The 144,179-nt window shown below is 42.8% G+C and overlaps 1 protein-coding gene and 1 pseudogene across 1 annotated transcript; both read right to left on the reverse strand.

The window, feature by feature from the left end:
• Nucleotides 1-10,590: 10,590 nt before the first annotated feature.
• LOC124776003 (UDP-glucosyltransferase 2-like) lies at nt 10,591-101,082 on the reverse strand. The gene is made up of 7 exons (XM_047250845.1): nt 101,036-101,082; nt 69,706-69,890; nt 55,180-55,361; nt 51,349-51,808; nt 40,191-40,413; nt 34,239-34,458; nt 10,591-10,973 (listed from the first exon to the last, which is right to left on the reverse strand). Exons 2-7 carry the CDS (start codon nt 69,880-69,882, stop codon nt 10,694-10,696), a joined length of 1,542 nt encoding a protein of 513 aa, XP_047106801.1. The 5' UTR covers nt 69,883-69,890; nt 101,036-101,082; the 3' UTR covers nt 10,591-10,693.
• A 7,011-nt stretch (nt 101,083-108,093) lies between these two features.
• LOC124778417 lies at nt 108,094-108,211 on the reverse strand (annotated as a pseudogene).
• Nucleotides 108,212-144,179: the final 35,968 nt, after the last annotated feature.

A 144,179-nucleotide genomic window follows, 5' to 3' on the forward strand; every position in this document is an offset into this window, starting at 1 on the left:
GAACTATGTGAATTTTGACTACTCACTTACTTTGTAGTGTGCGTGTCCCAGTATGCAGTTTCAAAGCAATGTCCAAATGAAAATGTATCACAAACATGCCACACTTATTGTTCAGTATCAGTTAAAAACGCAGCAACGATACAAGGCTTGAAGAAGTATCACGATACCCAAGAATTCAGACAAAAGTCAAATGATTAAGCTTTAGCGTAATGGATACTGTCGTGATATTACGGAGTGAAAGAATGTATGTTCCATTCTGCCACATGGTAATCCTTTTTTTCATTTCAGCATTGTTAATACTGCATGGGAGTTTATCATGAATGTAATACAAATATGTTCTAATTTAACATTTCCGTCTGATTGGAGAACGGAGGATGAAATAAATATTTGGGTTATTTCCGAATATGTGATGATTTCTGAGTCTATGATTAGGCAGGAACCTAAGAGAACAGCTAAAATTTCTAAGAACGAAACGATATTCCTGGCAGAAATATGTCGCACAATGTGCAACCAAAAACACATTCCTATAAACAGTTCTCGCTACAACTGTGAGATTCTACTGTCACTACCCCCTCTATAAACATCAGCTCGGCGCTACAGCGATCGATAAATCGATAGCCTTGTTTCTGGTTGCCTTCACAGCGCCACTGTCACGGTTACATCAGTTCCAGTAAAAAATAGTGAAACGTACTCGACACTCATTTTTACAGGCAGTGACGTTACGATCTTTCCGTTTCTATCGTGCAACAAAACAACGACCTAAACATACAAGTTGCTAGAGTGCGATCAAATTAAATTTTCGGAGAAGAAACACTTCTTTTGCAAGGGAAAATAAGGGTAAACACTTAAAAATTTAACACTGAGATTTTATTACCTTTCTTTGCAGCACTTTGGCGTTTCTGTTATTGATATAAATATTTTCAAATACTGCTTGATTCTGGATGAAAGTAAGCAGAAAATAACATAAAATCGCATCATTGGATTCCAAGCTAACATAGATCTCTGGCTTTGTTACCGATCAATTTGTAACCACAACCTAGATTCTGAAGATGAAACCATCAATAATATTTCATCACAGCCGGTGCAAGTGGACTGTACACAAAATAAGAAAAAACATTCTTGTAACTGATAAAAGCAGAAAATAAAGGAACGGTGCACATAGCTCGAGCTGTTCACAGAACTTCGTTACCGCAACCATGAGCCTTATTTCACACGAAATCAAGAAATACATTTCAAAATCAAATATATATATATATATATATATATATATATATATATATATATATATATATATGTGACGAGTGGAATATGAACGTGTGGAAAATTACGTAACTCAATAATATTCATTCAATTATATAATTATTTCTTAAAAAGATAATAATTATGTAAAACAGAGACAATATTTGTCTCACATTCCTTGTTAATCTGTGTCATTCTTTTGTTTTGTGCCCTTTTGTCGTCTTCTTCTGATGAAAGTCGTCGACGCAAGACGCGAATCGATTTGAGGTCTGTTGAATGAAAAACATTTAACGTAAAATTATTGTAGTTTTATGTTCATTTGCTGGTAAAAAACAAAGAGCCAAATGCGGTAAAACTATTTATGATTAGTTATTGAAAATCGCTTCCTCTTTTAATTATAATTTTGTATTAATTGTTTTAACATAGCTGCAAGAAGCGCAGCCATTGTTAGTTGCGATTATATAGCAACTTCGTCTGTACTTCTGGTCGAAATATCATGGGTTTGTGTTAAACTAATTTGCAAAACAGTATTAATAATTTTTTTGGTGGCATCAATTTAAATGATCAATAATTATTTATTGAGCAAAGGAAAATCTTAGTTAAAAAAGAAATCCTCTATCTTTTGTTGGCCGCCATCTTAAATTTTATCTCAGCTGCAAATTTAAATTACTTGAAACTGCAAACAATATTCCGATGTGTAAGAAATAAATGTGCACCGGTGGTACTGAACTCTGTTTATAAAAAAAATTAATCGAATCAGACTGCATCTTCTAAGAACAGTGGTGAAGGTATTTATTGTTGAAAAAGATTTCATTGCTCATGTATGAGGCCAAAATTAAACTACGCACGATTCATGGAGAAAAATATTTCTGGTAGCATACGTCAGTGTTGTGTGCGGGTGGTATTCTGTGGTTCCTTTTCATGATCAATTTGCTAAGAATAATTAAATCCATTGAAGACAAAAATTATAAAAACTCTGATGTGCGATCTGTAATTTTAGTGATATGAACTCAACTTACAGTCAACATTATTACATTACGTCAGGTGGAATTCTTGTGCAATTTGAACAAAATAATTATCCGGGAGAAGTTGTAGTATGAATATTGCATTATACATGTGTATAATATTGTCAGTATCATTTGCAAAATCAAATCAATGCAACTGCTAAATATCAAAGTGAATTCAAACCGCAGAATACCATAGAGTATCATATCATCCATATTCATTGCATTTGTCCATGTTGATGATACGCAAAACCGCCACAGTACCACACTGCAGCAGGGGATGTAGAGCCGAACAATACCTGTGGTCTATCAAATTTGGAAACAACATCAAATTCACATTGATAAGCAAAATAAGCTACGGCGAATGCAAGTTGCATCAGATTTATAGTATCCTCTCGACCTCCTACGCTACCGGGTTAGGCGTACACTTACTATGCTGTGAATGATAACTGTTTAAAATGGAAAATTAAATCGCCTTGTTGCTCTGGCCGTCTTATCACTAAGTTTGTAAGGGTTAAGTTTAGATCGAATCAGAGAATTACTTAGTTCTTGTATAACATGTTCAAAAGACCTCTCCTTTCATTACACTTACAGTCAAGGTTAACGAAAGCATAGAGAGCGAGAGGACATTAAAAATCTAGAGTGGTAAGCATGGGTCGTAGCTTAGGTGAGTTTCGTAGACCAGTTTGAGGCTGTTTCCAGAATTGATAGATAAAACTTGTTCTATGTCAAGTATTAGTCCTCTCGACTTCCCCTGCACCACTGCAGTCCGTTGTTGACAGCTGTCGCTCACACACTGTACACCAGGAACGAGCGTTGCGGATCGAAAGGCGTTTGCAGAGCTTAGTCGAAAACACAAATACTGTGGACTGTCGAAAAATGTTGAAGAGAAGGAAACCAGAATGGTTAATGAGATGGAGAAAAACATTAATAGGCACATATTCGTGACGTTCTAGCAAAAGAGACTAAAAAGTGTTCCACTGTGTGTAAATGTCAGTACTTATCCAAATAACTTCTAAGACGAATGATATTTGGAAAACATTCTGTTGCCTTTCACAGCAAGACGGCTGAAACATTATGTGGCAATGATACAAAGAGCTATAGCAGAAAATTCTGAAACTGACATAAAACAAATGAAAAAATATGCTTTGAAGGAAGATACGAGGTTGAAATGGCTCTGAGCACTATGGGACTTAGTGCTCAGAGCCATTTTAACCATTTTTTTCTTCTTCTTCCTCGTCCTGCGTTTCCTCTGAGTTTCACTTCGATGACAAGATGTATGAGTCCCTCGTGTCTAAGTACATGTCCAATCCAGTTGGCCTTTCTCTGAAGAAATGTATCCACAATACTTCTCTTCTCACCTACTCTTCGCAGTACATCGTTTATTATGCGAGATCTGTCCACTTGATCTTTTCCATTCTCCTCCACCACCACATTTCAAAAAAGTGGTTCAAATGGCTCTGAGCAATATGGGACTTAACGTCTGAGGTCATCAGTCCCCTAGAACTTAGAACTAAAACTAATTAACCTAGGGACATCACACACATCCACGCCCGAAGCAGGATTCGAACCGGCGATCATAGCGGTCGCGCGGTTCCAGACTGTAGCGCTTAGAACCGCTCGGCCACTTCGGCCGGCCACATTTCAAAGCTCTCTAAGTATTTGTTCTCCTTCTTTCTCATGGTCTATGTCTCTGCTCCATACAGTTCAATGCTAGAAATGTAGCACTTCATCAGTTTTTCATCAATGCCAAACTCAACTTGCTGGTCCGCAGAGTCCTCTTCTTGTTGAAAACAGCTTTGGCCATGGCAATTCTTGCTCGGATTTCGTTGGTGCAGTGGGCACCTATTGTGATAAACCTTCCCAGGTACTAGAACTGATTCACATTTTCCAGTTCCCGATTGTTAACAGTTATCTTCAAGTGTTTCTCACGTTTTGATATGCGCATCACTTTTGATTTTTCGATGTTGGTTTCCATGCCGTATTTTCTTCCCTTTTCCACCAAATTGTTCATCATGTGTTGCAGCTGTCTCTGATTTTTGGCGAGCACTACCAGGTCGTCTACATACTTGATGGTGTTGATGAGACGTCCTCCTACTTTGAAGGTTCCGCATCCTTTCATCGCTTCTCTCGACAGCATTTCTCGATACAGGTTGAAGAGACTTAGCGACAGACAACATCCTTGTCTCACTCCCCTTCCTATTTCCACACTGTTCGTTTCTCCATAGTTCAGTCGTACCTTTATCCTTTGTCCCAGGTACAAGTTTCTTATACTTCTCCTATCTCTCCAGTTGATTCCTATTTCCTTAAGGATGTTCGTCAATATATTCCAATTGACACTGTCGAAGGCCTTCTGCCAGTCTATAAAACAAGCGCAAACTTCTTCGTCAACGGCCAAAACTCTCTCTGACAATGTTCTCATCATGCCAGTGGCGTCTCTGGTCCCATTTCCTTTCCTGAAGTCAAACTGGTCTTCTCCCATGACTTCTTCAATTTTGTTTTACAACCGTCTATTTAATATTCTTGCAACGATCTTTGCCAAATGCGATATGACTAATTGTTCTATAATCACTACACTTCTTGGCTTCCTTTTTCTTCTCAAGAGTAACCATTGTGACGTCCAAAAAGTCTTCAGACCAGTCTCCAGTTTCATAGATTTTGTTTATGAGTTGTGTCAGAGCATTCAAACTTCCATTTCCGATTTCTTTAAGCAAATCTACTGGTATGTCGTCATCCCCTGTAGGTTTCCTACTCTTCATGTCCTTTATCGCCTTCTCTACTTCCTTTGTCAGTATACTGGGCTGTTTTTCATTTTCGCCAATAGCTTCCTCTGCCTCTATGTTATCAGTTTTTATTTCATCTTAATTAATTCTATCCAGTTTATAAGAAATTAATGAACATAATATTTTCAAACTACGTATAAATTTGATACAAATATCATTTCTTTTTTGAAGTTCCAATAAAAATCGGGATATATCATAACACTAGAGCTGCATTCTGTCACTGTTGTGATTTTATTGAAGTAACATGTGCTGCCATGGTTACGTCTAGTAGAACTTTTCTGACGTTACTAAGTGATGAAATGTTACAAAATTGTCTTTAGTATCTCTGCAATAATTTGGAAGTCGGATTTTCTTATGATATGGCACCAAGAGCAATTATGTAGCACGCTCAATCTTGTAGATAAAAAGTTATTCACGAGGCGGACGTACGTAGTCTTATATAACGTCCATGAGCCGCGGTAAAAATTGCTGTTTTGAAGAGCGCGCCGCAGCGCGTAGTGTGAAGCGGTCGCCCTCCGTTTTTGGCGGTGGCGCTGCTGTGGCAATCGCAGCTTTGGTGTCTCCCTCTGGTGGGAAAGGGGAAAGGCTACTGTTCACATGCATTTAAGGGACGCTATGAGCTCGCCAGTCGGTTAGTCTGGGGTCAGTCTGGGTCAGTCTGTCGTCCCCAGCTTGCTAGTCTGTCTCTCGTCCGAATTTGTGAGGCAATTAGCGACAGTCTGACGTCCGCAGTGCTATTATGTCTGTCGATCGGATCAACCTTTAAAGCCGGCGAAATGACAGTCTTTCCACTCCGTCAGTAAGAGAGCTCAGCGAGTGGTCGCCCGGTCGGGACTTAGTTCCTGTATCTGAGTCTGCGCGTTAGGCGGCCAGTCTGCTCGAGTTTGCTCAGGCAATAGTCATTGGCGGTTGGATCGATCGATTGGTCGGTCGCGCACTGAGACACAAGATGACTTGTCCGTCTTGAGCGTCGGTGCATGTGAGGTCGCCACCTGAGTCCAGTGGGCCGCGGCGTATAGTGAGGGGTAGTGACTTTGCGGTCGACACGAGAACAACAGGAGTCAACCCATGACATCAGTCTGGCCGGTGCAAGCTGCGACGCCGTGGTGTAACTGGTTCTCCGAGCGCTTCTGGGCCCTTTCAGTTACCATCTTGTGGAGCTTGGCTCGATCCTTTCCTGATGCAGGGATGTCGTTTTGCCAGTGGGCGTGTTTCCTCTGCATGGTTGGGTCCCAGCCAGTATTTCCGCCGTCGAGTGTCTGGAAGTGAGTGGGAGACGCACCAGCAGGGCAGTCGCGACGGAACAGCAGTCGCGAACGGAGCAGCGGGCAGTCGGTCGGTTGGTGCGGACCAGGAAAGACGTGAGATCGGCGCGCCTTCCTGCGTCCGTTGAAGCGGCTGGCAGCGGACAGTTCAGGAGAGCGATTTGGGGGTGCTGCGCCAGGTCTTCTCCAGAAATCGCAGTTTATTAGAAGTTAAGTGATTGGTGATATGTTGTGTGATTTACCGTTGTTAAATTCTTCTTGTTTTCTTGGTCAGTCTCTCGTCCCCAGCTTGCTCGTCTGTCTCTCGTCTCGTTCGGAGCTGCCTCTGTCATGTTTGTCGAATTTGGTGTGTTAAAGAATTTATTGCTTGGAGTGTCACGGCCTAATTCCTGAAATATGTTTTGATCTTGCCTATCATCTTGAGAGGCGGTATCTGTGTACTGTAGGGCATGTTAACTTGCTTGGCCAACCTTGTATAATTTTATATAAGATTGCATTTCATGGGCTTTCATTTAAATGATCATTTTAGTATATAAAGCTGCCACCCTTTCACCGTAAGACTTTTCTTAGAAGTTAAAATCAAGTTGCACCTACGGTGGCAAAGTTAATATTTTAATTGTTAGTGTTTTGTACCATTTCCATCCCTCCTACGGGGTGCATAGTTTGTGTGCTTGTGTGAATTGTTAAAACATTTATTTTAAAGTAATCTGGTGTGTTGTAGATTTGCACCAGTGTAGTCTTTCAGAGGTTGTTGTGAGCGGTCGTAACTACGGGCGTGTCAAAAGGGAGTGGCAAGGTTCACAGCCCGAAAGCTCATACAGTCAAAAATTTTGTTTCTTTCTGCCTCTGAAGCAATTGTGACTTGGTATTTAGAGGGTGCTTTGTGGTTATAATTTTAAATCTGTTTCTTTTTTTTTTTTAAAAAAAGGCTTTAGGCACCATTAAATTGAATAAATTACCATTTGTTAAAAAGGAATTTGCTTATGATTTCATGAGTTACTCCCTGGCAACTACTTCCACGCGCACATGGTGTGATTAAATGTGCTAATGTTCTTGATGAATCGCTAGTAAATAAAATAAATTCTTAAGAATATTCTTTGAAAATAAATCCACGGTTCAGTCCATATGCAGTTAAATTTCTTCAGGCTTCTGTCGCTAAGTGAGAAACCGTCTCACATAAGATATGGCTGCTAACTCAAGGCGGGGGCAGCATACGTTGTTCAGTGCTGTTTCTATGTTTTCAGCTGAACGGGGAGGGTCTACAAGGGTAGCCACTCAAAGTTAATCCCTCTGACAGTTAAATGTAGCATTCACTGCAACAGTAATATTTTTAATACTTACTCCACCGCTCCAGATCAACTTTAGAACTAAGTACAACCCACTAGACAACATCTCTCAAAGATAACTCTGCTTCTCAGAAGAAGTTAATCCCAATTAATTCCAGAACAAGAGGCATTAATATTCAGTATTCTACATAAGAATACTACAAATGATTGAATTTCTCTTATTATCAAGATCGAAAGTTAAATTTCGGGCGTTATTTAGCCACAAAATGCAGTTACAAATGGGGCAGAGTTCAGTTTTCACACACTTCGCTCTTCACAGTTTTGTGATTGTGTGAAATATCACTTACACTGCGGTGTCTTCTCAGTGCTGTGTTCGGCGAGTCGACTTCTGCAGATAACTTACCTGCTCATTGTTTGCCGTCAGATAGTTCGGAAATAAGTGGAACCATTTCATTCAACATCTCAATTGCGTTACAAAAGGACAAAAAATTGGAGTCTTACTTACATAGTAGGAAGACAATATTAATCAACCCGGTTTTTACATAATACAGTGGAACTATGAACCATGACTACTCAGATGTGAGTAGTTAAAAGGACCCTCCTATCCTTAATGTCTTTTGTAGTTACGACGGTTTAAAAGAGAGGGGGTAGCGTCCTTTCTCTATGCTGCTGTGGAAACGGCAGCCATCACTATCTACGGTAATAACATATGTCTGATCATCGTTACCATAGATGATACATGTCTTAAACGATCGCATTTTGCCCTGCTGCCTTGTGCTTGTTCCACTCTCACAGGCAGTGTTTGCCTTTTGACACAGACGGTTTCTTCAGCACTAGTTCCACCAATTTGCCCCACTCAGAAGCATCCAGACAGGTTGCCTTTCCTAACACAAATTAATCATTTGTATGAGCCATGTTCCTACAAAAAAATTAGTATTGTTAATTCTTTATTTAATTTCATGATAGTCTTAACTGTCGTTGATCAATAATAGTTTAAATGTTTAATATGAATACTAAAGTATGTAATAGTAAATCTGCCTCCTAATGGCTTCGAGTACATCACTCTCTCTGTATGTTAAATCATAAAAAAGTGATGAAAAAATTAATATTCCATCATAGCAGAACCCTTACAATGTTTTCACTGCTATTTTCAATACCGTAAATGAGATTCAAACAGTAACAGCGTTCTTAATATACTAACGGGGAAAAATCGAAGCACCAAGGAGTTGTATGACGGAAAGAAAAGTTGATAGGCGTGTTACTACAACTGAAAGATGTCTACTCACATTTCATGCCAGTTGCCCCCTATGAGGATGCAAATCAGATTTGCTTTAAATACACGCTGTAACTGTCGTGAGATAACGAGAATTTTCATTGCTCTATGTTAATTATTTTCTTGGGATCCGATTTTTTCCGTCAGTATTGATTGCAGGAAATTTCCCATAGCATTTATGCTATCTGTCACATGATACAAATCACAGTATTATTTTTATCTTTGAGCTTCTCAACTGTTTCACTGTCTCACAAATATCCTTTGCGTCTACTCTGACGTAATAAAATACACTCCTGGAAATGGAAAAAAGAACACATTGACACCGGTGTGTCAGACCCACCATACTTGCTCCGGACACTGCGAGAGGGCTGTACAAGCAATGATCACACGCACGGCACAGCGGACACATCAGGAACCGCGGTGTCGGCCGTCGAATGGCGCTAGCTGCGCAGCATTTGTGCACCGCCGCCGTCAGTGTCAGCCAGTTTGCCGTGGCATACGGAGCTCCATCGCAGTCTTTAACACTGGTAACATGCCGCGACATCGTGGACGTGAACCGTATGTGCAGTTGACGGACTTTGAGCGAGGGCGTATAGTGGGCATGCGGGAGGCCGGGTGGACATACCGCCGAATTGCTCAAGACGTGGGGCGTGAGGTCTCCACAGTACATCGATGTTGTCGCCAGTGGTCGGCGGAAGGTGCACGTGCCCGTCGACCTGGGACCGGACCGCAGCGACGCACGGATGCACGCCAAGACCGTAGGATCCTACGCAGTGCCGTAGGGGACCGCACCGCCACTTCCCAGCAAATTAGGGACACTGTTGCTCCTGGGGTATCGGCGAGGACCATTCGCAAACGTCTCCATGAAGCTGGGCTACGGTTCCGCACACCGTTAGGCCGTCTTCCGCTCACGCCCCAACATCGTGCAGCCCGCTTCCAGTGGTGTCGCGACAGGCGTGAATGGAGGGACGAATGGAGACGTGTCGTCTTCAGCGATGAGAGTCGCTTCTGCCTTGGTGCCAATGATGGTCGTATGCGTGTTTGGCGCCGTGCAGGTGAGCGCCACAATCAGGACTGCATACGACCGAGGCACACAGGGCCAACACCCGGCATCATGGTGTGGGGAGCGATCTCCTACACTGGCCGTACACCACTGGTGATCGTCGAGGGGACACTGAATAGTGCACGGTACATCCAAACCGTCATCGAACCCATCGTTCTACCATTCCTAGACCGGCAAGGGAACTTGCTGTTCCAACAGGACAATGCACGTCCGCATGTATCCCGTGCCACCCAACGTGCTCTAGAAGGTGTAAGTCAACTACCCTGGCCAGCAAGATCTCCGGATCTGTCCCCCATTGAGCATGTTTGGGACTGGATGAAGCGTCGTCTCACGCGGTCTGCACGTCCAGCACGAACGCTGGTCCAACTGAGGCGCCAGGTGGAAATGGCATGGCAAGCCGTTCCACAGGACTACATCCAGCATCTCTACGATCGTCTCCATGGGAGAATAGCAGCCTGCATTGCTGCGAAAGGTGGATATACACTGTACTAGTGCCGACATTGTGCATGCTCTGTTGCCTGTGTCTATGTGCCTGTGGTTCTGTCAGTGTGATCATGTGATGTATCGGACCCCAGGAATGTGTCAATAAAGTTTCCCCTTCCTGGGGCAATGAATTCACGGTGTTCTTATTTCAATTTCCAGGAGTGTAGATCTTGAAATTATCTTCCATACTCGCTTGCAGGAATGTATTGTCACATTTTTACATCAAAGATATTTTCAGATACAAACTCTGATGCAATGCCACAGTTATAGTTCTTCAGTGACTCTACAGCTGAATAACTACTCAGTTTTTACCCTCACTTTAAATCCTGATAGAAACTGGACAAGTCTGCGAACAGATATGCACAAAAGATAGATTGCAATGGCGGCAACCAGAAGTAGGAAGGCGATGACATCCAGCAGCAGCCACTGCCACCAGTGCAGGTCGAGGGCGGCACTGCGCAAGTGTGGGGCCCCCTTGTGACGTATCACGTACTCCAGCCACCGCACGGCGCGCTCCAAAGAGTCCACCTGGTGCTCACGGAATACCGACGACAAAGTTCTCATGCTCTCCCTGTACCTGAAAAAAAAAAAGATACAGATCAGAAAATGGCACTTCAGAATAAAGTGTATGAGTATATTCGTCACCTTCTGTAAATCTTCCATATTGTTAAAATTCTACATGGATTTAGAAATTATATTCAGCCTCAGAATAATTAACCGAAAGTTCCACGAAACAGAAATAAATGGCGTTGTGACTGGCATTGCTTCAGTGATATATCGAATACCAATCATTGCGTTTGTTCCCCTTTTACGATTGTACACTACTGGCCATTAAAATTGCTACACCACGAAGATCACGTGCTACTTACGCAAAATTTAACCGACAGGAAGAACATGCTGTGATATGAAAATAATTAGCTTTTCAGAGGATTCATACAAGATTGGCGCCGGTGGCGACACCTACAACGCGCTGACATGAGGAAAGTTTCCAACCGATTTGTCATACACAAACAGTAGTTGACCGGCGTTGCCTGGTGAAACGTTGTTGTGATGCCTCGTTTGAGGAGAAATGCGTACCATCACGTTTCCGACTTTGATAAAGGTCGGATTGTAGCCTATCGTGATTGCGGTTTATCGTATCGCGACATTGCTGCTCGCGTTGGTCGACATTCAATGACTGTTAGCAGAATATGGAATCGGTGGGTTCAGGAGGGTAATACGGAACGCCGTGCTGGATCCCAACGGCCTCGTATCACTAGCACTCGAGATGACAGGCATCTTATCCGGATGGCTGTAACGGATCGTGCAGCCACGTGTCGATCCCTGAGTCAACAGATGGGGACGTTTGCAAGACAACAACCATCTGCACGAACAGTTCGACGACGTCTGCAGCAGCATGGACCATCAGCTCGGAGGCCATGGCTGCGGTTATACAGACAGGAGCACCTGCGATGGTGTACTCAACGACGAACCTGGGTACACGAATGCCAAAACGTCATTTTTTCGGATGAATCCAGGTTCTATTTGCAGCATCATGGTGGTTGCATCCGTGTTTGGCGACATCGTGGTGAACGCCCATTGGAAGCGTATATTCGTCATCACCACACTGGCGTATCACCCGGCGTGATGGTATGGGGTGCCATTGGTTACACGTCTCGGTCACCTCTTGTTCGCATTGACGGCACTTTGAACAGTGGACGCTATATTTCAGATGTATTACGACCCGTGGCTCTACCCTTCATTCGATCCCTGCGAAACCCAACATTTCAGCAGGATAATATACGACCGCATGTTGCAGGTTTTGTACGGGCCTTTCTGGATACAGAAAATGTTCGACTGTTGTCCTGGCCAGCACATTCTCCAGATCTCTCACCAATTGAAAACTTCTGGTCAATGGTGGCCGAGCAACTGGTTCATCACAATACGCCGGTCACTACTCTTGATGAACTGCATGAGCATCTGTACCTATACACGTCATCCAAGCTCTGTTTGACTCAATGCCCAGGCGTATCAAGGCCGTTATTACGGCCAGAGGTGGTTGTTCTGGGTACTGATTTCTCAGGATATATGCACCCAAATTGCGTGAAAATGTAATCACATGTCAGTTCTAGTATAATATATCTGTCCAATGAATACCCGTTTATCATATGCATTTCTTCTTGGTGTAGCAATTTTAATGGCCAGTAGTGTATTTTTTTTTTTTTTTTTACAGAACTTAGTATGACTTCATTTCTGCCCATGTTCTCCTTAGGATAAAAATTTCAAGTTACGCAGGATATACTGACTTAGTACAGAAGGATAGTTGTAAGTGGTCATATGCTTATCAAGTATAACTGACCATAACTTCTTGTCACATCTGTCTTTTTCCCAAATGTATAAGGCTGCAACTCACGTTGATTGTGAGCTACTTTTGGTCTCCTTCACCACTTGACAGAAGTAGTGACTGATGGAAGCACTGGACCAACTTTTCTGTAGTGTCTCCGTTAAAATTATTGTTAGTTCTTGTCCAGAAACTTAATCAGGTTTCACAGGAGAGTGCATTGACATAGACAACTCAACTTTGGCTGTAACAATGGGGTTCAGTAGGTTCCCTGTCTGCACGTGTTGTTATAGTGTTAAGACGACATAGCTAAATGGCTATGTATGCACCCAAACAATGCAAATTTCTCTTTATTTCTAGAGTCTAACGGCCATGGACAGTGTGCAATTTACTGCTGTACTGAATGCATGTGATTAACAAGAAATTGCCAACATTTATGCCTGTATCTACCAAGAAACTCATATTAAGGCTCGAAATTGTCCATTCAGTGGAATAGTTATATCAACCACAGAATATTGGTTAAAACTCTCAGAAAATAAGGTTGAAATACCAGCTTTTGAAGCAGCGAGAGGAGTCTAGAAGAAACTTTATGACAGAGAGAATAAAAAGCACATATGTGTAAAACGTAATGTACTGTGTGTCTATGAATCCATACATCATAATTATGCTGTTTGGAACACATAGTAATACAGAATAACATAGAATGCCACATGCAGATTCTTCTGACTACATGGGCTCTCAAGAATCGGCAATGCCAGTTACTGTTGCTTCCTGTAACCGGAAACAACGTGTAGTTCGTGTACGTAGCTATCTTAACTGGCCATGACTGGCAAACGAATCTGCTCTTTCGCCACATTTCACTTTAAGACCCTCTGGTTACAATTGCAATACATTAACTTTTACTGTGTCTTAGCTGCAAAAGAATCAGTAAAACCTGAGGTACATATTTGTGAATGTTCAGCCTTTTCATCAAGCGGAGTTGCTGCCAACCGCTGGGCATCACTATGAAAAATCAGCAAGTCAATACGTGGTGCGCAGCAGCTCGTGGCCACCAGAATACACGAATGTAGTTGGTTCGTTATATTACACTGTATAATTCAATATTGTTATTTTGCATGTTAAGTATTGAGTGATAATTTCACTATTTCTTACAATAGAGAATATTTCGTAATTAGTTATTTTAGTCCATGAGCGAACGCAGTATGTTTTGAAAATGCGTCCATATTTTTGTACAAATTTAGCATCTAAAATCATTAAAAAATCTCCTAGCAGTGCTACATAAGGAAAAATTTGCAAGTCTGAAAGGCATAAGGAGACGCTGCTGCCTACTCTGTCTACTGCCATGTCAACTGAAGTCGCTATCTTCATGACCCGATATTGGTTGTTGATAACGTAGATGATCTCCGACAGTTCATCAGTGTGGTAGCAGATTACAACCGTGATCTAGATCTGAATATTAAAATAAATAAGATGCAGTTTATTATTGTCAAATGACAGCCCAACTCTTTTACAAATACAGATATACAGTTTAGTAGCTTCTTAATACAGAGAGCGGACAAGTTTAAGCACCTTGCTGCTACGTAAAGACTAGAGATCAGATATGGAGATAAAATTTCGCTTAGAGATCTCCAGCAATGCTTTCATAAAATTTAAGAAAATTCTCACAAAGTACAGACCAGGACCTTCACGTCAGAGTTTGATTTGTAAAATGCTACAGCTGGCCTGTAATTCCAAACAGTTTTGAAGGTTGTACACTGAATACAATGTCAGCAAGGGAAATCGAGGTCTTTGAAATGCGGATTTACGGCAGAATGATAAAAATACCGTGGGCAGCAAGAGTAATTGACACAGATGTATTACTACACAAACAGCATGAAGTGTTAAAAGTACAGATAACAAGAATAATTGCATTCCTGGGATATATCTCACAGAAGACCAATTTCAGTCATGTGCAAATCTTAAGGTCGAAAGTAATGTTCCACATGTGCCACTGCAAAATAACATAGATGAAGCTTTAACCTGTTACAGTGTTGAACTGCTACAACATTTTCCATAACGTAAATGAAAGAAATACGCAGTGAGTGTAAAATAAATGACACTTTTATTCAAAGACAATAATTACACGGAAGTGGCCACGATTTATGATCATCCCCTCGTTGTTGTTGTGGTCTTCAGTCCAGAGACTGGTTTGATGCAGCTCTCCATGCTACTCTATCCTGTGCAAGCTTCTTCATCTCCCAGTACCTACTGCAACATACATACTTCTGAATCTGTTTAGTATATTCATCTCTTGGTCTCCCTCTACGATTTTTACCCTCCACGCTGCCATCCAATACTAAATTGGTGATCCCTTGATGCCTCAGAATATAACCAACCAACCGATCCTTTCTTCTAGTCAAGTTGTGCCACAAATTTCGCTTCTCTCCAGTTCTGCTCAATACCTCCTCAATCCCCCCATGAACCATGGACCTTGCCGTTGGTGGGGGGGCTTGCGTGCCTCAGCGATACACATAGCCGTACCGTAGGTGCAACCACAACGGAGGGGTATCTGTTGAGAGGCCAGACAAACGTGTGGTTCCTGAAGAGGGGCAGCAGCCTCTTCAGTAGTTGCAGGGGCAACTGTCTGGATGACTGACTGATCTGGCCTTGTAACCCTAACCAAAAAGGCCTTGCTGTGCTGGTACTGCGAACGGCTGAAAGCAAGGGGAAACTACAGCCGTAATTTTTCCCGAGGGCATGCAGCTTTACTGTATGGTTAAATGATGATGGCGTCCTCTTGGGTAAAATATTCCGGAGGTAAAATAGTCCCCCATTCGGATCTCTGGGCAGGGACTACTCAAGAGGATGCCGTTATCATAAGAAAGAAAACTGGCGTTCTGTGGATCGGAGCGTAGAATGTCAGATCCCTTAATCTGGCAGGTAGGTTAGAAAATTTAAAAAGGGAAATGGATAGGTTAAATTTAGATATAGTGGGAATTAGTGAAGTTCGGTGTCAGGAGGAACAAGACCTCTGGTCAGGTGGCTACAGGGTTACAAACACAAAATCAAATAGGGGTATTGCAGGAGTAGGTTTAATAATGAATATGAAAATAGGAATGCGGGTAAGCCATTACAAACAGCATAGTGAACGCATTATTGTGGCCAGGATAGGTACGAAGTCCACGCCTACCACAGTAGCATAAGTTTATATGCCAACTAGCTCTGCAGATGACGAAGTAATTGAGGAAATGTATGATGAAATAAAAGAAATTATTCAGGTAGTGAAGGGAGACGAAAATTTAATAGTCATGGGTGACTGGAATTCGTCAGTAGGAAAAGGGAGAGAAGGAAACGTAGTAGGTGAATATGGATTGGGGGTAAGAAATGAAAGAGGAAGCCGTCTGGTAGAATTTTGCACAGACCACAACTTAACCATAGCTAACACTTGGTTCAAGAATCATAAAAGAAGGTTGTACACATGGAAGAAGCCTGGAGATACTGACAGGTTTCAGATAGATTATATATTGGTAAGACAGAGATTTAGGAACCAGGTATTAAATTGTAAGACATTTCCAGGGGCAGATGTGGACTCTGACCATAATCTATTGGCTATGAACTGTAAATTAAAACTGAAGAAACTACAAAAAGGTGGTAATTTAAGGAGATGGGACCTGGATAAACTGACTAAACAAGAGGTTGTACAGAGTTTCAGGGAGAGCATAGGTGAACAATTGACAAGAATGGGGGAAAGAAATACAGTAGAAAACGAATGGGTAGCTTTGAGGGATCAAGTAGTGAAGGCAGCAGAGAATCATGTGGGTATAAAGACGAGGGCTAGTAGAAATCCTTGGGTAACAGAACAAATTTTGAATTTAATTGATGAAAGGAGAAAATATAAAAATGCAGTAAGGGAAGCAGGCAAAAAGGAGTACAAACGTCTCAAAAACGAGATCGACAGGAAGTGCAAAATGGTTAAGCAGGAATGGCTAGAAGACAAATGTAAGGATGTCGAGGCTTATCTCACTAGGGGTAAGATAGATACTTCCTACAGGAAAATTAAAGAAACCTTTGGAGAAAAGAGAGCCACTTGTATGAATATCAAGAGCTCAGATGGAAACCCAGTTCTAAGCAAAGAAGGGAAAGCACAAAGGTGGAAGGAGTGTATAGAGGGTCCACACAAGGGCCATCTACTTGAGGACAATATTATGGATATGGAAGAGGATATAGATGAAGATGAAATGGGAGATATGATACTGCGTGAAGAGTTTGACGGAGCACTGAAAGACCTAAGTCGAAACAAGGCCCCGGGAGTAGACAACATCCCATTAGAACTACTGACAGCCTTGGGAGAGCCAGTCCTGACAAAACTGTACCATCTGGTGAGCAACATGTATGAGACAGGCGAAATACCCTCAGACTTCAAGAAGAATATAATAATTCCAATCCCAAAGAAAGGTGTTGACAGATGTGAAAATTACCGAACTATCAGTTTAATAAGTCACGGCTGCAAAATACTAACGCGAATTCTTTACAGACGAATGAAAAAACTAGTAGAAGCCAACCTCGGGGAAGATCAGTTCGGATTCCGTTGAAATATCGGAACACGTGAGGCAATACTGACCCTACGACTTATCTTAGAAGCTAGATTAAGGAAAGGCAAACCTACGTTTCTAGCATCTGTAGACTTAGAGAAAGCTTTTGACAATGTTGACTGGAATACTCTCTTTCAAATTATAAAGGTGGCAGGGGTAAAATACAGGGAGCGAAAAGCTATTTACAATTTGTACAGAAACCAGATGGCAGTTATAAGAGTCAACGGGCATCAGAGGGAAGCAGTGGTTGGGAAGGGTGTGAGACAGGGTTGTATCCTCTCCCCGATGTTATTCAATCTCTATATTGAGCAACCAGTGAAGGAAACAAAAGAAAAATTCGGAGTAGGCATTAAAATCCATGGAGAAGAAATAAAAACTTTGAGCTTCGCCGATGACATTGTAATTCTGTCAGAGACAGCAAAGGACTTGGAAGAGCAGTTGAACCGAATGGATAGTGTCTTGAAAGGAGGATATAAGATGAACATCAACAAAAGCAAAACGACGACAATGGAATGTAGTCGAATTAAATCGGGTGATGCTGTGGGAATTTGATAAGGAAATTAGACGCTAAATGTAGTAAATGAGTTTTTCTATTTGGGGAGCAAAATAACTGATGATGGACGAAGTAGACAGGATATAAAATGTAGACTGGCAATAGCAAGGAAAGCATTTCTGAAGAAGAGAAATTTGTTAACATCGAGTATAGATTTAAGTGTCAGGAAGTCATTTATGAAAGTATTTTATGGAGTGTAACCATGTATGGAAGTGAAACATGGACGATAAATAGTTTGGACAAGAAGACAACAGGAGCTTTCGTAATGTGGTGCTACAGAAGAATGCTGAAGATTAGATGGGTAGATCACATAACTATTGAGGAGGTTGTTGTTGTTGTGGTCTTCAGTCCTGAGACTGGTTTGATGCAGCTCTCCATGCTACTCTATCCTGTGCAAGCTTCTTCATCTCCCACTACCTGCTGCAACCTACATCCTTCTGAATCTGCTTGGTGTATTCATCTCTTGGTTTCCCTCTACGATTTTTACCCTCCACGCTGCCCTCCAATGCTAAATTGGTGATCCCTTGATGCCTCAGAACATGTTCATCTTATATCCTCGTTGCAAGACACTGTCCGTTCCGTTCAGCTGCTCTTCCAGGTCCTTTGCTGTCTCTGACTGAATTACAATGTCGTCGGCGAAACTCAAAGTTGTCATTTCTTCTCCATAGATTTTTCCGTTTAATGCCCTCGACTCCTATAACTGCCATCTGTTTTCTATACAAATTGTAAATAGCCTTTAGCTCGCTGTATTTTACCCCAGCCACCTTCAGGATTTGAAAGAGAGTAATCCAGTCAACATTGTGAAAAGCTTTCTCTAAATCTATAAATACAAAGATGGTTCAAATGGCTCTGAGCACTATGGGACTTAACTTCTGAGGGCATCAGTCCCATAGAACTTAGAACTACTTAAACTTAACTAATCTATGGACATCACATACATCCATGCCCGAGGCAGGATTCGAACCTGCGACCGTAGCGGTCGCGCGGTTCCAGACTGTAGCGCCTAGAACCGCTCGGTCACTCCGGCCGGCTTCTAAGATACGTCGTAGGGTCAGTATTGCCTCACCTGTTCCTACATTTCTACGGAATCCAAACTGATATTCCCCGAGGTCGGCTTCTACCAGTTTTTCCATTCGTCTGTAAAGAATTCGTGTTAGGTTGCAGCCGTGGCTTATTAAACTGATAGTTCGGTAATTTTCACATCTGTCAACACCTGCTTTCTTTGAGATTGGAATTATTATATTCTTCTTGAAGTCTGAGGGTATTTCGCCATTTTGCTCACCAGATGGTGGAATTTTGTTACGCCTGGCTCTCCCAAGGCTGTCAGTAGTTCTAATGGCATATTGTCTATTCCCTGGGCCTTGGTTCGAGTTAGATCTTTCAATGCTCTGTTAAACTCTTCACGCAGTGTCATACTCCTATTTCATCTTCATCTACATTCTCTTCCATCTCTATAATATTGTTCTCAAGAACATTGCCCTTGTATAGACCCTCTATACACTCCTTCGACCTTTCTGTTTTCCCTTCTTTACTTAGAACTTAACTTCGCCAAATACAGAACATTGTTTTTAACAGGGCGTGCAATCATTACAGGCAGCAGTGCATGCATTGCAACGTGCTCTCATGCTTGTCACAAGGTTGGAAAGTAGCTCTACCAGCATAGTTGACAACTGCTGGATGGTCGTTGGTGCCTGTAGACCTGCTGATATATGTCTCCCTACCGTATCCCACATGTGCGTGATGTGATTTAAGTCAGGGGAAGCTGCAACTCATGCGCCGAGTATCCTCTCACTCCAAGAGGTCCACCACTTGTGCTCTTCGAAGTTATCGCGCCTTTTCATCCATAAAAATGAAGTCAGGGTCGAATGCTCCCCTGAAAAGACGGACATGTGGAAGGAGCATAGTGTCATGATAACGCTGATCAGTGAGTGTATCGTGTTCAAAGATTTGGAGATCGGTACGCCCATGCAAGATTTTGCCTCCCACCCCCATAACCCCTGGACTACCAAATCTATCATGTTAGACAATGTTCCTGTGTGCATCACCTCTCACCGTAAGAGGATACAACCACAATCACAAGTCAGACTGAATGTGATCTTGTCTGAGGAGATAAAGTGACCCCATTCTTCTTTGGTCCAGTCCCTATGCTCTTGGCACTATCGCAAACGGTTCCTTTAATATGCGAGTATTAACGGAATGCCAAGTGCTGGTCAGCGAGCAAAGGGATCACCCCCATCCAGCCACTATTTGACGTTTGTCTCTTCTTGCCTTCAGGACAATGTAGCCGTCAACTGCTGCTACACCTCACCGTGGTCAGTCACCTCCCTCCTTCGCCCAGCAGTACCAATGGTTTGTAATGCTCCCCATGCACGTGAAATAATGCTATGAGCAGTTCCAAATTCGTGGGCTGAACTCATTACACTTTATGTTTCCAGATTCCCGATGATTGTTCACCTTGTGTAATCAACCAAATTTCGTTACCCACTCATGTCGACAGAGCACCCCAATTGCTAGCTGATAGACACACACTGTCATTCCCAGTTCCCTCAGTTGTATGTTGGGTAGCTGGCCCTACCTGAAGTTTTAGTCAGGCCGGCTTCACACCATGTGGCGTTGAACTTCCCGTACACGACTAGGAGACCACTGGAAACACACTGCCAAACTTTCATTCACTCCCGATGAGCTATTATTAGGTATTAGTAAGTTATGTTACTTTATCTATCATGTCATTAAGTTTTTCCTAGCACTGTATATACCTTTACTGTTGATAACCGAGGGGGAGATTGAGGGTGAAAGTGAAAAGCGTGAAGAAGAACATCTTCGTTCAATATAAAGCAGTGGACAAGAGCACCAAGGGCAGATCACCTAGTATTTAGTGCAGCTCATAGAAAAAAGATAAAGATGCATCGTGTGATCGCAAACATCCATTGACGGATAGACAGAAGAATATACATATACACAGTGTTGCCTACTTAAACGTTTCGATGCAAGAATCTCTGGACCGATAGAGAGTGAAAACAGAGTTTCACGATGAATGTCAGGCAGAGCTCATGAAAGTAAACACTGTGAGACGTTCTAAAATGTAACCAAATATTATTTTCAACACAAACTTAGGTTTTTTAATGAACTATTTATCACGCAAACATCAGCAGCGTAGTTTGCATCGCAGTACATTAGCTACTCCCCCCCCCCCCCCCCCAAGAAATTGCAAAGCGAAATTGAACCTTCAATGAACGACACGCGCCGCTATTGTAAATCCCAAAATGCAAGTGTGAACTCCACGTAGCTCGTAATCGCGATGTGATTGACGTACTACGATGTGACAAACATTGAATTTATTGTTGTTTACACTGTTATTGAGTGGACTGCAAACAATACAGACGTCCAGTCACGCACAATGAAAATCAAGGAAAGGAGTTACTCGTTCGTGCTTTATTGATCTTTTCTACAGTACTGGAATAGACGTTGCAGTAAAGAAATTCCGAATTTCACCGGCCAGGCTTAACATAGTTAATGGGTAACCAAGGATCTAACAGAGGAGTAAAGGCTAGTTGTACGTAGTTGTACATCAATCAGATAAAGGTACTTGACACAAACAGAAATGTCAATGATTACGTTAAAACTGAAATTTTGCACATACTGAAAAGGTTACATAAACTTTCACTAGTACCTACAAATCGAACATACGTCTTCTCAGAAACACACGAAATGTAAGACGATTTGCAGTCACATTGCTCAAAGCAGGAACGCTACAGCCTATTTTAGAAGAGATCACCATTTACATGACTACACCTCTATGCACGCTCCAACATTGATCGGCTCACTGCTGTCAATGTTTCTGGTGTTATTGCAGCACATGCAGGGGAAATACAGGCTTTAATTTTGTCCACTGTTGCTGACACCTGCTGATACACCACATTTTTTCACACGTCCCCAAACAAACAAAAATCCATGTGGTAACGTCGTCGAACGCGCTGGAAATCTCTGAACAGGACTGCCCCATCCTATCCATCGGTTTGGGGACTGTTGGTTTAGTGCATTTCTTTCCGCCATGGCACCATGCGTAAGGCATCCATCATGCTGACGCAAGTGAAGAAATAGATCTTCCATCAGTCCAGGTAAGCTGCATCTCGAGAATTACCCGTACAGTCAACCATTAAGAATGCCATCAGCAAATATGAGACAACCATGAGTTGTCCTACAATACCACACTGTGCAGTGACATTCCAGTGTGGGTTTTCTGGTGACTAGTTGTGCATATTGTGTAAGTTGACGTTCCAATGGTTTGTAAACATGGCATCATAGGTAAAAAGTGTCCTATGCATAAAGTTCCAGGTTCGACGCAGAACTCAACTCACTAACAGTGTTCCAGGCGAATTTGGAATTCTTTGTTGTGAAGCCCTTGATGTAGTGATATGCGGATGGGCGGTCTTTATGCCTACGAAGAATGTGCAGGACTCTTGTTCGGCCTGCCGATGTGGCCGAGCGGTTCTAGGTGCTTCAGTCCGGAACCGCGCTGCTGCTATGGTTGTGGGTTCGAATCCTGCCTCGGGTATAGATGTGTGTGATGTCCTTAGGTTAGTTAGTTTAAGTAGTTCTAAGTCTAGGGGACTGATGACCTCAGATGTTAAGTCACATAGTGCTTAGAGCCATCTGAACCATTTGAACGCTTGTTCGAGGGATTCTCACCAGTCTATCGATTTACAGCGAATTTGCATGAGGGTTCATTGAAGCGGCTGCCAGGACAGTTGCCTCCTCTGCTTCGTGTGTTACTCCTTTGCTCCGGATCCGCATTTGTGAAGACATGCGTCCTGTCGCGTGAAGGCATTAACGCTTTTCGAAAATGAAGTGCAGGTCGGATCATGTCTATTGCGTAACTTTGGGTATACAGTTGTGCCGCTCAATCCACTTTGGTGACATTCTCCATAAAGTAGTGACATGTCAGCTATTTACATGTCGAATGCCTCGAACGGATGGACAAATAAATTAACACCATGCTCACGACACTGATACCAACTACAGTGTACAGTACACTAGTGCAATTTACCTGTACGTACCTCCACACAGATCAGCCTGCTCCGTAGTAAGCAGTTCTTCCACACAGCCGCAACTACGGTCCGTTGCAGTACACAAGTGCAGAGACGAATGGTTTTACTGGGTAGTGTAATAGTTGAATGTACACTAACCGGTAGTATTCTGTAGTGTGTACATAGATAAATAAAACATGAAAGAGGGAAACCACCATATACCTATCAATGTTTGTGGCTGGAAACCCTGTTATTACGTTCAGTCCTCGTGATAACAGTGAAAGTAAGATTACGCTCGTCAATCACATAGCGATTAGCAGTAACGAGGCTTCGCGCTTGCTTCTCCGGATATGCAATAGCGGCGCGTTTATTTTGTAATTTTCGGGATATAACTGACTTATTGACATGCAAACCCCGTTTTGTAATTTTTCGTGTTACTGACTGCTTAAGATATAATACGGCGTGTCCATTTAAAAGAGGTGTGGCCGAGCGGTTCTAGGCGCTTCAGTCTGGAACCGCGCGACCGCTACGGTCGCAGGTTCGAATCCTGCCTCGGGCATGGATGTGTGTGATGTCCTTAGGTTAGTTAGGTTTAAGTAGTTCTACGTTCTAGGGGACTGATGACCTCAGATGTTAAGTCCCATAGTGCTCAGAACCAACCGTTTAAAAGAAATTTACTCTGATCAGCCAGAAAATCATGACCACCGACCCACTATCGATATAAAGCCATCTACGCCACAGCAGAGTCAACTGGCGAGGAGTGACTGCTAGCCAGAGGCACGAAAAGTGCGTGTAGTATCAGCCAGCGCACTGTCCTTGTGTACACACATCCGGAACCTGTACATAAAATTGGAATAGATGACAACATAAACACCATTTCCGCTCTTTTCACGGCTCGTGAAAACCACACATTGCCTGTTGTACCACCATACAGCGAGACCCTGAGAGGCAGTGGTCCAGACTGCTGTCCACACCGGTACCTCTGATACCCAGTAGCACGTCCTCTTGCATTGTCCCACTCCTCAACGGCGATGCGGCGTAGATCCCTCGGAGTGGTTGGTGGATCACGTCGTCCATAATCAACCCTTTTCAGTCTATCCCTGGCATGTTCGATAGGGCTCATGTCTGGAAAACATGATGGCCACTCTAGTCGAGCGATGTCGTTATCCTGAAGGAAGTCATTCACAAGATGTGCACGATGGGGGCGCGAACTGTCGTCCATGAAGACGAATGCCTCGCCAATATGCTGCAGATATGGTTACACTATCGGTCGGAAGAAGGCATTCACGTATTGTACAGCCGTTACGGCGCCTTCCATGACTACCAGCGGCGTACGTCGGCCCCACAAAATGCCACCCCAAAACAGCAGGGAATCTCCACCTTGCTACATTCGCTGCACAGTGTGTCTAAGGCGTTCAGCCTGGCCGGGTTGCCTTGAAACATACCTCCGACGTTTGTCTGGCTGAAGGCAATATCTGTGTTTCATGGTCAATGTGAAGGTCCAAGGAAAACAGAAAAACTGCAGTGGTGCACCGGAATCTAATACTGATCTCCCAGAAGAAGCTCAAAGCACAGACTATTAGAAGAGTCACTCCTCTTGTACTCAAGTGGGCATTGTGCCTTTCGTATTCAATCCCGATGCAATATCTCATCGGTGAAGAGAACGTGATGCCAATCCTGAGCAGTCCATTCGGTATGTCGTTGAGCCCATTGTGTCGTGGTTGCACTCGCCATGGACGTCGGGAGTGAAGTTGAGTATCATGCAGCCTGTAGCGCACAATTTGAGTAGTAACACGACGTCCTGTGGCTGCACGAAAAGCATTATTCAACATGGTGGCGTTGCTGTCCGGGTTCCTCCGAGCCATAATCCGTAGGTAGCGGTCATCCACTGCAGTAGTAGCCCTCGGGCTGCCTGACCCAGGCATGTCATCGACAGTTCCTGTCTCCCTATATCCGCTCCATGTCCGAACAACATCACTTCGGTTCACTCCGAGACGCCTGGACTCTTCCCTTCTGCGAGCCCTTCCTGGCACAAAGTAACAATGCGTACGCGATCGAACCGTGGTATTGACCGTCTAGGCATCGTTGAACTAAAGACAACACGAGCCGTGCACCTCCTTCCTGATGGAATGACTGGAACTGATCAGCCGTCGGACCTGCTACGTCTAATAGGCGCTGTTCATTCACGGTTGTTTACATTTTTTGGTGGGTTTAGAGACATATCTGAACAGTTAAAGGGACTGTGTCTGTGATACAATTTTTTTTTTTTTTTTTGTCATCAGTCTACTGACTGGTTTGATGCTGCCCGCCACGAATTCCTTCCCTGTGCCAACCTCTTCATCTCAGAGTAGCACTTGCAACCTACGTCCTCAATTATTTGCTTGACGTATTCCAATCTCTGTCTTCCTCTACAGTTTTTGCCCTCTACAGCTCCCTCTAGTACCATGGGAGCCATTCCCTCATGTCTTAGCAGATGTCCTATCATTCTGTCCCTTCTCCTTATCAGTGTTTTCCACATATTCCTTTCCTCTCCGATTCTGCGTAGAACCTCCTCATTCCTTACCTTATCAGTCCACCTAATTTTCAACATTCGTCTATAGCACCACATCTCAAATGCTTCGATTCTCTCCTGTTCCGGTTTTCCCACAGTCCATGTTTCAGTACCATACAATGCTGTACTCCAGACGTACGTCCTCAGAAATTTCTTCCTCAAATTAAGGCCGGTATTTGATATTAGTAGACTTCTCTTGGCCAGAAATGCCTTTTTTCCATAGCGAGTCTGCTTTTGATGTCCTCCTTGCTCCGTCCGTCATTGGTTATTTTACTGCCTAGGTAGCAGAATTCCTTAACTTCATAGACTTCGTGACCATCAATCCTGATGTTAAGTTTCCCGCTGTTCTCATTTCTACTACTTCTCATTACCCTCTTCTTTCTCCGATTTACTCTCAAACCATACTGTGTACTCATTATACTGTTCATTCCATTCAGCAGATCATTTAATTCTTATTCACTTTCACTCAGGATAGCAATGTCATCAGCGAATCGTATCATTGATATCCTTTCACTTTGTATTTTAATTCCACTTCTGAACCGTTCTTTTATTTCCATCATTGCTTCCTCGATGTACAGATTGAAGAGTAGGGGCGAAAGGCTACACCCTTCTTAATACGAGCACTTCGTTCTTGATCGTCCACTCTTATTATTCCCTCTTGGTTGTTGTACATATTGTATATGACCCGTCTCTCCCTATAGTTTACCCCTACTTTTTTCAGAATCTCGAACAGCTTGCACCGTTTTATATTGTCGAACGCTTTTTCCAGGTCGACAAATCCTATGAACGTGTCTTGATTTTTCTTTAGCGTTGTTTCCATTATTAGCCGTAACGTCAGAATTGCCTCTCTCGTCCCTTTACTTTTCCTAAAGCCAAACTGATCGTCACCTAGCGCATTCTCAATTTTCTTTTCCATTCTTCTGTATATTATTCTTGTAAGCAGCTTCGATGCATGAGCTGTTAAGCTGATTGTGCGATAATTCTCGCACTTGTCAGCTCTTGCCGTCTTCGGAATTGTGTGGATGATGCTTTTCCGAAAGTCAGATGGTATATCGTCAGACTCATATTCTACACACCAACGTGAATTGTCGTTTTGTTGCCACTTCCCCAAATGATTTTAGAAATTCTGATGGAATGTTATCTATCCCTTCTGCCTTATTTGACCGTAAGTCCTCCAAAACTCTTTTAAATTCCGATTCTAATACTGGATCCCCTATCTCTTCTAAATCGACTCCTGTTTCTTCTTCTATCACATCAGACAAATCTTCACCCTCATAGAGGCTTTCAATGTATTATTTCCACCTATCTGCTCTTTCCTCTGCATTTAACAGTGGAATTCCCGTTGCACTCTTAATGTTACCACCGTTGCTTTTAATGTCACCAAAGGTTGTTTTGACTTTCCTGTATGCTGAGTCTGTCCTTCCGACAATCATATCTTTTTCGATGTCTTCACATTTTTCCTGCAGCCATTTCGTCTTAGCTTCCCTGCACTTCCTATTTATTTCATTCCGCAGCGACTTGTATTTCTGTATTCCTGATTTTCCCGGAGCATGTTTGTACTTCCTCCTTTCATCAATCAACTGAAGTATTTCTTCTGTTACCCATGGTTTCTTCGCAGCTACCTTCTTTGTACCTATGTTTTCCTTCCCAACTTCTGTTATGGCCTTTTTTAGAGATGTCCATTCCTCTTCAACTGTACTGCCTACTGCGCTATTCCTTATTGCTGTATCTATAGCGTTAGAGAACTTCAAACGTATCTCATCATTCCTTAGTACTTCCGTACCCCACTTCTTTGCGTATTGATTCTTCCTGACTAATGTCTTGAACGTCAGCCTACTCTTCATCACTACTATATTGTGATCTGAGTCTATATCTGCTCCTGGGTACGCCTTATAATCCAGTATCTGATTTCGGATTCTCTGTCTGACCATGATGTAATCTAATTGAAATCTTCCCGTATCTCCCGGCCTTTTCCAAGTATACCTCCTCCTCTTGTGATTCTTGAACAGGGTATTCGCTATTACTAGCTGAAACTTGTTACAGAACTCAATTAGTCTTTCTCCTCTTTCATTCCTTGTCCCAAGCCCATATTCTCCTGTAACCTTTTCTTCTACTCCTTCCCCTACAACTGCATTCCAGTCGCCCATGACTATTAGACTTTCGTCCCCTTTTACATACTGCATTACCCTTTCAATATCCTCATACACTTTCTCTATCTGTTCATCTTCGGCTTGCGACGTCGGCATGTATACCTGAACTATCGTTGGCACATTACAAGTGTGTCTGAATACACAGCGCACTCAACGCTCCTAACGATTGGCCTCCTTTTCTAACGGCCCATGCACGTGGGAATATTAATACCACGGCATCGACAATTACAACTGAAATGAGCAAGTGGCCATAGGCACAGGACCTTGGCGCAATGCGTTGCATGGTCTGATGAATCCGGACACCTTCTTCACCATCGCGACGGGAGGGCGCGATTCCATCGTCTTCCAGTGTAACAGTCCTTGGCACGTGTAATGCGGGACGGAGACAAGATCGTGGGACTCCATTATGCTCTGGGGAACATTTACGTTGGCATACATGGGTCGAGTCGAGCTCTCGAAAGGCACCGTGACGGTTAGAGGGTATCGTACACTAGTTGCAAATCACATACACTTCTTCGTGACGATCATATTTTCCTGCGGAAGTAGCACTTTTCAGAAAGGTAATTGGCCATATCACAAGGCCAGGACTGTGATGAGGTGGTTTGAGGAACAAAGTGACGAGTTCCAACTGATATGTTGGCCTCCCAATTCGGCAGCGCTGAACCCTATCGAACACATTTGGAATGAGACTGAGCACGCTGTAATTTCCTGGGAAAATCCCGTCGAAAGAATTCAGAACTGGGCTCTGCGAGTACTGTCCAACTTCCTACTGACCTTTTTTTTTCATCAATCTTTGATACAGCCCGCCACGTATTCCTCCATCGTGCCAGTCTCTTCACCTCAGAGTAGCTCTTGTAACCTACGTCCTCAGTTATTTGCTGCATGTATTCTTTGTCTTCCTCTACTGCTTTCTCTAGTACCATGGAAGTTACTCGCAGATGTCTTAAAGACATCGTATCACATTGTCCTTTCTTCGTTTCAGTGTTTTCAATATGTTCCTTTCCTCGCTGATTCTGAGGAGAGGGCTCCTCATTTCCCACCTTCTCAGTCCATCAAATTCTGAACATTCTTCTTTAGCATAACATCGCAAATTCTTCGATTCTCCCCTTTACCGGTTTTTCCAGAGTCTGTGTGCTCCAAACGTACATTCCCTAAAGTTCTTCCTCGTGTTAGGAGCTATGTTTCGTATTAGTAGACTTCTCTTGGCCAGGAACGCCTGCGTCTGTTTTTGATGTCCTTACTCCGTCTGCATCGCTTACTTTGATTCACAGGGAGCATAATTCCTTAACTTCGTCTATTCCTTGATCCCCAACTCTGATGTTAAGTTTTTCTTTGGTCTCAGTTCTGATACTTCTCATTACTTTTGTCTTTCTTCGATTTACTTTCAATCCATATTCTATACTCATTATGCTGTTAATTCTGTTTAAAACATTCTGTAATTTTTCTTCACTTTCACTGAGGATATCACTGTCCTCAGCGAATCTTATCATCGACAATCTTTCACCTTGTATTTTAATCCCACTCTTTCAATTATTTTTTATTTCCATCGTTGCTTCTTTCTTGTATAGAGTGAAGAGTAGGAGCGAAGGATACATCCCCGTCTTACACCCTTTTTAATTCGACTACTTCGTTAGTCGTATAGAAGTCTTCCTTCTTGGTTCTCAAATATGCTGTATACCACCCGTCTTTCGCAGTAGTTAACACTTAATTTACTCAGAATTTCGAACATCTTACATCAATTTATACTGCCGAACGCACTCTCTAGGTCGACAGTCCTATGAGCGTATCTCAATTTTTCTTCAGTCTAGCTTCCGTTATCAACTGCAATTTCAGAATTGCCTCTGGTGCATTTATCTTTCCTAAAGCCATACTGATCGCCATCTATCAGATCCTCAGTTTTCTTTTCCCTTCTTGCATATGTTATTTGTGTTAGCAATTTGAATTCTTGAGCTGTTAAGCTGATTATGCCTTAAATCTCGCACTTGTCGGATATTGCTGTCTTCGTAATTGTGTGGATGATATGTTTCCGAAAGTCTGATGATATAGCGCCAGTATCTTACGTTGTACACACCACCGTGTATACACGTTTTGTTGCCACTCCTCCTAGTAGTTTCAGAAACTGTGATGCGATGTTATCTATCCCGCCTAATCTGACCTTCAGTCGTTCAAAGTTCTTTTAAAGTCTGACTCTAATACTATCCCTTACATGTCGACTCCTGTTTCTTCTGCTATCACATTTTGAGACATGTCATCCCGTCATGGAGGTCTGCAATACACTCTTTCCTCCTATCTGTTCTCTCCTTTGCATTTATTAATGGAATTTCCATTCCACTCTTAATGTTTCTACTCTTGCTTCTGATTTCAGCGAAGACTGTTTTGACCTTTCTGTATGCTGACTCAGTTCTTCCGATAATCATATCTTTTTCGATGTCTTTTCATTTCTTACGTAGCCATTTCGCTTTAGGTTTCCTGTTCTTCCTATTAATTTAAGTTGTAAGTGGTATTTCTGTATTCCTGTGTTTTCCTGAAGGCTTTTCAACTTCATTCCTCAGTCAACTGAAGCATTTCTACTTTTACGCATTGTTTCTTCGCAATTATCTTCCTTGTGCCTGTGGTTTTCTTTAACTTCACCGACTGACCTTTTCACAGATGTACATTCCTCTTCAAAGAAATTCCTATTGAGAAATTCATTATCGTAGTATCTATAGCCTCAAAGAACTTCAATCGTATCTCATCACTCCTTATTATTTCCGTATCCTACTTTTTTGCGCGTTTATTCTTCCTGAGTAGTCTGTTAAACTTCAGCCTCCTCTTCGTCATTACTAAATTGTGATCTCATTTTATAACTCCTCACGGGTACAACGTACAATTCATTATCTAATTTCGGAATCTTTGCCTGTCCATGACGCAATCTAACTAGAATTTTCCTGTATCTTTCGGCCCTTTCTTGTGATTCTTGAACACAGTATTCGCTATTACTAGACGAAATTTACTGCAGAACTTGACGCCCTTCCCCTCACTCATTTCTAATAACAAGCCCATATTCTCCCGTAACCCCTTCTCCTAGTCCTTCGCCCACAACCTCATTCCAGTCCACCATAAGTATTACATTTTTATCTCTCTGTACGTAATGAATTAACCTTTCAATGTCCTCACATATTTTCTCTCTGCACGTTCTGCTTGCAACATTAATGTGTATATCAGAGCTATTGCTGTCGGCGTAGGTTTGGTGTCGATTCTGATGAGAACAATCCTATTTCATTCCTACTACCAAGCCCGTATTCTCCCGTAACCCTTTCTCCTAGTCCTTCTCGTACAACCTAATTCTATTCCTCTAAAACTATTACATTTTAATCGCCGACCGGAGTGGCCGAGCGGTTCTAGGCGCTACAAGTTCAAATCCTGCCGCGGGCATGGATGTGTGTAATGTCCTTAGGTTGGTTAGGTTTAAGTAGTTCTAAGTTTTAGGAGACTGATGACTTCTGAAGTTAAGTCCCATAGTGCTCAGAGCCATTTGAATTTGAACATTTTAATCTTTCTGTACGTACTGAATTACCCTTTCAATATCTTCATAATTTCCTCCCTCTCTCTCTCTCTCCACGTTCTGCTTGCGACGTTGGCATATATACCAGAGCTACTGCTGTCGGTTTGGTTTGGTGTCGATTCCGATGAAAACAATCCTGTCAATGTATTATTCACGGTAACTCACTCTCTGCCCTACGCTCCTATTCATAAAGAATCCTATTCCCCTTACATCATTTTCTGCTGCTGTTAATATTACCGTGTTCTTGTCTGACCAAAAATTCTTTCCTTCCTTCCATTTTACTTCACCGACCTCCCGTATACCTGGTCTCTGCCTTAGCGTTTCCCATATTAGATTTTCTAACTCCACGTTCAAAATACTAACGTTCCACGCCCCGACTCGTAGAACGTCACCCTTTAATTGGTTATTCAATCTTTTTCCAATGGTCACCTCCCCCATTGAAAGTTCCTTCCAGGAGATCAGAAAGGGGGACTAAGTCCGAAATCTTTTGCCAATGGAGTGATCATCATGACACTTTTTCATTTACAACACACATGTCCTATGGATGCACGTTACGTGTCTTTAACGCAGTGGTTTCCAATGCCTCCTGCACCCTCATGCCGTTGATCATTGCTGATTCTTCCATCTTCTGGGGCAGCTTCCATACGTCCCATACGACTTCTCCTGGAATCTGCAGCAGTTGCCTGGGGCAACGCTGCCGACACCCGCATCGAACATATGCACCGAATTCAGAATAGGGCTCTGGTACTGTCTCTCCACCTTCCTAGGCATTGTCTACCTTGAGAACTGCATCTACTGGCTGATGTATCACGTCCGGAAAGCGATATCGAGAATTTGCAAGGATGCTCTACCAACATGCAGCTAGCTCTGCAAATAAAAATGTCAAAAACCTAGGTAGCAAACGCACAAACTGGCTCACTCGACAACTGCTAAGCAATTTTCTGGACTGACATGGTGCGATATTTAAAAAAAAAGTCGGTATAAAAGAAAAGTAATAAACCTTCTGGAACGTATTGAGTACGCACTGCATATTTAATATGCAGTAAAAAACAAAAACGTAATATATGTTATTTGGATCATTAGTTCCGTTTTAATCACTTCCTTTGTTTCAAAATAAAGGATATGATGGCGAATCTCTATTACTATATGTTCCACAGACTTTTGATACTTGCCTGTAGCTCAAAGAAATTCTTTTATTAGATACAACACATGCTGAGTGGAACAATTACTTATATCTGATCGCATGCGCGTCGTCTAATTCAAATATGAACTAGTATCGAGAGGTTTTATAAACATTCGTATCGACTGCTCCTGCAAAGAAAATTTATCTATCCCTGCCCACACACAGTTCAACTTGACGAGTTTAAAATTACATCTGAGTGTGTTTCTGCTTGTATTCCGCATAAGCAAGTCATCTTGGTACCCATCAAGGGTCAAACAACTAAACTAGTATACAGGGTGTTACAAAAAGGTACGGCCAAACTTTCAGGAAACATTCCTCACGCACAAAGAAAAAAATATGTTATGTGGACATGTGTCCAGAAACGCTTACTTTCCATTTTGGAGCTCATTTTATTACTTCTCTTCAAATCACATTAATCATGGAATGGAAACACATAGCAACAGAACGTACCAGCGTGACTTCAAACACTTTGTTATAGGAAATGTTCAAAATGTCCTCCGTTAGCGATGATACATGCATCCACCCTCCGTCGCATGGAATCCCTGATGCGCTGATGCAGCCCTGGAGAATGGCGTATTGTATCACAGCCGTCCACAATATGAGCACGAAGAGTCTCTATATTTGGTACCGGGGTTGCGTAGACAAGAGCTTTCAAATGCCCTCATAAATGAAAGTCAAGAGGGTTGAGGTCAGGAGAGCGTGGAGGCCATGGAATTGGTCCGCCTCTACCAATCCAGCGGTCACCGAATCTGTTGTTGAGAAGCGTAAGAACACTTCGACTGAAATGTGCAGGAGCTCCATCGTGCATGAACCACATGTTGTGTCGTACTTGTAAAGGCACATGTTCTAGCAGCACAGGTAGAGTATCCCGTATGAAATCATGATAACGTCCTCCATTGAGCGTAGGTGGAAGAACATGGGGCCCAATCAAGACATCACCAACAATGCCTGCCCAAACGTTCACAGTAAATCTGTGTTGATGACGTGATTGCACAATTGCGTGCGGATTCTCGTCAGCCCACAAATGTTGATTGTGAAAATTTACAATTTGATCACGTTGGAATGAAGCCTCATCCGTAAAGAGAACATTTGCACTGAATGAGGATTGACACATTGTGAAGTGTACCCGTGGAGTCCAATCAGCTGCTGATAGTGGCTGCACACGCTGTACATGGTACGGAAACAACTGGTTCTCCTGTAGCACTCTCCATACAGTAACGTGGTCAACGTTACCTTGTACAGCAACAACTTCTCTGACGCTGACATTAGGGTTATCGTCAACTGCACGAAGAATTGCCTCGTCCATTGCAGGTGTCGTCGTAGTTCTAGGTCTTCCCCAGTCGCGAGGCATAGGCTGGAACTACTCTCTAAGACGCCGATCAATTGCTTCGAACGTCTTCCTGTCGGGACACCTTCGTTCTGGAAATCTGTCTCGATACAAACGTACCGCGCCACGGCTATTGTCCTGCGCTAATCCATACATCAAATGGGCATCTGCCAACTCCGCATTTGTAAACATTGCACTGACTGCAAAACCACGTTTGTGATGAACACTAACCTGTTGATGCTACGTACTGATGTGCTTGATGCTAGTACTGTAGAACAATGAGTCGCATGTCAACACAACCACCGAAGTCAACATTACCTTCCTTCAATTGGGCCGACTGGCGGTGAATCGAGGAAGTACAGTACATACTCAAGAAACTAAAATGAGCTCTAACATGGAAATTAAGCGTTTCCGGACACATGTCCACATAACATCTTTTCTTTATTTGTTTGTGACGAATGTTTCCTGAAAGTTTGGCCGTACCTTTTTGTAACACCTTGTACGTAGTCGTCGGAGGTATTGAACAAATTTAAGTCTTGATGACACCTTTCTCAGCTAAGATGTCGGTTAAAATGATATGGTCGTAACTTACGAAAAAAAGCGTAAATTAGCTTACTTGGAGTCGTGAAGGACGGTCCGTATGTTCCTCAGCAAGGCGTCCTTGGTGATGTCACTGTACTCTAGCCGGACGCCAGCCCCAGTCTGTTGTATCTTAGCGGCGTTGTGCGCCTGGTCGCAGAAGAACGGGATGACCAGCAGCGGCACGGCGTGGTACGTGGCTTCATTGAGACTCTGCAGGCCACCTTGCGTGATGAAGAGTCGCACGTTTGGATGAGCTGTAACACACACAAACAAGTAAAATGTTACAAAAGTCTTCAAAACAGTTATATTGACGTTTCTTTGTCGGATAACGTGATTTCCACCCTCTTAGGATGACTTGTTAAGTCCACGTAAGCTCGCTGTAAAAATATTAGTCCCCCGCTTAATAGAGCCGAATTTCGTGATGATCACAATCAAGTTCTGATGACATAAGTCGTAGCAGTGAAGCGATATTCACATGCATGCTTCAGTTGGTTGTATGTAATGAGCGTAATAAGATGTATCGGCGTGGAAATTTGAGACAATGGCAGAAGGAAGCTGTCGTGTTTTGACGTGTCCATTGCCACACCGTGACTGATGTTGTCCAGTACTCCCATCTTCATCAGATCACAGACATCAGAAGAATTTAAAACTGAGGGCGAGTCTATAAGTACAGCAATAAAAAAAGATAAGTCCGGGAGAGCTGGACCCCTGGATGAGACGGACCAGTGGTGTGTTTCCCAAATGCGCCGCTGGAGGGCAGCTGCCGCTACTTGTAAGGAAGCTCTTTCGTCAAGAAACGTAGTGTAGAAGTGCTGCTGTCATTTTCGTGTTAGTTATGCAGAAAAATAAGATTCTCTGTTGTGATAAACCGAAAAGTTTTATCGTGCAGTTACATAAGTGCAATATTAAGGCTTAGTTTGTATAATATTGATGCAGTTTTTTTACTGTGAAGCTGACAAATGTGTGGGTATGAAACTAATCTAAAATGGCCACAGAGTTGGCTGCCTACAGACAAAAGTCGTGGTGGTTCTTCTTTCCCAGACCGTTGGGAGCGATGGACCAATGTTATTTGGGAGATATGGACCACTTGTTTTCATGCGAGAGAAGTTGTACACAATTAAATTTAGCTCAAGGTATGCACAGTATACCCACTGAAGATAGCCGCAGTCCCAGACTATTGTTATTTGTCGGAAGATATGTCTGTGGTAACAAATGCAAGACAGAATGTTGTACACAGGTCAGCCAACTACTTCAAAACTCGTCAAAAGAGCTACTGATCCCAAACACATCGCCGGCCGGAGTGGCCGTGCGGTTCTAGGCGCTACAGTCTGGAACCGAGCGACCGCTCCGGTCGCAGGTTCGAATCCTGCCTCGGGCATGGGTGTGTGTGATGTCCTTAGGTTAGTTAGGTTTAATTAGTTCTAAGTTCTAGGCGACTGATGACCTCAGAAGTGGCATAGTGCTCAGAGCCATTTGAACCATTTGAACCAAACACATCAAAAGGGCAGAGTTATCTACACAAGTCAAATTCCTTCACTGACACAGCTTCGGAAGCCACTTCTACTAAACCAAAACTTCAAAGATTACCACCTACAATCTGACTTCTCCTAAGCCAGCACAGACAAAAATTTTGGAAGAAATATCACCTGTTCCTTCCACTGAAAAAACCATTATTTTTAAGAGGAAGGCAGCAACTGTATCCAGAGGGCTAAATTCTGTTTGAAATATTGAAACTGTAAAGGAAATGAGGGATAATAATAGAAAGCACAGACAAAAATTTTGGAAGAAATATCACCTGTTCCTTCCACTGAAAAAACCATTTTTAAGAGGAAGGCAGCAACTGTATCCAGAGGGCTAAATTCTGTTTGAAATATTGAAACTGTAAAGGAAATGAGGGATAATAATAGAAAGCAAACAGAAAAAAGGCAAGAAATGATTACCAAATGGAGATAGCAGTGAGACGAAAAACAGACTGAAGATGCTCGATAAGATATTGCAAGTATCTCACCTGTGCAGACATTGTAGAAGATTATGAAAATAACTTTGATGAATCAGATTAGGATGAATGTGTTGGATGTGGTAAACTCTACTAAGAAACTGATAAAAATTGTGATTGGATTCAGTGTGTTTCCTGTTCAGATCAACATTTGGTAATAAGTGTAGCTGCTGTGGTGAGAGAAAGACAGACTTATGCTTGAACAGAACCAACAACTCATTACAAAAACCAATGTTAATTAAACATATTCAAAACAAGAATGTGAAATTTTTATTGACTCCCATCTTCATGGATGGCTTTTTTTTACGTACTCTTCTCTCCAAGACCATTGATCGACCTTACCCATACACTTATGGGTGAGATGGACCACGCATATATATTTTCATTTTATCATATGTCTCTTTTTAAGGGGCAGTGCCTCAGTGATACACTATACATAAGTTTGTATGGCACTCTACACGAACATACCGCTGGAGGTCAAAAAAGTTGAAAAATACACAAATTTTATGCTGAAGAAGAACTGTGGTCCACCTCTCCGTTGTCAACTTTAATGAGGGAAGTGTTTGTAAGGCAGAGTGTTGTTAGCCACAGCTGAAACTCTCAAACAGACAGGGAAAAGTGAAAGCTGTAGTATAAACCATGTTTGGATGACGGCGATAGTGGCTGCTTACGTTTCCACGTGTGCATATGTAATACACACAATTCAATTGCAGCAAACAACTGATAGGTAATGTGTGTATCATAACTAAAAGCGCAAAATGACCGTGTTGCAAGTATACAACAATAGAAACAAGAAAAGTCCAGTAAATTTCTTCCGGATGCACTACTTGAAGAAAGTCATCTTTTTGAAATAAAAAAAATATTCCGAAGTGATTTCCTTGCACGAATGTACGCTCTTTTCTTAAGGAAATGTTTCATGTCATCTTTGAAAAAATGTGATAAAACGCGAATGAACTGTTAATTCAGGTCAACGATATCAGGGAAATCAACCTATGGCTGAAACGAATCGAAGGAATAATTTCAAATTTTTCATAACGAAATGTAATCGGGGAGCGAAGCACTCTTTCTTCTCGTCTCCATCGAAGTAAGCTGGCGTATTTTATCTAAGTCTCTCTGTGGTAGAATTTGTTTTGATTTATAATTAAATGTGTTAAAATGGGGGTATATTTATGTTTCAATTAAAAGGAAATGTGCTCCCCGCAATTATTAAGCGGTACATGATTTATGATTTTTGTAATAGTTTTATTTAGAAAAGGCAGCTGGATCCGTGAGGTCAGCAGATGATGATAAAGTGAGGCCATTTGTCAAATGCAGTTCGCATTCGGCCATTGATTTCATTCCGTTATAAACAAAACGCGTCCATCAGATTATTTGCAGATACTTTGCACAAGCTCAAATAGAGAGGGAGGCTCGGTAAGCAACGCATAATAATTTTTTTTCTACCCTGGTATTGAAGCTGAAATGCTGAAACGTCGTTTTTTCTGTTTTCCGTCATTCCTTAGTTGCTTCAAAGTTCATGCAGAATTGTTCCGTCTGCGCAACTAGCTGAAGGTAGTTTGTTTATTGCCATACGCGTTTCACTTCTTTTATTTTTGAAGCATCTTGAGTGACTGAAATTTCAAGACGATGTTGTGTGAAATTTGTGCTACAGAGGTGCTTTGCGTATTTATTTATTTAGCTCTAGTGTGACAAGCCTGAGCTACGAAACACAAATGGCACCCACGATATTGCCGTCAACTTGTAAAGAGCAGCGAAGCGTAGCTCGATATTTGTGTGCCAAAGAAAATAAACCGAGTGAAATTCACATGGACATGCGTGTCATTTATGGGAACCGCTGTGTAGATCTAAGCAATGTCTCGAGGTGGTGTGCATTCTTCCAAGAGAGACTGGAGGTACCTTAGTGATTCGCCACGCTCCGGGTGGCTATTAACGGCTGCAGCCACGCAGCAACTTGGAACGACCGGCGTGTGCAGCTGCGAACCTTATCCCAGCAGTTCATCATTGCCTATGGTGCAGTGAACACTATTGTTCACGGCACTTCAAGTTAGTGCTCGCCCCCCATGTTGCTGCTCCTGTTCGTGAGAAAATCGCCAAATTTGGGTGGGAGGTGCTCAAGCGTCCACCATACTGTACGGACCTTGCACTTTGGACTTTCATCTGTTTAGTCCCATGAAGAAAATCCTGCCCGACCAACGCTTTGCGACGAATGCGGAAGTGAAATCAACAGTCCGCAGATGGCTATATTCCAACCGAACGGACTTCCACGAACAGGCATTCTGAAACTCGTAGCACGATGGGACCAATGTGTTGACAAAGTTGGTGACTACGTAAGAAAGTAGATAAGATAAGTAAGTTCATTTGTGATTTTTTTGTTACCTATTAAACTTTTTTATAGTAAAATTATTGTTCCTTACTTTCCGATATTCCCTCGTACATATGATCTGGCCATCATCTCTGAATCTGCTGTTCTCGCTTCTATAAGATACGGGAACCACAGAACTGATGGTGGTGTTAAATTAGTGCGGCTCGTGAATGGTAAAAACTTCAGGAGCCAATTTCGTTCTGAACTCACTGCATTCTTTTTATATGCGTATCAGATGCAATAGGAAGAATACGCACCACCATCAACAAGGACCGTTGTTCCATTGCTCTATGAGAAATAAACTATACTCATACACTAATTTGATTTTCACAAATTCTGTCATTTTATTCAAATACCTCAGCCAACAACGCGTCAGTCCCCAATCCAGCCATTGACGAGATTAGCGAGAATGTGTGCTAAATAGCTGCCTCTGACTGAGTATGAAGTTTTGTCTTAGTTAATGCAAATGCTTTTTACTTATCGGTTAAGACCACATCTAACTGAGCTCAGGTTTTACTCTTTGGCGGCCTAATCTCGAAACATCGATAAGAGCACCATTGGTCAATGCCTCTAATGTTACGCACGTTTGAAATGTGCTCAAGGTCAATCAATACAAAAAAATGCGGAATTACTGACAACATGTAATGTCTTTTGGGGTTATCGGCCACACGCTGCCAAATTTCAAACGCGTTGTTGGTATCTTGGGAAACTTTTATTCGAGACACATAATGCAGTGTATGGAAACAGAACTTTTTATGCATTTTCATGCATATTATAAGGTTTTTATGATGCATATAATCCGGGTTCCAATTATCCCGCTTCGGGTGCACGGTTTATCATGTGAAACGAGTGACAAATACGATTACTTGTCTCCTATTGGCATGTCCTTTTCTGGCCTCTCATTAGCTAGTTTTTGAGAGGTGAATCTCGAGAAAGGTCTGGCGCACAGGGTTGGCATCAGTCTGAGAAAAAATGTGTCTGGGAAAAGATTTGCGTAGATCAAGAGTGTATTTTATTCTACTTTAGTTGTGTGGAATTATTTTTCAGTGATTGTAATTGCAACTGGTTCACTGCCGCGCGATAATAGTTGTGATGAGTGTAAAGTATAATGATATCATTGTTCGAATAATTTAGAGTATTTGTGACTTTTATGTGTATATACAACAATAATGGTCAAATGAGCAATACAGCCAGTGACTAACAACGCAATGTGAGAATGTATGGATTTACAGAGCGATCTGCCAAACTGTTTAACCGATCAGTGACTTTGATGAGTAGCAGAAGTCAACACTGCTATTATCGCAATGAGAACACTCAACGATAGAACTGCGAATCTGCTGGTACATAGGTCAATAAAGGTAATGTGACAGTGGTAATTTCTCATGACGGTATTGATAAACATGCTGATGAGAAGTGATACACAACAGCGAACGATTGGCAATAAAACTTGGTGTGTTCAACATTCAGTAGTAATGATGAATGGAGCTGTTGGAAAGAGGCTATAATTTAAAAGAAGAAACTTTATCATCTGTGCAGAAAAGACTGTTGCATCAGTGAGATTATTATTTAGAGTGTCACCGATTACCATTAGGCTAAGATAGATACAATATGCAGATATAGTTACGTGCCTAGTATGTCCTGCTGCGGCAGCCACTTGCTGACCATGAGGTTGTTTGGCTGACCAGGAAGGGAGTCGTTCTCCCACTTCCAGAGGACCCTCTGGGGCAGCTCCCGGAACGCTTCAATGAATGCCTGTCGCTTCCAGTCTGACATCGCATTACTGCGGACATTGGTTCCTAGGCTGAAGTAGATGACGCCGTGTTCTGCCCCATCCAGAAACTGCTTGATGTCCTGACGGCAACACATTAGAGATCAGAAGTAAAATCCCGTGTGACTAGGGCCTCCCATCAGGTAGACAGTTCGCCTGGTGCAGGTCTTTCAATTTCAGGCCAGTTCGGCGAGTTGCATGTCGATGGGGATGAAATGATGGTGATAAGGACAACACAACATCCAGTCCCTGAGCGGAGAAAATGTTCGAGCCAGCCGGGAATCGAATCCGGGCCGATAGGCAAGACATTCCGTCGCGCTGACCACTCAGCTACCAGGGGCGGACAACTCCATAATAACAAACACAGATTAGGCAACTACTCAACAGGCCTACATATGATTCACAGAAAATAGTTCAAGTCTTAATCTTACAAACACAAATATTATGCAATTCTGAAACAATAAAAGTTGACAAAAATAAACATTAGATATAAATCACCACATGAAAAACTTAGAGTAAAATTAAATGTCTAACACCAAAATGGTCAATCAAGAACCTCTTGAAGACAACAGTATTAATTTATTTTACGCACATTCATTCCTTGTAGACTTGAGGAATGCAACCTGTTGTATAGCTACCAAAACTTCAAGGCCACAAGCAATGTAAAGGTAGAAGATTCATCTCATCCTCTTTCCCCTTCATTAAAGATAAACTTTCTAAAGAAACAACAGTCATTCTAACAGAATTCTTAAAAACCTCCAATGCACATCAGCAAAACAGTTCTGTGCACTCTCATAGAACAAGAAATTGCAAGAGTATTCTTGTCTCTCATGCCAGAACATCTCTCTTAATCAGAATAGTGTCCTTCACAGTGGAACACAATTATACATTCATATTCCTAACATCAAGTTGGTAAAGATAGAAAGCCAGTTTAAAAACGGCCTAAGTCAATTCCAACGGACCAGAGTTTCTAGTCTGTAAATGGATTCCTCACCCAAGCAATTGGAATTTTGTAATCTACAATTATCAGCCATATTATATCAGTCATGTTTGTGATACATTTTAGGAATGAAAGACCGTATTGACAAAGGCATTTGTATTTACAATCAAACTCGTCCACAGCAGTCACCTGAGGTAAACTGCATTAACTTTGTTATAGACTTGTAAAGTTTATCTCTGTTGTGAGCCCTGTATACTCGCTTTAAGCTCGCCAGCGCGTCCTATGATCATGCCCATACTTATCGTCTCTTTACGCTCCCAGACTCGATTCGCCATTGTCTGCCACTGAATAAACTTGAGCGTGTTGTCGGGTACAACGGGTACAAGCAAACTACACCAGCGTAGAAAGGACGAGTACATGAGTTCCGAAGTATAACCAAAGATTCGTGGTATTGCTACTTCATACGCAACCATTGCCATAACATTACACATCAATATACAGGATGAAGAAAAGTTCGCGCACTCGGACTTCGTAGCGTTATTCCTCACATACTAGCAATACAAGGACTGTCACAAAATTTCGCCCTGCCCATAATTCCGGCAGTAAATGGACGTTAAAGATTGGCAGTCTGGCAACCCTGTAATAACATGTTTTGTAACTACCTCTCTCAGAATACAGGCGTACTGTTGTGCAGTTGATGCAGTGGGTACTGTTTTTGGGTCAGCATGCAGGATGTCGAGTTTTCGATTCTAGGTCGAGGTGTATTTGTTTTTATTTGCCAATTTCATTCTACCATATAGCACTGTTACACATACTGTTTTTTAAGCCATACGTATCCGACAGTTACGTAGTGCAGTCTATTGTAACGGGGAACTTAACATAAACATGGTCAGACAGATCAGAAATAGAGAACTGAAACAAATGACCTGTCATATGACAGAGTAACAGAAAAAAAGCAATATCAGTTTCTAGATGCTAAAGACGGTTGCACAGTTAAATAGCTCAGATCTACTAGTCGTTAGTACTACATGGAGTAGGCCTGCTCAGATTAACTCATTAGCAACCAGTGACAATAATGATTTCCGTATTAATGATCGCATGACTTTTACAGAAGAATAGAGATTCCAATTGCACGTCCAAACACTGCACCATACAACTCTGAACTCTTCGCAACATGGCTGGCTCCACAGATGCAAGAGCAGCATGAACACGCCCTATCAGTTCTTCTGCATGTGTCGGCGTAGTAGAGTACACTAGTTCCTTCAAGTGTCCTCACAGGAAAAAATCTAGGTGATTTAAGTCAGAAGAACGCGGGGGTCGTACAACTGGACCTCTCTATCCGGGCCGTTTCCCTTTAAATATTCTGTGTAAATACCTTCAACATTAATTCCAGAATGTTGAGGTGCACCATCATGTTGTAAGCATAACCTCTGCCGAAAATGAAATGGAACATCTTCCAGGGCATCAGGCAAACGGTTTGAGAGGAATGCATGATACCTTCGTGCAGTCAACCGCCCAGGCAAATGGACCAAGTTTCAAACCCGGAAGTGCGCCGATGCGCGATTTTTATGTGAGTGAACTGGCGAAGTTGACGCATATAAATCGTCCTTACGAAGATCACGACGCTCAAAAGATGCTAAACGGAATTTTTATTATGGGATCTTATCCAGAGACGGACGTATTCAATTGACAAATTTTCTGATTTTATCGAGAAACTAACAGACCCTGAAAATCAAGACACATAATGGGAATAGCAGACAGGGAAATGGCTACCAGAATGGGGATTATAATAGTCACGAAAATAATTATTACCGTAATGGTAGCAATAATATTGAAAGGGGAAATCAAAACCGGAAAGGAAGATTTCGAGACGAAGCGATGAAAGGAGCAGGAGCCTCACGAAATGCAATGCCAGAACACAAGGTCGGATACATAGAGATCGCCACATCTCAGGTCAAGATGTGGCGAAAGAAACTGGTGCCGAAAAGGACAAATTATTTTAAAAACTGTGTGAGTGTCGAAAATTGGAAAAGAAGCCATAAATCTCAAAGATGGAGCTTATAACAAGGAAGAATAACTTTGGGAATAATTTTAAGCAGCGCAACGTAAAGAGGGTGCAATACATGGAGTAAAATGTGCTGAGAGATTCCATAATGGTAATATGGGGCTGGAGGATTTATTTTGCGAAAGAGAAGTGAATGATAAAATGAATGTATGTATAAAGAAAAATTCTTTGATCAGAAGAGAGGCAGAAATGTATCTCAATTTGGTGGAGGTGGAATGTATGACGAACTCTGATGAGGCACTAGTCAAAAGCAACAGTTGTAGTAATGTGGGCAAAAGTACTGTAGATGATTCTGTATCGGTGGAAGTAGGTGAAGCTCTCTGTGAAGGCGGGGAAACTGTAGTTTCATCAGCCGCAGGTGAGTTTTGTGGTGTATAGACGGAAGTATGCGAAGGTATTTGTGAAGGTCGTGTAGCGATAGTCACATCAGCTGGTGATAGAGAATCATTATGTATCAACGGAAGTGGGTGATTTATTGTTAATGGAAGGTAAAGATTCTGATTTAGATGGTGATGTTGCGAAGGTTGATGTTAGTAATTTAGATATCTGGAAGAAGGAATTGTGCATTTATTGCCGTTGACGGAAGAGAACCGATGGCTTTTGATGAAACCATGAATTATGATTAGGTGTGGAAGGATGACCGTGAAAATGTTTTAGACTGTATGTTAAAGCATAAAAGGCGGATGCGTCTGAGAGGAGAGTAAATATTACGGAGACAGAGGTAGATCCGAGTTTGGCGGAATACGTGTGTACAGTGAATTCTAATGTGGAGCGATACAGTAGTGGCAGTTGATATTGTGCATCGGCGGAGGTTGACGGAATTATCGGTGATGATTTGTATAATTTATTGATGGGTCTATTGGATGTTTTAAGGAATTAATTTTATGAGTTAACGGGGGATGTTAATTGAGCTAATTTTAATAAAGTCTATAGGGATTCGGCGGAAATAAGTGAAGTTTTGCGTAAAGGAGATGAAATATTTAGTGTGATTAATTGTGATACTGATATCGTTACTTCACAGGAAGGTAACACTATATTTGATGAAACAACCGGTTCTGAGAATGATTGAAATCCTACAGATGATTTAGAGCTAGATTGGGAGAATATAGAAGTGGATAATAAAGAAAAATTTTTTAGGAGGTGATGTTAGTACTGAAAGGTATAGCAGTAAAGAAAGTGTCTACTCAGTTAATGATTGGAGATGGTATGGAGAATCATTGAAGTCATTAATGCCTTATTTCTGGGCATGGGAGAAGTATAAAGTAGGTCTTGAAGGGGTAAACAATGGAATTAATGAATTATTTGATGGTGATAATGAAATTAAGAGTTGGTTTGATGTTGTAATGTATAGAATAAATATGGAGGAAAAATGAGAGCAATGTTTAGAGGGTTGAAATTAAAAACGCGCATCCTTTAACTACAATTGTTGATGTCAAAGAAAGAGGAAAGTGTGCACGAATTTGAGTAGGTGAAGAAGTGGAAAAACGTGAGATTCAAAAGATACACAGGCGACGTAAATGTCATAGGAGGGAACAGTGGCAGACTTGCATCTTGTGAATGAAGAATGTGGTATGAAAAAAAGGTGTACAAATATAGGTTTTTTCATGTGTGGTTCTTAAGAATTTTGGTGTCTATCTTTGTTTTGCGTAAAGGGTAAATTTGGTGAATTTAAGATGTTGTGAAATATACTGTGGCACAACTTAGTGCGTGAAGGGTCTCCATATTGGCCACACAAATCTTGGTGCGACAGTACGTAATTAACCTCGTTATTTACCTAAGAGAGGAATATGAATTGCACTGCACGTAAAATTTGAGGGAAATGTCAAGGGGTCTACAAACATACTATTTGTAGTATCTTGGATGGGTTTTTCATGTGGTGTTTAGTATTTTTTAATTATTTTTGGCAGAAATTTAGGTGCTTGGAGGTCATTAGACCTCATTAAAATTTTGCTTGTGGAAGTAGAACATGTAGCTACATGTAAAGTACAAGCTAATTTTTGGGGGTGTATTAAGTGGGCTAATTCGAAAATGAACGTTATTTTGGGAGACTCTTAAATAAAGTTTATGTATGTAAATTCAGGCTAAATTCGTATTACGTTTAAGAGAATAATTCTAGTGATAAACATTTTATGATACAAATAGGATACTGATGAATTTATAGTGCAGTTAAGTTGCTGAGAAAAAGGGAGTTGAATGTGCGATTTTTGCACAGGATGGTATAAGTTCTTTTAAGTCTCTAATTATACGCGGTAACATTGTAGAGAAATGATAAAATATCAGTTTATTTATGGCACCAGACAAATTTCGTGGCACAAAAGACATGTTTTCTAGTGGGGACATGGATAGTGTGATTCAAATGTCGAACTGAATCGATTGTGTTTTGTGAAAACAACAATTTTGACTTTCTACCCTCTCTGTGGCTATATCGATTCCACTGGGAAGGGCGTTCAGTGCCTGACATATGAGGATTTGGAAAGTCGTATGATTATTGGCAACTACACAACAGTCGAATTTCAACCGCTATTGTCCTTCAGTACTGGCGGTGGCAACGCATTGTCACATGTTTCTGTGCAGTAAGTGGCCAAGGAGGTCACGAATTTGTGCAATGGCGGCGGGACTGCGTAAGATATAAACTTCGACGCCAGAACACCTTTAGTGAGCTGTGTCTGTGATAGTGAAGTGCTATGATGTGCTCAAAGCAAGAAGTGCCACCAAATGAGCGCAAGATCATTGAAAACTTTTGAAAACATCGAGCTTCATACTTACTTCATATTTACTATCCTTTACATGCGCTCCAAATGCTGTCCGATTGCTATGACTGCAATGTTCCCTGTATCGAATTTCAAAATTCCGCCCTGTCTACCCTACATAGTAACTGTCACATTCAGCACATTTGATCTTGTATACGCCGGAATTGTTGTATTTCATTTGTTTTGTCGTTGCTGGTTTATGTCTTAATCTATGTGTCATTTGCCCTTCATTCTGGAATGCCACAGCGATGTTTTTTGGAAAGCATTTATCAATCCTTTCCGACACATTCCCTTTGTATATCAGGGTGACAAACTTCTTTTTTTTTTTATTTTTCTAGAATCATTACCGATACCCGCGGATTTGTTTTTGATCTTGTTAAACATACGTGCAAAATCTTAGTTGCTGCTACTTGCTTAATAATGCCTAGTTCTTTCTGCAACTCATCTTCCTTTAGTGGCAACCTCAAGGTTCTGTTGCACATTGCAAGAAAGTACGCTGTGCCGGGTGGTGTGACGTCGCTTCTATAATGTTGTCGGAACAAGTGTCTTTTCTATAGACGCCGAAAACGTGCCCACCTTCCTCCTTTATGACGGTCAAATCTAAATAGTTAATCGCTCCATTGTTCTCCAGTTCTAGCGTGAATTGAATTTTTGGATGCTGCTTGTTTAAAACTTTAGTCATTTCCTCTGATTCTTCTTTTTTCCCTTTGAATAATAAAGTAGTACAGTCAACATACCGTCTGTAATAAATCAACTTCTCCTTAATTTCTGGAAAAGAGCTGAAAACTTTGTTCTCAAATTCATCCACAAAAATTTCAGCTAAAGTGTTTCCCATAGCTAAACCTTCATCTTCAATAAAACCTTGTCGTTACAGACGAAACTATTAAAACTCAATGTGAACTCTAGCATGTCCACGAGTTCGACGATTTCACCGATGCTCATTGACCTATTTTTTATCAGGTTTTTTCTTATAATTTGCAAAGTTTCTGCAATTGGTGTATTAGTGTTGAGGTTGACTACGTCTAACGAGGATAGGCCAGCGTCCTCTGGAATTGCAATATCCTTCACTCCTTTCGCGAAACACTAGCTTTTTCACTTGGAGCGAGTAAAAATTGTATTACTTATACCCTAGCCTTTAATGCTATCTGAAACTTCTTTGTTAGATCTTTTTTGATTTCTTTAATTCCATTTTCTTGAAAAAACTTCATTGTCTTATCTCACAATCTTTTTCGTAAATCACAACTGAGGTATTGCCCTAATCTGACTTAATCGCGATTGCGTTGTTAGAATCCAGTTTTAAGTTAATTTCTTTCACTAACCTCAGCTCACTATAATTACCGTTACGTAATATATTCTGGCATTCAATTGCCTCTTTGGCTTCGATGGTGATACATGTCTCCTGGAATTTAGTTATCTTAGCGTCCCTACATGCTACCTTCACTTCTGCGATCATTCTCTTGATGTCTCTATCTTGCAAGTTCGTTGGCGGCTTATGCTTAAGCCCCTTATCCAAAAGCTTCTGCTCTTCATTATAAAAAACAATATCTGTTAGGTTAATAGTTCTGTTATAAAATTTATGTACACACTGTACTTTATCTGTTTCCCTCCCTGCATTTGCTATTGCTCTACACAGATTAGTAATTTTCTTATTATGTGTCTTTATGATTTCGTCCCTGTGTACCTGAATCCTCGCTTGAATCTCATTTTCAACTTGTGTAAACTGCAGTGGCGACAATAGGTAAAAAATAAGATCTGAGTACATATGCACAATTTTTGCAGATAGAGGGCGCTTTTTACTTTTGCCGATCAGGTTCCTCCAAACCGTGATTTAAGGTTTTAACAGATTAAAAATTACTTTAGTTATGACAGCGAACCAATAGTACTGTACTGACAGGTTACTCTGTAACTGCAATATATGGTATGTTAGAATTTAATACGTTCCAAAATTTCTTTTTGTAAACTACGATAGTTCTATCAGTAAATATATCTCTTTTATTAATTGTATTTTTAACTTTATCTAACAGATCTGAAGATGGGCAACTATCCTGAAACCGGTCACCGAAAATAAAAAATAGCGATCAAAGACTGAAATGACATATTTTTATGCCTATATGTTTACTTCATCTATCACTTCTTCCCTGCTTAGCATAATATTTTAGCGTTTTGTCGCGTTTTCTAGCGTTATGGGCTTGGTCAGGTACATAGCCTTATTCAAAGCTAAAATGAATTGCCACCCACCTGCTTGGTATCTTACTTTTAGCGGAATGTATGTTTTTTGTTGTAGAAAGTAAGCATTACAGAAACGATTGAAATTCACTGATGAGCCAGTATGGTATTTCAATCTATTTTAATGAAGTATAAAACAAAGACAGATGAAATTTACTAACGATGCAGAATTTTTTAAGTATAATATTGGACATAAACAATGTTTTTAGTGAAATATAAAACAGAGATGAATTTTACTCAGTGTAAATATTGTTACACTTATTACATAATTTTTACGGTGTGTGCGTACACTGTATGTGAGATGATATTTACTGAAAGACTGTGCACTATTTGATATGAACATTTTTAATAACTAATACAGAAGTGAAACATTGCACAGTGTGCGTATACGAGTGTGTGTCTGCGTGGTGTGTGTGTGTGTGTGTGTGTGTGTGTGTGTGTTGTGCCCCAGTGCAAATATTGCAAAAATCTCGAACGTGATATTTAAAAAACAAATAAAATTGACTTTATCTCGATATTAAATATGAATACTGACCGCTCAGGCTGTAGGTAATTTTTCTCATGTATTATTATTGTTATTGTTATTATTATTATTATATAAAATTCTGTTAGAGATTTTCGAGTGCAAAGAATAAAATGGATGCACTCTGACAATAATGGACTACGTAGGTGAAAAAAGACTGTTCAGTTGTCTTCTTTTATCTGTTCACTCTCTCTTGTCTTCGGTGCGAGAAGTCGGACATATTGGCGAGTGCTGTTGAATGTAAGATCAATTGTAATCTTGATTTGATAATATATTATTTTCATGTTAATATTCATTTTTATTTGTAAGAGTTGAGCCCTATCTCATGTCCGCTTCCTTTAAATACCTGTATTTCAAGTGGTTTTTAGCGCAACAATTGCTGCTGCCGCTGCAGCCATAGACATCATTACGTGGCAATCTTAATTTATAAAATACGCGGAAGTGAAGAATTCTCCCGCGTAAATTATAATAAGCATTTTTTCTACAGCGGACAAACGCGGTAGCAGAAGGCATAGTTTTAAGATTTTCATTTTCAGTTCAACGGCCTAGATCCAGAGCCACGACTCGGACTACAATGCATTATAAGAAGGTGGTAAGAAATAACTCTCAGGCGAGTGTGTGGGCAAATGCAAATAATAATCAAAGATCTCATGCTTCAGAGAAAAGTTTAGCAGAGGCAAAAATATAAAAAGAAGTTTATTTCATTTCTCAACTTAAATGTAACATGTTTCAATATCAATGTGTTTTAAAGCTATTAATGTGACTGATAACTTCGCTCAGGATTAACTCTCATTAAACAACCAATTTTCCAAAATGCAGTTTGATTTAAATTCAAAAATCAAAACCAAAACCAAATTATCATTTTTTTGAGAAAAGTCCACCATGTTGCGACAGCTAAATAAAAAGAAATATTTTATTATATTTCCTCTCATTTAACGACATTGTCTGTGTAACGCGAGTGTGTGTGTGTGTGTGTGTGTGTGTGTGTGTGTGTGTGTGCTTACATATTTTCGATAAATAATACAGATAGTTAAAACTACTTTTGAACATGGCGCAAAATTCTGTTCATTCAGATAGCTTTGAGCTTGACGCTATTCTACTAACTCAGGTGAATCTTATATATTTGTCACAAATAATACAGATGTGGAAACACTGAACGCCACATCCTTTTTATGTTTTTGGTAAATAATTCAGACTGTTCCGATACTGTTCAACATGGTATAAAATTCAGGCCTTTCAGATACTTTTTAATATGGTACAATAATGGTTATTAAAGTTAATGAGTTATTTCTGCGATCTCGCATTTTAATATTTCTAACACAAGGTGGCTAGTTCCACTACCTTGCAAAAAAATGTGTGTGAAATCTTATGGGACTTAACTGCTAAGGTCATCAGTCCCCAAGCTTACACAGTACTTAACCTAAATTATCCTAAAGACTAACACACACACACCCATGCCCTAGGGAGGACTCGAACCTCCGCCGGGATCGGCCGCACAGTCCATGACTGCAGCGCCCGAGACCGCTCGGCTAATCCCGCGCGGCCCACTACCTCGCATTTTTTTAATTTCTCGCCACCGCCATCCCGCATTTTTGAATTTCCCACCAGTGCCGTCTTAGATTTTTTAGTTTCCTACCACTGCCACTGTTATCTTGGACTTTTCTTTGGCTGTTGTACTGACAAGTGGGAATAACTTGAACAATGGACTACGACCACCACACCCATTCGGCTCATAACGTGTAGTGTATACCGTCGAAGTCAGCACTGTTATACAGATGTTTTCAATTTAATACAGTTACAGTGATAAATAATGGTAAGAAAGTAAATGAAATGTAACTACCCTACAGTGAGCAAGAAGTAACACCAGTTGTATATTACTAAAATACTCGGACAGAAACCCTGAACAACCTCCGAAATCTCGTCATGGCCGCTCGAATTCATCCTGTGTATGTAGTTTTGAAATTTATATCAGTTTCGAACTCACTTTCTTTTAGAATGAGATTTTCACTCTACAGCGGAGTGTGCACTGATATGAAACTTCCTGGCAGATTAAAACTGTGTGCGGGACCGAGACTCGAACTCGGGCCCTTTGCCCTTCGCGGCCAAGTGCTCTACCAACTGAGCTACTTGGGTAGCTCACCGAGGTCGAGTGACGGTCCGGCACACACTTTTAATCTGCCAGGAAGTTTCACTTTCTTTTGTTTCAAGATTTTTGTTAATGTGCTAAATACAGTCAAAACTGTTTCTGAAATTATCGTTCAATGAAAACTGAAACACGAACAGTAAATGCTGTTAATGGCAAGTTATTTGAGCCGCAATAGGTGTAAGAGGATGTTACATGAAGAAACTGATAGAATGTATAAGCAAGTACAAAATAACTAATAACTTACTGCAGAGACTCTTATCTTCTCGCTTTACTTTTATTAATGATTCTCATATCTACCGTTCTAATAATTCTTAGCGATGTTTGCATAAGTGGACCAAACTGTGGGGAAAGAAAACGAATAGTAGTACCTTTGGCAGAGGCTTCTGTTCTGTGGCAACGTGGATTCCGGTGATCTCGATGATGTTGGGCAGGTGCGGGCGAGGATATTCCATGACGAAGTGATTGGTGGTTATGAGGAGACTGACGTTCCTGTCTGCTTCGTACACAGACGGAGGATCTGGACCAAAGTGTTTCCTCATAAGTCCTTCTTGAACTGGCATCGCCTGACAGAACCACATGTGCATCAGCCTTAAATAGAAGTACGTGTTGTACAGCCGCTGCCAGAAATTCATATGGTCTGAGTACCCGAGCCACATATCCGGTATGTAGGCTGGGTTCATGGGGTTTCCGAAGCTGTAGTAGACTGACGAGGGAGCCGTCATCGTCAGAAGCTTCACGACAGGAGGCGAGCCCATTTTGTGTATGAGTCCATAATAACACATGTATATGAAGCCCTCCAGAATCGCAAGGTCGTACGTTTCGCCAGATCTGTAAGCAGGAAGGTTATTTATTTTATTCATTTAAAAGTGTATGGTAGAACTACAGGAGTAGGTGACAGACGGAAAACAGAAAAATAAAACCGAGCAAAAATAGGAAAATATTAACGGATCAGTATAAAATTATGGCAAGTGAATTACAAAGTTTCATCGTAGATCTATAACCAAGGAGTTCGACTGTGCAAGAGTTGTAGGAAAGACCTTCATGTTCCAGTCTCCTTCACGTCTTATTCGGCGCTCTCCGATAACGTGGTATACTGTTCGTTTCATTGTAGCACAGTCACGTTCAGGACTGCGTAAAGGGAAGCTCTTCATACTTAATGCATGGTTTTGACGTGGTTAAGGCCGCTCCATGTTTTCCTCGGCAGCTGCATACCTATATGTGGTAAGGTTCCATCCATGTGAATCCACAGATCTTGTCCAGCAAACGGTATCCGTAAGGTCTCCAGCACTCTTCTTCATGCCAAGAAACAGACTATTGGAGAAGGCTGAGTTCCAGCACAGGTTTTCTACATTTGAGCCTGCTGTGTGGAAGGTGGGAAATTTTTGTTGTTGTTGTTGTTGTGGTCTTCACTCCAGAGACTGGTTTGATGCAGCTCTCCATGCTACTCTATCCTGTGCAAGCTTCTTCATCTCACAGTACCTACTTCAGCCTACATCCTTCTGAATCTGCTTAGTGTATTCATCACTTGGTCTTCCTCTACGATTTTTACCCTCCAGTACTAAATTGGTGATCCCTTGATGCCTCAGAATATGCCCTAACAACCGTTCCCTTCTTCTAGTCAAGTTGTGCCCCAAACTTCTCTTCTCTCCAATTCTGTTCAGTACGTCCTCATTAATTCTGTGATCTACCCATCTAATCTTCAGCATTCTTCTGTAGCACCACATTCCGGAAGCTCCTATTCTCTTCTTGACCAAACTATTTATTGTCCACGTTTCACTTCCATACATGGCTACGCTCCATACAAATACTTTCAGAAACGACTTCCTGACATTTAAATCTATACTCGATGTTAACAAATTTCTCTTCTTCAGAAACGCTTTCCTTGCCATTGCCAGTCTACATTTTATGTCCTCTCTGCTTCGACCATCATCAGTTAACCCAGCTCCCCAAATAGCAAAACTCATTTACTACTTTAAGTGTCTCAGTTCCTAATCTAATGCCCAAGCATCACCCGACTTACTTCGACTACATTCCATTATCCTCGTTTTGCTTTTGTTGATGTTCATCTTATATCCTCCTTTCAAGACACTGTCCATTCTGTTCAGCTGCTCTTCCAGGTCCTTGGCTGTCTCTGACAGAATTACAGTGTCATCGGTGAACCTCAAGGTTTTTATTTCTTCTCCATGGATTTTAATGCCTACTCCGAATTTTTCTTTTGTTTCCTTTACTGCTTACTCAATGTACAGATTGAATAACATCGGGGATAGGCTACAACCCTGTCTTACTCCCTTCCCAACCACTGCTTCCCTTTCATGTCCCTCGACTCTTTTAACTGCCATCTAGTTTCTGTACAAATTGTAAATAGGCTTTCGCTCCCTGTATTTTACCCCTGCCACCTTCAGAAGTTGAAAGAGAGTATTCCAGTCAACATTGTCAAAAGCTTTCTCTAAGTCTAAAAATGCTAGAAAATGATGTTTGCCTTTCCTTAATATATTTTCTAAGATAAGTCGTAGGGTCAGTATTGCCTCACGTGTTCCAACATTTCTACGGAATCAAAACTGATATTCCCCGAGGTCAGTTTCTATCAGTTTTTCCATTTGTCTGTAAAGAATTCGCGTTAGCATTTTGCAGCTGTGACTTATTAAACTGATAGTTCGGTAATTTTCGCATCTGTCAACACCTGCTTTTTTTGGGATTGGAATTATTATATTCTTCCTGAAGTCTGAGGGTATTTCGCCTGTCTCATACATCTTGCTCACCAGATGGTAGAGCTTAGTCAGGGCTGGCTCTCCGAAGACTGTCATTAGTTCTAATGGAATGTTGTCTACTCCCGGGGCCTTGTCTCGACTGGTGGGAATTTAACAACGACAAAAAAATAACTATTGTAAAGAAAATATATTTGTCAAGGTAACACAGTTAAGTGATCAACACTGCAAGTGCGTAGGTTAATGTAAGCGCGAGATAGCCGTTTCAGAAGTGAAAAGGTGGTACATTAATAACCGGTGTAGCCGCCAGAATGTCAAATACCAACATACAGTCGTCCATTCATTGCGTTGTATAGGTGACGGACGTCAGTTTGTGGGATGTAGTTGGTTGCCTGTTGCCCTTGGACGGTCAATACCCGGATGGTAAATGCTCTTTGTGGATGACGCTGGAGTTGTCGAGCGATGATGTTCCATATACGTCCGACTGGAGACTGGTCTCGTGACTGAGCAGGCCAAGGCATCGACATTTTGTAGTGCATGCTGGGTTACAGGAACTGTATGTGGGCGAGCCCTGGAATCTCCTGGAATGTTGTTCATTAATATATATCGTAAGATTAATAGATCGTAAGACTGACGTACAATTTTGCAGTCAGGACGCGGGATAAACACGAGAGTGCTCCTGCTATTATACGAAATGGCACTCTAGGCCATAACTTCAGTTGTAGGTCCAGTGTGTCTTGCACAGACACCAGGTGGTTGCAAAGCCTACACAAACTGCGGCTGAAATAGATATTCCCGGACAGAGGAAATTACAGAAACTGCAAGAAGTTAAGTTTTTTAATAGCTCTGAAGGGAGACAACACGAACGCCGACCACTAGTTGTCTTGGATAGGACGCAGACAATACGCTTTATAGTCGGTTCTGTAACCAAGTTCTCGGAAAAATTTATTAATAGCTTCAGGTCATCAAGTAAATGTGTCATACAACCGATCATATTGTGTGCATCTAGTGCCTACAGAAGAACTTTCTGACCCACCAAGAAAATAAAGAAATGAAAAACACTGATGACGCCTAGTATTAATAGATGGAACATATGTGGTTAAAAACGAAATAAACACTCACTTGACGGTATTGTTCTTATCTATAAGACAAACACTGAATAAACTCAGTTGCAAGAGACTAGGTTTCGTAATTACTTCCTGCAAAATGAATAACTAATCTGGAAGAGACTATTATACGAAAACATTAAATTCAAAGTAGGTTCTAATAATTATGATCATGATTACATCAAGATAACAGAGCTAACTAAATGTATAATAATACTTAACTGAAAGAGCAGTTATCAAAGCAAGTCAGTGCTATTATGTTAGTTTCTGTTCAAGATCCATACGTCACCATTTATCTGACAGTGGACTGCAAACACAGCTTTCAGCGTAACACTGAAGTATAGAAAATTAAATAAAGCAGTAATTAAAGATAAAATAATTCGTCTACCTGATGAACCTCTGTACCGAAGTCTCATTTAACTGCATCTCAGCGCACTTAGCGGAAATGTCCAGCCTCATTGCCATCGACCGTGTCGGTGTTTCTTCGTATACCTTCACAAAATCATAGTGGCCTCTTATGTATCTATAAGCTATTGACAAGTCAATCTCGGTATAGTTCTCATGAGATATCTGAAACACAAATGAAACAATCTGTTTCTTTCACCTAAATGATACTCAAATGTATCTTTATGACATTCGTCTGTAAGGATAAATAAAAGTCTGTGTCTTAATAATAAAAACTATGTTCTTCCAACAAGATGAATCAGACAAGCATTTCTTCTGGCACTTGGTGTAATTGATTCCAAGATATAATGAATGGTTTTGGTGGACTAATATCTCTGACGACTGGGCTCTATATGTTAGTAAGTACACAAAACAGTTATCGTGTGACCAGCGTTCTGAAAAACCGCATGAATTGATAGAGACCTTGATAGCAACGACTCACACAGAATTTCTGTGTAGTTTATCACATGTCACGATGATTTTAGGCAATAGCTCAACATTTCACAGGTACTTACTTATATATAAATTGATAGTACTGTATTGTACATGTGTTGTTGTACTCAAGAAAGCATAAAATAATCAGATACACAAAGAAAACCTGAGAGATAAGATGCTCAATTTCCGATTAAAAGTTCAGTGGTCGACATAGGTGTATTTATACTGTATAATGATTAAATTTTTTACCAATCCATAACGTATGGGAGATTCTAGTTTCGTGCATGCATAGTTCAATGGACTGGATTGTGGATATTGGGGAAGCCTTCCAGCAAATAATTAGTAACTTCTAGTATTTTAGTGCCACTCAATGTTAATCAAAAATTAATTATGTGATTCCTCTTCTCCCCACCCCCCCTCCATCAATCAAAATGGTTCAAATGGCTCTAAGCACTATGGGGCTTAACATCTGAGGTCATTAATCCCCAAGACTTAGAACTACTTAAACCTAACTAACCTAAGGACATCACACAAATCCATGCCCGAGGCAGGATTCGAACCTGCGACCGTAGCAGCAGCTCGATTCCGGACTGAAGCGCCTAGAACCGCTCGGCCACAGCGGCCGGCTCCCTATCAATCAAGATGGCTACCTGTGTACAATGCAATTGTTTACAATTTTTGAACTAAAGTATAGAAAAACGTACTGTAAGGTTTACATATCCTAACACGTAACATTCCTATGTCATATCTTCCCAGGTTTCGTTATTGTTTATTCTTTCGTACTGAGTGTGGCTGTCTGTCCATGATAGGTACGCGACAGCATGTGAAAGTAATAAAGAGGTGCTCAAAGAACATGAAAAGAGTATTCCCGACCGCCGACAATGGACCATAGGAAGCAGTGTCAGAGCTGCCCGAGTTTGTAGTAATTCCTTGGAACTGCGAACTCGGTTAAGCCTAGTGATTTGGTTAATATCTAAACATGCCGGTTATATAGAATTGAAGTGTGAAAAAATTTAGTAGTACCTTGTGGGTCACATTCTGATGTTATTTCTGTGAATCTTGGGTTTGATGGAGGGATGGAAATAACAAAATTACGTTTGTGAGCCGAAATGGGAGTGTTCCTATTGTGCAGTCCTAAAGCACTGACTGCAACCGAGCAGCACAGCGCCGCGAACGACGTCAAGAAGGCACTGCCCCGAGCACAAATGGAAAGAGCAGGCTGCACCACACCTCCTGCAAGACAGATTTCAGCGCCCCCTGTCGACTCTGATTTAACCGGTTGCCCATCGCTGGGCGGATCCCAGTTCCGTCGCAGACTTCGAGAGCACAGTACAGGGTAATAGGAAGACGATACTTAGCCTGTGTTCTGAGAGTAGTAATGGAGACTAAAGAACGAGGGTCAGTCCAAAAGAAATGCACACAACTTTTTTAAATCCATCTTTTATTCTACATGTTTGAAAGTTTTACAGTGTGTAGATATATCCTTTAGGAACAATATTTTCATTTCTCCACATAATTTTCATCCCCCTCAACTGCCTTACGCCATGTTAGAACCAGCGCTCGTATACCCGCACAGTAAAATTCTGGACCAACTTGTTGGAGCCACTGTTTGGCAGCGTGCACCAGGGAGTCATCATCTTCAAACCTTGTTCCAAGAAGGGAGTCTTTCAGTTTCCCAAAGAGATGATAGTCACATGGAGCCAGGCCAGAACTGTAAGGCGGGTGTTTCAGTGTTGTCCATCCGAGTTTTGTGATCGTTTCCATGGTTTTTTGACTAACATGTGGCCGTGCATTGCCGTGCAACAGCAAAACATCCTGCTTTTGCCGATGTAGTCGAACACGGCTCAGTCGAGCTTGAAGTTTCTTTAGTGTCGTCACATATGCACCAGAATTTATGGTGGTTCCACTTGGCATGATGTCCACAAGCCAGAGTCCTTCGGAGTCGAAAAACACCGTAGCCATAACTTTTCAAGCAGAAGGTGTGGTTTTGAATATTTTTTTCTTGGGTGAATTTGCATGATGCCACTCCATTGATTGCCTCTTTGTCTCCGGTGAAAAATTATGGAGCCATTTTTCATCACCTATCACAATTCTTCCAAGAAATTCAACTCCACCATTCTCGTACTGTTCCAAAAGTTCGCTGGATACAGTTTTTCTTGTTTCTTTGTGAGCCACTGTCAATATCCTGGGAACCCACCTGGCACAAACCCTTTTTAACGCCAACACTTTCAGTATACTGCAAACACTTCCTTCCCCTATCCCAACGTAGCGTGACAATTCGTTCACTGTGATGCGTCTGTCAGCAGTCACCAATTTGTTAACTCTCTGCATATTGTCTGGACTGTGTGCAGTATGAGGCCTGCCGCTGCGAGGACAATCCTCAATATTGCCGTGCCCGCTTTCATCACGTAACCCACTTGCCCACCGACTAAATGTACTGCGATCGACAGAAGCATCGCCATACACCTTTATCAACCTCTTGTGCATGTTTCCCACTGTCTCGTTTTCACAGCACAGGAATTCTGTGACAGCACGTTGCTTCTGACGAACGTCAAGTGTAGCAGTCATCTTGAAGACATGCTGTGACGGCGCCACTCACTGGAACAGGTTGAACTAAGTTTGAAAACAAGCGGGAAGGATGTATTTACACACTGTAAAACTTTCACACATGCAGAATTAAAACTGTATTTTCACAAAAATAGTGTGCATTTCTTTTGGAGTGACCCTCGTACTTGTATACTGGACGCACAGGAAGTAGTTAAGTTTCTTTTCTTTTTAGAAACAAAGTGATCAAATAATCTTAGTGTTTTGTACAGATTTTGGATCCTGCCGCTGGCCATCGCAACTTCTCTCCTTACTTGTTTGTGTCCGAGCTGAGTTCCACACCACCCGACACAACATCTGGCGATGAGGATTCGAGAACGAACGCTGCCTTCGCTCTACGCCGCTCCGTCACAGCGCGTCACTAAGATTTCTCTCTTTTCCTTCAGAGATGCATTGCTATTAATTGTGTTCTTTCTTTCGCCTTGTTTCTACTTATAATTTGTTGCGGCGCTCACATTAAAGTGCCCTCTAACCCGCCTCCTCCGCCGCTTGCTGTTATTGGTCTAACGCAGTTCATTCATTTTAAGAACCAATAAATGTCGCAGTTGATGACGGCAGTGAAGCGCGCTCATTAATGCAGAAGCCCCTGCTGCATCGTCTCCGCACAACAGACAGCCAAATCCACAGCACTGCCTCCACACATTTCCTCATTCTGAGCTTTCCACGTACAAACAAGAGTTTGATTTGAACAGTTCTCGGGTGTCCGACAGGGTAGCGTCGTAATTTCTCCACAATATTTCGGCAGACGTACACGCTGCCATCTTCAGGTGGTTCCTGACGAATGCTGTGCTGTTCCTCTCGGCGCCCTACATATACTAGCCGTTACCCCCTCCACCGTTCCTCTCCTGGTGTCTTCGGTGCGGCCAGCGCGGCGGCTATTGGAGGTGGTGGGAGAAGCGGCGCCTGAGTCTGAACTGGGGTCTGCAGTCTCCCTGCTGCCACAGTCGGGGCCGGTCCTCGATCTCTGGGACCGCATCTTTCGCTCCAGATGAAGGTGACCTAGGCCAACGAAAACCAGGCGTTTATCAAATTCCCTGTCTGTGCGGAAAATCATACATTGGGGAGACAGTCCGCACTGTACAAGAGAGGTGCCGCGAACACAAGCGCCCAACCGAATTACGCCAGGCCACTAAATCAGCCGTGGCTGACCATTGTATAAAGACTGGCCATACTATGGACTATGAAAAAACAAAAATACTGTCAATCCTCCTACTGCTGGGACTGCTTTACTAAAGAGGCCATCCAAATCCGACTACAGGACGATCTAATTAATAAAGTCAGACCGAGCGGGGTGGCGCAGTGGTTACCACACTGGACTCGGATTCGGGAGGACGGCGGTTCAATCCCGCGTCCGGCCATTGTGATAAAGGTTTTCCGTGATTTCACTAACTCGATCCAGGCAAACGCCGGGATGGTTCCTTTGAAAGGGCACAGCCGACTTCCTTCCCCGTCCTTGCCTAATCCGATGAGACCTATGACGTCGCAGTTTGGTCTCTTTCCCCAAACAACCCAACCCAATAAAGTCAGCGGCCTTCAACTTAGTCAGGCTTGGAACCCTGCTCTCATCTTGGAGAGAAAGATGCGGTCCCAGAGATCGAGGACCGCCCCCGACGGTGGCAGCAGGGAGACTGCAGACCCCAGTTCAGACCCAGGCGCCTCCTCCCCCGCCACCTCCAGTAGCCGCTGCGCCGGCCGCACCGAAGACACCAGGAGAGGAACGGTGGAGGGGGTAACGGCTAGTATATATAGGGTGCCGAGAGGAACAGCACAGCATTCGTCAGGAACCACCTGAAGATGGGAGCGTGTACGTCTGCCGAAATATTGTGGAGAAATTACGACGCTACCCTGTCGGACACCCGAGAACTAATCAAATTGGAAACACGCCGGGAAAACCTCAGATCGCATACAAACAAGAGTAATGGAATGAGTACTAAGCAAAATTCAACGCTTGCTACACATCAAATGCAAGGTACTGTGGAACTTTCTTGTCTCTTACCGTGGCCAGTACAGGAGACAATCGCCTCGCTCAGAATTTATCCGCACTAGTAGGCCGAAGTTGCTAGTTTCTGGAGGTTTAGTTTCCGCCCTCTCTAAGTATTCTGAGGATCAGGTACAGGTGGTTGCAGCTTGTTACAAGTATTTTCGACTAAGGAGAAAGAACAGACATGCCGTCAGTGGGTCACCGAACTTAAGGGTTTGACACGATAGTGTCGTTTTCAATGTAGCTGTGGACAGTACTACACTGCCGGCCGAAGTGGCCGTGCGGTTCTGCGCTCTGCAGTCTGGAACCTCGAGACCGCTACGGTCGCAGGTTCGAATCCTGCCTCGGGCATGGATGTGTGTGACGTCGATAGGTTAGTTAGGTTTAGGCAGTTCTAAGTTCTATGGGACTGGTGACCACAGCAGTTAAGACCCATAGTGCTCAGAGCCATTTGAACCATTTGGTATATTATACCGGCCACCTCAAAACACGCAAATGCTGACGCCCTTCCTTGCCTTCTTGTTGGCTTGATTCTGAATTCGATGCTACTGCTGCATCTTGTTATCAGATCATTGCGCAGGACACTGATCTGTTACAGACTTTTCCACAGAACTATACGAAAACTGTGCAGGCCACAGAAGCAGACCCTGACGAACCATTTGTTGCACTGCATCCGTACTGCTTGATCTCCTCCAGTGAAAAACATTCAGAATTCTTATCTGCGCGGATATCTTGCTCTTCGGCATAGCCGCTCCGCCAGCATGGTGTGATTTCATTCCAAAATGTTTCTGGACAATCGCATGTGCCTATTAGTAAAATGATGCAAAAAGATATGTTGCGATTGCTCCACCAAGGACATTGGGAAATAATGCGCACAAAACAGGCAGCGCGTCAGCACTGTACTTGGCCGGGACACTCACATTGAAAACATGACGTCGCAGTGTCGCACTTGTGCTGGAATCCATCGGCCCCACCGCAAACGCTTTCAGCTTGGCCAATGTCACAACCTCCGTGGCAGCGAGTGACTTTGCTGGTCCCTTTTGCAACACACATTGGTTATTCGCAAACAAATATCCGTTTGCAGTGCAAAAAAAAAAGTTCAAATGTGTGTGAAATCTTATGGGACTTAACTGCTAAGGTCATCAGTCCCTAAGCTTACACACTAATTAACTTAAATTATCCTAAGGACAAACACACACACCCATGCCCGAGGGAGGACTCCAACCTCCGCCGGGACCAGCCGCACAGTCGATGACTGCAGCGCCCTAGCCCGCTCGGCTAATCCTGCGCGGCGTTTGTAGTGCCCATTCGAACTTCGCCACATAAGTTTTGCTTGGAACTACTGGTTCCAGTCAACGTACCACATTTTACGGCTCAGGACTTTGAACAGTTTTCTACACTCAGTGGTACCATTCACCTTATCATTGCTCCGTTTCATTCTCAGTGGAACGGAGAAGCTGAACGAATTGTGCGTGCGCTCAAGCAACAGGTGAACAAACTATGTGCCTCACACACGTGGGAGCAAGCGCTGATGGTCTTCCTCGAAACGTACTTTTCCCAGCCCAGTGACGGTCCGTCGCCGGTGGGGCTTCTACATGTCCGGCACCACTGCACACTGCTCCAGCTGCTGCACTTAACGCAGCGCATAGCGCCTCCCACGCTCCACAAGTATCGCTTTGCGCCTAGTGATTCTATTCTTTTCAGAGTTTTTGTCGCACAAGGCGCTGGGGGACAGGAACGTTTCTTCGAAATTTGGGCGCTAACATGTATTTAATTCAAGGTCCTGCTGGGTTGCTGCGCCGCCATCAAAACCAGATTCGTGCTTGTCGACTGCGAGATTCTTCTACAGATTTGCTGACCCCCTGATTCGCATCCTACCGGGATCGTGAGGCTGGTGCAGCCACCTCCGGGTACTTCTTCGGCACCGCCGGTGGAACCGGTGGAGCTGGACGCATTGCCTTCGCTGCCGCTGCAGCTAAACTTTGTGGTGCTCGTCCCGCCACCCTCAGTGGTACGGGCGCCGTCATCATCGTCATTGTAGCCGTCGTCGTCATTATGCTCGAGTATAATGACTTTCATGGAGACAAGAAATCTACTCTGTAGGAATCAGCATGGGTTTCGAAAAAGACGATCGTGTGAAACCCATCTCGCGCTATTCGTCCACGAGACTCAGAGGGCCATAGACACGGGTTCCCAGGTAGATGCCGTGTTTCTTGACTTCCGCAAGGCGTTCGATACAGTTCCCCACAGTCGTTTAGTGAACAAAGTAAGAGCGTATGGACTATCAGACCAATTGTCTGATTGGATTCAAGTGTTCCTAGATAACAGAACACAACATGTCATTCTCAATGGAGAGAAGTATTCCGAAGTAAGAGTGATTTCAGGTGTGCCGCAGTGGAGTGCTGTAGGACCGTTGTTATTCACGATATACATAAATGACCTTGTGGACAACATCGTAGTTCACTGAGGCTTTTTGCGGATGATGCTGTAGTATATCGAGAGGTTGAAACAATGGAAAATTGTATTGAAATGCAGGAGGATCTGCAACGAATTGACGCATGGTGCAGGGAATGGCAATTGAATCTCAATGCAGACAAGTGTAATGTGCTGCGAATACATAGAAAGAAATATCCTTTATCATTTAGCTACAATATAGCAGGTCGGCAACTGGAAGCGGTTAATTCCATAAATTGTCTGAGAGTAGGCATTAGGAGTGATTTAAAATGGAATGATCATATAAAGTTGATCGTCGGTAAAGCAGATGCCAGACTGTGATTCATTGGAAGAATCCTAAGGAAATGCAATCCGAAAACAAAGGAAGTAGGTTACAGTACGCGTGTTCGCCCACTGCTTGAATACTGCTCACCAGTGTGGGATCCGTACCAGATAGGGTAGAGAAGATCCAACGAAGTGCAGCGCGCTTCGTTACAGGATCATTTAGTAATCGCGAAAGCGTTACGGAGATGATAGATAAACTCCAGTGGAAGACTCTGCAGCAGAGACGCTCAGTAGCTCGGTACACGCTTTTGTTGAAGTCTCGAGAACATACCTTCAGCCAGGAGTCAAGCAGTATATCTCTCGAAGAGACCATGAGGATAAGATCAGAGAGATTAGAGGCCACACAGAAGCGTACCGACAATCTTTCTTTCCGCAAACAGTACGAGACTGGAATAGAAGGGAGAACCGATAGAAGTGCTCAAAGTACCCTCCGCCACACACCGTTAGGTGGCTTGCTGAGTATGGATGTAGATGTAGATCACCCTCTCTATTTTTCGTCGGACTGGCACAGGAAGAGGTTCAAATGGTTCAAATGGCTCTGAGCACTATGGGACTCAACTGCTGTGGTCATAAGTCCCCTAGAACTTAGAACTACTTAAACCTAACTAACCTAAGGACATCACACACAGCCATGCCCGAGGCAGGATTCGAACCTGCGACCGTAGCGGTCGTGCGGTTCCAGACTGTAGCACAGGAAGAGGGTGGGTGCCTGTTCTGGGGTTTTCCGACCGACGTTCCCCTCCGAGCGCAGGGCACATGTCGAGGAGCGACCGAGAGCTCGGTGTCAGTCCCAGTTGCGGCCCCCGGCTCCTCACGCCACCCAGTTTCCTGCCCCCCCCCCCCCCCCCCCCCCCGCACCAGCAAGACAGAGTTCAGCTACCCTTGTCAACGCTGTTCATCGGTGGTCGGCCCCCATTTGGGTCGCAGATTTCGAGAGTACTAATAGGAAGACGACTCTTAGCTCGTGTTCAGATAGGAGTAATAGAGAGTAAAGTACACTACTGGCCATTAAAATTGCTACATCACGAAGATGACGTGCCACAGACGCAAAATTTAACCGACAGGAAGAAGATGCTGTGATATGCAAATGATTAGCTTTTCAGAGCATTCACACAAGGCTGGCGCCGGTGGCGACACCTGCAACGTGCTGACATGAGGAAAATCGCCAACCGATTTCTCATGCACAAACAGCAGTTGACCGGCGTTGCCTGGTGAAACGTTATTGTGATGCCTCGTGTAAGGAGGAAAAATGCGTACCATCACGTTTCCGACTTTGACAAAGGTCGGATTCTAGCCTATCGCGATTGCGGTTTATCGTATCGCGACATTGCTGGTCGCGTTGGTCGAGATCCAATGACTGTTACCAGAATATGGAATCGGTGGGTTCAGAAGGATAATACGGAACGCCGTGCTGGATCCCATGGTCGAGATCCAATGACTGTTACCAGAATATGGAAACGGTGGGTTCAGAAGGGTAATACGGAACGCTTACTGGATCCCAACGGCCTCGTATCACTAGCAGTCGAGATGACAGGCATCTTATCCGCATGGCTGTGACGGATCGTGCAGCCACGTCTCGATCCCTGAGTCAACAGATGGGGCCGTTTGCCAGACAACAACCATCTGCACGAACAGTTCGACGACGTTTGCGGCAGCATGGACCATCAGCTCGGAGACCATGGCTGAGGTTACCCTTGACGCTACATCACAGACAGGAGCGCCTGCGATGGTGTACTCAACGACGAACCTGGGTGCACGAATGGCAAAACATCATTTTTTCGGATGAATCCAGGTTCTGTTTACAGCATCATGATGGTCGCATCGGTTTTTGGCGAGATCTCGGTGAACGCAAATTGGAAGCGTGTATTCGTCAAGCCATACTGGCGTATTACCGGGAGTGATGGTATGGGGTGCCATTGATTAACGTCTCGGTCGCCTCTTGTTCGCGTTGACGACACTTTGAACAGTGGACGTTACATTTCAGATGTGTTATGACCCGTGGCCTAACCCTTCATTCGATCCCTACGAAACCCTACATTTCAGCAGGATAATGCACGACCGCATGTTGCAGGTCCTGTACGGGCCTTTCCGGATACAGAAAATGTTCGACTGCTGCCCTGGCCAGAACATTCTCCAGATCTCTCACCAATTGAAAGCCTCAGGTCAATAGTGGCCGAGCAACTGGCTCGTCACAATACGCCAGTCACTACTCTTGATGAACTGTGGTATCGTGTTGAAGCTGCATGGGCAGCTGTACCTGTACACGCCATCCAAGTTCCTTTTGACTCAATGCCCAGGCGTCAAGGCCGTTATTACGGCCAGAGGTGGCTGTTCTGGGTAGTGATTTCTCAGGATCTATGCACCCAAATTGCGTGAAAATGTAATCACATGTCAGTTCTAGTATAATATATTTGTCCAATGAATACCGGTTTCTCATCTGCATTTGTTCTTGGTGTAGTAATGTTAATGGCCAGTAGTGAAATAAGTTGTGTCATTTGCCATTTTGTTTGGCGACGATTATTGTGAACAAGCCGATTCTAGAGTTTTCACCAAAAGAGGTGTTCATCACACAAGTCGAGTTTTTCTCCTTAGAAACGAGAAATTCATGTATGTGCAGTCTTCCCAAGAAATACATCCCTCCCATACATATGACAAATGGAATTTGTCAAATCCTTCTCGTAGCTTCAACTGCACAATGGTCTCAATCAAATTCAAAAGTAAAACATGCCAGCAGTGTTTACCTTTTTTTTAGCTTGACATTACTTACTGAGTAGTCTTGAAAATGGCCAAAATGAGTTGTTAACAATTTGCGAGGTTCTGCTCTCAGCGATCTAACGCCAAAAATATTCAATAACGAAGTACGAAGGCTTCACAATGCAACCAAATGAAGAACAGCACGTACTTATACCTTAAAATTAGACTTGATACTTCAACTGTCTGACCCTTACACACCTTTTCCACAATGTGAAAGTAACATGCATACTATACAGCGAAAAAAATAGATTATACTACAGATAATTTATTGGGATGATCTTAACAACACAGCAACAGAGAAAGCAGTGGGGCATGGTTGTCTGGTCGCATAGCGCGTGCCTGTAATTCGACAGGTCGCGGGATAGAATCACAGTCGGACCACAGAGTTTTCACTCTGCGTTTTAACCTAAGTTTCACCTCTCAACGACGTGAAGAGTCACCAGAAAAAAACAGAAGGTTCTGATTCCACGATGAACTGGAGGTCATCTTTCCAAAGTTAGGTAGCTGGAGTAGGTTACAGACAAGTTGCCAAAATGGCGTCTACTTGAAACACATGTACCAGGCCATTTAACCGTATGAAACTATAACAAAGTAAATGCTATATTTTCTGTTATTCGATCACGCACATTGCTTTTATTTTCCTAGTGTAGAATTACTGGAGTTACGTTACAGTTAGTTTTCTTATGCTGACGTGGTGAACTAGTATATATATGTATATATATATATATATATATATATATATATATATATATATGCCAGCAGTAACTGATTAACACTTTAGTGAGATGGCATATATGTAGCCCAGACTAACCTGAAAGTTTAATATAATGCAAGGCTCATTCACACAGACAGGTCGAAAGAAGTGAAAATGTGTAAACAGAATGCCGCATCAGTACCAAAAAACATGCTTGTGAGCTGCAACAGTGTCGAGATTGGTCTTGGGAAAGTGAATTTGTCATAGTATGGCACGTAGGATGTATAATTCGAGTTGTTAGAGCAGTGAAACATGTGTGGGACTAAGTTGCAGAGTAGGACACCACGCTGAAGTAAGTCAGTTCTGAAGTACCCAGTAAAACTATAGCATCTGATGATCGTTTTCATCTTCACGTAGCTGTAACGTTATCACAGCTTTGTACATGGGTTCCGCTTGAGGTTACAGAATCTGATCCACGATTCGTGCAGAAGTGCTGGAATACTCACCATTCCTCAGTTTTTAATGTCTAGAAATCATACTTCCTTCGGTCAACCACGTTCCTAGGTGCTAAGTAACGAAAATGTAGTGTTTCCAATCGAGCCCCGCTACGAACTGTGCATTAATGATTGCTGTGTTCTTGTTAAACGCTATCATTGTGAAATCAGTTTGGTATCGATTAGTACGTATGTGAACTGCAACCGCTACGTCAGAGGTATTTTTCTGCAAAACGTACCGCAACAAAAATTTACAACACAATAATTTAAGACCCATTAGGAAACAACTTGTCTTCAGCCCTTCCCTATCAGGTGATGAGCAGTAGTTTATATGCTTGAGTGTGCATCATTACATCAAAAAATCACTGAAGTTTTATTTACAATTAATGACATGATGACTCTGCAAACCACAATGAACTGCTTGGCAGAACAATGCGGGGGAAACATGAGCACTTAAATCTTTCCGTGCGACTCTGATTGCCCTTATTTCATTATGATGATCATTTCTCTCTTTATAACTGGACGCTGACATAACATTTTCAAAGCTCTAAGGCGAAAGTGAATTTCGTGAGAATATTCTGTCACAATGAAAAAGTCTTTGTTTTAATTGTAGCCACTCCAATTCGTGTATCAAATCCGTGGCCGTCTCTCCCGTATTTCGCGATAATACAAAACGAGCTGCCCTCCTTTTCACCTTTTAGATGTTCTCCTTCAGTCCTTTCTGATGCAGGTCCCACACTGGATGGATATACTGAAGAAGAGAGCAGGCAAGCCTAGTATGAGCAGAATCTCCTACCGAATATTGACAGGGATGTCTATGGATTCATTGCAGGAGGTGCACACAGATAGTCGTGCGGTGCACTTATTAACACGTCTTCTGGAAACTGTCCTGAGCAGCCAATTTAACAGCCGACATGCAATCGAAACATCTTAGACCTCCTGGCTAAAAAACACACAGGACCTTATGGATGTAGGAGTAAAAATGTTCAAATGTGTGTGAAATCTTATGGGACTTAACTGCTAAGGTCATCAGTCCCTAAGCTTACACACTACTTAACGATGTAGGAGTAGAAATGAGGGCCAGTGATCATCGTGTTATGATAGCAACTGTGGCTACGAAAGTTAATAAAACAGTCAAAAAGGCTAGGAGAGTATTTCTCATAGATAGAGGAGATAAGCATTGTTAGTAAGTGACTTAGAAAGTTAATTGACATCACTTATTTCCAGTAAGATGGGCGTAGAGGAATTATGGGTGAAGTTTAAGCGGATCGTAACTCGTGGTCTGGAGGATTATCTGCCCAGTTAGTGAATGAAGGACAGAAAAGACCTATCATTCGGAAAATGCTGAAGTCCAAAATGGTTCAAATGGCTCTGAGCACTATGGGACTTAACATCTAAGGTCATCAGTCCCCTAGAACTTAGAACTACTTAAACCTAACTAACCTAAGGACATCACACACATCCATGCCCGAGGCAGGATTCGAACCTGCGACCGTAGCGGTCTCGCGGTTCCAGACTGAAGCGCCTAGAACCGCTCGGCCACTCCGGCCGGCAAAATGCTGAGGCAGCAGAGGCTGTTGCACTCTCGATACAAAAGAGCACGCGAAAATGACCATAAGGAGAGGTTAATAGAGATTCATGCGTCAGCCGGTTCTAGGCGCTTCAGTCTGGAACCGCGTGAGCGCTACGGTCGCAGGTTCGAATCCTGCCTCGGGCATGGGTGTATGTGATGTCCTAGGGTTCGATAGGTTTAAGTAGTTCTAAGTTCTAGGGGACTGATGTCCTCAAATGTTAAGTCCCATAGTGCTCAGAGCCATTTGAACCATTTTTTGATTCAAGCGCCTGTGAAAAGAGCAATTCCCCGAAGCGTACAACTTTTACCACCTGCATACCCTGGCAAAAGGGCTGGCAGAGAAGCTACGAAAAGAAATAGCACCCCAGACCATCAGTCCTGGTTTTCGGGCTGTATGGGGGGTATCCTGCCGCTGTTCAGGGTGGCTCCAGAAACGTCTAAGCTGGTCACCGGGGCTCAGCTCCAAGCGGGACTCATCTCTGATGACAAGTCTACTCCAGCCAATGAGATTCCAGGCCGAAGACGCCCCACACGGCGATGGGAAGCCAACTTAACTGTCGCCCACCATAGGGCCCAACAACCAGGAGTCATGGTCTGGGGCGCTATTTCTTTTTAAAGAAGGACCCCTTTGGTTGTCACCCGCGGCACCCTTACAACGCAGCGGTACGTCGACGTTATTGTGGCCTTACATTTCAGCAAGATAATGCCCGCCCACACTCGGTGAGAGCCTCTGCTGCTTGTCTTCCTGCCTGCCAAACCCTGCCTTGGCCAGCAAGGTCGCCGCATCTCTTCCAAATTGTGAATCTATGGAGCGTTATGGACAGGACCCTTTGTCTCGGAATTTTGACGATATAAACCCCCAAGTGGTCAGAATTTGGCACGGTACCCCTCAGCAAGACGTCTTACAATTTTATCAGTCAATGCTAAGCGAATAGCTGCTTGGATAAGGGCCAGAAATGAACCAACGCATTATTGACTTGCTCAGTTTATGAAGCTTTTTCTTTTGAATAAATCATCCAATTTTTCTGAAGCTATAATCATTTGTCTCTGCATTACATCTAATGACGATTTCCGTCCCGTCCGGATAATTCTTTCGTGGTGCGTCTTTTTTTTCTTAGATTGTACAGTCAGTTGCTTATAATATGCTTTTGGCTGACCTTCATGGAGTCTGTCGTCATGAGGGTGACTCGGTGGCCCCTCTGCAGGAGAGCCTTTGTCAGGATGTGGAATGGCAGCTGGTGGCTGTAGGACGGTGACGGTGCGATCACCAAGATCATAGCTGCTGATGACGTGCTCACCACCGCCAGCAGCGAAAACGCGACCACTTGCAGCATGGTTCCTCCTGCAATGAACACGGTCGTCTGGTAGCAGCAAGTGAATTACCCATTTCGACGTGAGCATCGTGCTTGGAGCACGTTAGGTGTTACAATTCATTTAAAAGAACAGGCAAAAGCGAGGACCTTCTGAATCTGAACAAACACAACCTTACTGAGAAGATGGGTTAATAGAAAAAAATAGGCTAACAACAGGTGGCACATGCTCTTATAAACACTTTACCTACGCTCCATCTGTGAATGGAACGGAGAGCTATCAAACTGTTTGGTACGATAAGTACTGCCTACGACATACGAGGTGCGACAGTACAGTAATGAGACATGTGAACAAAAAAGTTGCTTACCGTTTTAGTCAAGTTTAGTGTCGTCTTCTTCAAAGTAGTTCCCTTCTGATTGCACACACTTTTTCCAGCGCTTCTGCCATTGATGGTAACATTTCTGGAACTCATCTTCTTTAATATCCTCCATGAGCCGCGTCACAGCTTTTTGGACACCTTGTGTTGTTCGAAAATGGTGTCCCTTGACCCCGCCGTTTTGACTCTTGGGAATAGAAGAAAGTCGCACGGAGCGATATCTGCTGAATAGGGTGGCTGTGGTAGTACTGAAATTTGTCTTGAGGTTAAAAATTGCTGTACTGACAGAGCAGTATAGGTTGGCGCATTATCATGATGCAGAATCCAATTATCAGCAATGTTGGCACGGACACGAAGAATTCTTTTACGAAGTCTTTCTAAAATTTCTTTGTAGTAATATTGGTTAACTGTTTGTCCAGGAGGCACCCGCTCCTTATGAACAATTCCCTTGGAATCACAGAAGCAGACAACCATGCATTTCACTTTTGACTTTGACATGTGAACTATTCTTGGTCTGGGTGATCCCTTTGAGCAGCATTGCAAACTTTGGCGTTTTGTCTCTGGATCGTACTGCAAAAACCAACTTACATCACCAGTGATAACATGGCTCAACAATTCTGGATTGATTTCCGTTTGCTGTTACAGATCGGCTGCCACATTTTTCAGTGTTTCTCGCTGTTTCGGTGTGAGGTTTTTGGGGACCATTTTTGTACAAATCTTTCTCATACGAAGATCTTCAGTTATTATTAGACGAACCATTTCTCGATTGATGTTCAGTTCTTCTGCAATCATTTTTACGGATATTCTTCGATCAGATCATACGAGTTCACGCACCCTGACCAAGTTGACATCTGTCCGTGAGGTTGATGGTCGTCCCCTGCAGTTTTCATCTTCAACATTCGTTCCGCCTTCACTAAACATTTTATGCCAACGAAAAATTTGAGCCCTTGACATAACCTCCTCTCCAAAAGCCTTCTGAAGCTTACTGTAAGTTGTCGTCACGTTTTCACCCAATTTAACGCAAAAAGAAATGGCATACCGTTGCGCAATATAATGCGGTTCCATTTCCGTGACGAGAGACACAAACACATGTTAACTTATTACAGCACAACTCACGACTGAGCAGTTGCATCGATGTGCCGCTTGGACTAGAAGCAGCTTATAGACCAAGGTCAAAGATATAGTGCTTACGCAAGCCTGCAGGGTTGCCACATCTTGCAAAGAAAATCAGTCGCATTACTTTATTGTCGCACCTCGTACGTCATAGTGTCACAGAGCACAGATATAGATGTACACGTATACTGAGGCCTTACAATCCAGGAGGGAAAGCTCAGTTTTGCAATAATTAATGTTAAATCTTTTTTCAGATGCTTCGGGTCTACATCTACATGCACACTCAGCAAAACACTGTGAAGTAGAGATCAGAAACGCAGCGAGTACGAGTGTAACGCTGAGGCTGCATTTTCATATATCTAGACGCCACTGTTACCACTCGTGTTGGGCTTCCATTGTTCCGACTACGGTTCCGAGAGTATGGCGAGTCAGAACTGAGGCGCTGCTGTCGGTTCATACTAGTAGACTCGTTCTCTCTTACTGGAACACGCAGGAAAGTGAGGCTAGTCGTGGCTTATTGTCAGTACGGAAAATGAGTGCATAACGCTGCAGCTGTAAAGTAGCACTGACAAGGGGAAATGACCGATTGTTGGGATCAGATGACCTTTAACGAAGCTATGTTTTGTAAGGCTGTAAAGGGGCAAGACGAAAATTAATTGATGGCAAACACACAAATACAAATGTGTTCCATTAGAGGAGGAGTGATATCTAACTTCCGACTGAAAATATACTTATTTTCGTCAGATGCAAACGAGATTGTTGTAGCCTTGTTTATTCTATTTCCACCATGAGAACACTTGCTGTAGTGGAAATCAGTACAAAAGCATGATTCCATGACAGAAATACTACAATGTCTGAAACATGTATGTATCGAATTTTCTATGAAAGTAGTAGGTACATACAAGACATAAACAATAATGACTGAACTACAGGGGTCCTTTTATAGCACAAAGTAACAAAATAAGGCAATCGTATTTCTTGGAGGAAATTGGTATAAAAACACTCACTATTCCACTGTTTTATTGGATTGTTAGTACTTTCCTAATTTCCTCAAAAATTATCTTCGGCACTGATTTTGCCAGGGTTTGTAGTTCTTGGAATGAAATTGTCACCCTCTCTTCTCGTAAAGCTCATTTCAGTTTACGTATATCATCAAATGGCCTTCAATTGCGAGAAACAAGCACTGCAAGTTTTCCACAAAGATTTTCCGCACGGTTTAAATCCTTGCTATTTTCAGGCCAGGGCAAGACATTTATATTTTTTCTTCAAACCACTTTCTGGTTCTATCAGAACCAAACACAGATTCATTTCTTGTTGAAACGTTAGGCTTGCGTCCTCTAGGCCCTCATACACTATAATCAGTTCTGTTTCTAGCATCTCAGTGTGCACACACTCTAGTGTTCAGTTAAGCATTGTTGTGATTTATCTTTAGCGCAGAAGGTTGCCCAAATCATAGCAGTTCCACCACCAAAATTTCTCTTCATTCTCACCGCCTGACGTGTTCTCAGATCATACCAATAGCACTGTAATTTATCCTGGTCATGTAAATTAATCTTCTTCTCATTACTGTTTGTCTTCAGCAAAATCCAGACTATTCTGTTTATGTATAGGTATTAATGCGTGTTTCTACTGCCATGTGACAAAATCTGTAGTACGGTCTAGCAGTTACTGGTAACTGTAAATGCAAGTTGAAGAATAATGGTTTGCGGACCTTGATTAGCGCAAAAGTAACCTTTCTATGACAGCAGAGGTGGAGGTATACTTGGAAAAGGCCGGGTGATACGGGAAGAGTTCAGTTAGATTACATCATGGTCGGACAGAAATTCCGAAATCAGGTACTGGATTGTAAGGCGTATCCAGGAGCAGATATAGACTCATATCACAATATAGTAGTGATGAAGAGGTAGCTGAAGTTTGAGATATCAGTCATGAAGAATCAGTACGCAAAGAAAGTCCTAAGGAAAGATGAGAAACGCTTGAAGTTCTCTAAGGCCATTGATACAGCAATAAGGAATAGATCAGTAGGCAGTACAATTGAAGAGGAATGGACATTTCTAAAAAGGCCATCAAAGAAGTAGGAAAGAGAAACACAGGTACAAAGAAGGTACTGCGAAGAAACCATGGGTAACAGTTGATCATGAAAGGAGGAAGTACAAAACCGTTCAGGGAAACTGAAGAATACAGAAATACAAGTCGCTGAGGAATGAAATAAACAGGAAGTGGAATGAAGCTAAAACGAAATGGCTGCATGAAAAATGTGAAGAAATCGAAAAAGAGAGATCGAAAGGACAGACTCAGCATACAGGAAAGCCAAAACAACTTTCGGTGACATTAAAAGCAAAGGTGGTAACATTAAGAATGCACCGGGAATTGCACTGTTACATGCAAAGCAGAGAGCGGATAGGTGGAGAGAATATTATATTGAAAGCCTCTATGAAGGGGAAGATTTGTCTGATGTGATAAAAGAAGAAACAGGAGTCGATTTAGAAGAGATAGGGGGTGCAGTATTAGAATCAGAATTTAAAAGACGTTGGAGAACGAAAGAATAAATAAGGCAGAAGGGATAGAAAACATTCCAGCAGAATTTCTAAAATCATTGGGGGAAGTGGCAACATAACGAGTCTTCATGTTAGTGTGTAGAGTGTATGGGTCTGGGGACATACCATCTGACTTTCGGAAAAATGTTGTCCACACAATTCGGAAAACTGCAAGAGCTGACGAGTGCGAGAATTATTGCACAATCATCTTAACAGCTCTTGCATCCAAGTTTCTGACAAGAATAATATACAGGGTGAAAATTATTTAAACTGACAAACTCTGGAGGTTGTAGGGGACATCAAAACAAATACTTTTCCCTAATGTCATTTCTTCCTATGAGGATTATTTAAACTGGTCGCCGTATTACGATCTTCAGTTGTAGGCAACTGCTGTCCAACAGCGTGGTAGTGCATTGTCTCTGTTTACTAATGGAGCGATACACCTGGAGTGAGTACGCTGATATGGTTGGTACGTACTACGTAGCGCACCACAGCGGACCAGCTGCACAGCGGGTTTATCAACAACAATATCCTAATCGCCGTATGCGCATCATACGACCTTTGCTGCGTGTACCAACGTCTGCGTGAGACCGGGTCATTTAACAGATTACCTGGACAGGGACACCGTCGCTCGGTAAGAACGTTGCAATTTGAGGAAGCTGTCCCGCAGAATGTGGAGCGGGATCCTTCAATCAGCACTCGTGCAATTTCACGTAACATAGGGACGAATCAGACGAATGTAAGAACAGTCCTTCGAGAGCAATTGTTACGTCCATTTCGCTTACAGCGTGTCCACAACCCAGAACCAGCTGATTATCCACCCAGAGCACAGTTTTCGCAGTGGTACCTGGAAAAGTGTGAAATGCATCCTACATTTCCATCCTCTGTGTTGTTTACCGACGAAGCAATGTTCGGGCGTGATGGAGTCTTCAACATGCACAATTCGCATGTTTGGAGTGAGGATAACCCACATGCGCTCATTAAGTGCGGTTCTCCGTTAATGTGTGGGTCGATGTTGTTGGGGACTGTTTAATTGAGCCGTGTCTGCTACCTAGGCCATTAAATGGCAGTCACTATTACAATTTTCTTGCCAGAGCATTGCCAGAATTGCTGGAAGACATTCCGCTCCCTACAGGACAACGCATTTGGTTTCAACATGACGGGGCGCTGGCACATTTCAGTCGTCGTGTGCGTCGATTCCCGGACCGACGGTTCTCTGAAACGTGGACTGGCGGAGGTGGTCCTGTACCATGGCCTGCACGATCCCCAGATTTGTCCCCTCTGTACTTTTTTGTGTGGGGAGAGATGCGCAACCATTTTTTTACGCAACTCCTGCTGCATCAGAAGAGGATCTGGTTGCCCGGATAGTAGCAGCAGCAGGAACAATTCAGGATACTCCTGGGGTTTTTGCCCGTGTCAGATAGAACTTGATCTGACGGTGTAACCTTTGTTTACGTGTCAATGGAGGCAGTTTTGAAAATCTACTGTAACTTAAATTGGGTTGTGTTAATGTGTTATCTCTTGAGCATTAAAAATGGAAAAGTGTTTGTTGGTTTAATTAATTTGCCACCAGAGAAATCTTTCGCCTACCTGTCTAAATACTCCTCATAGGAAAAAATGACATTAGGAAAAAATATTTGCTTTGATGTTCCCTACAACCTTCCAGACTTTGTCGGTTTAAATACTTTTCACCCTGTACAGAAGAATGGAAAGAAATTAGGGGATATGCTAGATGACGATCAGATTGGCTTTAGAAAACGTAAAGGCATGGGAGAGACAATTCTGATGTTGCGGTTGATAATGGAAGAAATACTAAAGAAAAATCAAGACACATTCGTAGGATTTGTTGACCCGAAAGAGCGTTCGACAATGTAAAATAGCGGAAGATGTTCAAAATTCTGAGGAGCAGAGGGGTAAGCTATAGGGAAATACGGGTAATACACAATATGTGCAATCGCCAAGAGCAGACGACCAAAAACGAAGCGTTCGCATTAAGAAGGATGTAAGAGAGGGATGTAGTCTTTTGTCCATACTGTTCATACTGTACATCGAAGAAGCAATGACGGAAATGAAACACAGGTTCAGGAGTGGAATTGAAATTCATGGGGAAAGGATATCAGTGATACGATTGTTATCCTAAGTGAAAGCAAAGAAGAATTAGATGATCTGCTGAGTGGAATGAACAATCTAACAAGTACAGAAAATTGACAGAATAAATCAAAGAAAGACGAAAGTAATGAGAAATAGTAGAAATGAGAAAAGCGAGAAACTTAACATCAGGATCGGCGAAGCAGATGAAGTTGAGGAATTCTGCTACCTAGGCAGTAAAATAATCAATGACGGACGGAGCAAGGAGGACATCAAAAGCAGGCTAGCAATGGCAAAAAGGGCGTTCGGGTAGGGTACACCTAATTACACACGAAATCGGTGAGCAAATCAGTACGGTCATGTTCAATCTATAGCATCCGTGCAGGTTACATTTTTATTTGAACGATAGTTGAGGGTACCGCGAACGCGCGACACAGCTTAATTTGGAAAAGCAATATAGCAACGGCCAACTTAGTGCCAAGATGGGATCAAATTCAGTATGGTAACATGAGTGTGGCTGGGTCCAACCGTTGTTAGAAACTGTGTTGCTAACGAACGCAATAATCTAAGTAAGTGGCATGAGCTGTTATTTTTTGCAAAACAACGTTTTACTCTTAAAATTGAAGAACTTCTATATTCGTAAAGGAAAGAGGCACGTCTTCGTTCCGGGAAACATTATCAGGTTTCGCAAGGAGCGTGTTCTCTCTCTTAATTATGCCTTTTCCATGTCCGACCCCAGCAAAGAAAACTGTTTCAAGAAAGAATCAGCAAGATATAGTGGGGAAGAGGTTGCACACTTCGAGGATACTGTAGTAGCAATACAGAGTAATTTAATGTCATCACGTTTTGGAACGGACCTCTGCTATTAAAGTGTTAAATACTCCTTTCAATGACGATACTTTTCCAGCAACGTCAACTACTGGTCTAAAGAGTAGATTATTTGACAAAACGACACGTGAGTTTGCGGAAATGTATTCGTAGCCAATTCATGAGGATGTAGTATGTATCGTTAGTGCTGATGTTCTACAGTAATCAGTATAATTAGTAACTTAGCGAGTAGCACTGGTTGCAATCTGATGCTTCTATAGCATAATAAACACTTGACAAAAAAAAAAATCTGGTGCAGATGTTTACGTCTAGGTCGTACTGCAGAGCTGGCCGCGGTGGATGAGCGGTTCTAGGCGCTTCAGTCCAGAACCACGCGACTGCTACGGTCGCAGGTTCGAATCCTGCCTTGGGCATGGATGTGTGTGATGTCCCTAGGTTAGTTAGGTTTAAGTAGTTCTAAGTTCTAGAGGACTGATGACCTCAGAGGTTAAGTCCCATAGTGCTCACAGCCACGTCGTACGGCAGAAAAACGCAGTGGACAAGTTACGGCCAAACATGTCGTACAGGTACTTGAGAAAAAATATGTGTAAATATACGACACTCGTATACCCCCACGAAGCATATACCTTGCCGTGGTGGGTCGGTATGTGTACCTGTACGATACAGATAACCGTACTGAAGGTACAGCCACATCGCAGGGGTAACTGTGGCAACGCCAGACTAACATAAGGGACCTCAAGAGGGGCTGAAGCGTTTTCCTTGGAGAGAGAATCTGGATTATTGATTGATGTGGCCTTGTAGCATTTGCCAACATGGCCTTATTTCCTAGTACTGCGAACGACTGAAAGCAACGAGAAACTGCAGCCGTTACAATTCTCCCTCAGGAGTATGATTGTATCCTCGAGGCTGAAACGTTTCGGAGGTAAAATAGTCCCCCATTCGAATCTGTGGGCGATGACTATGTGGGGAGATGTTGTCATCAGGAAAACGAAATTGCCGCTCTCCTGGTCGAAGAGAGGTAGGTTAGACCCATTAAAGGTGTAGGTATGAGTTTAAAAGGAAAAAAGATAGTTTAAAAATGATATAGTGGGAATTAGTATAGGATGGTGGCAGGAAGAACAGCACTTCTGATTACGTCAGCACAGGATTATCGGAAAGAGCAAATTAATTAATGAAAAAGCAAATAGGAATTAATGTAAACTACTGTGAACAGCATAGTGAACGAATTATAGTACCAGAGACTGACACGAAGCCAACATTCACCATAGTAGTATACGTTCATAAGCCTACTCACTCCGAAGATAATGATGAGATTGAAACAATGCATGAAGCGATGACAGAAATTATACTGTAGGACATCGTGGTCTCCTGACTTTCATTGCTTACATATTCCGCCCTCACAATCATATTCCGCACATCAGGACGCTTCATTCGAACCCAAACTCGATAAGATAAAGCCAGTGTTGTGTGAATTCATGTAAACGATATGCAAATAACTAATAAATCGCAACTGCGCACCGTGGTTGAAATACTCGAGGCTGGCGTACACACATACATTCCAGACATGACGGCCACAGGAGCTTTTAGTTCGAGAGAGGCAACCGCACGCCAGTTTCACAGATTTTCACAGGGAGACAGCAAACGCCAAACGCCGATACCACAGATTTCTGGATTGGTCGCCTTAAACGAAACGTCATTCTCCAGTTTTAGAACAGCAATGCTGATTAGCAGATGATATTTCTGACGCCTTGAGCTGAAGGAGTAATGGAAGAGATATCTGGCGTGGAGAGGCGCCGCTCCACTGTCGCTCTTGGAGCGAGGAACAAGTCTCTCCTCAGTACTTCACTGGGAGAGCACCTCTGTCGAGAGCGAATCGAAGTGCGACTCTCTATATTGAGTCCTTGCGATTAAGTATTGTTCAATGTGTTGACTGACACACTTATTGTGCGGTGTGAATGGAGAGAGTTCTAGTTAAACGCCTGCGAGCGAATTTTTGAGTGGCATCGTGGTGGACTGGTTATCTGACTGGTGTACCATGCCAATAGTTAGACGAGGGGCGAATAGGAATCCTTGACTTCATCAAGGCGTAGGGAGTGTTTGATTGGCGAAGGTCAATCCAGATAGAATGAGAGTTATCTTATTTGTCAGCAGCGAGCAGCGCAGACAGCAGTCATCGCAGCTTATGGTATTGTGCGCTACAGCTATTGCTAGCCCCATATTTCCTCCACAACAGTACACTTCACTGCATTTCACACGCAACAGCCTCGACCGTACCTAGCAACATTCTAAAGGATAATTATTCAAGTTGAGTAGGCACGCCTCTGAGCCATCCTGACAAGTCAACAACCATCTTAAACTTTGTATAGAAATTTCATTAGCGAATCCTATCCTTGAGAGGTAACTTCGCATTCCGAATAGAACCAGGATATAACTTGTTCAATTCATAATTAAAAGTGCCATTGTGATTTCTCAGAATTTTTGCAAAATAAATAATAACTTTCGTTAGTTTCATGCTTTTCTTACACTAGCTAGCACTACCCCAGTACCCAAGTATCCCACTAGTTACGTAAGAAATTTTGTGAATTTTTGTGTCATTTCCTTACAGTGGATGACTCCAGAAGATATTTATTGCTGAAAGTTTTTCAGGAATTTCTCTTCAGAACATTAGGAGCGTCTGTCTGACTTCTGTAGTAGTGTGGAGGTGGAAATTGCATCTTGCAGGAGCCACAGGGTAAAGGGTACATCTCAGATTAATCCGTTGCGCAGAATAACAGAATCTCAGATCAACCCCACGCTCACAATACAGATACATGACAGAAACCTAAATTTAATTGTGATGGCGGACTGGACCTCGATAATATGGAATGTACGTACCTTAAACAAAAATATTAGAACGAGGATGGGGGGGAGAGAAATGAAAGGGAAGCCACCTAGTAGAATTTGTACAGAGCACAATTTAATCATTTCTAATACTTAGTTCAAATATTATAAAAGCAGGGTTGTATGCGTCGAAGATGCCTTGCGACGCCAGGAGGTTTCATACAGACTGCTTAATGGAAAGCCACAAATTTCGGAATCTGAAACTGCAGAACATTTGAAGGGGCAGATGAGCACGCGACCACAATTTATTTATTATTAACTGTACTTTAAAACAGAAGAAATTGCGAAAAGATAGAAAGTTAAGGATATGTAACTTGCATAATCTGGAAAGACCAGAAGTTCCTGGAAGTTTCAAAGGAACCGTTAGGCAACAGTTGACTGAGTCAGTGGTAAGAAACATAATGGAGACGAATCGGCAACTTTTACAGATTCAGTAGTGGGGACAGCAGAGGATCAAATAGGCAAAAGACAAGGCCCAGCAGAATCCTTGGATAACATACAATTTATTGAATTTAAATGGCCGAGCGAGATGGCGCAGTGATTAGCACACTGAATCCACGTTCGGCAGTATGATGGTTGAAATCCTCGTACGCCCATCCAAATTTAGGTTTCCCATAATTTCATTCAATCGTTCCAAGCAAATAACGGGAACATTCCTTTGCAAGGGCACGACCGATTTCCTTCCCCCTTACAAAGTGCAACTTCGTGTCTTGCCGCGAGATGAAAGTATGTCTTCTTTACTAGATCACATACGCTGACTGAAAACTAAATAAGAAATGTTCCATCAAGAACCAGTTTTTCAGGAAAACATACGCCACATATACCATTTTCGAGAAACTTGGAAACAACTCAGTAGCAATACTGGAGAAATCTGTAGTTATTTAATTTACAGATGATGTAACAAAAGTTACTGTTTGTGTTACAAAATTTAAAATAAAATGGAAATAGTATGAGAAAGCTGAATAAAGCTTGAAATGTACTTACAAGTCACAAACGTTTCCTGGAAACTTACCATTTGTGACTGGACGGTAATCTTATTGTAAGAGTGTCAGCAGTAATTCGTCAGAACGTTTGGCGACCAAGCTCCTTTATTTCGTTTTCCGTGGCAGCGATATCGTAGTGAAATCATTCCCATGTTGGTCACTTAAATCTTCAAGATTAGGTGATAAGAAATCCAAATGGGAATGAAGTTATCGTAATTCCAGAGAAATGTTGCACCCCATAGCATTGTAATAGCCCAGGTCCCTGTAACTCTTAGACATTACGTTTCCCAAGAAATTGTTGCACACATCATTCGAAGAAAGCCAAGCTGATTTCTCAGTAGCTGTTGAAAGATAGTGTCTTTCATTAAGTCACGGATCTGAGACCGAATGAAAATGCCTTCTCTAATTTTTGCAGTCTCAATCGCAGAAAAGTTAGATAGTAAAAACTGAAAACCCTGATCATATTTGTCCAATGCTTTCCGCAAAACTCTTCATAAAGCCCAATTTCAGATCGAGTGGTGGTAACAGCCTATTGTCTTTGCCAACAAGGGCTTCACGCGAAACATTTTTTTTTTCACCAGCATGGCATATTTCTCTTAAAGGCTACCCTTTCACTGCATAATGGTCTTTTTTTGCCCTAATATTCCAGTGATACAAGAAGCAGCGATATTTTATGGAACCAGTCGGCATACCCAGAAGAAATCCCAGATCTTTGAGATCACCACAGATTTTCCAATTGTGGTTTGCGTAGCAAGCAGCAAGGAGTAACCTCATGTTCTCTTAGATTTCCTTTAACTAAATGGAGCCATTGGTACATAAGGTTTCTCGTTTGCGTTCTGTAACTAAAAAAGTCTGATGTTACTCTTTGAGGAATCTATAAAGGATCCATTCTCCGAGATTTTGAATCATCGCAAATTTTGTAAGCAGCACATTTATATCATTACAATATACCAAACTCTCTGTCATTGCGGAAAAAGTGGAAAGAAAAAGCTGTCGTTTACGGAGTGCCATTGAAGTGTTTGGTTGTAACAGGTTCTTTTCTTGAAGACGAGACCGAAGTAATTCTCCTTTCCACTTTGAATAATTTAGATCTCTTACAAGATCAATCTATTCTGCCTCCGACATAGGACGTTTTTGTAGCCCTGCTGGAGATGGTGTGCACTCAAGATCTTCTTGATCTATTGTTTGGTCACTACCATCGTCCGTTTCATCTTCCAGGATCCATTCCATTGGTGGTTTTGGAACTGGGGGGGAGAATCAGAATAAAAAACTGCAGGAGCTGGATAAGAAACTGTCTGTTTTGATGTACTAGGTACCCTTTTTATTTTCGTTAAAGAAAAGTAATAATCTGTAGCGTGGTCTCTAGGTTCCCTCCACAACTGTGGTACGGCAAATGGCATAGATGGATGGGTTCCACGCAAAGAGCCTCGTAAATAGCGGGCGTGACGCGAGCATCAGTTCAACGGTGCCCAACACTTACCCTCATATACCTTGGATTCAGAATACAACTCGTATGATTTTTGATGATCGGTGAAATGGGATGTCTTTGAGACTTAGTCATAAACTTGCCACACACATAATAGAAAAGATATGGTGAATTAACAACACTTCCTAGACATTACTGAACGTAAGAAACACTCGAACACACACAACGTGTTAGCAACTATACACAGGTCAATAACCCATACTGTGTTATCTGAAAATGAGACAGTCGATGGTCAATAGTCGATTGACCTATATAAATGAAACTTTCCTTTAGCTACTCCAAGTGGCTATCTCTCCCTCCCCCCCCCCTCCCCCACGTCTCTACGCCCACCACTAGGACATAATATCCCTAAAATAACAATATGTGATAAGCGCCGCGACAGCATAATAACGCGGCCAAGCGCAGATAAAACTGTTTTTCCAGAAGACAGGTGATAGTGAACAATGGCTTTCACCACTGTCGTCAGAGTACTGAAATACGTAGCAAACAAATATTTTTTTCTTCTGGGGTAAATTCCATTGTCGGACTGTGTTACTGAAATATTCCGAGCGTGTGTTGTGCCTCTTATGACTTAGCTTTCGGCGGGACGTTGAATCCTAATCTTCCCTCGTTCCTTGAATGTAACTGACGGCGAAGTAAAAAATATAAAAATTCAGAAAACGAAGCAGTCAAATAGGAATGCAGAAGTCTAAAAAATGAAACTGATACCAAGCCTTAACTGGCAAAACAGGAATGGCTAGACAAGAAAATTAGAACCACCAGCTGCCACTCACAGCTGCGCCTCACAGCTGCGCTCACATACCATAATCAAATGCACCCTCGCTTAAGTCTCCCACGTTCTTCACGTAAAGGTGCGACATCTCTCTGTTTGTCACACAGTATTTAATGTTCCTAATCGTTGTGAGTATTTAGGGGGTCGGCAGATGTAAAAGACGCTTGATGCTCGGCGCCTAAAATGCGTCTGGTTTGTGACAGGTAGTAGTATAAAACAGTGGATTAAACTCGTTTAGGTTTCTACAAGTTTTGTATTCATTATGTTGAACCGTATTATATAGAACACATAAAACAATAAAAGCGTATTCACAATCATGATAAAGTTTCAGAAGTCAAAGAATAAGTAGCTTTTTGAAAGGTAATTATTGTTCCATATTTCGCTTTATATTGTTCAAATCAATATATATATTCTACTACGCACTTTTTTAAAGTAGCCTATACTCTTTCTCAGCAAGCAAACTATTTCCACCCCAAATTTCATCAAAATCGATGAAGCGTGTTCGTCGTGAAAGCGTAACAAGCGGAGATACTTTCTCATTCATAATACTAGTACGGATGCATGACTGTGGCAAAAATAAATGCAACTTGTAGGAAAATTAAAGAAACATTTGAAGAAAACTGAAGCATTCTATTAATATTAAGAGTTTTGACGGCTTGAAGAATTTGACAGAGGTCTGAAAGTCTTAAACCGATACGAGTCACCTGGAATAGATGATATTCCCAGTGAATTATCGAATCCTTGGGAGAGCTAACAATGACAAATTTATTCCAGCTTCTATACAAAATATAGGGGAAAGTGGCCCAAAACGACATACAAAAAAGTTAACTGTCTTTCACGGCGCATATCTGCCAATTAAAATTATATAAATGCAATTTTAAATTTCAGTGGATTTATACAGCAGCAAACGCATAAAGAATTCAGTACAAAATAATTGGTTTTGCTATGAACTCACAATTTCAGAGACGTTGTCAACGTGTCATTTTGGGCTACCCGGTGGGGCAAAATGACACACCTTTTCTCTTAGCAGGATAATTCCTTTATTTTTACTAATAAATTGCTAACATAAACATAAATTATAGCATAAACATATATTATAGTTCAATTAAGTCTTAGAACTGTAATCCTACCAGCTTAAGGATGTGCATTAGCAAAATATAACAAATGCATTGCAAATTATTTCCAGGAACTTAGTATCTTACAAATCACATTTAAAATTTGAACAGTATTCATTTCTGAATGATACTTTCTGTGGTGTCACCGCCAGACACCACACTTGCTAGGTGGTAGTTTAAATCGGCCGCGGTCCATGTAGTACATGTCGGACCCGCGTGTCGCCACTGTGATCGCAGACCTAGCGCCACCACCAAGGCAGGTCTCGTGATACGAGAGTGGACTCGACCCCAGTTGTACGAGAACCAAGCTACCGACCAGTTGTACGCGAACCTAGCTATCGCCCAGTTGTATGAAGCCTTTCTCTCTCATTAGCCGAGAGACAGAATAGCCATCAGAAGTTAATGGCTACGAACTAGCAAGGAGCCATTTGTATCAGTGCCTATAGCTTACGAGTATTCAAGAGAAATAAAAGATAAGTACAAAGCATCTACATACTTTTCTTCTTATTCATTAATAAGTTCTCATGTTCCAGACGTCACGCCCGTATGCTTAATGCGTGCACTATCGGCTACAGCGTTAGTCAAGCTTTCTTTTGCAGCAATCCACTTCACAGTGTCGGTCCAGTTACCGATACCACATATGGCGACGAGTTAAAGAGTTTGTATTCCTTTGTTTGTACCATTGATGACGTTTCAAGTGTTCTGATTGTTTCTCTTTAATTGTGTCATGGCTTCGCCACATTCTCCAGATGTACTGTCCGAATTTTATCGCTTGCAGACTCAGCAGACGCAGGCGTTACTGGATGCCCTTGGACAGCTCGTCCAGGGTCAACGTCCCATTCAAACCGATGCGGCCGCCGCCGCTTCTTCGCTACCGCTGCCACTGAACGCTGTTGCACCTCCCTTTCGACCATACGTGGCAGCCGATGAGACCTGGCAAGAGTGGTCTCGCCAGTTCCACTTTCATCTAGAAGCCTACAGAATTCAAGGTAAAGAGCGGCAGCCGTTTTTGCTTTCTTGTGTCGGTGTGTCCACATACCGTGTGATAGTGAAATTGTTTCCCCGCCGCGACGTAGCAACTTTGTCCTACGAGGAAATTTTGTCTGCATTAGACGCCTATTTCAAAGAAACAGTTAATGTGGTTGCAAAACGGTATACGTTTTTTCGTACAAAACGTACGGCCGGTCAAACTAACAGGGAGTGGGTAGCAACATTGCAAGGACTTACTAGGGACTGTGCCTTTGAATGTGACTGTGGTCTTTCTTATTCAGATACAATGGTGCGTGATGCAATTGCACAGAACGTTTCTGATGTTCGCCTACGGGAGCAAATTTTGAAACTCGTTAATCCCTCCCTTCAACAAGTGATAGACATATTGGATAGACAGGACACACTGGACTGTGCTCAGGAATCTTTTGAAACTTCGCCAGCCGTGTGTAACATTAACCGGCCCGCTGGACGCGCTGTGCGACCCGGTAACCGGGCCTCGCGCACGGCGATACAGCGACCGCCGCGTGCTAAGCCAGGTGTGCCGCGCCAGCACACAAATGCAGTGAAATCATGCCCGCGGTGTGCTACTAGACATTCGCGTGAACATTGCCCGTCACGCCAAGCTATTTGCTTTTTCTGCAATAAGAAAGGACATGTTCAAAGTGTTTGCCAGAAAAAGCTCCGATCAGACAATCACAATCATTCCAGGCCCTTTGCTTCGCGCCGGAATCGAACCAAGGACACTCAGGCTCGTGGACCTTCGCCTATGGACATTCATGTCGTTAATTCCACTTCGTCCAGTGACACTTTCTCTAACAGTGACTGTGATCGTCCCACAAAAACTGTGCGTCGACGTCGCCGGAAATCACGTCAATTAGCAAGTGATTCTGTACCAGTGTCTGTTCCAATTGCACAAAACAGTCGCTCTTGTCGTCAGCAGGACAATAAACTTTTTGTGGACTTAGACTTTGAAGGCCAAGTGATACCATTCCAGCTCGATACCGGAGCTGCAGTTTCATTGCTCAATCACGACACGTACAAACAACTGGGCGCACCTCCGTTGCGTGCCGCACATGTTAAGCTAACTACATATTCCGGACAGAAAATTCCTGTGTTAGGACAGTGCAGCCTTCTTGCAACATACAAGGGACCAACAAAACTTGTGTCATTTTACGTTCTTCGTTCTTCTTCTGCAGTGAACTTGTTTGGTCTCGATTTATTTAAGTTGTTTAACATGTCTATTGTAAATCAGGTCCTATCAGTGAATCAGACTGTGCCTACAGACAGTGTTTCCCGGCTGTGTGACGAATTTGCAGACATTTTTGCACCGGGCTTAGGTTGCGCTAAAAACTATGAAGCACATTTAGAACTGAAGGTAAACGCGCAACCGAAATTTTTCAGGGCGCGCAATGTTCCCCACGCATTGCGTGATGAGGTCGCAAGAACGTTACACGATCTCGAATCACAGGGTGTAATTGAACGTGTGCAAGCTTCTCTCTGGGCCTCACCCTTAGTAATTTTGCCAAAACCTTCCGGAAAATTGAGACTTTGCGTGGACTTCAAGGCCACAGTGAATCCACAGCTAGTGACTGCTACTTTTCCTTTGCCCCGCCCGGAAGATCTTTTTGCTAAACTGTGCCCGGGAAAATATTTTTCAAAGTTGGACCTAGCCGATGCGTACTTGCAAATACCGGTGGACGACGAATCCCAGCGCGTATTGGTGGTTAACACGCATCTTGGATTGTACCGCTTCAAAAGACTGCCTTTCGGGTGTGCATCCGCCCCTGCCTTGTTTCAGCAATATTTACAAACTATTTGTGCGTCGGTCCCTACTGCAGCAAACTATCTGGACGATATAGTGATCTCCGGACAGACGGAAGAAGATCATCTTGCGAATTTACGAACGTTATTTCAGGTCTTGCGGCAAAATGGTCTTCGCTTGAGGAAGGACAAATGTGTGTTTTTTGCTCGTGACTTACCATACCTGGGACATGTCATTAATGCCCAAGGCATACATCCGAGTCCAGAGCACCTCCGTGCCATACAAGACTTGCCGTCCCCTAAAAATCTGAAACAGCTACAGAGTGTGTTGGGTAAAATTAACTATTATCATAAATATGTGCGCAATGCCTCTTCCATTTCAGCTCCGCTTCATCGCTTACGCCGTAAAGGTGTTCCGTTCGTCTGGACGACGGAATGTGAACGCGCCTTTCGCCAGTTGAAATCGGCGTTGCTTTCTAATACTTGCCTTACGCCATTCGATCCCCAGAAACCCCTTTTGTTGATGGTAGATGCATCCGATTTCGGGATCGGTGCTGTGCTTGCGCACAAAGTTGGCTCCCATGATCGCCCTATTGCCTTTGCGTCCAAATTGCTCTCGTCTGCGCAAAGAAATTATTCACAGATAGAGAAAGAAGCTTTGGCTCTCGTGTTTGGTGTTACTAAGTTCCATGATTTCTTGTATGGTCGTCACTTTACCATCATCACAGACCACAAACCTTTGACATCGCTTTTTCATCCGACCAAGCCTGTACCTCCACGTACAGCGCAGAAATTCATTCGCTGGTCTATTTTCCTCTCGCAGTACCGCTACGATATCTTGTATCGGTCCACTGCTAAGCACGGGAACGCCGATGCGTTGTCCCGTTTGCCTGTTGCTGAGGATAAAGCATTCGATTCTTCCGAACTTGCTTGCATGTTCATTGATTCGGAAACCGATGAAGTGGTCGAATCGTTTCCGATTGATTTTCGTCGTGTCGCTACAGCCACAGCTGCTGACCCTGTCCTTGCTACGGTTTTACGTTTTGTTGCTACGCAATGGCCTTTGTCAAAGTCTCGGATCGAGGATCCGTTGGTTCGCCGATTTTTTGCTCACAAGGAGAGACTTTTTGTTCGACGTGGTGTTTTGTTGTTGCGTTCTGATAATGATCAGTCCAGAGTCGTGGTCCCACGTTCGTTACAGTCCTCTGTTTTACGGCTTCTTCATAAAGGACATTGGGGTATAGTGCGAACGAAACAACTTGCTCGTCAGCACTGTACTTGGTTCGGAATCGATGCTGCGATTACGAATATGTGTTCTTCGTGCCCGGCGTGTGCCGAACAACAATCCGCACCGCCGCGGAAAGTCTTTGCGTGGCCAAAAGCCACTTCCCCTTGGCAACGCTTGCACATTGATTTTGCTGGTCCATTCTGGAATGCTCGATGGTTGGTTCTGGTCGACGCCTTCAGTAATTTTCCTTTTGTTGTCCGGATGTCTTCCACGACGTCCTCCGCCACCATCCAAGCGTTGTCTGCTATCTTTTGCATTGAAGGTCTTCCGCAGACTATTGTTTCCGACAATGGCCCACAATTCATGTCCGCAGAATTTCAGTCATTCTGCCAGGCCAATGGTATTCAACATCTGACATCCGCGCCGTTTTCGCCTCAGTCCAACGGTGCCGCTGAACGATTGGTCCGGACTTTCAAGTCACAGATGTTGAAATTGAAAGAGTCGCATTCTCGGGAGGACGCATTGTTGCTCTTTTTGTCTTCGTATCGCTCTCAGCCCCGAGATGGTCGCTCGCCGGCTGAGTTGCTCCACGGTCGTCCTCATCGCACCTTGATGTCTTTGCTGCATCCGCCGCATCAGGTTCCTGCGCAGCGGCACACTCCTGCTTTTGCTCCAGGCGACGTTGTATTTTATCGCAACTATCGAGGTTCACGGCGTTGGCTCGCAGGGCGCATTCTTCGCTGCCTCGGCCGCGCGATGTATTTGGTTTTGGGGGCCTCTGGTGAGGTGCGTCGGCATCTCAATCAGCTGCGCCTCTGTCGTCGCTCGGGTTCTGCCGCTCCCCGTCTGCTTTCAGCGACGGTGCCGTCCGGTCAGCGCCCTGGGGACCCATCTACTGGCTCGCCTCATCCCCAGGTGTTACCGACGATGCCTTCCATTTTGCCCGATGGCGACGCGCCGCCGCCGCCGCCGCAGCAGCAGCCGCCGCCGCCGCAGCAGCAGCAGCAGCTGCAGCAGCCGCCGCCGCCGCCGACCGCATTCGACGCTTCGTTGCAGCCGCCAAGCGCCTCCCAGGGTCACGCGCCGCCGATCGCTTCCCGTGACCAGCTGTCCTCCGCCATGGAACGCCCGCCCGCTCCGGACCACATGACGTCATCGCGCGTCGGCTACCCCGACGCCATGGACGTCGACCCTTCGGCCCCTCATGTTTCTTTACGGGCGCATACACCACATGTTGACGTGCACCCTGGACTAGTTTTGCAGGCGTTTCCTAGCTCCCCTCGGACCGGATGGCCGGGTGCGGGTGGCACAGCCTCGCCTGTTGTTAGGCTCCCCACCTCATCGCATACGTCAACATGTGGTCCTCCCCACGGCGGGCGGAAGCCTTATTACACGACCGTTCGCCGATTTGCGGGGGAGGAATGTGGTGTCACCGCCAGACACCACACTTGCTAGGTGGTAGTTTAAATCGGCCGCGGTCCATGTAGTACATGTCGGACCCGCGTGTCGCCACTGTGATCGCAGACCTAGCGCCACCACCAAGGCAGGTCTCGTGATACGAGAGTGGACTCGACCCCAGTTGTACGAGAACCAAGCTACCGACCAGTTGTACGCGAACCTAGCTATCGCCCAGTTGTATGAAGCCTTTCTCTCTCATTAGCCGAGAGACAGAATAGCCATCAGAAGTTAATGGCTACGAACTAGCAAGGAGCCATTTGTATCAGTGCCTATAGCTTACGAGTATTCAAGAGAAATAAAAGATAAGTACAAAGCATCTACATACTTTTCTTCTTATTCATTAATAAGTTCTCATGTTCCAGACGTCACGCCCGTATGCTTAATGCGTGCACTATCGGCTACAGCGTTAGTCAAGCTTTCTTTTGCAGCAATCCACTTCACAGTGTCGGTCCAGTTACCGATACCACACTTTCAGTTAATTAGTTAGAAAAAAATTTGTTATTGGCACAACTCACACACAAACTTTTTTGTACCCTTTGAAAGTCCAGCACAATCAGCATTGCTCCGTTTTGAGCAGCTCATACACTTCAGCCCTCTTCCCTTTCTTTTGATCGGCTGCATGAATCACAACAGTAAATACAAGCTGCGTCCTTTTCTTCAGCAGTACTGACGTTTATATCTGCTACTTCTTCATCTGGTGTGGGGGGGGAACCATGGCCAAACGTCGCTTCACAGGAGCCCGGTTTGATTTTCTCAGCTCCTTTTCCCTTTTCTGGAGCTCCTTTTCCTTCAGAACTTGCAGTTTTGGTATTGCAGTGAGCCCCTGGCAGCCTTCACCAGTTCTGCGTTTCTTACGCATACCCAAACTGGAAGGAGTTGGAGAAATCTCTTGAAGGATTGTCTCTGCAGTCTCTGTGTCATTTTGCCCTCTTCAACACAAGCGTAATCTTTGGCCATAACTTCGAAAAATAACGAACACACCATCAAAATATTGCCACAGATTTAAAGACTTACCTTTATAAGATGTCCTCCTGATAGTAAATTTTCCACGAAAATAATCAACACTGTACAAATGTGAGAGTTTGCTAACAGAAGTACTGGTTTCGTTGACTTCAAATACGGTTTCCCACGTTTCACGTCACCATGTGGAAGCAGGCAAAGATTAATGTCTTGCGGCCAAAGTGTAGCCATAACAAGTTATCAAGCAAACCAAAGATTATGATCCTGTCAGCTGCCAAATTAGAAAAAAAAGGGACTATGTCGTTTTGTCCTACTATGTCATTTTGGGCCACTTTCTCCTACCATGCAGATGGAATAACCTCAGACTTCAATAAGAAGGTAATAGTTCCTGTTTCAAACAAGACCGGTGAGAATATTACGGGACTATCAGTTTCATACGTCATGCTTCAAAATGCACGAATTATTTACAGAAAAATGGAAAAGCGGTAGAATTCTATCTTAGGAAAGATCAGTTTGGGTTCCTGAGAAATGTAGAAACACTTGAAGTCGTACTGACTCAACAACGTATCTAACGAGACAGGCTGAAGAAATAGCTACCTACTTTTATAGCACTTATGTATTAACAGAAAGCTTTTGACAATGTTGACTGGATCACACTCTGTGAAATTCTGAAGGTAGCAGGGAGAAAATAGTCATCTACAACATGTACAGAAACGAGACTACAGTTCCAAGGGCCGATGTCGTGAAAGGGAAGTAGTGGTTGAGAATGGAGTTAGTGTTGTAGCCCCTCCCCGATGTTACTCAAGCTGTATATTTAGCACGCAGAAAGGAAACCAAGCTGAAATTTGGAAAGGGAATTAAAGTTGAGGGAGAAGGTAAACTTTAGGGTTTGCCGATTATGTTGTAATTCTGTCAGAATCGGAAAAGAAGTTGGGAGAACTGTTGAACGGATGGATAGTTTCTTGAAAAGAGATTATAAGATAAGAATATCAATGAAAGTAGAACAAGGATATTAGAATGGAGTCGAGTTGCTGAGGGTATCAGATCAGGAAATGACGCACCAAAAGGAGTAGACGAATATTGTCATTTGGAAAGCAAATTAAATGCTGATAGTCGAAGCACAGAGGATATAAAATGCAGAAATGCAGACTGGCAATAGCAAGAGAAGCTTCGCTGAAAAAGAACAACTTCTAATATCGAATTTAAATTTGGGGGTTGGGGAAGTGTTTGTCCGGAGCATAGCCTCATACGGAAGTGAAACGTGGACGATAAACAATTCAGACAAGAACAGGAGTTTTAGCAATGTGGTGCTGTAGAAGAATGCTGAAGATTGTATGGGTAGATCGCATGTCTACTGAGGAGGTACTGAATCGAAGTAGGGTGAAAAAGCATTTATGGCACAATTCGACTAAAAGAAGAAATCCGATGATCTGACACATTCTCAGATATCAAATAATTCTCTATTTGCTTTAGGAGGGAAATGTAGTGGACAAAAATTGTTAAGGGAGAGAAAGGAATACCGTAAGCAGCCTCAAATGGTTATAGGCTACAGTGGTTAATCAGAGATGAAAAGGTTTTCGTAGGACAGACTAATGCGGGAAGCTGCATCAAACCAGTGTTCGGACTGAAGGCGACAGCAACAAAACAAGTTAAATGTCCACAGAATACTGTGTCTGAAGTAGACATGATAAAGTGATTGTCATAGATGTGAATAATTAAAAGAAGCTATCCTTTTTCATTGGAAAAATATATTTTTTTGAAGTGTGACCGAGAAGGTATGTGCATAACATTTTCAGTGCAGTTATTTATTTCAACATTATTCTTCGTCTTAGGGAGAGTGAATTAGGTCCCTACATGTTATCTGCCGGCCGCGGTGGCCGAGCGGTTCTAGGCGCTTCAGTCCGGAACCGCGCGACTGCTACGGTCGCAGGTTCGAATCCTGTCTCGGGCATGGATGTGTGTCATGTCCTTAGGTTAGGTAGGATTAAGTAGTTCTAAGTTCTAGGGGACTGATGACCTCAGATGTTAAGTCCCATAGTGCTCAGAGCCATTTGAACCATTTGAACATGTTATCTATGATCGATACATAAAACTACACTACTGGCCATTAAAATTGCTGCACCAAGAAAAAATGCTGATAATAGACGGGTATTCATTGGACAAATATATTATACTAGAACTGACACGTGATTACATTTTCACGCAATTTGGGTGCATAGATCCTGAGAAATCAGTACCCAGAACAACCACCTCTGGCCGTAATAACGGCCTTCATACGCCTGGGCATTGAGTCAAACAGAGCTTGGATGGCGTGTACAGGTACAGCTGCCCATGCAGCATCAACACGATACCACAGTTCATCAACAGTGGTGACTAGCGTATTGCGACGAGCCAGTTTCTCGGCCACGATTGACCAGACGTTTTCAATTGGTGAGAGATCTGGAGAATGTGCTGGCCAGGGCAGCAGTCGAACATTTTCTGTATCCAGAAAGGCCCGTACAGGATCTGCAGCATGCGGTCGTGCATTATCCTGCTGAAATGTAGGGTTTCGCAGGGATCGAATGAATGGTAGAGCCACGGGTCGTAACACATCTGAAATGTAACGTCCACTGTTCAAAGTGCCGTCAATGTGAACAAGAGGTGACCGAGACGTGTAACCAATGGCACCCCATGCCATCACGCCGGGTGATATGCCTATATGGCGATGACGAATACACGCTTCCAATGTGCGTTCACCGCGATGTCGCCAAACACGGATGTGACCTTCATGATGCTGTAAACAGAACCTGGATTCATCCGAAAAATTACGTTTTGCCATTCGTGCTCCAGGTTCGTCGTTGAGTACACCATCGCAGGCGCTCCTGTCTGTGATGCAGCGTCAAGGGTAACCGCAGCCATGGTCTCCGAGCTGATAGTCCATGCTGCTGCAAACGTCGTCGAACTGTTCGTGCAGGTGGTTGTTGTCTTGCAAACGTCCCCATATGTTGATTCAGGTATCGAGACGTGGCTGCACGATCCGTTACAGCCATGCGGGTAAGATGCCTGTCGTCTCGACTGCTAGTGATACGAGGCCGTTAGGATCCAGCACGGCGTTCCGTATTACCCTCCTGAACCCATCGATTCCATATTCTGCTAACAGTCATTGGATCTGGACCAACGCGAGCAGCAATGTCGCGATACGATAAACCGGAATCGCGATAGGCTACAATCCGACCTTTATCAAAGTCGGAAACGAGATGATACGCACTTTTCCTCGTTACACGAGGCATCACAACAACGTTTCACCAGGCAACGCCGGTCAACTACTGTTTGTGTATTAGAAATCGGTTGGAAACTTTCCTCAAGTGAGCACGTTGTAGGTGTCGCCACGGGTGCCAACCTTGGGTGAATGCTCTGAAAAGCTAATCATTGGCATATCACAGCATCTTCTTCCTGTCGGTTAAATTTCGCGTCTGTAGCACGTCATCTTCGTGGTGTAGCAATTTTAATGGCGAATAGTATATACGTGCGACATAAATACTGCATTTGTGCGTCACAGATACAGCTGAGTATTAGTGCACTGAATTGTGGTTTTGAAGGCCTAAAAACCATTTTTATACAGTTCTTTAGTGTTGCAGTTTATAGAGTGGGAAGCTGTGGAGTAAATGCTACCGCGGTTCCTTTTTTATTCCCTTGGAGGTATCATTTCCAGATTTCATAAAAATATCCATTAGTACCCAACAGGAAAATATAGTTAGATGAATTAAATACTATCGTTGTGGCAGTGCAGAGCCTGGATATACAGTTTTATTTTGTTTAGAGGTGACATTTTCAACTTTACCAGCAAATAAACAACAGGAAAACTAATTAATCATCTTTTCGCATTGCACATTAATGCTAAAGGATCGATTTAAAAGCAGTAAATTGCTTTACTGACAAAGAAGGAAGAAATAAGCCCTCTTTTTTAGTACAGCTGGCCGAAGCAGCACACGAGATACAATAAGAACGAAGATGTATACAGACGTACGTTATAGTGCTCGACTATGATTTATAAGATGCTCTGGCCTGAAGCAGAGGCAAGAATTTAAAACATCAGCGTCTGGCCTGGGAACATTAACAAAAGTACTTAAAATAAAAACCAGATCGCTATCGTGAAAGGAAAAGAACCAGCTAATAATTACAAAGCCTTAAATAAATGGAAAAATAAATTCATTAGTATTAGGATTATTGTTTCTGTGTTCTGTTTTCCATAATGACTGTCGATCAGTACTGTGTATGATTGGCATTTTTAGTTCAAATGCTAGTCTGTAATTGGCTGGCCAGACCACGAATAGCCACCGTGTTACCCTACGCTTTGCAAAAGTAACTCGCACGCAACTACGAAATGAACCAGACAACTTCATTTGCCAATGAAATTGTTCTCAGTGGCAAAAGTTTTTTATACTGCTTACATAGGGTTATTAACAGTGCCGAATAATTCGCAGGCGATGAGACCACGAATTTGTCTAACATATCCTCCATGTTGACTCAATGAAACACCATGCAGTTTCTTCTATTTGGGGCTAGTGAAAGATTGTCTGTACAAGCCTTCACTAACAGGTGACCAACATAATTGCAGAATGTGTGACGTTTCTAACTCGAGATACTGCGATGATGATTTGGGTAGGGCTCCCTCGTCAACAGAACGTGTCCCACACGTGAAATACTGCTAACATTGGACGCTTGTAGCAAAAATACGCTACTTTTTATTTCGTGTATCATTCATCATTGTAAGTCAGAGAACCACATACACTAACGAACACGAAAAGTGCTACGCCATGAACATTTTACCGTTAAACTACCAAACTTAACAACAGTCGTTGTTAAATCGTATGTATATTGCTTTGATCACTGCAGGGACAGTTTGTGCACATGGGCTATCGCCTCTATTTGCCACACTTACTGCAGGGATGGTTTGAAAATGGTCACAGGTGTCCGAAGCTAGTCACCTTTACGAAATAAAATAGATACTTCTCAATGCAGTTTATGACAAAGCTGCAACCATTTATTGCAAGAAAAGTAGTAGTATTACATTTTATTCCATCTCCACCATGAGAAAACACGTGCTGCTTCGGACGAAAATGGGCACGGAATAACGTCACTATTATATTCCCGCGAACAAAAAGCGCGCTTTTTGTGTATTCTTTTCAACATGACAGCTTCCATTTATGGGCTGACAGCTAGTTTTGTAGCTTATCATTCGCCTCTGTAACTGTTGCGAAAATTGTTTAAATTTATTTTACTAATTAATCACTAATTACAGACTGCATTTCATTCTAATGTCTTCTTCTCTGGCACTGCCATTACAGACTCGGCAACACCCCGTAAGTGTGTATGTGTCATATTAATACGTAGAAGTTCTCTGAATATATGATATAGATTAAAATAAATTTACAACATCCATCAAAAAAGTTATATATACGAGGCATGGAACTTCAATAGTGGCACCTATTTATTTACAGGTCGTACAAAATAGATACGTGTTTCAAAGTTTTACTGACCTTCAAAGTAGTCACCAACGTTGTGTATAACCCGTTGCCAGCGATGTGGAAGTCGTAGGACAGTCGTAGCCGTGCCACTTGTGTTAACAGTTCGAGAGGCGCGGTCTATTGCCCGACGAATTTGTAGCAGTTGTGAAGCGAATGCCGTGAAGTGTTTCCTTCAGTTTAGAAATCGAGTTGAAGTCACGAGGGCTAAGACTGTCCTACGACTTCCAGATCGATGGCAACGGGTTATACACAATGCTGGTGACTACTTTGAAGGTCAGTAAAACTTTGAAACACTTATCTATTTTGTACGAGCTGTAAATAAATAGTTGTCACTATTGCCAACCCATATATATATATATATATATATAATATATATATATATATATATATATATATATATATATATATATATATATAGTGTGAGTGTGTGTGTGCGCGCGCACGCGCCTGTAAATATGTAAATAGAGCAATATTCATTGCTAATCGATCAGTCATTATATTGGATTACAACAATTGTCATGCCCAATGGTTGCTTATGTCATTTAGGCACGTCAGACGTTTTGTGACATAGCAGCTTGCACTTCAGAATGTCTATAAATCTGAAGCCATGGTTGAGTGAAATAAATGAAAAATAATTTACAGTGTAATGGCGGAAATTTCGTTCAAAAAGTTTGTGCCTATAGCGGTAATGCCGCGAGTCCGCGGTTATACCCGCGAACTCGAGTACTCGCTCTCTTTTCTGAGCGAGTCCCGTCCTCTTGTGTAACCGACAATGGACTAACAACAACGAATACAAGAACTTTAAAGTGCCCGTATGAGTCACATCACACACTGATGTTGATGACGGACGTCACCGGCCGTTGTGGCTGAGCGGTTCTAGGCGCTTCAGTCCGGAACCGCGTTGCTGCTACGGTCGCAGATTCGAATCCTGCCTCGGGCATGGATGTGTGTGATGTCCTTAGGTTAGTTAGGTTTAAGTAGTTCTAAGTTCTAGGGGATTGATGACCTCAGAAGTTAAGTCCCATAGTGCTCAGAGCCATTTGAACCAGTTTGACGGACGTCAGTCCTGAATGGCACCTGTTGCTAGCTGAAAATCTCCACAAAGTTTTATAAATATCAGCATTCTGTTCGATGGATTAATTTTTTCGAATTCCACCAGGGTAAGCAAAAAACGATATTATTTCTTAATCACTCATACAAATAAGTTTTGTGAACAAGGTGCAGAACATTGAGATCAGTATGCATAAATACGAGGGCCTTTCGATAAGTAATACAATACATACTTTTTCGGTCAATTTCGGTTGAAAAAAAGAGGTATTTGTTGCGGAACATTGTGTAATGTTCCCCGTTCAGCTCCTATAGTTTCATCAAGATCCCATGGCTGGTGACACTACACATACCCTTCAAAATGGCATCTGTAACAGAGGCGTGTTGAGAGCTGTCGTCGAGTATATCTTGGCGGAAAACCGGAGCATTGCATATATTCACAGGCTCTTGCTGAATTCGTATGGATCCTTGTCATTGGGCAAAAGTACCGTGAGTCGTTGGGCGGGTATCGCGCGCTGGCCGGCCGCATAGAGCGGTGACTCCTACAGTGTCGAAACGTGCGGACTCTCTGATTCGACGTGATCGAAGGATCACAGTCAAGCTACTCGCCGATCAACTGGACGTCTCTGTTCGCAGAACTGACACAATCGTCCACCAGTTAGGGAACTCAAACGTGTGAGCCCCTGGCTTTCTGCCGTCTAGCGGAAGACCATAAAAAGCAACGAAGGACCATCAACGAGGAATTTCTTTCGCGTTATGAGGCTGTTAGTTACAATTTTTTGTCGAACTTCCCCACAGGCGAAAAGATATGGGTTCATCACTTCGAACCGGAAACAAAACGGCATTTCACGAACTGGCGCCATACCACCTCCCCTCCGACGAAAACGTTCAATCCCGAACCCTCTTCAGGTAAATTCATGGCGACGGTCTTCTGGGATTCTGAAGAGGTTACTCTGCTTGATGTCTTTACGTTGGCGACGATGTTCTGCGATTCTAAAGAGGTTACTCTGCTTGATGTCTATACGTTCTTCCATTGAACTCCCTGTCGTATGCTGGTCGCGTGAAGCGAGGGATAGCTTGTCGATGGGTGTGTTGACTGTCTGTCGTTTGGGTTGTCGTCGCATCGCAAACGGTAGGAGCAACTAGCAGGAATAACTGTGGCTCTCTTAAGGCAGCCAAATAGTTGCGTATTGCTTCTGGCGGACTCGCCACAGTAAGCTTGAAAATATAAAGGGAGCCAAAAACGGGGAGTAACTGACAGGAGTCTTTTAAGGTAGCAAATGCCTCGTCACCAGGAGAAACACATCAGCAGACTCGAGGAGGAACTGGCAGGAATAACTGTGACTCTCTAAAGGCAGCCAAATAGTAGCGTTTTGCTGCTAACGGACTGGCCACAGTAAGGATGCAAATCTGAAGGTGGCCAAAAACGGGGAGCATTTGGCAGGAATAGTTCTGACTTACTTAAGGTAACAAATGACTCGCCAGCAGTCGAAACACATCAGCAAACTCGAGAAGCAACTGGCAGGAATAAAGGTGGCTCCCTCAAGGCAGCCAAATAGTTGCGTATTGCAGCTGGCGGACTGGCCACAGTAAGCATGGAAATGTGAAGGTGGCCAAGAACAGGGAGCAACTGGCAGAAGCCACTATGAGTCTCTTAAGGTAGCAAATGCCTCGTCACCAGGCGAAACACATCAGCAAACTCGAGAAGCAACTGGCAGGAAAAACTGTGACTCTCTCAAGGCAGCCAAATAGTTGCTTATTGCAGCTGGCGGACTGGCCACAGTAAGCATGAAAATGTGAAGGTACCCGGAAAGAGGAGAAACTGACAGTAATAACGATCACTTTCTTAAGGTAACACATACTTCGACACCAGGCGAAACACATCAGCAGACTCGATGCGGAAATGGCAGGAATAACTGTGACTCTCTCAAGGCAGCCAAATAGTTGCGTATGGCTGCTGGCGGACTGGCCACAGCTAGCCATGAAATGTGAAGGGGGCCAAAAATGGGAAGCAACTGGCTGGAGTCACTACGACTCTCTTAAGGTAACAAATGCCTTGTCACCAGGCGAAACACATCAGCAAACTCGAGGAGCAACTGGCAGGAATATCTGTTACTCTCTCAAGGCAGCCAAATAGTCGCGTATTGCTGCTGGCCGACTGGCCACAGTAAGTCATGAAATATGAAGGTAGCCAAAAATGGGGAGCAACCGGCAGGAGTCACTATGACACTCTTAAGGTAACAAATGGCTCGTCACCAGGCGAAACACATCAGCAAACTCGAGGAGCAACTGGCAGGAAAACTGTGGCTCTCTCAAGGCAGCCAAATAGTTGCTATTTGCTGCTGGCGGACTTTCCACAGTAAGCCATGACATCTGAAGGTTGCCAAAAAAGGGGAGTATCTGGCAGTAGTCACTATGACTCTCTTAAGGCAACAAATGCCTCGTCACTAGACGAAACACATCAGCAATCTCTAGGAGCAAGTGGCAGAAATAACTGTGACTCTCTCAAGGCAGCCAAATAGTTGCGTTTTGCTGCTGGCGGACAGGCCACAGTAAGCCATGTAATGTGAAGGTGGCCAAAAAGGGTGAGCAACTGACATTAATAACAATGACTTTCTTAAGGCAATATACAGCTCGTCACCAGGCGAAACTCATAATCAAACTCGAGGAACAACTAGCAGGAATAGCTGTGACTCTCTCAAGGCAGCCAAATAGTTGCGTTTTGCTGCTGGCGGACTGGCCACAGTAAGCCATGAAATGTGAAGGAGACCAAAAATGGGAACAGCTCGCAGGAGTCACTACGACTCTCTTAAGGTAACGAATGCCTCGACACCAGGCAAAACACATCGGAAAACAAGAGGAGCAACTGGCAGGAAATCTGTATCTCTCTCAAGGCAGCCAAATAGTTGCGTATTGCTGCTGGCGGACTGGCCACAGTAAGCATCAAAATGTGAAGGTGGCCAAAAATGGGGAGGAACTGGCAGGAATAACTATGACTCTCTCAAGGCAGCCAAATAGTTACGATTTGCTGCTGGGGGACTGGTCACAGTAAGCATGGATATGTGAAGGTGCCAAAAATGGGGGCAACTAGCAGGAGTCACTATGACCCTCTTAAGGTAACAAATGCCTCGTCACCAGGCGAAACACATCAGCAAACTCTTGGAGCAACTGGCAGGAATATCTGTGACTCTTACAAGGCAGCCAAACAGTTGCGTATTGCTGCTGGCTGACTGGCCACAGTAAGCATAAAAGTGTAAAGATGGTAGTAAAATTGGGAGCAACTGACAGGAGTGATCCATTCGGGAAATCGAAGAAACTACTTCAGCGTGTTCGTCTCCACAAAAATACATCGAATTTTTCCTTCTCCATGACAATGCAAGGCTTCACACCCGTCTGCGCACTGGAAAGGAGCTCACGGAACTTCGTTGAGCTGTTTTTCCTTATCAACCTTACTGCCCGTATCTTGCTCCTTCTGGTTTCAGTCTGTTTGGCCCACTGAAGGATGCACTCACGGGAAGCAGTACATGCAGAGATTAGTGATACAGCAAGACATTGGCTGCGACGTCGACCAGTGGATTGGTACCATGCGAGCATACAGGTGACGTAAGGCCGCCGCTCAGAACGGAAATTATGTTGAAAAGTAGTTTTATAACCAAAAGTGTGGGGAATAATATAATGTACGGGAATCCTGAATATAACCATCGTGCTTTCAGAAAGAAGTGTTGCGTTACTTATTGAACACCCCTCGTGCGTTAGAGATTATTCCGTGGCTGAAATTATTTGATTCTACTTGTGATATTAAATCCCTGTTCGGATTTTCAGCCCCCTCTAATTACAATGAAAATAACACGATAAGAGTGATCTGAATCTGAACTAATGAACCGAAAGGACAATAGAAGTTTTATCTGAGACATATTCATTCAGTCTTACAAGAGCGGCGTTCATGTGATACGGGAGAAAATGGCTGAGAATTACACTGAGTCCTATTGCTAGGACGGCGGTAGCCATAGATGCAGCAGCCCACGGAGAAATAAAACGTATCCTTACCTCATAAGCTCGCTTCTTCGACTGGGTGCAGGGTACCAGCTTAGGTGCAAGTTGATCGACGGCCACACAAAGTTTTCCTTTTTTATAGTTTCAGTAGTCTCCCTGGACGTCAGAAGTAAACGATAACTTCAGAGCTAACGAGCGCGTTATCGTAGGTTAGCTGAATGGGAGAAATGCTGCACAACTTAGCTTCAGTAATTAAAAAGTGCTATCCGGTGGCAGTTAAAGTCGCACGGTCAACACAGACGATAACAGAATCGCATAACGAAAGTGTGTCGCGTTGTTTCCTAAGGTATCACTCATCACGCAAAAAAAAAAAAAAAAACTGTAGTTCTTCGCTATCGTGGATATGTGCATGTCAAAAGGAACTTTCCGTCCTAATCAGAATAACATAGGCACTGTAATATCGTATTTAGCTGCCGATAGTGGGAAGCGACTTTCAAGTACAACGTCTGACCTGTACGGGAATATAAATTATAGATGTACGAGTAGAGGCCGTAGACGCATGGTTGACGAGATTTGGAAGTTTTGGTTTCGCCGTGAGTCGTGCACAGATAGCAAAATGGTAAGGCGACCGCTCGTGTTAAGCGGGAAATCCGGGTTCGAGTATCGGTCCGGCACAAATTCTCTTGTCGTCATTCTATTCTACAGTTGATGGTTGTCATTATTCACAGTTACTAATTCATTTTCCGTATGTGACTAATGGTCGAAAGACTAGCCTCATAACTAATAGCTCCTTGCCCCACGCTGTTAGCGAACCAACATGCTTTGCCTCTCCTACACGAGCATCGGTCCGCACTCACGGAGGCGATAGAAAGCGCTGTGCAGCATTGATGTTAGACACGTGATCCCTCCTCTTAGGTATGTTTACACCTGTGCGTCTCACACCTAGTCTCCGTGCGCTGGTGTTAGCATTCAATTGGTTCAAATGGCTCTGAGCCTTAAGGGCTTAGAACTACTTAAACCTAACTAACCTATGGACAACACACACATCCGTACCCGAAGCAGGATTCGAACCTGCGAGCGTAGCGGTCACGCGGTTCTAGACTGTAGCGCCTAGAACCGTTCAGCCACCCCGGCCGGCTGTGTTTGCGTCATGCAACAAGAGGCATATGTATGTAGTCTCACGCCTCTTTTCCTATATGAACGTATGCGTCTGTCCCTTCACACCTAGACAGATCTACGCATGCTGTTCTAGTGATCATCGCAGCCAGAATATTAGCAGACAAATAAAATCCTATAAAGAAGGGTAAGTGAGCCGTGGCTGGCTCATGCTATGCGTTGGTTAAACCTTGGTTGGTATTTTGTGTTTAGTCTCACGCGGTTATCGCTATTATGCTGTTGTCCTCTCTTTCCGCGGGTGGCAGCAGCGGTGAGTATCGAATCCGCACCTTGGACTATCTTTGGCCTGGCGCTTATACAGGGTAATGGAGTGTTGTGATTAGAACTTTTTATAACAAATATAAATGATACTCAGTCTATTATAAATAAGAACGTTTTCGTTCCATATTTGCTTTCTAGTAAATAACTTGAAAACTAATAGAGGTAGCGTATTTGTGTCATAGATATAAGGTTTTTAGATCACACTGAGGTTGCGTATGATTGTACATGTCTGAGTCTAATATTTTGCGTCTTCAATTATTCGTAAAAAATACGGATTTTGACCAAAATATTCCTCTGACCAAATTGAGACCCGTAACTTTTAATTGTGACATACATTTGCATATTCTGCATAGTTTTTAGCTTTCAAGCTTCATTATTTAGCGTCACTTATTTCTTTCTTAAAACAATATATTTAGCAAAACATATTGATTCGATCATTCTGAGACTTCACAATGTTAACTGTAATACACTGAAGCATACACTGACAAAGCCTGGAAAAGTTATTTCAATTTTTAATTCCACTCATATATTATGGTGTATGTTAAATACAGGCGCGTTATGCCGGGGCGCTGGTGGTAGTGAACTGGTGTAAGCCCCGGCACACTCGCTCGCCTTTGAACCTCTTCCAATGATGCAGCCCTTCTTTCGCCTCACCTATTGAGACGATGGTGGAAGCGTAACTGTTGTACAGTCTTCATCGAATACAAGTTCCCGTTGTTTCCGTTTAAATTAGGAAAATGGACGGGAAATTTGTAAGATTACTAAACTTATATGCCTCGATGATTGTTTTTAGTTCTATTCGAGTAGATCAACTGATGTGTCCTTAAATAATTTCAAATGATCAACTCGATTCCATCGAAGTTAATTTTCAATTAAAATACATTTAATGTCACATGATCAACTGGCCAATAAAGAGATTCATTATTCTTACGTAACAGATCAGCCATCTACAAAGACTTCAAGGAGCCTAATTTAAATGTGTGTGTGTTAATTTTTGTCTGAAAACAGGGTCTGCAGGAGCCATATTCAGTGAATGCTTGCTCTGGATTGACTGTGAAATTGTTCACAACACTTACATAAAGGCACTCATAGGAACCGTTTTACAAAACATTAAAACATAGAACTGCTGCTGAAACATATCGGTTTATATGTGGGCAGAATGTATGCTGCAGCTTTTTGATTCTAATGATTTAATACAAGGGCCGCCAGATGCCAGAGCATCAGTGATACAAACAAAATAAAGTAATGTATTCTAGGGCCTTTAGCCTGATCGGTTGCAATCTGTTGTTTAAACGAAGATTTGCACCATGGAATTGGCATAAAAAGTAATTTCCTAGACATATAAGTATGGTTGTTGGCCTTGGTTGATGTATATTCAAGTGACATGGGACTAACTAACTGGTGAAATGATATGAAGGGAATTCGATTGCTACTCATTTATTTTAAGATTAACACACACCTAGATTTAGGACAAAATGAGGAGATGAAACAGGACAGAAAAATAAAATTACATACGGAATATTTCAGCTAGGCACCCTCTCTTTGCCATACGCATGACTTCAGTCACATATAACCCCCTGAGAATTTCATTCCCAATATATTTGAAAAATCCACTACTACACCACTGAGGAAATTAACAATTCAGCAGTGTAACATATTTGGATCTGAGTTAACAAAACCAAGCGACGAACCCAGAGCATTTTGGGTCAGATTCAGATGTAGAATAAGTCTCACCCAGAGCGAAAAAATCTAAAAAAATCGCAAGTGCACCAATCAACAAATTTATTTCACTCCATTTATGTCAGTCCTCTCAACACACCGTACACATAACTTACAAGGGGAGGCCGCCAATTGTGAAATTCAGATTCGATTCATACTGCGCATAATAAAAGCTCATGGCCAGAGGTGTAATGTGGCAAAGCACCAAGATGCACTTCTCAGCCGTTGTCGAGAAAACCGAGTTAAAAGAAACCGTTGCAGTGATATACTCTCTACGATTAATAGTTTTCTACAGCGTCGTGGCGCAGCGGTAAGCGCTCGGGTTTGTAATCCAAAGGTTGCCGGATCGAATCTCGCGCCATGCAACCTTTTTTTTTTAGTATTTTTTTGTAATTCAAATATATATATATATATATATATATATATATATATATATATATATTGATGAATTGCTTATGCATGTTGGAGAAGGCGGATCGCTCTCCAATTGTACCGCCTCCATTTTTCCGTTTGCTTAACAGGGTGTACCAAAACTCTCACGTCCGCACTGATTTTCAACGATGTTATAAGTTGCGCTAGGGACCGCATCTACCTTCTTTCGAAGTTAGTATGCAACTACGCTGTTATGCGGCGGCTCGTTTCGGCCCATTCAACATCTGTCCATCAAGTGTAACGAGCGAGTAACGGAGTTTATATTTCATACCTGCCACAGCAAATTTGTGTTCGTGGGGTCTCTAGTCTAATTCGAACGTTTTACTTACGCTATACGTTTTCGTTTCGGAATATCGTTTCTACGTCTTCCGTTAACTATACGTGGTAAACATTATGAAGACAATTAATAACATATGTGAAATACAACTTTATTTGCGGAAAACATAATGATGTTCGAAGTCGCCAGTTTTTCCACGACAAACGACTTTCAACAACTTATATGCATAATTGTTGCAACTGATTGCCGGGAATTATATATATATGTATATATATATATTTGAATTACAAAAAAAAAAATACTAAAAAAAAAGTTGCATGGAGCGAGATTCGATCCGGCGACCTTCGTATTACTAACCCGAGCGCTTACCGCTGCCCCACGACGCTGTAGAAAACTATTAAGCGTAGAGGGTGTTTCACCGCAACGGTTTCTTTTAACTCGGTTTTCTCGACAACGGCTGAGAAGTGCATCTTGGTGCTTTGCCACATTACACCTCTGGCCATGAGCTTTTATTATGCGCAGTATGAATCGAATCTGAATTTCACAATTGGCGGCCTCCCCTTGTCAGTCATCAAAACACTATGCAGAAGTTAACTCCTGTGTCTATTCCTCCTATGATTACATAAATTTAAGCTCACACAAATAAAATCACCACCGGGAGACTTACGTAACCAACATAGCAGAATCATCGTAAACTTATATACATGACCAATGCAATACCGTTCCAGTCACAATCACTTAATGGAGATCCAAAATCACCAAAAACTGCACAATGCGCTGTTTAAGCCGGTCGGCGTGCATCTCTTATTCGCGTCGTATTCCGGTTACTAAATCACCAACAATAATTCTGCCAAAAACTCGTGTCGGTCAACCAGGACACGTGCTTATTTGTTGACTTTTCACAAGAAAGAACATTTTCCGCACGAGTTCCCTCCTGTCGTCTTATGAGCCTCAGGAATTTCGACGCCACATAATAGCGCAGACTGAGAACCCTTGTGTCGGCATTACCCTATCAGACGTGAATAAATGCTCACATCTTCCGCTACCATTCAGACTATTTTCGAAAGCAAGCTAACTAAACCACAAAAGTTGTCTCGGGTCATGTAAAGACCTTTGGAGTCGCTGAGTCAGCAGAGAGCGTAACTTTCTACTTAATCAGCACTCTGTCAAATCTTGGCCGGCACCAGCATACGAGGGTTGTTTTTTAAGTAAGGGCTGTTCGCGCGTATAGTCCCGTAGTTCGCGCAGACGCCGCAACAAGCCACCGCGCCACTTGCCGCCACCCTTCCCGTTCACACTGATGCAAGTTGCAGCTCTGTAGCTGACGTGTACGCACCGCTGTGCTACCTTATAATGTTCACGATTATTGAATCGCCCGCCGCGTGTGAGATACGGTCAGTGATACGTTTTTTGACCGCGAGAAGCCTATCAGCTGCAGAAATTCATCGTCATGTGCATTAGCACAGAATATCTGGCTGCTTTTCATCCCTTCTCAGTGTACCTCATGGCATAATCAGGGCGAATATTCACTTCACTGTATTTTCTGCATGTTACGTGAGATATCACTGTACACTTCGTTACTTTACACACTTGATGTTTCACTACAATTCTGGTGGTGGATAGCCCTCTTCTCTTACTTCGGTCCTCAATAAGCGTAACACATTTTTGCTATTACAGTATTTGGATTTAGCAATCGACAAAAACAATTCTGAGATCTTGTGCTCACTAATTAAAATGTAACTGTCATTTTCACTATTTACAACACCACATTCTTGTTCATTTTCGGTAAGATGTTGATTTTCGTTTTGAAGCACTGCCTGGCGAACTGCTATGCCTAATATCACTTCGTTGCGGCGTAACAGTTTCTTCATTTTTGAAATTGCTGACAACACGCTTGTGTCGAATACCGTAAAATGTACGACTGCAGTGAAACTTCGTCGTATTTGGAATTTTAAGATGTAAACAGCAGTCACAACCACAAGTTCAGAACACGAAATGCACAAGTAAAGTTAAGTGATCTACCTTTATAGATAGAAAGATCGACTGCAATAAATCCCTGCTCATAGTGCAGTCCATATGTTCTTAAAGGATATTACGCCAGTGAGCTGCTACGGAAAGAGCGAGCCAAAATTAAATAACTAGACCCTGTGGGCAAGATTTTGTGTTTGACAGTATTGTGACAGCTAGAAATTCGAGCGCCGTGTCTGTTTTAGGAAGGTATTTAAGCACGAAAACGGTGAGGTACTGTACATAGAACATATATTTTTGGTATTAGGAAGAACCACAGAACTGTGTTAAATTAAAAAAATTCATTTTTGCACTCTCAGGATATCCAGATCCCTTTAACCGTCTTTAAATCGCAGCAGGTGGATACTTCGGTCAAATTGTAAGTAGTGAGACACACGGCACCATCTTCCCACGTTCTTTTATTAATCTACCTCTCAATCGTCAGCCGTCGGATTGCATTTTCATATTAGCTGGCTTTTAAATAGAGGTAGGAGGGCGGATCCAGATTATCATTAATCAAACATGCAAACCTAAAGAATAAAACGACACCCTTCTTTCCCAGAAGTTGGTTATTTGCGCATACATTCAGCAAGTGGCAAAATCCAATATACGGTGTAGAAAAACAAAAATATATGAGCAGGATCTGACAGTTCTTTAAATGCGGTAACAATAAAATGGAAAACAGGTATGATGTAAAACATGTAAGCAAAGGTACTGACATTACTTTAAGTAAAAGCTGCATGTTCATTAACTGACAATAATACTATTTCTATTACTGTTATCCATTGTTTTTCCAAATAATTCCAGGTGAATGTTAACTTCCGATACTATTTTATTCCTTTTCTCATTATTGTTGCTTTTATTCTCGTACTTCATAGATCCCTGCTTTCTCTTACAACAAACTCTGTATACACTGTCAATTAGTCTAAGGCACAGTTACACAAATGTCCAATTGAATGCAATAAAATAAATGAAGTAATAAAAAACAGTCTATCACCGTTCCATCTTACATTTTATTTACCGTCTTTTAAATACCCAAAGCACTCCGTCTTCAGGCCATGAGTGACCTACCGGGACCATCCGACCGCCGTGTCTTCCTCGAGGAGAATGCGGTTAGGAGGGGCGTGGGGTCAGCACACCGCTCTCCCGGTCGTTATGATGGTATTCTTGACTGAAGCCGCTACTATTCGGTCGAGTAGCTCCTCAATTGGCATCAAGAGGCTGAGTGCACCCCGAAAAATGGCAACAGCGCATGGCGGCCTGGATGGTCACCCATCCAAATGTCGACCACGCCCCACAGCGCTTAACTTCGGTGATCTCACGGGAACCGGTGTATCCACTGCGGCAAGGCCGTTGCCTCTTTTAAATACCCAGGGTACAATTATTTTTTAAAAAATGCTGAAGGCCCCACATTATAATGATTGTTACGTGCAGAAACAGAAGAAATTTTCTTTAATGAACTACACAACACAGTAGAAAAATTCTTTCAAAATGGAGATACAAAAAATAAGACATCTAGTAAACGTCCCCATTCTATGCATTTACTATGCACTGAGTATTGTTATCATTAAATGAAATCCTTACACGAAAAAGCAAATAAATTATATGTAAAATTGCTTGATATATGGAATAAGTGACTGATGGGATATGTGCACCTTGTCAGTGCACCCAAACTAATTTTGTTACAGCCATTACATGATACGCGGAATTCTCTACTTATTCTCTCATTCCAATCAGTTACCCTTACATTAATTTGCGCATTTAATTTCAATGAACTTGCCACATTTTCTTCTATAAATATTAATTACACTTCTTAGTTCACAATATAGGCTAATTCGCTCGAATTCCGAAGATAATAATCAAGGACTGCAAAAGGAAGAAGGGAGGCAGGAAGATTAGGGAATAACACTCCGTCGGCATAGAGGTCATTAGAGACGGAGCACAAGCTGGGTTTGACTCAGGGATGGGGTAGGAAATCGGGCATGCCGGCTCAAAGGAACCATACCGGCATTAGTCTGGAGCAATTCAGTGGCATCAGGAAAAACCTTAATATAGATGGTCGGACTGGGATTTGAAACGTTGTCCTCGCCAGTGAGAGTCCAGTTTGTTAATCAGTGCGCCACCTCGCTTTGGGGCTGCAAAAGGATCACTCTAAGCTAAAGATAACGTTTAGGTTAAAGATAATTTTTAGGTTAATAAGCTTTGGTACGAAGCTTTTTCTAGTAAGTAGCCTTCATCCATGGATTCTGATGTGGAAAATTTGAAAGACAGAATCTACAAGTGTTATTACCTCCTCTTCACTGGACTCAAAACGTTTTCAGGGATAGATGCATTTAGATGGGGGACTAGCTGGAATCAGAGGGTGGTAAAATGGTGAATAGGGAAAATTTCCAATAAATAGCAACTGAAATTCCATAGCTTTCTCATCTTCAAAGCACTTTTACGGGGAGGTGCATTGTGCTGAATGACGATGACTTGCAATCAAAGCCTATTATCATGGATTTTTTCATACAGGCAAACAGAAGGAAAGATTAGGGCTCCATGTATGTCGACGAGAAGGTCATTAGAGCCAGTGTGTGCCTCAGCCATTACAAGAAAGGAAAACATTTACTGTGTAGATCGACAAAAGTGAGCCTAGTCTATAATCAGAAACCTATTGCTCTGAGAGTGAATGTGATATTTAGTAAAATACCTTTCGCGCTTGATGTTCTAATTTGGAGATAAATTGATCCTTCACAAAATACTCCTTTTCTTGTCTTCTGAAATTTTTTGGGTTCAAAACTTTGTCTACATGTTAATGTTAGAAATTGAATGCACAGAGCTCACATCGATACAGCTGGCAAGAATACCGCACGTAGTGCTATGGACAATAAATTTGATGGGTGATGGTTAACAACGGTGGTAATGTACTTTTTGATTAGTGAAATTTGCCCCAATCAGGGCTTCGAACTGCAGGTTCTCTGTTACCTCACCATGAACCATCAAATCTTCCGAATCGCGAATTGAATATAACTATACAGAACATTAAATAACCTGGAAAAATTCCTTTTTCTTTTTTTTCCCTCTCAAGAACCTCTGACTTGAGTTTCTATTACTGAATAAAAACAATAGGTAACTTCCGTGCAGTTAACGTCACAGTTCAGATTAAAGCATTTTTGTTACATGGATCCCATCTCTATCGCATTTCACAGTGGAAGCCATTTTTTCTTCTTCTCTTTCCGAAAGGCACAGAACAAAGGGTGGATGCACTTCACAGATAACAGTGAACTTTAAACACATTTTGCGATCATCGTCGTATCTGTCGCATAGCGAACACGAATAATGCCAATGACGATACGCTAGAGGAGGAAAGAAATTTCGGCACCACCTCTTTATGGGAAGTATCTGCATTTGTTTCAGGAGTGCTTTCTAAGCCTGCTCCTCCAGAATTTTCACCTAGTTAGCTAACAGTCCTTTGGTTTAATCCTATTTCTACGGAAGAGGTACGTAGTATTCGCCAACATTGTTTCACGCGTTACCGGTCCACAAAATATTGGCCGCATCGACACGACTATTTATCTTGGAGTATAGAATCTGTGAGACTGAGGGCGTACCATCAGACTGCTGGAAAAATATCCACACAGTCCCGAAGACAACAAGGGCACATAAGCGCGTTATAGCTGGCACAACCAAGTTTAACAGTTGATGCAGCTGTTAAGAATAATATGCAGAAGAATGAAAAAGAAAAGTGAGGATCTATTAGATGATGATCAGTATGGCTTTGGGAAACGTAAAGGCACCAGAGGCGGTTCCGTCGTTGTAATTGATAAGAGTAGCAAAGCTGAAGAGAAATGAAGACACGCTCATAGGGTTTGTCGACATAGATAAAGCACTGGATAGTGTAAAATGGTGCAAGATGTTTGAAATTCTGAGAAAAAAAAAGGAGTAAGCTATAGAGACAGACGGGTGATGTACAAGAACCAAGAGGGTATAGCAACAGTGCAAGGCCAAAAACGAAGTGCTTGCATTAAAAATGGTGTAAGACACGGATATAGTCTTTTGCGCCCGCTGTTCAGTCAGTACATCGAAGAAGACGACGTAGAGTGCGTCTAAAATTCAGAGGGAAAGAATATCAATGGTAAGATTCCTAATGACAATGCTACACTCGGAGAAGGTGAAGAACACCTGCAGGATATGCTGAATGAAATGAACAATCTAATGAGTACAGATTAGTTATTTAGAGTAAGCCCGAGAAGACAAAAGTAATGAGAAGTAGCATAAATGAGAAGAACGAGAAACTTAGCATCAAAACTGGAGATCACGAAGTAGAATAAGCCCAATAATTCTGCCAGCTAGACAGCAAAATAACCCATGATGGACAGAAAAATTGGACTTAAAAAAGCGAACTATCACTGGCAAGAGGGCATTCCTCGCAAAAGAAATTTACTGATATCAAACATTGGCCTTAATCTGAAGAAATAGCTTCTGAGAATGTACACACATTGAATAAAATTTTTGCATCACCTCGGTTCCGAGAGTTCCGGAACCTGTACTGAACACTGGATAGAGATAAACGTAAACATTATTTCAACCATTTTAATTGCTCAAGAAAATCACATATTGCATGTCGTACCACCACACACCGAGACCTTCAGTGGTGGTGGTCCAGATTGCTGTACACACGGGTACCTCTACTACCCACTAGCACGTCCCCTTGCATTGATGAATGCCCGTGTTCGTCGTGGAATGCTATCTACAAGTTCATCAAGGCACTGTTGGTCCAGATTGTCCCACTCCTCAACGGCGATGCGGCGTAGACTCCTCAGAGTGGTTGGTGGGTCACGTCGTCCATTAACAGCCCTTTTCAGCCTATCCCAAGCATATTCGATAGGGTTCATCTCTGGAGAACATACTGGCCACTCTAGTCGAGCGATGTCGTTATCCTGAAGGAAGTCATTCACAAGATTTGCACGATGGGGGCGCGAATTGTCGTCCATGAAGACGAATGCCTCGCCAATATGCTGCCGATATGATTGCACTATCAGTCAGAGGATGGCATTCACGTATCGTATAGCGGTTACGGGACCTTCCACAACGACCAGCGGCGTACGTTGGCCCCACAAAATGCCACCCCAAAACAGCAGGGAACCTCCACCTAGCTGCACTCGCTGGACAGTGTGTCTAAGGCGTTCAGCCTAGCCGGGTTGCCTCCAAACACGTCTCCGACAATTGTCTGGTTGAAGGCATACGCGACACTCATCGGCGAAGATAACGTGATGCCAATCCTGAGTGGTCCATTCAACATGTTGTTGGGCCCATCTGTACGGCGCTACATGGTGTCGTGGCTGCAAATATGGACCTCGCCATGGACGTCGGAAGTGTAGTTGCGCATCATGCAGCCTATTGCGCACAGTTTGAGGCGTAACAAGACTGAGGCTGCACGAAAAGCATTATTCAACATGATTACGTTACTGTCAGGGTTCCTCCGAGCCATAATCCGTAGGCAGCGGTCATCCACTGCAGTGGAAGACCTTGGCCGGCCTGAGCGAGGCACGTCATCAACAGTTCCTGCCTCTCTGTATGTCCTCCATGACCAAGCAACATCGCTTTGGTTAACTCTGAGACGCCTGTATGCTTTGCTTGTTGAGAGCCCCTCCTGGCACAAAGAAGCAATGCGGACGCGATCGAACTGCGGTATTGACAGTCTAGGCGTGGTTGAACTACAGACACCACAAGCCGTGTACCTCCTTCCTGGTAGAATGACTGGAACTGATCGGCCCTCGGACCCCCTCCGTCTAACAGGCGCTGCTCATACATGGTTGTTTACGTGTTTGGTTGGGTTTAGTGAAATCTCTGAACAGTCAAAGGGACTGTGTCTGTGATAGAATATCCACAGTCAACGTCCATCTTCAGGAGATAAATTCTGCCGAAATTTTTACAAAGGTACAGACGGTGTTTAGAAAGGATAGATGGCATGCAACCGATGGTGGAGTGTTCGTCGCTCTTAGTAGTAGTTTATCCTGTAGTGAAATAGAAGTGGATAGTTCCTGTGAATTATTATGGGTGGAGGTTACACTCAACAACCGAGCTAGGTTAATAATTGGCTCCTTTTACCGACCTCCCGACTCAGCAGCATTAGTGGCAGAACAACTGAGAGAAAATTTGGAATACATTTCACATAAATTTTCTCAGCATGTTATAGTCTTAGGTGGAGATTTCAATTTACCAGATATAGACTGGGACACTCAGAAGTTTAGGACAGGTGGTAGGGACAGAGCATCGAGTGACATTATACTGAGTGCACTATCCGAAAATTACCTCGAGCAATTAAACAGAGAACCGACTCGTGGAGATAACATCTTGGACCTACTGATAACAAACAGACCCGAACTTTTCGACTCCGTATGTACAGAACAGGGAATCAGTGATCATAAGGCCGTTGCAGCATCCCTGAATATGGAAGTTAGTAGGAATATAAAAAAAGGGAGGAAGGTTTATCTGTTTAGCAAGAGTAATAGAAGGCAGATTTCAGACTACCTAACAGATCAAAACGAAAATTTCTGTTCCGACACTGACAATGTTGAGTGTTTATGGAAAAAGTTCAAGGCAATCGTAAAATGCGTTTTAGACAGGTACGTGGCGAGTAAAACTGTGAGGGACGGGAAAAACCCACCGTGGTAAAACAACAAAGTTAGGAAACTACTGCGAAAGCAGAGAGAGCTTCACTCTAAGTTTAAACGCAGCCAAAACCTCTCAGACAAACAGAAGCTAAACGATGTCAAAGTTAGCGTAAGGAGGGCTATGCGTGAAGCGTTCAGTGAATTCGAAAGTAAAATTCTGTGTACCGACTTGACAGAAAATCCTAGGAAGTTCTGGTCTTACGTTAAATCAGTAAGTGGCTCGAAACAACATATCCAGACACTCCGGGATGATGATGACATTGAAACAGAGGATGGCACGCGTAAAGCTGAAATACTAAACACCTTTTTCCAAAGCTGTTTCACAGAGGAAGACCGCACTGCAGATCCTTCTCTAAATCCTCGCACAAACGGAAAAAATGGCTGACATCGAAATAAGTGTCCAAGGAATAGAAAAGCAACTGGAACCACTCAACAGAGGAAAGTCCACTGGACCTGACGGGATACCAATTCGATTCTACACAGAGTACGCGAAAGAACTTGCCCCCGTTCTAACAGCCGTGTATCGCAAGTCTCTAGAGGAACGGAAGGTTCCAAATGATTGGAAAAGAGCACAGGTAGTCCCAGTCTTCAAGAAGGGTCGTCGAGCAGATGCGCAAAACTATAGACCTATATCTCTGACGTCGATCTGTTTGAGAATTTTAGAACATGTTTTTTGCTCGAGTATCATGTCGTTTTTGGAAACCCAGAATCTACTATGTAGGAATCAACATGGATTCCGGAAACAGCGATCGTGTGAGACCCAACTCGCTTTATTTGTTCATGAGACCCAGAAAATATTAGATACAGGCTCCCAGGTAGATGCTATTTTTCTTGACTTCCGGAAGGCGTTCGATACAGTTCCGCACTGTCGCCTGATAAACAGAGTAAGAGCCTACGGAATATCAGACCAGCTGTGTGGCTGGATTGAAGAGTTTTTAGCAAACAGAACACAGCATGTTGTTATCAATGGAGAGACGTCTACAGGCGTTAAGGTAACCTCTGGCGTGCCACAGGGGAGTGTTATGGGACCATTGCTTTTCACAATATATATAAATGACCTAGTAGATAGTGTCGGAAGTCCCATGCGGCTTTTCGTGGATGATGCTGTAGTATACAGAGAAGTTGCAGCATTAGAAAATTGTAGCGAAATGCAGGAAGATCTGCAGCGGATAGGCACTTGGTGCAGGGAGTGGCAACTGACCCTTAAAATAGACAAATGTAATGTATTGCGAATACATAGAAAGAAGGATCCTTAATTGTATGATTATATGATAGCGGAACAAACACTGGTAGCAGTTACTTCTGTAAAATATCTGGGAGTATGTGTGCGGAACGATTTGAAGTGGAATGATCATATAAAATTAATTGTTGGTAAGGCGGGTACCAGGTTGAGATTCATTGGGAGAGTCCTTAGAAAATGTAGTCCATCAACAAAGGAGGTGTCTTACAAAACACTCGTTCGACCTATACTTGAGTATTGCTCATCAGTGTGGGATCCGTACCAGATCGGGTTGACGGAGGAGATAGAGAAGATCCAAAGAAGAGCGGCGCGTTTCGTCACAGGGTTATTTGGTAACCGTGACAGCGTTACGGAGATGTTTAACGAACTCAAGTGGCAGACTCTGCAAGAGAGGAGCTCTGCATCGCGGTGTAGCTTGCTGTCCAGGTTTCGAGAGGGTGCGTTTCTGGATGAGGTATCGAATATATTGCTTCCCCCTACTTATACCGCCCGAGGAGATCACGAATGTAAAATTACATTAGAGCGCGCACGGAGGCTTTCAGACAGTCGTTCTTCCCGCGAAAAATACGCGACTGGAACAGGAAAGGGAGGTAATGACAGTGGCACGTAAAGTGCCCTCCGCCACACACCGTTGGGTGGCTTGCGGAGTATAAATGTAGATGTAGATGTAGATGTAGATGAGTTCTGGGAACGAGGGTGATGCAAAACGTTTGGAGCACAGCATCGTATGGTAGTGTATCATGGACAGTGAAAAGAATTGGTACAGAATGGAATCGAAGGGTTTGAGATTCGGTGCTGCAGAAGAATATGGAAAATTAGATGGTTAGTTAAAGTCAGGAATGAGGAGGTTCTCCACAGAATCGGAGAAGAGAGGAACACGGAGAGAACACTAGTGCAAAACACTGACAAAAAATTAGGGGCATGAGGGAATGACCTCCATGGTACTAGAGGGGAGCTGTAGAGGCTAAAAACTGTAGAGGAAGAAAGAGACTGGAATGCATCTACAGGAAGTAGTCAAGTGCTACTCTGAGATGAAGAGGTTTGGGCAGCAGAGGAATTCGTGGTGAGCTACGGTTAGGACGACCTACATCCGCCCACTTTTTTAACTGCCTTTTAGTTTCTGACAGAAAGATATGCACGCAATACTCATCTGTAGTAACACGTCAGCCCACTAAATCAGTGTAAGTCTCCCAGAAGTGCAGACAAACATTAAAGATTGATTTAGAAAGTTGCTTTTGGTGCACATTCAACCTACTTTGCTCAGATTTATCTCACAGTCAATTCTTTGTGTAAAATAGACAACAAGCTTTCTTCTTATACGCCTACTTCTTCAGCTAATTCACACAGTTTTAATCACCACATCACTCAGTATCACCTTTTGAACTTTCTTCATATTTTAATCTGTTAAAAAAATCTTTGGATGTCTTTCTTTGAATTTAGCCACACATCTTGTATGGATCCTACTTACTCACATGTCAGGTTATTTACTATTTTTGGTTATCTTTTTCCTTAACTTTCCTTTATGCTGAGTGTTAATAGTCCTGCAGCAACAAATGATTTAACTGTACTCAGCAGTAAAAAAGAATCTCCGCCGGTGAGAATGTTTTGCATATTACCACTGCCGATTGGACATACGCATGGCATGATATGTGAATCAGCAGCAGTTGGTTAGTAATAGTCTTGAAATGCACACGTAGCGAGGGGTGTGCATTTCGATATAACTGGGCTGCAACTACATCCTTCTCGAGATTGTGTTATGTACTGTTCATTTAATCGCGCCGTGTTTTCTGTATTACCTAAAGTTTCACTGTGAAGTAATTTATTATGTGATGTAGCCAGAGTGCCGGCCGGTGTGGCCGTGCGGTTCTAAGCGCTTCAGCTTGGAACCGCGTGAACCCTACGGTCGCAGGTTCGAATCCTGCCTCGGGCATGGATGTGTGCGATGTCCTTAGGTTAGTTAGGTTTAAGTAGTTCTAGGGGACTGATGACCTCAGATGTTAAGTCCCGTAGTGCTCAGAGCCATTTGAACCCAATGAATCTCAACCTGGCACCCACCTTATCAACAATTAAATTTTTTTGATCATTCCACTTCAAATCCTTCCGTCCGCATACTCCCAGATATTCCCCTGTTTCCAGCTACGAGGCAGAATGTACACTCTCCTTAACCCTGAGTGCCTGGATCAAGAAAAGGTAGTCGTAACGCAAAAGTAACGTGAACTCGGTACAAAAACCACACACATTACTGCACTGGTATTTAATGGAATATGCTCTCTGACGCCTGAGATGTTTGCGGTAAGTACAATATTTTATGCTCATATCAGAAGTGTTTATCTCCCAAGGTTTCGATCATGTCAGCCGTTTCGCCTTTACTGGGTCTTCATATGTTAGGAACATCTGGCACGAACAATAATATTCACAAGAACGGTGGCGCCAATTACGTAACTGCGATATTAGAAATTCCTATAGCAAACCTTCTTCCTCAAGAAATGGAATACGCAACCCTTTCAACTGACTTTCCAGAATTTTAAACACGAACAGCTGCTAGCATGAGTTTCTTAGAAGTAGATACCTTAGGGGTTGCGAAGCAACTCAAATCACTTGATACGGGCAATTCTTCAGGTCCAGATTGTATGCCGATTACTTTCCTTTCAGATAACGCTGATACAATAGCTCCCTACTTAGCAATCATATACAACCGCTCGCTCACCGATAGATCTGTACCTACAGATTGGAAAATTGCGCAGGTCCCACCAGTGTTTAAGAAGGGTGGTAGGAGTAATCCAGCGAACTACAGACCTATATCATTGATGTTTGTTTGCAGTAGGGTTTTGGAGCATATACTGTATTCAAACATTATGAATCACCTCGAAGGGAACGATCTATTGATACGTAATCAGCATGGTTTTAGAAAACATCGTTCTTGTGCAACGCAGCTAGCTCTTTATTCGCACGAAGTAATGGCCGCTATCGACAGGGGATCTCAAGTTGATTCCGTATTTCTAGATTTCCGGAAAGCTTTTGACACCGTTCCTCACAAGCGACTTCTAATCAAGCTTCGGGCCTGGGGGTATCGTCTCAGTCGTGCAACTGGATTCGTGGTTTCCTGTCATGAAGGTCGCAGTTGGTAGTAATAGACGGCAAATCATCGAGTAAAATTGAAGTGATATCAGGTGTTCCCCAGGGAAGCGTCCTGGGACCTCTGCTGTTCGTGATCTATATAAATGACCTGGGTGACAATCTGAGCAGTTCTCTTAAGTTGTTCGCAGATGATGCTGTAATTTACCGTCTAGTAAGGTCATCCGAAGACCAGGATCAGTTGCAAAGCGATTTAGAAAAGATTGCTGTATGATGTGGCAGGTGGCAGTTGACGCTAAATAACGAAAAGTGTGAGGTGATCCACATGAGTTCCAAAAGAAATCCGTTGGAATTCGATTACTCGATAAATAGTACAATTCTCAAGGCTGTCAATTCAACTAAGTACCTGGGTGTTAAAATTGCGAACAACTTCAGTTGGAAAGACCACACAGATAATATTGTGGGGAAGGCGAGCCAAAGGATGCGTTTCATTGGCAGGACACTTAGAAGATGCAACAAGTCCACTAAAGAGACAGCTTACACTACACTCGTTTGTCAGAATATTGCTGCGCGGTGTGGGATCCTTACCAGGTGGGATTGACGGAGGACATCGAAAGGGTGTAAAAAGGGCAGCTCGTTTTGTATTATCACGTAATAGGGGAGAGAGTGTGGGAGATATGATACGCGAATTGGGATGGAAGTCATTAAAGCAAAGAGGTTTTTCGTCGCGGCGAGATCCATTTACGAAATTTCAGTCACCAACTTTCTCTTCTGAATACGAAAATATTTTGTTGAGCCCAACCTACATAGGTAGGAACGATCATCAAAATAAAGTAAGAGAAATCAGAGCTCGAACAGAAAGGTTTAGGCGTTGGTTTTTCCCGCGCGCTGTTCGGGAGTGGAATGGTAGAGAGAGAGTATGATTGTGGTTCGATGAACCCTCTGCCAAGCACTTAAATGTGAATTGCAGAGTAGCCATGTAGATGTAGATGCATCTGTAAGAGATACTCTGTTCACAGGAATATTCTACAGACTGCGTCCTTTGGAGACACGTACGTTTCATGCTACAATTTTCGATGCCCGGTTCAAGAGCATTCACTTTCATTTTGCCCATGCAGTGTCAGCTGCAACAGCGGAAATAACTAAGGAATATCGTTCCGAGCATGGGCAGATGGGTCAAGTGGCTCCTGAACGAAGAGCATCAGGTGTAACACAAGACGACTCTAACAAGCCCTCTGTGGTCCCAAAGCTCAGTCATGCAAGAAATTCAAAGCTCTCTTTCCGCGGCCATCGAGCTATATTAAGAGTTCCTTCAACGAAATTAGGATCACAGTTATCTTGTAAAGATCTGACTTGACAGTGCCACACCATTTTTTTGTCAGAGATTGCAAAAAGATACTTAACGTGCTAAGCCTCTTCTGTTTCGTCGGAAACAGTGGCTGCGTTAACGAACTTGGTTGAGCCAGATAACAGAAGCTGACTGGCAGGATAATTCATTAAAGAGATAGTTCTATTTGTAGGGGGGGGGGGTTATTTGGTGCAGGAGAAAAAAGTGCGAGGTCATTGGTCTCATCGGATTGGGGAGGGACGGGGAAGGAAGTCGGCCATGTCCTTTCGCAGGAACCATCCCGGCATTTGCCTGAAGTGATTTAGGGAAATTACGGAAAATCTAAGTCAGGATGACTGGACACGCGATTGAACCGCCGTTCTCCCGAATGCGAGTCCAGTGTACTAGCCACTGCGCCACCTCGTTCGGTAGTTCTATTTATGTCTATTGCTGATGATCACTGGTTTCAGTAATCAGTTTTTTGCTATAAATAAGTGGTTTTAAAGTACACTGTGATTTTTTAGTAAAATTTTTAATAGCTTGGCGTAACATTCATAACTTTATTATTATTATTATTATTATTATTATTATGTTACAGGCATTTAAGTTTTCTTTAATTAAGGTGGTCATTTTGAGAAAAACGCACTCAAAAGTTCAAAGTAACACAGAACTTTTACATTTTACATTTAACGGGACTTGTCCGTGAATACCAGGGGAAACCTTGAAAAAAACCTGTTTTCTGAACAGTGTAACTCAAAGAATAAGATTTGTTAACCCATATAATGCTTACCATCTTTTAACGCATCTTTTGGGAACATTTATGTATGAATCATAGCTTTATCTCTCATACTTTTTTTAATTGCATTTTTGTTGCAAATTAATAAATGGTGCTAATTATTTGTGTGCATCATAGGTACACATTACTCAAAATTCTTTCCCTGTAAGTTCTTTACATGATTATCTTTAAAGCAGGCTATTGAAAGGATGGTGCTGTCATAAACTGTGGCACAAAAAGACTGTAAGTATGATAATCAATTATTGGAAATAAATTCATGGTTTTTCTTCGAAAAAGCATTTTTTTTCAAATTAAAGTCACAAAAGTAGTCCACTTTTTAGTTAAGCATGTTTTAAGACAGTATACAAAATATCAGCTCTCTGTCTTTAATAGTTTTTAGTCAAAGTATACCAGACCATGAAATAATTTAACTTTTGGGAAATTCAAGTTAAAGTTAAAACTTGCTTTTTCTATTAAACTTGCATGGCAGTAAGGCATCCCAGGTCCATAGTCATCTTGTTTCCTATGTCGTTCTTCCTCGCTTCTCTTTTTCACACCATCTTCTTATTCTTGCTTCTTTGGTGGCTTCCAAAACAGATTTTTCTGATTCGAAGAGTCTCCTTTAGTGAATGGCTATTAGAGCTCTATGCATATTTAGTCCACCAAGCACTCCCATCATAACATTAAGCATTCACACTGCACCGCCATTGAAACATAGAACAGCATCTAGTATACATACTTTCAAAGTATCTAGTCCAACTAGAACAGTTTTTGGTATCTGTTTCCATATACAATTGCTGAAAGTTTCATTTGGATTTTGAGTGCTACCATGTAAACATTTCTCTAATAATCTTGTCACTAAGATCCCTACATACAGGTTTTATATCTTCTGTTATAGCAAGTGGCAAAGAATGTTTATGGTTGTAGGTCTCACCTTGAGTAACAGCCCTCTGATAGCCACACCATAAATCACTGCCAGGTGGTCATCATCTGTGGAGGATTTATGGAAGAAAGTAGCCCATACTGCCTTTCATCACTCCCTCTAAGGCATTTTACTTTGTCATATGGCGTGTCCATAATACCGCAACCTGTCTATTTCTTCGTCTGTAAGCTAATCACATCCATTAATGCACTTACCATCAGCTAATTCAATTTCCTTCAAATTTCTAAGTTCCTCAATCTTGTACCTAACTTTTTCTGGACATGTCCAACACATTTCCTTTTTTTTTAATTTTTGTGTCAGCATAAGGTTTGGATTCACAATCATTTTGGTATCCTTTTGAGACTCCATCTCCTAGGTAAGATGTAAACATCGCACCATATTTCTCCACAGATGTGTGAAATATCTTCACAACCCCTTCAGGTTCCATCCCTCCACTATAACGACTAAGATTATCAAACATTTATGATTTTCAGATCCACTATTACAGCAATGGTTACGCTTGGTAATACATTCCACATCAGTGACTTTATCACTGCTCAGAGAGGTAGCTGTCACTACACCATTTAGGGAACTGTGACCTTTTCGTTGCCAGGATGAGTCCAGGGCTACAGACATACATGTATTGTCGTCATTCACGTCTACACTATCCTATCCTGAACAGTATATTTCATACTATCATTTGCTAGTTCTTGTCAGTCTGTAGAATAATTTTATTGTACCTGTCAAACCTTGTCGTGGGAGGTAAGTCCATAACATCACAGAAAATTTGTGCACTTGTATACCCTTCACCCATAAACCTAGCATAAGCAAGTTACATATTTGTGTTATACACTCTGTTTAGTTTGCCACAGGCAGAACCAAAATCGCTTAAATCACAAAAATTACAAACAATTCCCAATTTTGATGCACAACCTCTCCTAGCACGTTTCTCCTCAACTACCTTCACACCACTATTAACACATTCCTTACATTGCAAAGCTTTATTTATTAGTTAAGATAGAGCAGAGAGTTCGATAATAACACAACCTAAATCAATAGTTGGCGTCTCTATATTATCAACATTAACACTGTCAAGCCCATAGTCCAAATATTTCAATTTTAGCTTCGATGCACTTGGAGTAGTTGAAGCTGATTGAAGTGTTGTATCACGTTGTATTTCAGTATTAGCAGGGTTAACCCGTTTTTCATAAAATTTACGTTGTTTTACACTGAACTTCTTAATTCTTTCCATCGCTTTCAAATGGAATTAGAAACTCGTGCACACAGTAAGAAACTCAGGTACACAGTTACTTCGTTGTTAACAAAATATTTTCCCCAAACTAACAATAAACAATGACTAAACTCTCTGTATAAACAGAAGATAATATTAGCCAACTTAAGGGACTAAAAGGTCATAAAAACGAAACAAATGAGAACAAAACTTTATATTTAACAAAGCTGACTGTGTGACATGGGGACCTCGTGGTGCGTGCTGCCGCTTTTATTTATAGTATGAAGGCTTTCACGACCGGATGACATATCTTCTGGTAAACCTTCCGGGATGTAAGGTCGTGGTCCATGAAACTCTTCAGCTCCTAACGTTTCGTCCAGAGCTGCGCTGGACATCTTCAGAGGGGACGGCAAGACTCACCGGAGGAGAAACACCCCTCTGAAGATGTCAGCGCAGCTCTGTACGAAACGTTAGGAGCTGAAGAGTTTCATGGACCACGACCTTACATTCCGAAAGGTTTACCAGAAGATACGCTTTTATTTACCTGTAATTTTGGTACTTTCTGTGTTCCATTTTCCTGGAGGTAAACTTATTCTCGTTCAGAAAACTATAGAGAATTTTTTTTAGACAAATTAAAAAATCGATTTTTTGATAGTTATTCACGTACAAGCTCCCTTAAGAAACTAATTTAATGCCAAAACTCAGCTTTAAATGTCCTCTTCTAAATAGCATAAAAATGTGCATCACAACTCTACAGTTTGATATCTTAAACCGGGCGTTTCCGACGCACTTCTGAGGGTCTGAACTGCTCATGGCCCATCAGATTCAGGATCGGCAGCTGCATTACTTCTGGTTTCAGTAACACGTTCAAGTGAACTTGAAGACATAAAACGCCGTCGAATTCATCCTTGCAGTATGGCCTGATGTTTCTGAAGCGATGTTCTTGACATTTCCTTGCCATTCCTTTTTGAGACATTTCATCGTGAAATGCATGACGTTCATCTTCTAATGGGGAAAGTCTGGTGCATGAACAGGTTCCCTGCAATGTCGATTTTGCAGTTCACTCTACCTCGGTTCTCTAAATTTTACTCACAGTGAGTGTACTGAGTTACAAGGGGTATTTTCTTTGCATCATCGTTGTGAAAAAATTTAACCAGTGCTGTATTTTTACAAGAACTGTACATTTTTCAGTCTCAACCATCATAGCGGAATTAACATTAGTTGTTGGTGTTATTTTATCACAAGGAATTTTCTGAAAGGTTTACTAATTCTTCTTTAGGTAGATCTTCGTCTTCACTTTATTCGTAACTGCTTCAACATCTTTGAGAAAAATAATCTGAGTGTACATTATTATTGTAAATTATCTAAATTTGTCTTACTTAACATACCTAATACCTTATCTTCACTAATTTATATTATACACACATATCAGTCAAGTAAAACTTCATCACTTTTAATTTTAAATACATACTTAACAAACAAGTCAGAAACAGACGCAATCAGGTGTGTTATTTGCATTGCTACCCACACTCGTTTACAAAAAGTAAATACAGAAACTAAATGTTCAAGATAAAAAAACCCATTCATAATAAATAACTCTTTAAAAGAAATGCAAAGAGCTAGAGTTTGAATATCAGCAATATTACCTGATTGTAAACCTACGAAAGAAAAGGGACCTGCAGTTGAGGAAACCTTATTGCTGTCAGGAAACGTTCTTCTGTTAAGAGAAATCGGTAATAGCTGTCTTAGTTGCCGCTAGCATGCAGGACAGAATAATTTTCAAAGTGATGTGAATCAGCCAAATGCATTAATGGAAAGGGACGACTTGTCCACCTATTCATTTCTCCATAAGCGAGAAGAGGTACCGTTTTTCTAGGCTCGATATTTACTACTTTGACAGATTTGAGTGTTTTACCTTTTAGAAATTGCTTTATTATCGATTGCAGCTTTCAGACGACAAAGTAAAGAGTATTAAATTGTAAAAAAAAAATAAAACCAATAGTTTTGGGGCAAACCACTTTTTAGACGATGGTGACAATTTTTTGCCGACAAGAAGTCCCATTTTGCTTTCCGCCCCAAAAATATTAAAACTGTCAACCGATATAGTGAACTATCAATATTTTTGCCACAATAATATCGGTATCTTATATCAGTAATGATAGAATGCAAATAGAAATTTGCCCATCCTTAGTCCAGCCCGGACTAGCAGCGCACCGGCCCCTGCTGCACTGCTCTGCATGGGGCAACAAGAGTCTCTGACGAAGAGAGCAATGGCGTCTACACTTGGGTCGGACAGCGCGGCGCTCTCTGATCGATGTGCTTTGGGCTCCTGGTAACTCTGACTGCATTTAGGAGCAGCAGTCTATGGAAAGCGAACAGTTTTAATGGGACTGTGGAGTGTGTAGGTTAGTTTACTTTATCATCAACTTTTTTAGTTTTTCTTGTCATAGAAAATGAGTGAAGAACATACGAATATACTACGAGTACATCAGATCACTCGGTCAATCTGGGAGCGATCTTGGGTGAGCTCTTAAGTTTCATGGAATAGCTTACGTATCTTCAAGAACATTTGTTTTAGTTTTTAGCAGCAATTCCACTTTAGACTACCATATGTAGAGACAAGGAAGACCAACTTTTGACACTAATTGAGGCGTTGACGTGGGGAAGGGAGTAACTCATGAGAAGCAAATTTGACAGGAGACACAAAAAACGGTTTCGACACTGAGAAATACGAAGTTATATTTACAAGTGGTTACACAAACTCCAAATTAACTTTATAAATATAAATTTAGCAATTTGTTACATTAGTGTAAGAAATATAATTATGGTGTACAAAGATTGAGGTAAAATGCACGACATTTGATGTCCATGCAGTCCAGCATCGTCAGGTGGGCCTTCAACTAACTGGTCACAGAGAAAGAACTGTAGAAGTGTTATTGAGAGATTTATACTCCCTTCAACGGTTCCATTTCACTGAACGAATCTCCTGTTTCTGTGATGGGCAGCTTATCCCTCGCAGTTCTAATCCAAGAAGCAGAACTTAACCTTCACCGGTGCTGTATGCAACGATGTGTCAAATACCGGGGTGAAATCATAGAAATCTTCCATTGTCGTCTTTACAACACTGAATGGTTGTATATTCTTTAATTCTCTAATCATGTCAGCTGTTTTTCAGGAGTCATCGGTTGTGAAACCTTATTTTCTTCTCTATTATGCCGAAATCTCGGCTACAAGGCATGAACGAATGCCTCGACACTAGAAATTTCATAATGACCTTATCAACCATACTGTTTGTCAGTGCATACATTAAAGTCTTTGCCGGCCGGAGTGGCCGAGCGGTTCTAGGCGCTACAGTCTGGAACCGCGCGACCGCTGCGGTGGCAGGTTCGAATCCTGCCTCGGGCGTGGATGTGTGTGATGTCCTTAGGTTAGTTAGGTTTAAGCAGTTCTACGTTCTAGGGGACTGATGACCTCAGAAGTTAAGACCCATAGTGCTCAGAGCCATTTGAACCATTAAAGTATTTAAAACGATGCGATGTTATATTGGCTGATGCAGTTATCACATCACATCACACAGTCGTAATCAGTCAGTGACAGATATTTGTCTTCCGCTCAAAGCAGTACAGTCGCTGTTACGCAGTCTTCTTTGTTTTGTATGTACTATGTTCATTAAATCAAAAAGAAAATTATCCTAAGTAATACAATTTTGGTTCCAAAACTCTAAGCGCAGCTACTGTACGTCATTCTCTTGAAAACTACGGCAGTTATGTGAATCTTCAGGTTTTGGCGGCGCAAAGACTGTACCATTAAGTTTCGGGTCTGCAGCCGCAAGAAATCTCATTCTTCCAATATTTCGGCTGTATACCGTCCAGCAGCCATCTTCAGAGTAAGTCGCAAGACTGCCGCTCCAGTTTTTTTTTTTTTTTTCATTGAATTTAAATTCCCCCCCCCCCCCCCCTCCCCCGAAGGGGGCGGTCTGGCAGCATCTTAGTATGCCTCTCTACAGCCTACAGACTTTGTTAAAAAGATGAAGAGAATAAATAATAAATATAGGCGATAAAATCGGAGACTTTGAGTAACATGGCGAAAAAAAAATCGTGGAACTTAAAACAAAGAACAGAGGGATGACAAAATACATACGAAGCAGACAGGTAAAACAATATAGACAATTAAAAAACACGGCGACAGTCTGGCTTCTGTTCGCAAAACATATAAAATTCACACCTAGCGATAGCATGGTTTCCGTTCGCAACACGAGAAAGGCGAGCAACACTGAACAGTCACTGAAACACTGCAGTAAAAAGTTGGCAAATGTGACATACCACAGCCGAGAGCAGGTGGGGGGAAAACTGAACAGACGATGGGAAAATAAAAAAGGGGAGAAGGAGAGGAAAAGCGAAGGGGAGGGGGGGGGGGGAGAGGCGGGAAAGGAGCCGAAGGAGGATGAGGACACATAAGAGGGTGCCGCTCCAGTGCTCGCTTCGTCCCTTCATACCCGTGTACCGCGCGACTGCGCATGCGGCCACAGATGCAAATGCGTCAGAGACGTTAGTCGGCGGCAGAGACGTGCATAATGCGCGAGTTGTATCTATGACTCCGCAGATGGCGGACGGTATACAGGCGAAATATTAGATTTCTTGCGGCTGCACACCCGAGACTTAATGGTACGGCAGTTATATTTTCATTTATAATTCGTCTGCACAAAGAAAAAATAGAAAGCATTTACGTCATAATAAAACACAAAGCTAGGAGTTACCACTAAATGTAATCAAGTAAATCTTATTGCAGACGAAAATTTGACTTATCTGTTTGTATGGAACAGGTTCCGGAGGCATTTTGTCTTACTAACAGCTCCTAGTAACGTTCATACCGAATCAATAACAATATAGTGAACGATTGGTCACAGAGTAAAAGGTGGTTACTCGGTGACTTATGGACTTATGGACCAACAATTGCATATCCATGTCATCTCACGTGATATTATTACAAGAAGCATTTTGCGTCGTTTGTAAAATCGCAACCGTTCACTACTTTGACATTCTGCCATTTCTATGCCACTGGCAACATGCGTTACTACGTTTTCGATAAAAAAATCTGAAAAATGATTTGTTTTGACTTACTACCTTTCCCATGTCAGTGCCCCAACTGAGGAACACCAACCTTCTAGCTCTTTATTCCATCGACTAAACTCTGCAAGAAAATGGTTACCCTCATACTGCCGCTACCCATGTAGACCTAAATACTAGAGTACTGGTCTGCAATCTTGCAAAGACTAGGATCCGTAGTCCTAACACGTCAAGCATCTGGCTCTATAAGCCGAAAAAGTAACTTTTTGTGCTAAGAAAAACAAATACGTGTCACACATACAGCCTGGTGCAAGCCTCTAGACGTTACGGTATCTCGGTGACTTGCGCGTCAGTTTCGATACTTATATAATCAAGGAAGTTTCACTTATCTTCATAAGGCTAACTGCATCTCTTTCCAGACCTTTCCTCGCAAGAAACATGTGCTGAGGTCAACAGGAATGGAATCAGAGACCTCAGCGTTACTAGAGAAAAACAGTGAGCTTTTATTTTGTTGTTTTTATTATACTTAAACGCAATTAATTACATAGTTTTACAGATGTTGGTGCATAGCTTAAAAATCGTCATCATACCTTTTCAAATTATTTAGATTAAGCAAGGAATTGATAATAACAACAATACAAAGGGAAGAGGATGTAGATGAGATGGAGGATATTACATTGCGCTAAGAATTTGAGAGATCACTGAAAGACCTAAATCGACGCAAGACCCCGGGTGTAAACAATATTCCGTCAGAATTACTGATAATGGGAGAGCCATCAACGACACAGCTATTCCCTCTGATGTGCAAGATGTATGAGACAGGCGAAATAACCTCAGACTTTAAGAAGAATGTAATAACGGCGATTCCAAACGAAGCAGGCGCTAACAGGTGTGAAAATTACCGAATTATCAGTTAAATAAGTCACGGTTACAAAATACTAATACGAAGTCTTTGCAAAACAGAGGAAAAATTGGTAGAATCCAACCTCACGGAAGATCATTTTGGGTTCCGTAGAAGTGTAGGAACACGCGAACAATACTAACCCTATAACGCACATTAGAAGACAGGCAGAGGAAAGGTAAACCTACGATTGTAGCACTTATAGACTCAGAAAAAGGCTTTTGATAGTGCTAACTGAAGTACTCTCTTTGAAATTCTGAAAGTAGCAGGGGTAAAAAGGCTATTTACAACTTGTTCAGAAACCATATGGCAGTTATAAGAATCGAAGGGCCTGAAAGTGAAGCTGTGGTTGAGAAGGGAGTCAAACAGGAATGTAGCCTACCCCCCATGTTATTAAATCAGTAAAATGAGCAAGCAATAAAGGAAACCAGAGAAAAATTTGGAACAGGAATTGTAGTTCAGATATAAGAAATAAAAATTTTGAGTTCTGACGATGACATTGTAATTCTGTCAGAGACAGCAAAGGACTTGGAAGAGAAGTTAAATGGGATGGACAGTGTCTTGAAAGGGGGATATAAGACGATGCTGAGGGAAGCAGATTATGAAATGAGACACTTAAAGCAGTAGATAATGTTTGCTATCTGGGCAGAATAACTGATGAAGGGCGAAGTGGAGAGCGCATAAAATGTAGACTTGCAAGGGCAAGAACAGCTTTTCTAAAGAAGAGAAATTTGTTAATATCAAATGTAGATTTAGGCGTTAGGAAGTCTTTCCTGAAGGTATTTGTCCGGAGGGTAGCCATGTATGGACGTGAAACGGGACGATAGACAGTTACATAAGAAGAAAATAAAATCTTTTGAAAGATGGTATCACAAAACAATGCTGAAGATTAAATGGATATTTCAGGTAACTGAATTTCAGGTACTGAATAGAATTGAGTAGAAAAGAAATTTGCGGCACAACCTGACTACAAGAAGGGATCGGTTGATAGGACACATTCTGAGACATCAGTGGATCTCGAATTCAGAATTGGAGGGATGTGTATCGGGTAAAAATCGTAGAGGGAGACAAAGAGATGAATACAGTAGGCTGATTCAGGATGCAATAGTCAGAGTAGCATGGAGAGCTGCATCAAACCAGTCTTATGATTGAAGGTCACAACAATAATGATAACGAAAGGCCGACTACAGCAGTGTACAGTTTGTATCCATATGCATATAACATCTTCTTAAACACATAGTGTTTTGCGTTCTTCTTGCACATTATTTCACTTATGCTAAGTGAATACGTTGTTTGAAATGCTTTAAGATGTAACTTGACAAGGACGCCAGTGAGGTGTTTGTAATTTTTTACATTCATGTTACGTGAAGTTCGATACTCAAACATCAGTCTCCCAAAGCCGTCTATATAACTTTCAAAATTCTCGAGAAAATCGACTTTGAAATTTTCCGACTATCATTAATATGCTAAACTGAAGTCGATTATTTTCGACAGGCAGTGTAGCCCTGTGGCAGACTGCTTCACTACAGTCCTTTCTGAGTTTTGTTTCTGCCCAGTGGAGACCTCTAAACCGAGGTCTATGTTCTACTACCAAGTGGCGTAAAATACATAAAGATAGGAAAAATCGCTAGCACTCGAGACTGGTAGTGGTAATAGCTGGCTCGAGTCTTGTTTCAGTCGGCCTTTACGCTCCTGTGACATTACTGTTGTGAATATTATCAGACTGAGGTATGTTGTTCCCAGTTGGCCACACGTGGCAAAAGCTAGAACGTTTTATTTGACTTTTGACTTGCGCATAGCTGCTCTAAATGCTTACCATTGCTTTTCACCAGTGTAATTTTACGATGTAGCAAAATTTCATTCTAATGAAAACACCCCTAGTAGGTGTCGAAACCTAGGTTAATGTACCTACCACTCATGAGCAACCGGTTGGCTGTATAATCCTATGTTGAAAATGAGAATATTTAAAATTTTGCATGCCAGCCTACAAAGGTGTGGAAAGAAGTGCTACCACAAGTTATACCAAGAAAGTAACCTATATGGGCCTTAGCTGTTCGTCTTGTCTGTCGTTAAGTGCAGTTTCATCTCATCTTCAGAACACACACTGACATTCTTAAATGTGTCATTCCTAAAAGCACAGTCTACAGATATGCTCTTCCTGGACGATCTAGTATCATTCTGTACATCTACAAAGAGAACCAGAAATCTCTGTAAAACATCGATTGTGAGAATTAAACGTCAGTGCTCGAGATTTTATTCATCCTAACATGGCAAATTATCCGATAACTATTTATTCACAAATATCCATCCCACCTGATGTACTTCCTCCGAGCAATTTTTTCCCTTGCACTGTCTACTAGCTATCACAGTGATACTTTAAAATAGACTCGGTACCTTTGTATTATCCTACTTGAAATGGAAGTGTGTTCACAGCGATCACACATTACCAATCAGTGATTGCAGTTGCCCTCGCTAGATTATCCTCGCTTCAAACCAGACCGATTTAAACAATACCAATAAAAAAGCGCAATAAACAACTGTTCTCTTCGTTCAGTGACACCTTGATGGTAGTTGTCCTTTTGTTCATTAATGAGGTGTTTCATCTCATACGAAAAAACTGTTCCTGTTATTAATGCCACACAGAATCGTAACGTCTACGGAGCCCTGCAAAGGATATTAACGGGAGCTATTTGTTCATTTTAAAACAGTCATTTTGAATGCATTTAACAACTACATTTACGTGAGACAATCGCATACGTGCAAAAGCTTCACTTAGCGAAGACAAATAAAATAAACTATTTGGATCGCCGTAACTTGTTTCTCACAAGAAACTGCAAAACAGTGTATGATTCCGTTTATTATAACAAAACCAAGGAGAACACTTAATTTTCGATGATCAATAATTTATATTTCTTCTTCGTCCACGCCAGTGACTTTATGGACCAGAGTATACCTGTATGGATCACCACAAATCTGTACGACTGGTGGCGTTGGCTAATGAGTTCAGCTAGCGCTGCGATACAAGAGCCATTGATAGCCCAGCGGCCAAGCAGCTATTATAACAAAATACATTTCGTGATCTGTCATTAGCTGCTGTCGCTTAAGCCATTTACTGTTCATATATAAACATGCTACTCGAAGAACACGCGTGATTGTCAAATTAAAAAAGCAAATTTGGAAAGGACTAAAATCCTAGTGGCTGTGTTACAATCTCCTAACTGTTGAAAACCAAGAGTCGGATCTCTTCTAAACATTCACCATATTTGGGTTCATCTTTTTGGTCCCAAAATAAGCAAAACAAAGAAATTTGAATAAAAAACACTTACCACAATTACCTTGAAAAGCTTCATAACAAAATTAGTCCACAAACCAAGCTGGCACATGACATATACCATTGCACATCACAACAAAAGATAATTTCAATGATACCACAACCCTCTCTTCACCACTTCAAGATATCTCCTGCTGATAAAATTTCCTGTGAAATTACTGACGTTCATCCAAGAAACTCTGCCATAATTTGAGAAACTACGTGCCTGAACAATTTAAAGCACACCATCGTCGTTTTTAAATACGTGGCGACACATTTTGCAAATATAGCGTGGTCATGTGACGATTATCTGTTGTCAGTGGGACAAGGAGCATGGCAGTAGGAAAATACTCTGTTCACAAGAACAACCCAAGTACCGAAGTCTTCGCTGCAAGTTTCAGCCGTCTTACTATAAGCGGTGTTTGTGAGCCAGTGTTGCCAGTCCTGTATAATGAGTGATTGAAATAGTTAGCAGTTCCTGCAGTTTCTCAAGAAAGTTTTTAATGTGCTTTTCCTTTCTCATTTGCCTCTTCCTACAAAAATTTAATCCCACTCCGAATAACCTCACATGCCTAGTTATGGAGAACTTTCTTGGACCTACAGTTGGTTAAGAATACTGTCATGGTGTATGCTAAAAAAGATACCTAAAGGTGTATAGGTCGCCAGGTGACAGTCAATTGAGACGGCCACACGTTCAGAAAAAAAGGGATGGGCTCGCACAGCGCTCAGGACGAGGATGCATTTCTGCTCTGAGTCACGTCATTTTTGGAGTTGTACGTGTACCCGCACAATTACTAAACCTGGTGTTACACGTAGGATGACTAAGGCACTTCTCTGCTCACAATTAAAACTGTGATGAGCTTGAGTGAATAGAATGGTCCACACATAACTATATTACTTTGGGAGAGGAAAAGAGATGTCTAGTTTCAATTCCTGCAACGTACTAGATGCTGAGGATGTCACAGTTATGTAACAAAAGCAAAGCTGCGACAAAAAAGGGAGACGTGAATTCCGGAGCTGAAAAGACCTCAACTGATAATATTATGAGAACGATGGCGATAGCAGGTTTAATAGGAAAGGGAAATTGCTATAAGACTTCTCATGTTTTAATGGCTTCCACATAATGAATACATTTTGTGACGTAAAGAGATGCATAGAATACCTGGGATAAAGAAAGGACAGCAGTAGAATTTTTTGAAATAAAAAAAACAGCTGCAACATTTACAGATGTGACAATATACAGGAGCAAGACGGAACTGAAAACAAATCATTATTTTTTTAGTGGCGGTGATACAGGTTCAATCGTAATTGACGAAGTACATGACTTCTAAAAACCATGAGAAAAGGAAATGGAAAATATATTTTCTAGAAGAAAATGCCCTCAAGAAAATATACAGGGAGAGCCTGAATTAACTGTGTGCTAAAATATGAGGCCAGCATCTAGAGATGGAATTTAAAAATAGAACAGGAAACTGCAGAGACGCGCTAAAAATACACTCCTGGAAATTGAAATAAGACCACTGTGAATTCATTGTCGCAGGAAGGGGAAACTTTATTGACACATTCCTGGGGTCAGATACATCACATGATCACACTGACAGAACCATAGGCACATAGACACAGGCAACAGAGCATGCACAATGTCGGCACTAGTACAGTGTATATCCACCTTTCGCAGCAATGCAGGCTGCTATTCTCCCATGGAGACGATCGTAGAGATGCTGGATGTAGTCCTGTGGAACGTCTTCCCATGCCATTTCCACCTGGCGCCGCAGTTGGGCCAGCGCTTGTGCTGGACGTGCATACCGCGTGAGACGACGCTTCATCCAGTCCCAAACATGCTCAATGGGGGACAGATCCGGAGATCTTGCTGGCCAGGGTAGTTGACTTACACCTTCTAGAGCACGTTGGGTGGCACGGGATACATGCGGACGTGCATTGTCCTGTTGGAACAGCAAATTCCCTTGCCGGTCTAGGAATGGTAGAACGATGGGTTCGATGACGGTTTGGATGTACCGTGCACTATTCAGTGTCCCCTCGACGATCACCAGTGGTGTACGGCCAGTGTAGGAGATCGCTCCCCACACCATGATGCCGGCTGTTGGCCCTGTGTGCCTCGGTCGTATGCAGTCCTGATTGTGGTGCTCACCTGCACGGCGCCAAACACGCATACGACCATCATTGGCACCAAGGCAGAAGCGACTCTCATCGCTGAAGACGACACGTCTCCATTCGTCCCTCCATTCACGCCTGTCGCGACACCACTGGAGGCGGGCTGCACGATGTTGGGGCGTGAGCGGAAGACGGCCTAACGGTGTGCGGGACCGTAGCCCAGCTTCATGGAGACGGTTGCGAATGGTCCTCGCCGATACCCCAGGAGCAACAGTGTCCCTAATTTGCTGGGAAGTGGCGGTGCGGTCCCCTACGGCACTGCGTAGGATCCTACGGTCTTGGCGTGCATCCGTGCGTCGCTGCGGTCCGGTCCCAGGTCGACAGGCACGTGCACCTTCCGCCGACCACTGGCGACAACATCGATGTACTGTGGAGACCTCACGCCCCACGTGTTGAGCAATTCGGCGGTATGTCCACCCGGCCTCCCGCATGCCCACTATACGCCCTCGCTCAAAGTCCGTCAACTGGACATACGGTTCACGTCCACGCTGTCGCGGCATGCTACCAGTGTTAAAGACTGCGATGGAGCTCCGTATGCCACGGCAAACTGGCTGACACTGACGGCGGCGGTGCACAAATGCTGCGCAGCTAGCGCCATTCGACGGCCAACACCGCGGTTCCTGGTGTGTCCGCTGTGCCGTGCGTGTGATCATTGCTTGTACAGCCCTCTCGCAGTGTCCGGAGCAAGTATGGTGGGTCTGACACACCGGTGTCAATGTGTTCTTTTTTCCATTTCCAGGAGTGTATAAGTCAAAGAAAGGACAAAAACAGAGATTGAACTACTGGAACGGCGATATACACTCCTGGAAATGGAAAAAAGAACACATTGACACCGGTGTGTCAGACCCACCATACTTGCTCCGGACACTCCGAGAGAGCTGTACAAGCAATGATCACACGCACGGCACAGCGGACACACCAGGAACCGCGGTGTTGGCCGTCGAATGGCGCTAGCTGCGCAGCATTTGTGCACCGCCGCCGTCAGTGTCAGCCAGTTTGCCGTGGCATACGGAGCTCCATCGCAGTCTTTAACACTGGTAGCATGCCGCGACAGCGTGGACGTGAACCGTATGTGCAGTTGACGGACGTTGAGCGAGGGCGTATAGTGTGCATTCGCGAGGCCGGGTGGACGTACCGCCGAATTGCTCAACACGTGGGGCGTGAGGTCTCCACAGTACATCGATGTTGTCGCCAGTGGTCGGCGGAAGGTGCACGTGCCCGTCGTCCTGGGACCGGACCGCAGCGACGCACGGATGCACGCCAAGACCGTAGGATCCCACGCAGTGCCGTGGGGGACCGCACCGCCACTTCCCAGCAAATTAGGGACACCGTTGCTCCTGGGGTATCGGCGAGGACCATTCGCAACCGTCTCCATGAAGCTGGGCTACGGTCCCGCACACCGTTAGGCCGTCTTCCTCTCACGCCCCAACATCGTGCAGCCCGCCTCCAGTGGTGTCGCGACAGGCGTGAATGGAGGGACGAATGGAGACGTGTCGTCTTCAGCGATGAGAGTCGCTTCTGCCTTGGTGCCAATGATGGTCGTATGCGTGTTTGGCGCCGTGCAGGTGAGCACCACAATCAGGACTGCATACGACCGAGGCACACAGGGCCAACACCCGGCATCATGGTGTGGGGAGCGATCTCCTACACTGGCCGTACACCACTGGTGATCGTCGAGGGGACACTGAATAGTGCACGGTACATCCAAACCGTCATCGAACCCATCGTTCTACCATTCCTAGACCGGCAAGGGAACTTGCTGTTCCAACAGGACAATGCACGTCCGCATGTATCCCGTGCCACCCAACGTGCTCTAGAAGGTGTAAGTCAACTACCCTGGCCAACAAGATCTCCGGATCTGTCCCCCATTGAGCATGTTTGGGACTGGATGAAGCGTCGTCTCACGCAGTCTGCACGTCCAGCACGAACGCTGGTCCAACTGAGGCGCCAGGTGGAAATGGCATGGCAAGCCGTTCCACAGGACTACATCCAGCATCTCTACGATCGTCTCCATGGGAGAATAGCAGCCTGCATTGCTGCGAAAGGTGGATATACACTGTACTAGTGCCGACATTGTGCATGCTCTGTTGCCTGTGTCTATGTGCCTGTGGTTCTGTCAGTGTGATCATGTGATGTATCTGACCCCAGGAATGTGTCAATAAAGTTTCCCCTTCCTGGGACAATGAATTCACGGTGTTCTGATTTCAATTTCCAGGATTGTAGATAGATTGATGAAGAGGATAAAAAAGGCATATTTGAAACGATTACAATACAGGACAACTGAGAATGGAGAGGAATCTAAAATACTATCTAAACAAGCTAAGAAAACTGTGTTGGAATATTACTCAAGAAAGCTGTGAGCTACTCATTCTGTAAGTGGAAAACGATGTCCATGATAGACGGGAATTTGCTAATAAAACGATAAAGAACTTGAATAAAAGTATAATAGATGATGCATTCAGCTCATAAGAAATCCATTCACATAATAATTTCAAACTACCTATAAATTTCATACAAATGTCATTTTTTGGAGGTTTCAATAAAAAGCAGAACACCTCATAACGCTAGAGCTGACTGCTGTCGCTGTTGTGATTTTATTGACCAAACAAGTGCTGCCATCACTATGTCCACTATGACTTCTCTGGCAGTGCTAAGTGATAAGATGTTACAAAACTACCTCTAAAATCGCTTTTTCTCATTATATGGAACCAACTGCAATTACGAGTGCGCTTACCTTTGTAGCTAAAACGTTACCTACGAGGAGGGCATACATATTCTCACACAGTCTACATACGCCGTTAAATTTCTTCAGGCTTATGTGGCACAGCCGGACACCGTGGCACATGAAGAGCTGCCTGCTAACGGGCGATATTGGCCATCATACATTGTTCAATTCCGTTTCTATGTTCTCAGCTGAGTGGGGAAGGTCTGCAAAGGTAGCCATTCAAAGTTATTGCCTCTCACAGTTACGAGTGGCACTCAGTGCCACAGTAATATTTTTCATGCTTACTGCATCGCTCGAGATCAAATTGAGAACTTAGTACAACTGACTAGTCAACAACTCTCAAAAATTACTTACAGCTTCAATTAATAGCAGAACAAGATGCATAATACATTCAATATTCTATTCAAGAGTGCTGCAAATGATTGAATGTGTCTCATTACCAAGACTGAAAGGCGAATTAGAACAGCTAGACGCTGTGGCCGAGCGGTTCTAGGCGCTTCAGTCCGGAACCACGCGGCTGCTACGGTCGCAGGTTCGAATCCTCCCTCGGGCATGGATGTGTGTGATGTCCTTAGGTTAGTTAGGTTTAAGCAGGTCTAAGTCTAGGGGACTGATGACCTCAGATGTTAAGTCCCATAATGCTTAGAGCCATTTGAATTACAAGAGTCTATTTAATCATAAAATGCAGTTGAGAATGGGCAATAGTTCAATTTTCACACTCTTTGCTGGTCACAGTTTTGTTATTGTAGTGAATAACATTAGTGCTGTGTTCGGCGAGTCGACTTCTGCAGATAACCTACTTGCTTATTGGTTACCCTCAGCTGGTTCAGAATTGAGTGGAACCATTATCATTTAACATCTGAATTGAATAATAAGGACAAAAAATAATTGAAGCCACACTTGCATAGTAGCAAGACAATATTATTTTACTTGATTCTTGAGATAATACAATGACAGTGTGAACCATCCTACTCAGATGTGAGTAGTTAAAAGCACTCTCCAATCATTAATGTCTGATAGCTATGACGGTTTTAGAGATGGGAAGGATGTCCTTCCTTGATGCTGCTGTGGAAACGGCAGCCATCACTATCCACGACGCTAGCATCCGTCTGATCATCATTACCACAGATGATACGTCTTAAATACTCGTCTTTTGTACCGCTGCCTTGTGTTTGTTCCTCTCTCACGGGTGACTTTTCACCTTTTGACACAGACTGATTCTTCAGCATTGTGTGTATTGTGTGTGTTTTAGACCGGGGACCTAGAAACGACGGAAAGGTTTCGTCGCGCCCTAGCTCTCAGTGGTTCACAACGCCACAACAGGCCACAGCAGTCCACCCACCCCGCCGCCGCTCCACACCGAAGCCAGGGTTATTGTGCGATTCGGCCACAGCGGACACCCCCCTCCCCCCCCCCTCCCAGGACGTCTCATACCATACAAGTGTAACCCCAAACATTTGTCTGGTAGAGTAATTATGGTATACGCGTACATGGAGACAGTGTTTGCGCATCAATCGCCGAAATAGTGTAGCTGAGGCGGACTAAGGGGAACCAGCCCGCATTCGGAGAGGCAGATGGAAAACCGCTTTAAAAACCATCTACAGGCTGGCCGATACGCCGGACCTAGACATAAATCCGCCGGGCGGATTCGTGCCGGGGTCCGGCACGCCTTCCTACACGGGAAGCAGCGTGTTAGACCGCGCAGCTGGCCGGGTGGGCTACCTTCAGCATTAGGCCCACCAATCTGCCCCACAGAGAAGCATCCAGACCGGTCGCTTTTCCTTACACATCTTAATCATTTGTATGGCTCATGTTCTCACAAAAATTTGGTATATGACTACTTTATCTATTTTTGTTACGGTTTTATCTGTCTATATTCAACAACAGTTTAAATGTTCAAATAAATTCTGTTAATTGATGTAATGGAATATAAGTAACATTTTGAAAAAAATAGTGTGATGTCATAGCAGGATTCTTACAATGTTTTCACTGCTATTTTCATAGGGAAAATGTTTCAAACAGTAACAGAGTTCTTAATACACTACTGGGGAAAAAATCGAAACAGCAAAGAGTTGTGCGACGAAACGAAAGTTGATAGGCGTGTTTCTACATCTCAAAGATGACGTCTACTCAAATTTCGTGCCAGTCGCAGACAAATGGCACCACTACCACGACTCGAATCAGGTTTGCTTTAAATACACGCTGTAACTGTCGTAAGCATTAGTAACCTTTGAGATTGGACGTGGTGAGTTGAAGTTACTCAAGAATACCTTTAAGGAGACAAACACGCCTTTATTGCCACCTCACTGAATTTGAATAAGGTCGTGTAATAGTGCTAGGAGAAGTTGAATGTTCCTTTTGCGATACTGCAGAAGGACTTCGCAGGAATGCACCCACTGTATATGATTGCTGGCAGAGGTGGTCACGAGAATGTACAATCGAAAAAAGACCGGACTGCAGATGGCCACGTGGCGCTACCGAAAGGGAAGGCCATCATGTTTGGCGTATAGAGACAGACGCCCTGTAGCGTGCATTCCACTGACCCCACACCACCGTTGAGTTCAATGGGGTCAAGCGGGGGCTCATTAGAGGGCAAGGTGGTGGTCTGTTGTATTTTCTGATGAAAGCTGGGTCTCAGTGCCAGTAACGGCTATGTGTTTGCTAGAAAGAGGCCGAGTTAGAGCCTGTTAGCAACCTGTGTGCTACACATACTGGACGTACACCTGGAATTAGGGTTTGGGATTCGATTTCATAAGACAACAGAAGCACTCTCGTAGTTATGCCACCCACACTGACTGCAAAATTGCACGCCAGTCTGGTAACTGAACAGCATTCCATGGGGTATTTTCCAGCAGGATAACCCTAGCCCACATAACGCCGTTGTAACCAAACATACTCTACAGAGTATCGACATGTTGCCCTGGCCTGCTTGAGCATCAGATCTGTTTCCTGTCAAGCACATATGGGCCACCATCAGACAACAACTCCTGTGCCATCCAGAAACAGCGGTAACTGTCCCTGTACTGACCGACCATGTTCAACAGGTATGAAACTCCATTTCACAAAGTGAAATCTGGCACCTGTACGACACAATCCATGCACTTTTGGATGCTTCCTTTCAATATTCTGGCGGTTACACATGTTATCAATGTACTGGCATTTCACGTTTACAATGGCTCATCTCACACTTACATCAACCTGTGATCCAGTTATGTTAATCGCTTAAATATGTTACCTAGACAAATGTTTTCCCGAAATTTCATTACTCTACATTAACTATTTTTTGGTTTTGCGATTTTCTTTACGTCACTGTACCATTCCTCAGTATTAGTTGCAGTAAATTTCCCACTACATTTATGATATCTGTCAAATGATACGAATTATAATATGATTTTTATGTGTGAGCTCTACATGTGTTTCATTGTGTCACAGATATGCTTTGGGTCGACTCTGAAGTAATAAAATAGGTCTTGAAACTCTGTTCCATACTTGCTTGCCGCAATCTATTGTCAGATTTTCAAAAGTTGTTCAAATGGTTCTGAGCACTATGGGACATAACTTCTGTGGTCATCAGTCCCCTAGCACTTAGAACTACTTCAACCTAACTAACCTAAGGACATGACACGCATCTATGCCCGACGCAGGATTCGAACCTGCGACCGTAGCGGTCGCACGGTTCCAGACTGTAGCGCCTAGAACCGCTTGGCCACTCCGGCCGGCTCAGATTTTCACATCAAAGATATTTTCAGATACAAATGCTGGTGCACTGCCACAGCTATATTTTTCATTGAAACTACTGCTGTTTAAACTACTCAGCTTTTATCCTCACTTTTATATCCTAAGAGGAGCTGGACAAGTCTGCGAAAAGATATGCACATAAGATAGACTGCAATGGCGGCAACCACAAGCATGAAGGCGACGACGTCCAGCAGTAGTCGCTGCCACCAGTGCAGGTCGAGGGCGGCACTGCGCAAGTGCGGGGCCCCCTTGTGACGTATCACGTACTCCAGCCACCGCACGGCGAGATCCAAAGAGTCCACCCGGTGCTCACGGAATACAGACGACAAAGTTCTCATGCTGTCCCTGTACCTGAAAAAAGATACAGATCAGAAAATGATATTTCAGAATGAAGAATATGAGTATATTTGTCTCCTTCTGCAAATCTTTCATCTTGTTAAAATTCTACATCGATTTAGTAATTATAATTGAACGCTTAATCGAATATTCCTTCAAAAAGAAACAAATGTAGTCGTGATTGTCATTGTTTCAGCGCTATATTGAATTCAATCTGCACGCACTGAACTTATAACGATCTTCATTGCTTTATAAATTTCCTATGTGCCCTTTGTAGTAGTGCAAGGAATAATCGTAATACAAATCATAATGTTTATGATGTGTTCTCTGCTCAGGCTTACATTTTTGTTACAGAAATCAGCCTGACTTCATCTTTGGTCATGCTCTACTTATGAGAAAAATTTCAAGTTACCCAAGACATATTATTGACTTATTAAAGCTGAACAGTTCTGAGTGGTGACATTGTAATCACGTATTACTGGCTGTAACTTCTCGCCACATCTATCTCTCGTACCAAATATTAGGATTATTCACTTTGGGTATGGTACATGCGATGCATAAGGCTGCAACTCACGTTGATTGTGAGTCACGTTTGGTCTCTTTCGTCACTTGACAGAAGTGGTAGAGACTGGTGAAAGCATTGTACAAATTTTTCTACAGTGTCACCTCTAAAATTTTTGTTTGATCTTGCCCAGAAACTTAATCGTGTTTCACAGGAGAATGCACTACCACAGACAGCTCAACATGGATTGCAACAACGTGGTCAGTTAGAGTCCCTGCCTGTAAAACGTGTTGTTACAGTGTCAAGAAGGCATAGCTAAATGGCTACATATGTATACAAACAACGGAAATTTCTCTTTATTTCCAGATGGAGATGGATCGAGATGGAGAGGGTTTTAAGGGATCACGGTGGCAAGGTCTTTAGTGCCCGCTCAGTGACAGATTTAGATGGGTGTCAAGAAAAGACTCAGAACAATAAGATAAAACAGAACGTAAGACACAGGAAACTAGCTTGGAAAAATATGTGCCTACCCACACCGAAGCGTGGGGCGAAGCATGCCGCCAGCAGTAAAACATGGACAACCCAGGAAGAAAGTGGTAGAGGGAGCTAAAACAATATAGCAGATGGTAGTGGCTGGCTGATCGCAAGAAAAAGGGAGGAGCCAGTCACTTTGCAATACACTAAAACCTCCAGCCTAAAAGTTTAGGCCAGAGAATAGACATATCACAAAACTTTAAAACCCTAGGCACACACGTCTCATCATTAGCTAAAAAACAGGGCAGATCCCCATCAACCTGTGCTTCTGCCCTTGCATCACGGTATGAAATGCAGTCTATTAAAATGTGCCGGACAGAGATGTGCACACGACAAGCATCACAAATCGGGGGTCCTCCCGCCGTAGTAGAAAGCTATGCGTGAGAGGACAGTGCCCAATCCGAAGACACGTGAGGGTCACTTCTTCCTGCCTGAGCACCCGGCAGGAGGTACGCCACGGCCGAGTTGTTCACTTCACCAACCGCAGTTTATTGGCCGTCACCGCCAGCCATTCTGCCTCCCACAACTCCATGCTCTTCTTGTGGAGTGCAGAAAAGACCGAATGCAAGGGAATAAGACACTGGACAGAGTGTATGGGCCAGGAACAGTGTTAAATTGTCTGCAATACTGAATTCATGAGATTAACACTAATTTGCCATCATTTATGCCTGTATCTAGCAACAGTCTCATACTATGGCTCGAAACTGGGTTCCATTTGGTGAAATAGTTCTATCAGTGTTGGTTGAGATTCTCAGAAGATGAAGCTTTGGGGCTGCGAGAGGAGTTTCGAAGAAACTTCACGACAGAGAAGCTAAAATGAGCACATTTACATGAAGCATAATAAACACGTGTCTATGAATCCATACATAATTATGGTGTTTCGAACATGTAATACAGAATTACATAGAGTACCACATCCAGGCTCTTAACGACTACATGTTATGTACCTCCTCTGCCTTTTTTGGCCTTCAGTCGTCCACATTTTTCTTTTTTCCTTTTTTTGTGACTTTAATACTGATCTCTTATCTCTTCCCTGCCGACTCAATTCTTCAGATAAATCATCCCCCTCACAGATGTCTTCAATTTACTCTTTCCAACTATCCACTTTCTTATGTTACTGCCATTTCTTCTAATTTCACGGAAGATTGTTTTGACTTATCTAAATGCTGACTCAGTCCTTCCGGCAGTTGTATCTTTTTCGACGTCTTTACCTTTTTCTTGTAGCCATTTCGCCTTAACTTCCCTGCTGTTACTATTTATTTAATCCCTAAGTCACTTCTGTTTCTGTACTCCTGAATTTTCCTTCAGGTTGTGCCATTTTTCAACAAGACAAAAATCGTTGTGCCATTTTTCAACAAGACAATGCTCTTTCACACTTGGCACATTTCCTTATGAACTGCCTACGTGAAGTTGAGGTACTCCTGTGGCCAGCCAGATTCCCAAATCCCTACCCTATAGAACATGTGTGGGACCAGATCCATCCCACAGCCAATATTTAAGACATCAAGGGCGAATTATAACAGTTGTCGGTTTCCTCCCTCTATCTGATTATATATAGGGTGCCCCATTTATCTTGACCACCCTAAATAACAGGGGACATCAATCAGCATGATTGCCTTGGCTGTAGCTTCGTTTTTTTACAAGGATATGAGCAGCGGTATGACTTTTTTAAATGACAAATTTTTTTATTCGGTAATTCATTTCTTCTTCTAAAGACCGATTCAGAAATATATCACAGTGTACCATTCACTGAAACACAAAGTTATTAATTACGTAACACAACATTGGCTTTGAGCCTGGGATCACAAACTCGTCCACTTGCTGTAGTTGTCAGAAAACAAACGCAAACCAAGTATAAACGTAACACAAAATTGACTTCGACTCTCCTGTGCCATTGGCCATGAGCAGAACACTCAAAGGTGCTCAAAGTGGTGACCCTAGACACCGATACACTGGTGCATTCTTTGAGTGAAAGAATTATTTACTGCTTCCACTGTTGCCTGCTGAAGAGAATTATTAGCAAGCACGATATGTTCCTGCATGTCCTCTGGAGTTTTTGGAATATCGCGATAGACAACGTCTTTAATCCATCCCCAAAGAAAAAGGTCCAGAGGATTTAAATCAGGAGACCTAACAGGTCAAGTAACTGTCTCCATAGACGCTGATGTTCCACCTGTCAAAGCCATCGTGGGTTGTCGCTGGACCAATAATGCATGTTCCTTGTATTTAGCTGTCCTTCCTTTGAGAAGGAACATTAATCGGTAAATAGAACACTGGAGAAGAAGTTAGAGATGGCGAGGATTTCCTACTGTGACCACTGACAGAACTGTAGACGATTCAGGAAATCATTCCCATTCAGTTCTTGCTGTAGGCGTACATCGTAAGGATGGAACCGGTGAGGCGTAAGAATACGACGTACACTGGTTTTAGAAATGCCAATCTCGTGTTCAAGCTGTCGTGTGCTCACATGTGGATTCATAACAACGGCAGCTTCGTCTGTGCGAGTGCTACGACGATTGCGTTGTCGTAAGTTGAAACTTGTCGCTTCCTGAAGCGTCGCAACAAGACGAGAAAACATCCGTCGGGCAGGTGGGTTCTTGTCCGGATATCGCTCTCCGTGCAGTTCCGCTGCCTGCGTAGTTTTTCGCCTACCTTCAACAACAACAATAAAGGAAACGCTATGTCGATGCAGTTTGTAGGAAGGACAGCCTTTAGTGGTTCAATGGTTCAAATGGCTCTGAGCACTATGGGACTTAACTGCTGTGGTCATCAGTCCCCTAGAATTTAGAAGTACTTAAACCCAACCAACCTAA

The sequence above is a fragment of the Schistocerca piceifrons genome, chromosome 2, assembly GCF_021461385.2.
Source record: "Schistocerca piceifrons isolate TAMUIC-IGC-003096 chromosome 2, iqSchPice1.1, whole genome shotgun sequence".
Lineage (NCBI taxonomy): Eukaryota > Metazoa > Arthropoda > Insecta > Orthoptera > Acrididae > Schistocerca > Schistocerca piceifrons.

What these genes read in the sequence shown, in the direction of transcription:
- LOC124776003 (XM_047250845.1), bottom strand. Translation starts at nt 69,882, where the DNA reads ATGCTGCAAGTGGTCGCGTTTTCGCTGCTGGCGGTGGTGAGCACGTCA. An exon ending in TGACGACAGACTCCATGAAG is followed by an intron (nt 55,362 to 69,705) that starts GTCAGCCAAAAG and finishes TTTGTGTTTCAG; the next exon opens with ATATCTCATGAGAACTATAC. An exon ending in ACCGTCCTTCACGACTCCAA is followed by an intron (nt 10,974 to 34,238) that starts GTAAGCTAATTT and finishes TTTTTTTTTCAG; the next exon opens with GTACAGGGAGAGCATGAGAA.